Raw genomic sequence first — 124221 nt, 5'->3', positions numbered from 1 at the left:
CTAATTATTTTACCTCACTATTATAAGTGCAACAGAACGTCAGTATTTACTCCCCAAGTTCCAAACCCTATAAAACCTGTAAACTGGTCCTCTCACTGACCTGCAAAGGAACTGAGAGGCATGTCCGTCCAGGGAGTTCCACATCCAAAATCAATGAGGATGACACGCAGGGTCTCCGTGTTTATCAGGATGTTGGTTGGTTTCACATCCCGATGGAACACTCCTGCATGCTGGCAGTGCAGGAGGGCGTGAAGCAGCTGGTCTATCACTGCCCCGGCCTGCTGTTCATCCAGGGTGTAGCAGAAATCCACCAGGTCCTTACAGGGGTCAGGCCGCTCTAGCACCATCATGTAGCGGTCTGGGGCATCAAACCACTCGTGGAGCTGCAAGATGTTAGGATGACCCGTGTTCTGATTCACAAGCCCCATTAGCCCCACCTCCCGAGGTGTTCTGACTTCCTGTCAAGGCTGTAGAGAGAGGAAGTCAAGCAGGTTGGCTAGAATGTGCATGAGCTGGGGGTGGTTATAATGAGATAAAGCAAGGCCGGTTATGAGCTGGGTATGTATATAATGAGGTTCAAATGGGCAGCTGGTTATGAGCTGGGTGTGATTATGAGGTTGTAATGGCAATTAGCTATGAGCTGGGTGTGAATATAATGAGGTTATATTGGGCAATTGTATGAGCTGGATGTGGTTATAATTAAGTTCATATATATTGGGAAGTTGTATGAGCTGGCTGTGGTTTGAGGTTATACTGGACAGTTAGTGTGTGGTAAGGTGTCGCAACAATGATTAATGAGTCTTGATACTGCAGATTATCCATCACAGCACACATTTTGAGGAGATTACAGGACAGCCTGTAGAAGGAAAAACCAGTAATATAAAAAACTTATTAGGTGACAAATGAGTCATTGTGAACATGATAACTGCTAAAGTGTTACTCATTAGAAGCAGGTCTTCTTCTATTTCCGCCGCATATTTTAGGGCTTCCTGAATCCCACGGAAAGAGATCATACAGTCAGGTAACACGATGCAATAAAACACTTTGAGACACATCAGCCTGTTTGCCCGTGAGCTTGATTTTGATGCAGATCTTTTCAGATAATGGAACAGGAAAATAGTATAGTCACAGGTTTTTTAAAAATCAGTACAAAGAGGCCCTTAGTTCAATCTAAAGTGAGTTCTGAGGTCAAGAATTTGGCTACCTTGTTCTAAGCAGGTGGGGTGGAGCCACGGGTGACGCTGGAGCTCTTTTAGCATCACTTGTTCGTTTACCTACAGTGCCAAACACCAGCTCATGAAGTCCTTGACTTCTGTAAATGGCAAAACAGAAGCAGACAAAAGGAGGGTAAAATCTGTGACATCAAACATACAGCCCCGCCGTTTCCTGCTGACTCAACTCGCCTGAGGACAGCCCTGTAGGGAAGTGGACTCTGCTCAGGCTCTCATGGCCATCGTTCCGGTTAAATGGCAGGTAGCCACAAACGATGGCAAACACTGACCCCGAGGGACCACACTGTGGAGGGCCCAGCCTGGTACAGCCCCTCCGCAAACCACTCTGGATGTGCAAATTCAGTGGCGCCTAAGGAATAGACCGAGAAGAGTGTACATACAACTATGAAAATGAAGCCTATATATTTGTAAACATTTGCTGCATGCAGAATTTTCTAATTATTTTACCTCACTATTATAAGTGCAACAGAACGTCAGTATTTACTCCCCAAGTGCCAAACCCTATAAAACCTGTAAATTGGTCCACTCACTGACCTGCAAAGGAACTGAGAGGCGTGTCCGTCCAAGGAGTTCCACACCCAAAATCAATGAGGATGACACGCAGGGTCTCCGTGTTTATCAGGATGTTGGTTGGTTTCACATCCCGATGGAACACTCCTGCATGCTGGCAGTGCAGGAGGGCGTGAAGCAGCTGGTCTATCACTGCCCTGGCCTGCTGTTCACCCATCACTTTGTTCTGGGTGTAGCAGAAATCCACCAGGTCCTTACAGGGGTCAGGCCGCTCTAGCACCATCACGTAGCGGTCTGGGGCATCGAACCACTCGTAGAGCCGCAGGATGTTAGGATGACCCGTGTTCTGATTCACAAGTCCCATTAGCCCCACCTCCCGAGGTGTTCTGACTTCCTGTCCAGGCTGTAGAGAGAGGAAGTCAAGCTGGTTGGCTAGAATGCGCATGAGCTGGGGGTGGTTATAATGAGATAAAGCAAGGCCGGTTATGAGCTGGGTATGTATATAATGAGGTTCAAATGGTTATGAGCTGGGTGTGATTATGAGGTTGTAATTGGCAATTAGCTATGAGCTGGGTGTGAATTTAATGAGGTTATACTGGGCAATTGTATGAGCTGGATGTGGTTATAATTAAGTTCATATATATTGGGAAGTTGTATGAGCTGGCTGTGGTTTGCGGTTATACTGGACAGTTAGTCTGTGGTAAGGTATCGCAACAATGATTAATGAGTCTTGATACTGCAGATTATCCATCACAGCACACATTTTGAGGGGATTACAGGACAGCTTGTAGAAGTAGATAAAAGGAGGGTAAAATCTGTGACATCAAACATACAGCCCCGCCGTTTCCTGCTGACTCAACTCGCCTGAGGACAGCCCTGTAGGGAAGTGGACTCTGCTCAGGCTCTCATGGCCATCGTTCCGGTTAAATGGCAGGTAGCCACAAACGATGGCAAACACTGTGACCCCGAGGGACCACACTGTGGAGGGCCCAGCCTGGTACAGCCCCTCCGCAAACCACTCTGGAGGTGCAAATTCAGTGGCGCCTAAGGAATAGACCGAGAAGAGTGTACATACAACTATGAAAATGAAGCCTATATATTTGTAAACATTTGCTGCATGCAGAATTTTCTAATTATTTTACCTCACTATTATAAGTGCAACAGAACGTCAGTATTTACTCCCCAAGTTCCAAACCCTATAAAACCTGTAAACTGGTCCTCTCACTGACCTGCAAAGGAACTGAGAGGCGTGTCCGTCCAGGGAGTTCCACACCCAAAATCAATGAGGATGACACGCAGGGTCTCCGTGTTTATCAGGATGTTAGTTGGTTTCACATCCCGATGGAACACTCCTGCATGCTGGCAGTGCAGGAGGGCGTGAAGCAGCTGGTCTATCACTGCCCTGACCTGCTGTTCACCCATCACTTTGTTCTGGGTGTAGCAGAAATCCACCAGGTCCTAACAGGGGTCAGGCCGCTCTAGCACCATCATGTAGCGGTCTGGGGCATCGAACCACTCGTAGAGCCGCAGGATGTTAGGATGACCCGTGTTCTGATTCACAAGTCCCATTAGCCCCACCTCCCGAGGTGTTCTGACTTCCTGTCAAGGCTGTAGAGAGAGGAAGCCAAGCAGGTTGGCTAGAATGTGCATGAGCTGGGGGTGGTTATAATGAGATAAAGCAAGGCCGGTTATGAGCTGGGTATGTATATAATGAGGTTCAAATGGTTATGAGCTGGGTGTGATTATGAGGTTGTAGTTGGCAATTAGCTATGAGCTGGGTGTAAATATAATGAGGTTATATTGGGCAATTGTATGAGCTGGATGTGGTTATAATTAAGTTCATATATATTGGGAAGTTGTATGAGCTGGCTGTGGTTTGAGGTTATACTGGACAGTTAGTGTGTGGTAAGGTGTCGCAACAATGATTAATGAGTCTTGATACTGCAGATTATCCATCACAGCACACATTTTGAGGAGATTACAGGACAGCTTGTAGAAGGAAAAACCAGTAATATAAAAAACTTATTAGGTGACAAATGAGTCATTGTGAACATGATAACTGCTAAAGTGTTACTCATTAGAAACAGGTCTTCTTCTATTTCTGCCGCATATTTTAGGGCTTCCTGAATCACACGGAAAGAGATCATACAGTCAGGTAACATGATGCAATAAAACACTTTGAGACACATCAGCCTGTTTGCCCATGAGCTCGATTTTGGTGCAGATCTTTTCAGATAATGGAACAGGAAAATAGTATAATCCACAGGTTTTTTTAAAGTCAGTACAAAGAGGCCCTTAGTTCAATCTAAAGTGAGTTCAGAGGTCAAGAATTTGGCTACCTTGTTCTAAGCAGGTGGGGTGGAGCCACGGGTGACGCTGGAGCTCTTCTAGCGTCGCTCGTTCGTTCACCTCTGGTGCCAAACACCTGCTCATGAAGTCCTTGACTTCTGTAAACGGCGAAACACAAGTAGATAAAAGGAGGGTAAAATCTGTGACATCAAACATACAGCCCCGCCGTTTCCTGCTGACTCAACTCGCCTGAGGACAGCCCTGTAGGGAAGTGGACTCTGCTCAGGCTCTCATGGCCATCGTTCGGGTTAAATGGCAGGTAGCCACAAACGATGGCAAACACTGTGACCCCGAGGGACCACACTGTGGAGGGCCCAGCCTGGTACAGCCCCTCCGCAAACCACTCTGGAGGTGCAAATTCAGTGGCGCCTAAGGAATAGACCGAGAAGAGTGTACATACACCTATGAAAATGAAGCCTATATATTTGTAAACATTTGCTGCATGCAGAATTTTCTAATTATTTTACCTCACTATTATAAGTGCAACAGAACGTCAGTATTTACTCCCCAAGTTCCAAACCCTATAAAACCTGTAAACTGGTCCTCTCACTGACCTGCAAAGGAACTGAGAGGCGTGTCCGTCCAGGGAGTTCCACACCAAAAATCAATGAGGATGACACGCAGGGTCTCCGTGTTTATCAGGATGTTGGTTGGTTTCACATCCCGATGGAACACTCCTGCATGCTGGCAGTGCAGGAGGGCGTGAAGCAGCTGGTCTATCACTGCCCGGGCCTGCTGTTCATCCATCACTTTGTTCTGGGTGTAGCAGAAATCCACCAGGTCCTTACAGGGGTCAGGACGCTCTAGCACCATCGCGTAGCGGTCTGGGGCATCGAACCACTCGTAGAGCCGCAGGATGTTAGGATGACCCGTGTTCTGATTCACAAGTCCCATTAGCCCCACCTCCCGAGGTGTTCTGACTTCCTGTCAAGGCTGTAGAGAGAGGAAGTCAAGCTGGTTGGCTAGAATGCGCATGAGCTGGGGGTGGTTATAATGAGATAAAGCAAGGCCGGTTATGAGCTGGGTATGTATATAATGAGGTTCAAATGGTTATGAGCTGGGTGTGATTATGAGGTTGTAGTTGGCAATTAGCTATGAGCTGGGTGTAAATATAATGAGGTTATATTGGGCAATTGTATGAGCTGGATGTGGTTATAATTAAGTTCATATATATTGGGAAGTTGTATGAGCTGGCTGTGGTTTGCGGTTATACTGGACAGTTAGTGTGTGGTAAGGTATCGCAACAATGATTAATGAGTCTTGATACTGCAGATTATCCATCACAGCACACATTTTGAGGAGATTACAGGACAGCTTGTAGAAGGAAAAACCAGTAATATAAAAAACTTATTAGGTGACACATGAGTCATTGTGAACATGATAACTGCTAAAGTGTTACTCATTAGAAGCAGGTCTTCTTCTATTTCCACCGCATATTTTAGGGCAACCTGAGGAAATCGAGATAAAAGATGAGAAGTACAAATGCAATCTTTACAAACTGCTTCATGTTTTGTGGTTTTACTGTCATATACAAACACCTAAAGACAGCAGATATGCTTATATATTTCATTTCACAGTTTTGCTAATGTTGATGTTACACAGTAAAATAATATTAGTTAGGAAAAAGCTAGGAAAAATTACTCATATTACAATTATAGCTTTTGAAATAAGCCAATACAAGAAAGGATGATGCATAAAAACAATTCTAAAGAAACAGCAATATAGTTAATGGAAGTCAGTATAAATGGGGCATACAAGGGATACTACAAATTAAATGGCAATATCAGAAGATAGTCCCAGGTGTTACTAGAGGAGAACAGATGCATCAAGGCGCAGTGGAGAAGTTGACATCTTACTGGCAGTCCATCAGAGATGCGAGTCCCAGCATATACTGATCCGCATCCTCCCTCACCCAATAGTGATGCTTTCATGTAGTAATTATCCACCTGTTCTACAACACAAGTATGCAGACTATTTGTTAAGAAAAACATGTGACAGTACCGTAATGTCGTAGGTGAACTTAGAATTTGATTCCCTGCTTTTTCAGCTATTGAGCAGTGCAAGTTTCCTTTCGTAAATGTGAGACAGCACAGACAAACTGTACTGGCTTTGATGGGTTATGTCGACAAATGTAATTATTTCTGCCTGTACACATATGCCTAAATAAATGTGTAAATAAAAAAATACATGAGGATATATAATAAAATTTTCCTTCGTTCCTGAAGGAGATTTTAGAGATGTCCACTGGCTTAATAGTGGTTAGTAGCCTAGACATTCCGTTCTTGTGCTCAAAAGAAAATACATGTTCACCAGACTATGACAGTATTATGCAGATTGTTCAATGGCGCAAGCAAACTGAATATGTTCACACGTACAACCTCTAGACGTCACTGTAGGCACTTATGAAAAAATATTCCTCAAAATCTTTTCCACATTAAAACTTTGCACGCTTGTTGTTATATGAACCAAGGCTAGAAAATGCTACGTTAGCCTGGAATTTCTTTACTGCACACATTATCCATTTCAGTAACTGCTTAGCTAACCAGTAGCCTGGCTAGCTAGCTTTCATGATCATTAGCTGTTTTTTTGAAAGCAAATTTGCTACCTGGCTTTGATAGCAGCCATAAGCTGAATTGGAAAGAGAGAGGCCAATAGATATTCGAAAGAGTTGTTACCAGCAAAGTGGGCTACTTTTTACTTTTACTTATATGATTGTTGATATATGGTAAAATAGTAGGCCTAAAGCAGCAGCCGTGCATAGCTAATTCGTGAATTAAGTTGCACTGGTCCAAAAGCTACACACCACGCGCCTGGTTGTCCCCAACGCCCCTGAACGGAGGCTTCCATCAGTAGTAGCCTGATATATTTTCGCCACCAAGGGGCAGCGTAGCTTGTCGACTCAGTTTCGTTTTGGTTAGGTTCTCTTTGCTTTCAGAATGAGATTCTTTGACTCCAGTGTAAATGGGCAATAAATGCCTCAGTGCTGTATACACTTGCCTAACCTGTTCAGCAATTATAGTTAAAAATTGTAATGATGAGCATCAGCTGCCATCGTCGGAATATAGATTTTCAATGACGCCAAAATGCATACAAGTGGTTGGCAAAGTTACTAGATAACGAGTAGTTTCGCTGCTCATTATCGCGATCATTTCCCCCAGGTGGCTGACTGAAATATCGTTGTTATTGCCTTCCCATTACATGACAAGTCTTCAGACGGATAGTTCTGTGTTCGGACCACGGTCTATGGCCTGGGTACTAATAGTTACTGATACATTCGTTAACTAGCTAGGTAGCTAGCAGTTGTGATTGTGAATTATACTATCTGATGGAAAAACACGTTTTCAACGAGAAGTTACTTACATATACAAAGCACTGTCTATAAGGCATTACTTCAAATCTAGGCCTGCCCATAGTGTGAATAATTTTATGTTTCTTGTTATAAATGGCTGTTTATAAATGTGAATGTTACATGCTGCTAGGGCAATGTAATGGAATTCATACATTAATTTAAATGCCTTGCACGAGGCAATTTTTGTTTTTAGACACTTTGTTGTGACAAACTTTGAATGATGGCATTGTCTTCAGATGATGCTACAGATATGCTTTGAATGCACTGTGATCTGGGCTGTGCTTAGCTACGCATGTAGGTACAGCTAATAACCTCTTTAGCCAGCAGGCTCGTAATGGGCAAGACATCATGAATTAGCACATACCCTCAAGCATAAAAAAATGTATTCAGTAAGAGGTCAACATATCACAATGCGACAGATCTGGATTTTAACCAGAACAGGCTGTGCAGTTTAGACCTTTATTTAGGATGGTCAGTGGAGAACAAATTCTCATTTACAATGATGGCCTGACAATCGGACCAGGACCAAGGAATGTATAACTATACGCTATATGGACTAAACAAAGGTAGCTTGGTTTATGCATATTATCATTTATGATAAATTACTTTTTTTGCTGCATCAAAACTCTTCAAAATAATTGTTAACCAGGTCGATGCAGACAGTAAAGATTTCACTCTGCAGTGTGGCCACTTCATTAGAATAGTCAGTGGGGACTGGCATCAGCGTTACTGAACCTCAAGAATTCAGTCATGGTGGTCTAAAACACCACACATAGACATGAAACACATAGGTGGATTATTATGGGTGAATTATTATCATTTGCACATTTAGGAGTTCTTATACATATTTACATGCAATCCATTTATAGTCAATTGTTTAAAGGTATATCAGAGGTGTTCTACTTCAGAGTCAAACCTACAGTCACTGAGTTTCATGCCTAGTTCTCTAAGCTATACTCCACTGCTGCTCAGTTAGTCTGAAAAATAGAATCAAATAAATTACACAGCTTTTCTTTCTGGTATAAATGTGGCAATATTCCATTTATTTAAAAATTACTTTCAAAGCAGTGGGACATTCATAGGCAATCCTTTCAAATGTGCTGAAGTTGTTCTATAGACAGTGGGTCAATTTCATAAGTACATCAGTCCCTGATTCACAAGGAGGTGGAACTCACTCACAAAGATTATGTATCTGTTTGCATGGTGAGCTGAGTTGAATCAAGTATGGAATCAGGTGTGATTCATCCTCCTCAAAACATTTAACATTTAACAAACTCATTTTACTGTACACTTAGAATTCCCCCCTTTCATACTTTTGTTTGTTGAAATGTTGTGGACGGAGTGTAGCACAGTGGGTAGGGAACTGGTAGGGTAGGGAAGTGGGCTTGTAACCGAAAGGTCGCTGGTTCGATTCCCAGGTGAGGACACTGCCGTTGTACCCTTGAGCAAGGTACTTAACCGGAATTGCTTCAGTATATATCCAGCTGTATAAATGGATACAATGTAAAATGCTATGTAAAAAAAAGTTGTGTAAGTTGCTCTGGATAAGAGCGTCTGCTAAATGCCTGTAATGTAATGTAATGTAATGTAATGTTGTTGTTCTAGTTGTTCAGGAGTCCACATTCAACCTGATTGTAATGTGGTCTTTAGAAAAACACAATTTGTGATGATTCTAGGCTTACACGTGTATCATTGATTTAAAGGACAGTATTGTAAGGTTTGATAAAAATGTCCTACATTTCTTTCAGAGGTAAAGACCATTTGCTGTAGAATAGAGACCCAGCACGCTTGCGATGGTTTTAATATAAACTACCAAGACTCTCCACATGATGGTGCCAAAGATTAACATTGGGCACACTACAAACCTGTATAAAACTCAAGTGGAATGAAAGCAGTGCTGTGAGCATCTTTATAAAAGGCCATAATAATTCCTTCTTTGCAGGTTATGCTCACGGGCATGTTTAAATCTGAACTGTACCAAAATCCTTACAAAATATTTTTGCTAAAATGGCTTGTTTTTTGATTATTATAGTTATAACATGTTGTTGCTGCTGTTGTCATTGAAATAATAGTGATAGTAGCAGTAGGCAATTCCAGAAACCATACTTGTGTGATGTGGTTATTAAAATTATTGATACTAGATTACGTGGATATGCAATATCAGATCAAACTTCAGTTAGGCAGCTGAAACATGCACTGCTCTGGTGCTCTGGCTTTTGAGCCAGTGCCTATTTATCACTATATAGAACACATGGTACTGAAGGAGAGGATTAGAGAGTAAACTGGTAGCTTGTACGTAAGTGGTGGTGAGGAGAAAATGTATCACCCTAACTTAAACCTGCATCATTCATGGCATAAAGTGTGTGCGCGTGCGCATGTGTGTTAATGTAGTTTGTGTGTGTGTTTGAGAGCAAGCTTGTAGTTATGTGAATGTGTGTATAAGTGGGTATTTGCATATGAGCTCACATATTTGTGAGTGTTGCCAGTGTGTTTGTATGTGTGTCAATATAAGCAAATGTGTTTGTATTTTATACCAAATTAAATCTAAATGTATTTATATATCCCAATAAAAAAATTTGACACAATGCACTTTGTAGAATATGTCAGCCCACACCCCCCATAAAAAGAAAGAAAAAATGACAAGGAATAATGAAAAATGCCATAGGTGGCATACAGGAAGAAACATTAAAAAGGATCAAATTCAATTTTGGAGGGGGATGGGGGAGTTCATCCTCCGCTGGCAGCTCAGGGTGTAGATTCACAGTCACCAGCAAGGTCAAGTCCATTGCAAGGGAGTGCATGTGTATGTGAATACTGGTGATATACAGAAATGCGGGTAATTACTGTATATAAATGAGTGTGTTGTGATTCAGCAGTTTTTTTTTTTGCTAGAATCTGTGTTAGCTTTTGTGCTCATGCAAGATGGTGTGCTAGTGTGAGATCGATTGTGTTCATATAGGAGCATGTGAGTGAGTTGGTGTATAAGTGTGTGTGGATGCGTCTGTGTGTGTGTATGTGTGTGAGCCATGCTCCCTTCCAGTTGTTGCAGCTGCAGGACTGGCTGGTAGGCCGGTGCAGGAATGAGTCAGACGCTGTGTGCTGTTATCAGAGGCAGCAGAGTCTCAGGATCTCAGACCCTCCAGGCTCTCTCTCAGCAGCCCACTGCCCTGCCAAAGAACCCCTGATCTGATCTCCCCCTGCAGCGTGGAGCAATGTGAGAGATGGAGGGCAAACACACACACATCATGTGCACACCTCCCCCCCTCTCACACACACACACACACACACACATACACACAAGCACACACACTCACAAACACACACACCACACACACACACACCACAGACACAGACACAGACACATACACATATACAGACAGAACTGCAGGAGCTCCTTTCCTTTTTCAACCCCCCCCCCCCCCCCACTCACCACCACTACCCCGCTCTGCCCGAGGCACATCGCCATGACAACAATCACATGGGTTGACTGTCCCAGTTTTCAGCCCCCCCCCTTTCCCTCCAGCTGAAGGAGACATGAACTGCTCACCATTGGACCCCCAACCCCCTCTCCTCTGCTGTTTACCACTGCACTGTGCAAATCCACATTACATAACAGGCCACACTGTAGCAACAGCACTCAAGGTTACACGCTACTCACTGCTCACATTACTCAATAGCTCTTACACGGCAGCCAGCCATCGCATGCTTTCTCCATCTGCGCAAACTGTTGCTATTGTTGTATGATGTGTGTTATACAACATTATGTTGTATAATGTCTTTAAAACATTTAAATATTCAGTTGTATTTTTCTCAGTTTTATTAAATTTTTCAAAACAATGTTTCTGGATACATTTTAATGTGGGAAAAATTGATTTTAAACAGTCACCCACAGTATTCTGCTCACAAGCTCAGCGCACGAGGGAGAGGCAGCAGGGATTAGCAATGTAACAAGACAATTTTCCTCCACTGTAAACATACCTCTAACCCCAAATGCAATGAAAACAGAAAAGAAAAATGGCTGCCCGTTTCAGGCACTGCCGCGTACGCCAGCTCACGTGTCACACGCCAGTCTCCGGACTAGCCCAGCACTCGCGGCACTGCTGGTTTATGTAATGGCTCGTGGCCGAGGAAGGCTCATCCGTGATGGGGGTGGGGACAGTGTCTGTGCATGCATGGGTCATCCGCATAAGCGCCCCCACTTAACCTTACCTCATACCCCTCTTCCTCGTTGTCCACACACACACACATACACACACACCTGCACACTTCCACAGTCTCCTCCTGGTCCTCTGCACTGGAAGGATGGGCCACTGAGACAGTCACTGCCAATGCTCTTACATGCCACTGCTGCATTTTTTAGTTTCAGTCATCTGCTTTTATTTCAATTATATCATTATGTAATTAATTGATGGGAGTTGAAATTTTAAGAGCACAGGGAAGTTACATATGGGATAAAGGGCAAGGAAAAAATTTGGGTAATTTTGTGAAGCCTTTATTCAGCATCAGTACGAACTGTAGAAGGGCCATTTGGTTTGTGTGGGGATGTGTAGTAGATAAAGGAGGGTTTTTAGGGGCTGTAGGCATGTGAGAGGTGTGTGTGTGTTTGTGTTTATGCGTACATAACAGGGATATAGGACTGTAGGCATGTGAGAGGTGTGTGTGTGTTTGTGTGCATAACAAGGTTTTAGGACTCTAGGCATGTGAAAGGTGTATGTGTGTGTGTTTATATGTACATACCAGGGTTTTAGGACTCTAGGCATGTCAATGATGTGTGTGTGTGGTGACATCTGAGTCCCCTTGTATTTTCGGGGACTGGGCAGCGTAGTCTCACTATGTAGGTTAATTCAGGCTTACTCAAAGGCTCTGCTAAATGATAAATGATGTGTCCCCTTTCCCCCTCCCTCCAGCAGCCTGTGTTTCAAAGGCAACCCAAGGTCCACATGGTCTGTGGAACATGCAGATTTGGGGATCTTTGGCGGTAGAAGATGAGAAAAGAAGCTCGCCGCTAAGCATGGTGAGCAGCTGGGAGCCGCAGTGACTGGCATGAGCCGGTTGGTTGCTACGGTGATCGGTGAGGGGATTAGTCCAGCCCCCCACTCGGCTTCCGGTGACGTTTTCTTTTTTTTTTTTTGCTTCGTCTTATAGGTGAATAGCTTCCTTGCTTTTGGGTGTGTTCTGTCATCACACCCCCCACAGTTAGAGTAGATTAGTCTTTCCCTGGCCCATGACCTTGAATTAGCTGGTCTCACCAATGTAGAAAAAAGGTAGGACAAACTATTTCCAGGCTTATCATGCAGATCTGCTTCTTAGCAGTGAAAACCTTCATAGCCTGACTACAGAACTCTGTATATGCACCAGTGCTTGTAAGCTGTATTATTGTACTTCAAAATGTGAAAATATTGTCTCTTATACAAATAAATACATTTGGTTCTTCTATTATTATTATTTTTTTTTTTTTTTTGGCTTTAAAAGACAGTTTGCCTGGAATCAAAAGATATCCCTACAAACATCCATCATCAGTCATAAAAATCATCTAATGGAACTGCATGGCCCAATAACAATAAAGATAAAGAAGGATGCTGGGTGTATGACATCATCTGAAGCAAAATGTTTTGTAACTGCTGTGACAGGAGTCTGCCAGAAGAGGGAGCAGTGAGCATGTGATGGCAGCACGCGCTAGCATCCAGCTTAGCTCACACCCCTGTGCTGTTGTTCACTGAGCCGGAGGTCAAACTCCTGTCTGACAATGTCGCAAAAAAAAAAGACAGGATGAGTTAAAATGGGCTCCAAGAGCCGGAGCGACAGCCAGACCACATACCCTAAATGTGGGCTCTGTCCTGGATGCTTATCAGGTGAATGCTAACCGCCTCCCCGATGCCTGACAACGCAATATGATCACTCCTGTCATGTAATCACATTTGTCTTCCCTATCAGACTGTAATATGAGTCACCGCTGCCTGGGTAATTAAAAGCTGCTCGCCCGGTCTGCTCCTTAAAATCCGGAGAATTCCTCGCCGGCCTCCATCTCCAGATGCCCCGCCCCATGCTTTTTGCCTGCGCCTTTGGCGGGAACTCTGCTGACTGTAGTTTTTGTACAGTGCCACATCAAAAAGCTGTAACGGACAGTGGCGTTATTCAGTACAAAGAGAGGACAGCCCCCCTGCTTGGAAGTGCGTGTTTCATGGCTGGTTTGATCCATTGCGTGGCACTCCTTGGACAAAGCATGATGCATCTATTATTGATATATGATTACAGGCACAAATAACATCAAAATAAACAATATGGTTGAGACTGCAGAGATGCAAAAGGGAAAAACACACCAGACAACAGCAAAATATCAGCAACTCATACATGCCCATACACATACAGTGAACTCCATAACGTTTGGGACAGAGTTTTTTTTTTTCTTGATTTGGCGCTGTACAATTTTAGGTTTGCAATCGAACAATTGCCATGTGGTTACAGTGCACATTCTCAGCTTTTATTTAATATTATTTTTTATACTCTTACATATATTTATTCTTATTCAGCCTCTGAATGGCTTCCTTGACTTTCACTGGCACAGCTTTGGTCTTCGTGTTGAAAAATGGCAATAACAGGCAATCAAGAAACTAATCTAAAAACTAACTAATCTAAAAAACCTAGAATCAAGACTGGATACTTAAAGTTCTTTTATACCTGTACTAAGAAAGCAATTGAACACACCTGACTAATCAGAAACATCTCTGAACAAAACATTACAAACATTGCAGTGCCCCGAAATGGCAGAACTCTGTATAAAAAGTGCTGTCATTTCTGCATGGTGAAGCAAAAATGGAAAAAGATATCCTTAAATACATGCTGAGAATGTGCACTTTAACCTCATGAGAATTGTTTGATTGCAAGTCAAAATTGTGGAGTGCAGAGCCAAATCAAGAAAAAATAATATTTGTCCCAAACATTATGGAGCTCACTGTATGTACACATACAGTACATACACAGAAACATGCACGCACACTGTCCCAGGGCAAGCTCTCCAAAAAAATGGTTTCAGACGAATCCATAATAGGCCAGGGGCACAGGGGTGAGACTCGGTCTCCATGGGAACAGTCGACTGAACCAGAGGGAGCCACAATGCTGAGCTCCTGGGGGGTGGGGGTCTAATGAGTCTGGCCTTTCAGACCATAGCCCCCCAGCCTCTCCCCACAACTAACACACCATTACTCAGATCCTGGGAGAGATGCACAGAGAAAATTCTGGAAAGGGCCCAGAGAGTGAATTCAGGGCTTCCACAAAAATGACTCAGTTGTTTCAGTGCTAGTGTTATCCACCTGACTGTAAAGTCACTGTTGTCTCTGAGACCAGGACAGTTGTTTTGGCTCCATCCCTGAGAGATTCCAGAGCATAGTGCCAGTCAATCTCGATGATGGAGTTACCTGTATGCAGGCTAGGAATCTCGAACTCCGGTGAAGTGCTACAATATCTATGGGTTTTTGTGGTTTCCCATCAACCTGCGACAATATAGGCCTTGGAAACATGGTGTGTGGACTCCAGCCAATCGATGACTTCCATTCATCGCCAGCATTCATCAAGTGCGGAAACTTAACAGGAATCAGCAGGCACCTACAACCCACAAGGACTTTTGAGATCCTTGAAGTTAGTGCCAGTTGAAATAAAATGAGATGATGGGTCCAGTTAATATACAGCTTGTAGGATTCGTTATATATACATACAACCATTAGTAAGTCAATTATCTGAGGGAGACAGTGGGTACCAATGACCTGTACCTTGGAGGGTTCCAACCTATCCAGTTGGAAATTAATCTCCTATATCAAAGAAGATACTGTGATATTGTCTAACAAAGTCCTCATCTACATTTATTTAGCTGAAAAAAAAATTTGGAAAGGAAATCATGAAGATGAATTGAACCCGATAGACACAAACTCTGTTATATGCCAAAATCAATGTTTTTTGAAAATGAAAAGAGAACAAATAAAATCTTCTATTATATTTTTGAGCTAATTTTGCAAACCTGTTACTGTGCAGGTTGATGGGATCTGTCAGTCCTGGATGATACTGAAATGCTAATTTGTGGCAGTGGGCTGTTTTTTTAGTGTCATGCTGACAGTGGCTTCAATAACACCTAGACACAGATGGTGTAATTGATAGCTCTTATCATCTTATCATCATAGCTCTTTCTCTCTGTGATGTAAACTCTGGAAACTCATGGTTCCAGCTGCTCTTTGCAATCATATATACAGCCTGGATGTGATTAAAAATATTATTGCTTTAGTGTTTGATTATGACATCAATTCAGATTTACCTGGATGAATAACAATGCATGTTAAAACCCTTCCCATAATAAAAGGTAAATCATTATTTCTTGTCTATATTCATGAAGAGCCCAAGAAACATATTTGCTAGTTTTCATTTCCCCAGCTGGATGACTAAATACAGATGTATTTTCAGTGAGAAATTATTTACACAGGTAGAACTAAAGTTTTAAGGATTAGGAACTATTATGAATTCAAATCCATAATGTGGACACATGTCTCCTGACAGGGGAAGGGGGACAGAAATAGCGACTGTGAGGGGGGAGAACAGAAAGAATTATAAGACAGTGGAGCACATGCGTACCCAGGCCCTGTGTGTGTGTGTGTGTATGTGAGAGAGAAAAAAAAAGAGAGAGAGAGAGAGAGAGACCACAAACATCTTACTGTAATGAAAAACTTCAACAGATTGTTGAATTCTTCCTCTCCACCACAGAAACCAACCAGGTCAGTTCACAGTTGAATGGAGTGGAGGTGGTCCTCCATTCCATCTCATGACCATGGCCTTCTAAGTGGTGCCTCATTTTCATTGTAGACACGTTTATACTGTCAAATATAAATAAGGCATAGTGGGGTGCATATGAGCATGTCAGGCTTCTGTTGTTTCTCCAGGGGGTTACGTGTGAGGCTGAAAGACACCACATTTATACTTGAGGTTGTGAACTTGCATAGCTTGGGATCAGCAGAGAGCACTTAGAGGTTCTCTTTGGCACATGATTGGATGCTGTAATGACAGGCCAATGAGAGAGGGTTAAAATTCAAAAGCTGCTACAATTCTACAGGGATGGGTGGACCACACCTGTTGTATGAGCCCATTCAGAGGAGATGGTCCATGTGCTTGATAGGCTGGGGATTGGGGAAGGGGTGAGGTCTTGTTAAAAGCGGAGTTCAATGACAATGAAGTCGTCTGCAGTGATGACCCCTAATGCAGCTTTAGTAACTGTCATTCAACCCATTCCTGGACCCCCAGGAATTCAAGGTTTGAAACATAGCAAACTTACCCTCACCAAGGAAACTGATCAGAACTATCTTGTTTACCACAACCTACCCATCTGCACTACAATTGTAGGCGGCTTTATGTCTTGTTTTTCTTTTTTTTTTTGTATTAGGGAATATAGAATATAGTACCTTTATAGCAGAGCCCATGATACACTTAATAAGTGAAAACTTTTTCTGTGAATAATCACTTATTAAAATGTAGCCCAACATATGTTCAAACATGGAATGAACTTCGTTTAATCACAATAAAACAACAGCACATACACTATTGAAGTAAATTCAACTATTGCACCATTTAAAATAATTTTACTACATAATAGTTTCGTAATGTGGAGTGCTAATTCATTTCCTATAGTTTTAGAACTACTACCCAATTAGTTCTCAGAATCTCTCCCCAAAGATAAACAGGTTGATTTGTTAGTGTGTGATGTCCAATGTTCTGTAAAATTTTTCTCCAGGAGAAAATGTGACATGTCTGAAATTCTATAATCAAAGCTTAAGACACAGTGAGGATCGGCTGACTTCAATCCTCTGAAGCAGATACAGTCCTACATCTGTAAACAGGAAGTTTTTGCTGACAATTATTTTCCTTTTCAGCTCTCTTAATACAGAAGATAAATTACACCATTGCAGTACAATTGAATTGAGAAAATCTACAATAATTCTTGCATTGTATGCTATGACATATCAGGACAGTAGTCTCTAAAAGACATGAGAGTAATCAGTCTTTTCGATGACACATCCCACTCTTAATCAGCTCTTATCACTTCAGTCATGATGTCAATTGGTGGTTTGCACAATGTGTCTTGTTTCCTCATTGAGAACAATTATATTACTCTTATCTGTTACATTTGTCTCATAATTCTATCCTACAACTATCTGTTATGTACACCCTGTGTGTTTGTTTGTGGACAAGCGGTGGGGTTGGGGAGGCAGAGAGTGAGAGAGATAAAGAGAAATGATTATACTCTTTTATGTAACGAAATTGAGATTATGAATAGATCCGTAAAAAGACATCCATTAATGTTCATGCCTGTAGTGCTCCACTAGCAGGGAAAGCTCATCTTAACCGGCTTGCATTTTTGTATTGGGGCCATGGGCTAGTTAAACATGCACTGACAGAACTGACGGTGGTTTTGAGGCGGCTCAATAAACACAGCCATGACTTAAAACGATGGATCATGTGTGAAAGCACAGGGTGTATCGCATACTGGAGGTCAGAAGAGTCCAGCTCTGGGACTTTCTTCAGGGAGGTTCTAAGTTGTGGACTCAATTTCCAATAAATCCCTGCGGTGACTCCACTCAGGGCCTGGAGAATGACTGGACTGTGCTGGACCAACCGTAGCTTCTCAAAGTGCAACATCTTACGCCCGCCCTCCTCTCTGTGGCTGGCTGAGGACCTACATTTTTACTGTTGACGGTGGGCTTGCGTAAATGTGCGTTTGCTGCAAGGCCATGCCATCATCCACATCCTCTGGCTGATAGTGACCCTGTGGAGCTTTAACATCCACACTATTTACAAAACAGTGTTTATCTGCAAGGTGCTGATGCTCTGCTAAGCTTTTTGTGGCACAGATAAAAAAGAACACCTCCTACGTATTTATGAATCATCTACTTATTAACAAAATCATGATTATTATTATTATTATCATTATTTTTATTATTAATATTATTACATTTACTATAACAACACTATTGCTACCATTACTACTAATAATAATGATTTTAAAAAAAACAATAATCATTATTATAGTTAGAAATAAGAGAACTGCAACAGCAATTACATACTGAACAATTCAACAGGATGTCCACCCCTAGGCACATCACTGAGGGTGAGGGGTGAGTGCTCAGGACAATGCCGTTAAACACAGATGCACATCAGATTATGCAACCACCCAGTAATGCAAAGTAATACCAATGTCCTCAGAGCTGATGGGACTATGAACCTGGGTTCCCTGTTCTAAGTCTCCTGTGATGTTTGCAGGGAATAAAGCATTGTGTTTAACCCCATGACCGTCTTCTTCATCCCCACACTGATTAACTTCTCAACCTCTTTTGCCCCCCCCCCCCCCCACTCCAATTATATTCATTTAACTTGAGCATAATAACTGACCAAATTTTCTTCTTCTTTTATATGATTCAGCGTGCGGGCAGAGCTTGACTCTAGGGGTCATTCCCAGCCCCCACAAACTCCTAAAATACACCTGTATGACAGAGCCAGAGTTTGGATGAATGACTCTCTGGCACTCCTGTGTGTGTATGTGCATGCATGTATGCGCGCGTACATGTGTGTGTACTGTATGCGTGAGTCAGTGAAAGAAAGATTATTATGTTCTGTTATATAAACAGATGAAAAGAGTGTCATGGTTCTGTGTTTCTGTCTCTGTTTTTCCTTGTTGGGCCGCCAGATGGCGGCGCTTCTGTTTTGTCCTGCTCGTTCCCCTGTTAATTGTATTATTGCTTTCAATTATTTTATTATTGTTTCTGATTGTGTCTCGTTGTTCCCACCCTGTCCTGGTTTGATTGTTAATTGTGCCCTCCTGTGTCTTGTTGGTTTTGAGTCTATTTAAGTCCTTTGTCTCCCTGACTCGGGTGCTGGTTCCTTGTGTTTCTGACTTTGTTTCTGTGTTCATTTCTGACTGTGTGTATTCTGCCTGCTTCGGTCCTGCTTGTGCGTTGTGCGTTTCATTTGTGTTTCTGCCTATGTGTTCCGTCTGCTTGTGTTTTGCCCTGCTTGATTTCTGCCTGACTGTTTCGGTTTACTGTTTTCTGCCCTCGTTATGTGTTCCCATTGTTTTGACTTTGAGTTTCTATGCTTGTGTTTTTGTTTTCAGTATTTTTGAGTTTTAATTTGTTATTGCCCCTCGTGGCCTTTTGTTTATTCCTGTTTGTTTTTTTGTAATAAGTAAAGTCTTTGTTTCATTTACCTTTGAGTCTCCTTTTTACTCTGCACTTGGGTCCAACCCGTCAAAACCCTGACAAAGAGATGAGAAAGGAGGAAATTATTCCCTTTTGGTATTCCCCATTAACCCCCTAGTTAAATACGAAAACTAAATAAAGCAATGATAAATCTGAGATGAGCAACTTCTTTAGGAACATATTATAATCTACCTTCCATCCCCATACCTCAGACCTTAACCTCTTTGACAAGGACATAAATCGGGGGCACACTAAAGGTACTGGCCTATATGCCCATATAACATGATAATACTGGGTGGGACCATTTCTTGTTTGGTGGGGATTTGTCCATCCCAGCCTTATGGGCTTCTCGGGGATGTTCAGGTCCCCAAAACATCATACACCGTGCGGTGTCCTTGGCGGTAGGGCGATAAACATGAGACAGCCCCGCAGTCTCTCGGGGACCAGCGTCAGCACTTCCCGGGAGACTGCAAGGCGCTGGAATGACCGTTAAACGCATTATTCTAGCTCGCTCGCATTTACCGTATCCGTAGCTGTGGTTCATCGAGCCACAATCTCAGCGTGGCGACAGGGTGAGAAAATGTCACTTCCACGCGTGCGTTTGTCTGAATAACATCCAAATGCGGTGCTTTTTAATGAAACTTTATGCACATTATTCTGGTGCATTTCTCCAACAGAAAAACATCTGTATTAAGGGAACATCCACTGAAAAAAAAGAATAAAAAATGCAAAGAATTGTTTATCTTTGGTTTATCACATGGTTCCCATTTCAAAAGTGCTTACTTGGGATTTAACCATTCAGTTGAATGCAAATACATTAATGCAAAATAATAACCATAAAAACCACACCCCTGGATACCAAGAAATTCATGGGAGACTATGAGCCAGAGAACCAGCAATCCCATAGTGCACTATGCTATTGTATTGAAGTACAAAGGCCACAGCCTTTATTTATAAAAACTACGCAAAAACCTTTCAAACAGGAACCAATTGAGATATGCTTTACCATGTACCAGAAAAGGCAGCAAAAGTAAAAATTCTTCTTTAAAAAATACTAACAGTGATAGAGAGTGCCCAGTGGAGCAAGAAACATTTCACAGGTACACTTTCATCAGAAACTAAATAATATAAAAATGGCGGTATATTTCACAAGGAGAATTTTGATGTGTATTTTTTAAATTATCTTACATTACATATGCTGACCTTATGTTTGCCAGTCTCTGTTACTTGTGTGTTGCAGCAGGTGGAGAAGATGGGGGGGGGGGGGGATTTCCAGTGTTGTCATTAGACTGCTGATCAATGTTAATTTGGGGAAGGTTGCCGTCCTTGTAGAAATCAATCTGCCAACCCCCGCCTGCCCTTTCCCTCCCACTCACGGTTTTGGGCCCTGGGTGATGATAGTCTGAAATGTGGCTGTCCAGGATGGTTCCTGTTTTTAAAACCCCTTCGTGTATTCAGTGCCTAGACGTAACGTTGTTTTATATATGTGATCTCTCGGTATTTCATTTCAAACTAAAAGGAGAACAACTTCTTTTTGTATTTTTGCCAATATAATTGCATTTGTGGGACTTTGTTTCAACCTAAATGAAATTGAATGTACAGTAAACTAATCCAAGTATTGTTAGTAGTTATTAGTATTGCAAATGGTTCAAGTATCATGCTTCATATAAGCCATTTTCCAAGTCTTTGTGATGCTCACATCTGGAGTTATAAGGCCTTAAATTGAACACCCCTAAATGGTTGAGGAATTGGAAAGATTCGTCATCTGCGCAAAGGGGTTAAACAGCCCTGACCTGAAAAGAAGCCATCGCTGTTTTCCCCTATTCTGCTTGTTTTTCTCCCTCTACAGATCGGTGACATAATTACCAGAGCAACAGCATCACAAGGGCTTCGGCGCATGCTGCTTCCCCCTTCGGGGGTCGCCGCCGATTCCACGCCGGGAACAGGCCGCCAGGCTCCTCCGGCAGCGAGCGCCAGGGGACTCCCAACCACAAGGGAGAACCTTTCACAAAACTGCCATAAACAACATTCCCTTTGAAGAGCAGTTGAAGAGTATGTCTCTAAGATAAACATGTGATCTGTGATTAATGTGATTTTGCTGACAGCAAGTTGTGTGCTTTATACTTTACAACAGGCTGCCCAACCCTGTTCCTGGAGATATACCGTCCTGGAGGTTTTCATTTTAACACTAATTCTGGCATACTTGATTCTACTCATTAGCCAGTCAAAGAGATCTCTAGCTATTGAATGAGGTGCACTTAGGGTTGGAGTGAAAACCTACAGGATGGTACATCTCCAAGAACAGGGTTGGGCAGCCCTGCTTCACAACCTCCCTCATCCAAATTTTGTATCCCCAGTAAGTAATGTCCAATTATGCTTCTCAATTTAGACACCCAAACCTCACCACTACCTGATCCAGGCACCAACTACTTGCCTCTGACTACATTCCTAAACAATGCAGATTGTACAGCAGGGCAACAATATAGTAACTCTGGCATAACATTCCAGGAACACTAGTGAAATGTTAGTCGGACACTGCTATAGTACCTTTGGCATCATAGTAGTGTGACAGTAGGGAAAAACAGGATCAAGCATGGATGTCTGCTGAGCATGCAGTATGCAAGACTAACCAGGGGGCTCTCTGGACAATGATGTGACAAAAGTCACTTTGCCCAGCACATCTGTCATTCCACAGAGTATCACACTGGAGGTCACTGCTAAACAATCACAACTTTGTATGCATAACACTTATCAAAAATAGGGTTATAAAGTGCTTTATGAACTAAAAGAACATGTCAGTCCTCCGAGAGACACTATGTGTGTGTGTATATGTGTGTGTGTGTTCTGAGTGCAGTTTAGACAAGCTGTGTCCTGCTGTATTGTCCTTAGCAGGGAAGTGCAGAGAGGGTGGCTCTTGATGCCAGAGTACCTGGCCCTTTTTCCCCCAAGTGCCCAATGAGCCCCTTTGATTTGATAAATATTTGTATTATATTAATATTGTTGCTGCCTTTAATTTTAATTCATTAATTTTAAAATATAGTCTATGCACAAAGTGGGTGTCTTAAACAGTTTTTCTTAAAGGTTGGTGTGCTATTTTCTCACTTTGAGCCCCTCAAAAGGTTCTGTGCACAGCTGTAGAGAGAGTGGAGGGGCAGGCTTCATCCTAGTGTACTGAGAGAGAGAGAGCAGAGGGGCAGCCTCCGTCTGGCCTGAGCACCCCAGGTGCGGACCCGCAGTCGCTTGTGTAAGAGGTTTAGGGAATAAAAGTAAAAGCAGAACCAGCCAGATTTTGCTGAATCGCTCTGGCTCTATAATCTGATCAGCAATTTATTTTTACTCTGCCAGGTGGTTTTTTTCCAGGATTAAGAGTCACAAATGCACAGTGAGAGAGACAGAGTGAGAGCGAATAGAGGAAAGACTTGAGATGTTTCTTTATTTAACACTCAAAAACCTTCACAGTTACATAATACTTTCTCATATACCATCTTTCCAGTCAGACACCCCCCTCTCTTCAGAGAGAGAGAAACGCATGGAGTAGCCGTCCTATTTATAACGTAGGAGAAAATATATCCATACAAACACAAAGCACTTAACCGTTCGCTGGTGTAACCAACTGTACTTGAACGCATGATGGTTTCCCCCGAGGCGACTGCTCTGCGTGCACACCTCCCGCCCCATCGTGTGACGGGACGTCCCGTGCCGCTCTGACTCCGGCCCCATCGAGCCGCTCGCGCGAGGACTCGGCCTGCCGCTCGTGAAAGGGACCAAGCTGATTAAGAGCTGAGCATCCAGGAGATCAGGGCCTCTATTCCAGGCCTCGGCCTTCAGATTAAAGCCCCCTCCCCTCTCCCCATTGGTTCAGTCAGGCTGCGTTAATGGGCGGGGCTACCCAATCCCAGGGAGGCTCTTCCTTACGCCACACACAGACATCACTATCCACGCAAGCACTGTTATGTAACTCTTCCCTGCTGCTCCGTCCTCCATTCTTACTATGGGCCCCATCCTGACCTGAGAAAATCAAGTGCCTTTTCATGCACTCTGAGCCATAGGGGACTTATGCACATCTTCCATATGCACATCCTCACGTGAGATACCCAATCGCTTAACTCCAAAATGGGTGGTCCATGCAGAGTTGCTAAGCGTATAATTGAATGACCTCAGCGACCCACACCCAGATGGAAAATGTAAATTTTCCTTTCTCATTACAGTGCTTTGCCTTTATAGAAAGCCATTATTGAGTGCTATGAGACATGGGTGACTAATTACAAAGGAGTCAGTATATACATTTAAAGGGATTTTATTTGTTTCTGCATCTCAATTGCCCGAAAACACAGCTCACATTTAAAAAGCTTGGGGTTTATTAGGCTAAGCCACAGAACAGCTCTAAGCGTAGATGTTAACAGCAAATAGACACTGCACTCTTTTGAGCCTGACTTCCATATGTTAGCTGATCAGGGTTCCCAGATTCATCGGTTCATTCCTGCATAAAGACCCTTCAACCTGCATCCTATAACCACAGACAATGTCCCGGATTTTGTTAAAAAAAAAATACATCACATTTAAAAGCATCATGTAAAATATAATTTTTGCATTGTGGTTAACCCTGCTAGGAGTGCAGCTGTTTGTTGTAATGCACTGGATATGGTGGTCTCCTGATAGTACGGCCATAGGCTACATGTACATGCTATACATGCTTTTCAACGAGGCGCCACCCCAAAACATGCGTTTCAAGCCAGGATCGGGCCAGATCTGTGGATAAGGTGTGTGTTCAGAGTGGATGGTCCTTATAAAGGCTGAATTCTGATCTGATCTGTTACAAGCTTCCGGACAGGAGCCTGATCTATGGATCAGACATTCCAAGGTTATTCTCAGCATCACCCATTTTGTATGAAAAACATATACAGATTCTGGACTAGGACAAAAAGGAGCCTCTCTCCCTTTCTAGCTCTTTCTCATACATGCACTCACACACACACACATGCATGCATGCATGTGCACACACACAGACAGTGCTATGCAAATAACACTGCTTTGTTAGAATTTGGAGAAAAAAAATCAAGTTGACCAGCAGAGGTGGTGGGGATAGTATCCTGTAGGCATTCTGGCCCAAAAAACGCTTCCTGACCTTAGTGGCCCCTTAAAGTTCATCTGAAAACGTGTGAAGAAGGGGGGGGGGGGGGGGGGGGGCGTTAACCTTACAGAGAGGGGTTTTGTCTGAAAAACAAACTCAAAGTACAGCTGCACAAAGACAGAAGGGCAGAACAGGAGAAGCTGCATTTGATTTGAGAGGTCCCCATAAAATCCCCATCATCACAATCTTCCACTCAGGCACCCTGAAGGATGAAGAGATGGAGTGTAAGTAAAATTCTATGAATTCTTCCATCAACAAGCGAGGAGCTGTCTTTCATTGAGGGGCTATCTTTTCATGACCTTAAAAATGCAGCTGATCGATAAACACATAGCGGTAGCACTCTTGGTACGCTCCGAATTGTCACTTGGAGACGGGGCCCTCAGAAGGCCACCAAAAGGAGTGACGGCATGCGACTGTACACCTATCAGCGCAGACGAGGATCAGGAGGAAAGGCGATGAGCGCGTCAACAGCCGCCGGCGATAAGGGTGAGATACGGCAGACACGCAGCCGTTTCCCGGGCAACCTTGACACCGTTGCGGTATGACACGCACGCGTGAAAACAGTGCGCCATCCATCACTTACACGACTGTTGCTCCGGCTGTCTCCTGAGATTTATCACGATGGCGATGCAGAAACACGTATGCACACATCCGCACACAAACACACCCACCAGCTGTTGTACTCGGTGGACTGTGGACCCTTCTAACAGTGTTCAAACAAGCTTCTTTGGCAATTAGTTACCTCATGCATTTTAATTCCATTACAAAGTTGAAAAAAAATATATATAGTGTGGATAAACAAATAAAAGTATCAATAACTACTTATGGAGACATTCCAGTCAGGCTTTAGTGTATCAAATTATTTAGAAATTTTGTTTAATATAAACAATGCCAAACGTAAAAGCAAAGATTAATACCATTTTAGCCCAGTAAATTCTGGGCTAGAATACTAGATATGGCACTGAGTTAAGGATCAGAACTCTATAGATTTATTGGCTGTAGCAGGACAGAGGTAGTTGAAGGCCGTTATCTAATCTACGAGGTGGGGGGTGTAATTTTACAACAGGCAGCGTTGAGCTTTCCGACCACCCTACACATTGAAATTATGAAAAAACCAACATGATACAAACCCATGAAAGGTACACAGATAAAACAATACTACAAATTCCATTAATGCCCTGTCTGCTCATTTAAATAGAAAAGAGGGATGAAATTTGGTTGTTTTTCTGGGCGGGGTATAACAAGGGAAGTTCCACCCTCACAATGGCTGATTTATGTAGGTATGATAAATCCCCTCACTTTTTCAGGTGGGATAAAGCCCAGTCCAGCTCACACCTTAACCCCTGTGTCCTGTGGCCGAGTTGCTATTTAGGGAATTCCTTGACTACTCAAACTCAATTAAGAGCCTGTTCTCAGGAAGTGGGCTGGATCCTTGTTGTGGACTCTTGTAGAAAGAGCTGCTGGTGATTGAATTTGCTGGTCATGCACATCAACTGTTCCTGTTTTCACACAGAGCAGTTTCTATACCCAAAACAGCGTCATCTGTCTCATGCCAATTGCCTCCACCTTGTACCAGCAGCCTCTTCCACCCTACACTAGTTGCATCAATCTTGCATGTGCAGTCTCCTACATCCTCCACTGGTCATCTACATCCTTCACAAGTTTTCAACCTCCCCTTTTCTCCTATATCCTCAACTAGCTTCCTAGATGCTCCACTAGTCTCTAATACCTTCTCCAATGGTCTCCTACAGTCCATTTTAGTTTTCTATATTCTGTTAGTCTCCTACCGTCTACATACATCTACGTTCTGCACTTGTCTCCTACAGTCTGCGGAAGACTTCTGCATTTTCTGCTGATTCACTACATGCTCTACTAGCCTTCTGTCATCTGAATCTTCTGAACCTTTCTCCCACATTTTGTACTTGCTTCCTTGTTTCCTACATCCTCCACTAGTCTCTTACAGTCTGTGAAAGTCTCACACTTTTTTACCCTCCTCTATTCTGCCCTAGCATTATAGTTTGAGTATCTCTGCTTGAACTTGGGAATCTCTAACAGTAGGGGTTTGGTGTTGAAGCCAGGCTGACTCTGAGGATGTCATGGCCATCTTATAGATGGTAACTGCTGAGGACCATGGCCAGCCAAGCCCAGAGGAGATGGAGCTCATGCCTTAGCCATGGCAGGTCCACCAGACATGTCCTCCATACACTGGACCAAGAGCACAGCTACGCCCTGCAAAAAAGAAAAACAGAAAATCAGACAGAGAAAATGTGGTACATAATACTGGTTCAGAGTTTTTTGGATTGTTGTCAATCCTCCATAAAAGTAATGCTCCTTTGTAAGCGTGCTCACATTGGACAGGAAAATCATTTCACGCTATACCACTTCATGACTTTCCCATTTAACATTGACACCTGAAGGGCACCTGGAGCTGTTCTCTAAGAGAACAGAGTAATACTTTATCTTTCAGCTCTGATTCCACACTCGAATGCAACTGGAGCTTGAAATGAAATAATTTTTTCTGGAAAAGGTCAATAAGTGCTTGAAATTTAACCCCAGAAAGAGCATTCAACTTAGACACACAGTGCTAAACAGTGGGATAAATCAACCCAGATGATCTAGATAGGTTTTTAGTTCCAGCCCAATTTGCTATTAACTGTTAGGCTGTGATTGGTTACATTCAAATGTGCAGAGGTGTAATGTAAGGGTTTCTGAGCTGAGCCACAGGAGGGCTTAAAAGGTGAAATATATTTCTGCATAAAAGCCCTCAACCCTCGAGTGTGATGAAACAGCCCTTTCAGACAGTGCTTTCTCAGACAGCCTGACTGTCGCAACGGGAGTGCCGAACACAACAATGGCCTCCACGGCGTCCTCCATCGTGGCTGCGGTTTATGGAGGGGAGGTTGCTATGGAAATGGCGAGCTTGCCGGACCCCCTTCTGACGACTTCATTATGACAGCGGGCTCGGCAAGATTCAGCTGGGGGCCGGAGCGTTCCATCGCCGAACTGAGGGGGGCGACCGTTTTGGGGCGGCGGTGGCTCAGCCCGGGCAAGCCCATGCTATGCCGTGCCACCCCTCCCACCACAGAGGAAGCAGGCTTGGGGGGGCAGCGTGGGAGTTGCGTGCGAGGTATGGGTACAGAAGCACCAAGCACTGGGCAGGCTGAGGTGCACACCGATGTTATGCAGATAAGCCCGACATGCCATGCCCTGCCGTGCTTTGCATGTGGAGACTGTAGAAGTGCCACATCCTCCTTTAGCTCTGATATTTTTTTTAACTCCTAAAGGCCTTGCAGAATGTCACCTATATAGCAAGCACCCAGGAAGGCCTGCATTTATTACCATTAAAGCTGCATGCCTGCACCCTGCCCCCCTCACCAAAGCAGCTTAGGGATTACAAAAAGGGCTGTGCAGACCATGTCATGTGACCAACCCCCCCCGCACCAAAAACTCAGATATAACATGGGGAACAGCTTCACCTGGGCGGTGCTGGGTTGAAAGCCGGCTTTGTGTAAGCAGATAAGCCAAGGTGAGAGGGAAGAGACCTGTGGATAAATGTTCACTGTTGGATTCAGCCAACAGGCAGGCGCTGCGTCCAAAATCACATACTATCTATCACATACTCTATATTGTTTTTAGTATGTCTGAAACCATGCATGAAGAAGTATACGAAAAATACCAGGATGTCATACTACATTCAGTGAAATATCATAGTATGCAAACAATGCACAATATGCTGGCATGATTATCCCACAATGCATTGCAATAGTTCATGTCCAAAGCTACCACATGTCAACCAATATTGACATAAGGCGGTGTTCTGCAATGTACTGCACACCTGCAAAAATTTGTATGTGGTGTCTTCCGCACCTCACATTTTCATCAGCGTACAAAGTGTTTAAAGGAAGTGGATCTTTTCTATGACAATGTGGTATGTCCGAAAAGCCATTGTACTTTTCACTCACAGACCAAATGCTCCAAATGATAGTATAGTATGTTGTACGTAGTATGCGATTTTGGACACAGCCAGGCTCAGCACCCAATCCACTTTAAGAAGGCTTCCTGTTGTCTGATGGATCAAGGTGGAGCAGGGGCCCTCAGCACCAACAAGACTGGAGAGGATCTCCACTTGTCAGATCTAAATCCGATACTCCTGTCGTTTCCAGTTGGCAGGTGTATAAGGGTGGGGGGGTTGGGTCAAAAGGTCATTGCCTTAGCAAACAGCTGGGGAATTCTGAGTGGATTTGTATGTCCCCGGCCTGTTGGGATTGGGCAGAGCTGGGAAACAGAAAAATGATGAAACAGCCTGTCACGTACAAGGACGGGCCATTAATGAGTTGGTGACGGACCGCTCAGCCCGGCAACTGCAGCTTGCTTCACTGTTATTCCTCTGCAGACAGGAACCGCTTCCAGTGCAGGCTCAGGTATAGATGCCAATTCATTGGTTTGAATCAAGCTAAATTAGGACTGATAACGAGACCTATGACTACCTACTCCAGAGAACAACAAAAAAGCTTTGAATCCAGTAGTCCAATCCAGAGATGCACACAGGACCAGAGAACTACCAATTTCATGGCATGGGCCTTCGGGAAAGTCTCAGGGGACCCATGATAAAAAGGTCAAAGGTCGGCCCACTCCCCACACACCCCTCCTCCATGGCACTGAGTTTGCCTGCCGGGATTTACCCAATCGGTCTCAAATCGCTCAATCTCATTATTTCAAAGGCAGATCAATTGTCTTCTCAAGCAGCTTCAGCTGGGGTCTGCACAGGAGTGTTCTTTATCCAGGTCCTACAATCCTCTAATGTTATAATTATCCCCACGGCAAGTGTTCTGCGTGCATAAGTAATTGGATGTTTGCTCTTTAATTCATAACTGGGGTACTTTTTCCGTGTTAACAAACTACACTGTTGTGGCAAAAACAACACGGCATCATTATCAAAAGAACATTTTTGTAAAAGTACAGATCATTCATTAGTATGCAGGACTGCTTTGAACAGAACAAAACAGTCATTTGTCAAAGTCAATAGGTCTACATGCTACTTTGTTCCCTGCTGTACCATAAACAAAATATCTTCCAAATATCACATTTTTCCTTGTTGTGCTTCGGATGACGATATATTCTCCACCCTCAATAGTGCTCTCCACACTCACAGCATTAATTTCAGGTGTGCCTGCTTTCACTCACTGTAACAAGCTGTTAGCTGATTTTCAGCAACCGGCATCTAGGCACAGGCAAGCAGTAGTAGTGTGATCCTGCTTTCGCAGCATCCTGATTGGTTGCTATGTAAATGTGATTCGCTCGGCTGCAGTAGTGGAAGCAAGAGCAATTTTAGCGAAGATTAGAGCCTTGCTTAGAGCAGCTGTGATTCAGTAAGTATGTTATTAGTGCAAGCTCAAGTCTGACGGCGGGAGAGCAGGGTTCTAGCTGCAACCCTTCCTGTAAGATTGTATGCAAATGCAACAGGACCCTGGAGGCGAACAACACTAAACCCACCCAGCAGCCCCCGTGTCTGTGAGGAGCTGGGACTGGCCTGGCTGTGAATACAAAAATAGCCCTCCCTCCCTCTCCCTTCTCCTGCTCCCTCCCTCCCTCTCGCTCGTTCTCCCTCTCACTGCGACCTTGAGCAGGTGGCAGCGTGCTGAGAGGTGTTAATCAGACACACACACACACACCTTGTCACCCCCTCCCCCCATACACACACCCCTCGCAAAGAGACAGTACATGGGCCTGCCCCTTCATTAAACAGACATGCCCAAATCCCACCCCCACCTCGGAATGCTGCAATCAGAACCACTCCAATCACACAGTTTTACTGTGTAGGATTCAATGCTCAACACAAAAACACAATCACAAATAAAAATGTTTCACATTTACAAAACAACTGAGAAACGTGGCCGACAATTTGTATATTCAGCACCATCATGATGATTCTACAGAGAATGACCACATTGGGCATCCTTGCTCATACCTGACGTGTGTTTAAGATGAAGAACGTTTGTGCCGAACTAAGTTTGCGGCGAACTGTTAATGTTGGAACTGAACATTCCATTTAGTTCACCACTAACATATTTTAAACTGGTCATTTTTGCAGTGGCTTCCACGATATTAGAGGACTTCATTGATAGTGCTCCTGACATGACAGATATTATACGAGTACACTCTGTGTTGTCGTGTTGCGCAACTAATGAAGGGGTCTGCAAAATTGAGCGATATGCCAAGGAAGTCATCCCTCGACGTGATGATTTGACTTTTTTCGCTCACATTTCAGGATGAAACGGGCAAACTTAGTTCCCTCGGTGTCTTTCCTGTAAGCAGTAATTTTTGTTCACGAGGCACTACCTTTTCAGACTGTTAGGTAACGCGTTTGTCGCCAAGATTAAAAAGTTTGAATATGTTCACGAAAGTTAGCCGACGCTCGCCGACTTGAACGCACGTTAGGTAATTTAGGAAAGAAAATGTTCCAGACAGCTACAACTGTTAGACAGCTGCAAGTCGTACTTGCTGATGTAATAGCACATTTAGGGGTTGTTAAAAGGACACTATTGGCATCCCGTGGTAATATTAAGCATGCATTCCTTTGAACAAGGATGACTCCGATTCTTCAAATTTAATTGAAATAGTAGCAGCGCAATGCTTATTATGAGCATTGAAGATGGCGCGCGTAGCAGAAGAAAGCAGTTTCACTCTTAACGCCTCTGGCTGAGCTGCCAGGCATTACGAATCTACAACTGAGCATATCTCTCATCAATAAAACGCTACAAGAAGAGAGTAAGAATGTTGTAGCAGTTCATGCTAAAGAAATAGACCAGAAGAGATGAGATGCCCATGAGTGTAATGTCACTGAGAAGCACTGGACAGGTACAGCCTGGGAGCAGGCAGATGCATGTTCTATACACAGTCTAAAGGCAGCGACTCCTCGCCCTGTATTCACAAAATGTCTGAGCAGGAGTGCTGACTTAGGATCAGTTTGGCCCTGAGGCTTATAACAGAGAAGGTTTTTTAAAGGCTCTTTCCTCCTTTTCCTCCACAATTTAGAATGCCCACGCTCGCCACAGCGTTCACACAGACCTTCTTTAAGGCCACATAAAAAGGCATAGAACAGATCGAATATGAGCCCAGCGTACAATTATCACCTTTTTCAGCCACCTAACAAGCTCAAACTCTTTGCGGCATTTCACCTGGATTCCTACAGGTCAGAGTAGGCACTGAACGCACTGAGGCTGTTCAACACCTGCTTTACTTATTTAAAGTGTTACTGTGAATGACTGCTATGAATACACAACACCGATCTACACAAAAACGCAATGTCAATGAGGAAACGTCTGATGTGCTCCACAGCCTTGCACAGCATTCAGTCTGGATTATGCTGAGCAAAAGGTCATTTCTAAGGCAAAAACTGCACACTGATTCCATCAAAGCTTCCATTTTATTCAGCTGGGAAAATAAGGATTTTTTCAGAGTAAATCAGAATAATGGATGATGTTGGCTATGCCAGATTTACTCTCTCGGGTACTGAATGTGTTTCAGGCAGCATAATTTATTCAGCACCATCCATTTGGACAAATTAATAAGTGATAGGCTGCTGTTCAACTGTACAGTACACTGACCCTATGTTCAGACAGGTGTACATAGATTGGAGCAAATATATACTGACAGAGCAATCCATCAATTAAATTTTATTTATATAGCACATTTACCAAGGATTTGTAACAATACTCTTCACAGTTTAACCTAGCCTAAATCCCCACAGAGCAGGCCAGAGGCAACAGTAGCAAAGAAACAAGACTACGTTAAAACCTAGTGTATGGCTGGACCTAACATACGTGATCCGGCCGACCAACGGTGTAACTTCATCACTCACTCAGTCACTCACTCAGCCACAGACATTCGCATTTGCAGGGCTGGCCCCGCTGTTGCGGTCCAGCCAAAAACCCTGGTAGACATGCAGGAAGAAACCTTGTAAGGAACCAGACTCAGTTAGGGGGCCCATCCTCGTCTGACCAGTGTAACTGCGAAGGCTGCAACATCTGAGAAGTTTGTCAGGGCTCATTTCCGGTTCCTGGGTCATTGTGATAATAAGCGTTTGATACATCAGGATAGACAAGCACAACAGCAAGCTAGAAGGCCAGCTATTACTTAGCTTGCTATCTAGCTAGCTAATGTTAGTTACCTACTGTAATTCGCAACTACTAGCTAGCTAAGTAGGTAGCCTTCTTAGTTACTTCCTAGCTGTGTAGTCCCTAGGCTAGCAAGGCTATTAAGTTAAGGTTGAGGGCATGGGTTCACAAACACAAAATCAGTCAGTTTCGGACAGGTTGCATCAAGCATCCAAAGGTGGTGGTAAAACACTATGATCAGGAGGTCAATTCCATTGCAGTTTAATCAATTCAGGAAAGGAACTGAAATTCAAATAATCTGTTTAATATTGCCCATAATGTTCCAAGAGGATTTTTCACAAATGAATTGAGTTTTAATTAATTACCCGAATGGACTGAACTGAAATGGAATTAACCCAAACTCGGATATACAGCATACTGTGGGGATGAGGGTGATGATGTACTTGACAGGGTGTGATATTGATGGAAAAACCTCATCACATGACATGTGAGCAGAGCGAATTGAGTCATACATAGACACACAGATTTCAGCGCCAGATTCCTCAACACACTGAGCTGTCACCGCGGGTAACCATCAGTGCTGCTGAATGACAGTAAGAGACAGAGACAAAAAGAGAGAACAGAAGTGCGGCAATGAAGAAAGAGAGACCACCACCTCCACCAGAACATCCTCCTGCTCCAGCCCAGAGCTTTCAATTAAAAACCTGCCTAAGGTAAACCTAGACAAATGGAACGAGGGAAGTTTTGTCTTTCGTAGTGCTGGCCCAGAGAACTGTGGTAAACAGCACCACTGCAGCAATGGCGTTGGCCCCTCCCCTGCAGCTTTCTCTCCTCCTGCTGATCGCACAGACCCCGCCCATCTATCCGGTTAGCGCCTGTTTCTAAGACATAAGCGCAGGACAGACACTGTGCTCTGGGAGCAGGAAGCAGGAGCCCTCGATGTGCAGTCACATCTCCGGCCTCTAAATCATTCATGGCTCGAGGCAGGGCACGCACTGATGCAGAAGCCTCTAGAAGCCTCTGCCTCCGCTCTAACACCACACATACACACTCATACTCTCACATGCTCACACACTCATACACACACACACACACACGCAGTCATCCCAGATCCCAGCACACGCACAAACACTCAGCCCATCACACACACACACACACACACACACACAACCCAGCCTGTGCAGGCACACACACACACAGCCATCTGCTTTACCCCTGTTATCCTGGGGGACAAAAAAAAATCAAAAAAGAGAAAGGGTTAGAGAGAAGGACAGTGACAGAGAGGGGGAGAGAATGTGAGAGAGGAGAGAGATAGAGAGACGAGGGTGGGGTGGGGAAAGGAGAAGGGGGTAGAAAGAGATCGAGCGAGAGAGATAAAAGGCGCTGAACAGTAAATACTCAGCAGTCACAACATTCCGGTTTCCCTCTTCTTGTTGTTGAACAGCGGAGAGCGACGGCAGACCCTAGGGTGCCCCTCCTTCAGCGGATACCGAACAGGGGGACAAACTCGGATGCGAACAGGGCCGGGCTGTGAATAATGCAGGGAAACGGCTCACGCGCCGCACTTCTCAGCTGAACGCAGGCCGGTGCGCCTTTCAAATCCTGCGCACCCCGGTGGCTTACCTCTCTATAGCAGAGCTGGGGGGGGGGGGGGTTCACTGCTTTAGAAGAACGAACAAAACAGCACAGAGAGGAGAAGTGCTGACACAGAAGGTTGCCATGGCGAGGGGCGACGCGGACGTACTGCCAAGGTCCTCCGTTCCGGTGCGCAGGGGGCAGGGGGGCAGCCGGGCGTTCGAGACGACGACGACGGGAGCCAGGAAATTAGCATGAATGAGGCCCGTGACTTTGGGAGCGACAGACACCCTCTGCGGTGAACAGAGCAGAATGCTCGGCGTTCAGCTTGTGCAGAGAGCAGTTTAAAAAAAGAGAAGTCCGTCTGTGCAAACGGGCCCACGGGCGCTAAACGCCCCATTGATGCTAACGGCTCTGTAGGCACGAGCAGTTCTATCAGCACAAACGGAGGGGCCCTCAGAATGATGCGGCCCCCTCTGGCGTGGGCTCCAGCTGTACACTGCACACAATTTCAGATCGGGAGTAGTGGCATGTGAAATGATGCTCAGAAAGGCCCACACTGCAGCTTTGCTGGGTCACTCCCCTCCCCCTCTGCCTCTCCCTCCTCTCCCCCTCTCCCTCCCTTTCCAGACTTCCAGGGCAACAGGCCTGTCTCCCTCACAGATGCTGGGGGCACCTGCAGCTACCTCTGTCCCCCCAAAGGGGGTGCTCAAGACTGGAGCACCGGGCAACTGTGATTGTTGCACCTCTCACACCTGTCTTGAAGGACCTCGTCACACACGATACCACACCCAGGTGGGTCCTCAGCCGCAAAACTGACCAATCAGGTGGTCCCCTCAAGAACCCCAAGATCTAAGCGAATAAAACTAATGGGAAACCAAAGCCTGTGGGATGTTCAGTGGCTAATAAGCCTAATAATATAAAGCCCCTTAGTCAGTGCCCCCAGAATCTACCTACTGGGTTTCCCCAACACCAAATGGCATCATTTATTCCAACCGAAAGCTATGCATTCAAAACAAACCCTTATGAAGCCTATCAAACTGTCAGCAGCGGACTTCAGGGTTAAAAACGAGCGTGTCCGTTTTCACACCCCCGTGCTCATGGGAATGGCGTGTTCCAGCGCCCTGTGCCAAATGAGCTGGGCCCCCCTGGCGGAAGAAGTGGGAGGGGGTAAGTGTCTGCGTTTCCCGAAGCGCGTAATTAAGCCCTTCCGCACGCGACGCCGCGCCACCGACGGTTAACGGCTGACCGGCAAAGCGCAGCTCGTCTGCGGTCATGCGCTGGGACGGAAACGTCAAAAAGCCGGTCAGCGGAACTGGCTTCACAACCAAGAGGCTGCAGGTTCAAATCCCTGCTGTGTCACTGGGTGCTGCAATCTTGAATTAAGCATTTAACCTTCAAAAAAATCTATCCGACTGGATAAAGAGGACAACGTATAAATAAAAAATCTGAGCTGGTGGGACATTCACTGAGCAGATTGGGCCCCTAACCATAATAAACTCTATTGAAAAGCATTTGCAGGCAACGAGGAGGACACAAGTCCGGCAAATCACCACATAAAGGTATTTGTTAAGCAAATGAGTAATGTAATCACTGCACCGCTAAAAACCTGCAATGTGGGTGCTGAGAGCCTTAAGAGTTGCACAGTCTCTGTTAATATTACCATTACATAAAAAACAACCCTGAGTCTGGAATGGGCCAATGAGAATTCTGCCGCCACGGTGACCCTATCTAATCAATAAGGGCCCAGAGCCCTGTCAAGGGAGTAACTGAGGACAAGGGCTTGGCAGTCCCACATACAACAGGCGAAGAAAAACCAGCCTCTGCTTAGAATTCCTCACAGAAACCACAGTGATGTGCCCCATTAGAAAACCAGAGAGATTTATAGCATGGCCAAGCCCACAGGAAGAGACTCAAGAGAAAGAAGAAATGGACACTGTGTGTTTGTGTGTGCGTTGTCTGTGTATGTGTGTGTGCGTGTGAGAGAGAAACAGAGAGAGAGACAGAGAGAGAGAGAATTTCCAGTTGCAAAAGCCCTTTATCATTCAGTCACACCAAGAGGATAGAGAGAATACACATGTCAAATATAAAAAACAACACAAAAACCAAATCACTTTTGTTGTTAGTTAATATTGACTATTATTATTGGGGGAATGTTGTAAGAGAGACAGAAAGAGCAGGATAGGAGTTTAAACTAAACTTACGGCTTTCCACTTCTGTAAGAACGAAAACATAAGAAAAAAATCGATCAAACACCCAAGGCCTGGCTCTGCTGTGACTAATTTTATTACTTACCCGAGATCCAATGCTTAAGACAGTTAATTCCTTAATGTTCATAATTCAAACACGTTCTAACAAACCACATCTATGCAATAGGCCCAAGCAAATTCAAAAGGTGACCGCAGGCACAAAAGTCGCTGCGTTTCCATGGCAGTGCTGCAGCGCCGCGACCACCTCGCGCACAAAAGGGCCTCAGAATAAGGAAGGGCTTTCACTCAGCGTGACCACAGCTGGCAGCCAATCAGAGCGTTCAGTCTGAGAGAGCACCGGTGAGCATAACAACCACTGCAGTAGAACTGAACAGCATATCTATCATGTTATTTCTAGGATATATATATATATATATATATATATATATATATAATGACCACATCATTGTTGTATGATCATTTAAATTTAAGTAAAGTTCATGTCTTTGAATTTCATTCATTAAAACAAATATCACGCATATTGTTTTTAATTCATCACACTTCACTGAATATCAAAGGGATATCCCATATACATTTATGGTGTGATCATCAGTAAATACCATATGCATACATATCTTGATATTGCGGTTCAATTTCTATAAAGTGGGCTCATTTGTTCCAACAGAGAGTGAGGTGATTAATGCACTGAGTGTGATCCTAATCACAAACATCAAACAGAATAATCTTCATATGAAGCCGCATTACACCAGCATGTTCAAGGTGAGCACAAAACAGCGATGATTAAAAACGGATTGAAATTGATTGAAAAGTGCAACAGCGGTCTGGTTGAGTGGCGCGTAAACAAAAATTAGCATGACGTACGCGAGCGCTACCGGCGCCAGTGTCTGAGGTACCAGACCTGCGCACACCGCGAGACATAGAGAGTCCTTAAAACCGAGTCATGCTTAAAATTAAACTAGCGCATTGAGGATGAACAATATATCACCCGAAAGAACACTGCAGCCAAATCCACGGCTGAACAGCTTCTCTCTCTGCAGGTGTTCCAGCCACAGCGACAGCTCAGACAGCCATTCTGCTCTCATTCGGCCAAACACACCACAGTAGGAAAAGGGGCTAACACCCAACAGAGCATAGACATAGAATTACTAGACGGGTTTGGTCCTGGCAATTGCAGTAACTATATGCACTTCTTAAACAAAACCACATTCACTGTGTTTGCTAGACAGGTGTTTCGGGAAGTCCCTGACAACTGCAAGTATGTGCATGTGACTTTCAGATACAGAACGGCATGTCATATCCACGGCAACGGGGAGAAATGCTTCCATTCAGAAGGCTGTCCACACTGGGCAGCGTAAAGCAAATCCTGTTAGAGTGACACAACCAATCTAGTAGATCCATATCTATGAAGTGCCCGACAGAGGACCTGGGCTGACAGATGGGAGGAGCTAAGGGAGGGGGCTGGGTAATGGACTGGTCACACGGTGGGGAGAGGGAAACAGAAGGACCCCAAAAACTGCCAACAGGCCACACCTAATGGAGTCTACAATGTCAGATCCATTTAAACCTAGGGGGTTTGACATTTTCTGTGGAAAGGAGTGTCATCAAACGTTTGATTATTATTAGTGCTGTCAAACAATTCATTTATTAAATCTAATTAATCACAGACTAGTCTGTGATTAATCACAATTGATTCAATACCGTTCTTTGTTTGGGGGGAGGGACTGTTCGTAAAAGTTAAGCAAAACATCTTTATTAATTCATTCAGCGGCAATAACAGCTCAATGTCAAGCCCTTTACTTCATATACTGTATAATCTCTTTTAGTTTTCTGTAAAGGAACCCCAGGGAAAAGGTAGTTGAATAGCCTCACAACGCTTGGTATGCCCAGTCCACATGGATCTAAATTTCCCTCTCAGGCAACACAACAGTACATGTACTCAGATATTGTTTGTTTCACTCAGATTGTGTAACTGACCAGAGGAGGCGCTACTGAGCAACATGGCAGGGGGTTTACACACCCTCACTCCTCCCCGGGTGGGGCTCCAGATTGGTAATTACTCGTCGACCAGAGAAACTACCTAACACGGTCATAACTAGGGGGGGTTCGAATCAGGGCTGTATGGCTGCACTAACAGCAAGGTCACTTTTTAAATTGTTTTCTGAGACGAAAGCTCAGGGTGCTCCTCAATCTCATTCGTGGCGAGATGAGGTTTCAGAGGCGGTACAGGAAGGCCCTGCTCAGCGAGACACAGCGCAGAGGTGCCCTTGAGCCCAGCTGAAGGTAGCACGCTCTGCTCCACTGTGCAACTCTGCAGCCCGTGGCCCATCCGCAGTGCAGCCTCCACACCGCCGCCGTCTCCGACAGAAATATAAAAATAAAACATCGACTGGCTTTCAAGAACTTAACATTCTGTACATTAATGGCAGTGAGTAAAAGTTGGGGGTATGGATGTATTTGGGAGGTGCACGGTTCTGTTAGACAAGGGCAAACTGACTGTGTGCACACAGCTTCCTCCGACAGTCTGGAAGGAACATTTACCCAGCAGGCAACCAATGACACGCGGTGTTGGTTTCAGTATTCATGCGCTTAAAACGCCGGCAACTCCCACTTCAGCACGCCCTCCAATCACAGCGAATGTCATTGCAGCCAAGGTTAAACCCACATCTGCTTCGAGAGTATCGGGAGTCCCTCTCCATCCCCTCCATCGACCTCCATCGCACAGAAAGCCCTGATCGCCTGTGCGGGGATGGGGATCCGGACGCGTTTCCGCATCCGGATGACCCAAGGAACGGGCAAGGGCAGGAAGAGCCACGCTCCGCTCCGCTTCGCCTCGCCCCGCGCATTACGTCAGCGCCGCTCTTTTTGTTCTCATGGCAACAAAGGAGCCAATGTTCGCTCGATACAGCAGCCCTGCTTTCACATGCAAATAGGGCCGGATGGGCAAGGGCAGACGGATGGGGTTTCAGGAAGGGGGGGAGTGGCATTGAGGGGGTCCTCGTTTGCATCTAACGAAGCGGCCGAATAACTTCAGGCTGCGATTGCTGCGTCGGGCCTGTGGGGCGAGAGGCTCAGCGTCGGCTGAACGGCTCCGCTGTGGGCCCCTGGAACAGAAATCAATTAACCGGCCAGCAGAGTGTCAAGTGGCCACTCCGTCCCCGCCTCGCGTGGGCAAACCGGCCACAAGTGGGCGAAGGTGACCGGAGCAGGAAGTGATGCGTTTCCCTTCGAGACCACTGAGGGGGAAAGCATGGAGATAAAATATTGGTGCTATAAATATTGATCGGTGCTTCTGGCAGGTATTCAAGGTATTAATATCTTACTGTGTGTGTGTGTGTGTGTGCGTGTATTTATATCAAATTAGCTCTAGAGGATCACGGGTCCTGACAGGATTTATTACAAGGGGTCAGTTGAGGAGGCAGTCTGCATAAAGTACCTTGCCCAAGGGTACAATTTGCAATGTCCTGGGAATCAAACATAAAACCTTCAACTAAAAGCGCGCATCACCACACTGGTGTACTCCGCATGGAGCCAGAACAGGCCATCAGCCACGGTGACCTTCCGTCACATCCTTCCAGCAGACCAATCAAATTGCCATGCAGCATTTCATGTCTGGCCTGAGGCCGAGTGTGTTTTTGTTTGTGCGTTCGCTTCTTTGTAGGTGGGGGGTGGGAAGTTAATTGCACAGAATACCCAAAGCCTAATCTGCAGTATAACAGCAGGATACATGGGCCTGGGTTGGGTCGAGCAGGGATGGGTCTAGCTCAATACTGAGCCAGCAGTTGTGAAGGTCCCAGCACAGCTTTGTGCTACCAGCGGGTGGGATCTGAACCCTTCCCCAGCAGGTTCAGCAATGCGGGAACCCCGACAGCATAAACAATGCCGTTAGATTACTATGCACAGGAGAGAGGGGAATCAATATTCTACAGATAACAGAGCGCTGGATATCACCAGCAGCCAGCGGTGAAAGCCATAATCTCAATTCTATCTTCTTACTGTCTCGACTATATCACACATTTTCAACACAATCACATTTACTGTGCAATATCCGCTTTTAAATTGAAAAACAGAAAGCGCCCGCAGCGACATTTCAATTTAACGTTTTATTGACGCAAGAGAACAACGTGCAGAGGATTCAGCAAATTCATTCTACAATGAGCAGTAGTGTCGTGTGAGAGAGACCAACCTCACCAGAATTTAAACAGATCTAGAACATTCTTCAATTTATTCAGAATAGGAAGCAATGGTTGTATCATAAAGGCTGTACTCCTGTACTCACAGTACAACAATAATAATAATAATAATGAATACAATTAATAATCAAATATATGCAAACCAATGTTGATTAAAAAAAAAAAAACTACCCGAATAACAACTGTAGTTCCTGCAACGTAATTCCAAAATTCAAATACAATGATTATGTTGAGGATATTAAGTAGAGGTGCATCCATAGTGCAGATACAGTGCTGTTTACAGATTTAATTTTGACCCAAAGTGGATTTGGAGTTTTGCAGAAAAGGTAAGCACTGAAGAGAAAATGCTTAGCATTAAAATGCCTTAAGAGTCCAATAAACCTCATGTTTTAATGCATTTCTCAATTAGTGACTAAATATCTGTTCCAGACAAACAGAAGCTGAGGAAAGGGACGTGACACACACAGGGTGTGCTCACTTTATGGCCGGGACGCGCAGATCCCGGTCTCGTTGTCACCTGCAGTGGAGACCACTTAAAAATCTTGGAAATGATAATGGCACTGCAGCAGGAGTAAACAGAAGCTGCGGGCTGAGGAGAGGCAGGAGGGGGAGGGGGGAGGGGGGACGGGGGACGGGAGGGAGGGAGGGGGGGACTGGAGCGGCCAATCACAGCCCCCGGCTCGCATCCGCCGGTCCGCAGCACGCCCGTGTCTGAAGTGCTGACTAACACCTCTGCAGCTGCTGTGGGAAGCATCGATCCGCTGCTCAGTCGAAGATTCAGCTCACGCCCACCACGGACGTTACGGGCGCGAAAAGCGGCCGCTGCTAATGCTGCTTTCCATTCTGATCAATGCTCCTAAGAGCTCGGTTAAGCCTGTCCTTCAATCAGCATTAGAACCTACACATCAAAGTTCAGTATCATGCTTGCTGCTCAATGAAAAAAACATTTTTTAGTACAACGTGTTTAAAGGAACAAAAGCAAAAGGTGCAAATATAAGCAGCCGATTAATTAAAAAGACCAATTAAGTCACGGTAATTAGTTGGGAAAATTGCAGCAGCCCTTGAGATATTGGTGTTGACACTCCTGCAGCTCAGATCCCACAGTGTTCCTTCTTCAGCACTACTGTATCTACCAACGCCCGCAACAAAATGTTCCCTGGACACTGTAGCACCCTGCTGTTGCCCCCCGCCATCCAGAGACAGGAGGGGGGGGGCCCATTAATAAAGTTCATTGAAGAGTCATGCAGTGCTAGCCCAAATTTATGCAGCCAATTAAAAATTGAACGCTCTCTTGGTATACGCTCTGCTTGACAGAATGCAGGAGCCGGGAAAGGGAGGCCGGGCTCACGCACTCGGTTGCCGTGGGAATGTTACCGAGGTACCGAGGCGGGGCTGAGGCGTCCGTACGCGGGGGCGCATTTTCAATCCCCCCGAAGGCAGAGGTGCGAGGTCTGAGGGTCGCGCGCATTTCCTGCTCATCAGTCAGAAAACCTCCCTGATATTCATCTGTCTAGAACGTCGAGCCGAGCTATGCTAATGCGGCTGGAGCTTGTGCGCAAGAGCCCGAGAGCCTGCTAGCCTCGGTCTGCCACCTGTCCACAGAGCCAGCCAGGAGAATGCTGGGTCGCCTCCAAGACTCACAGCAGGGAATATTTATTCATTAACGTTAAATCGGGGGGGAGGCTCATGTCTATCATGTGTATATTAATGCACATAAAGCCAATCCTCTGAAGCGGCTGGCTTCTGTAGCCACACCCACACCTCTGATCACCTCCAGGCCTCTAATCACTCTAATATTCTGATAATGAGGCAGACCACCATGCTTTCATGGGCATTAAAGCAATGTACAGAGAATGTTAACGATCCAGGAACAGCACTGGAACAGCAGCACCAACTGTTCTTCCTCTTTAGAGGTGAGAAAGCGAAAAATAATTCAACAATTCTGGTATGCACCTTCTAGATACCTTTAGATATACGACCACCTCTGTCAATCTTCTGGTGTATCTCTCATTTTTACTGTAATGTATTGTTTCAACAGTTTGGATTATTTTCAGCATCACACTTTGGCGCTAGCAAAATTATATCCCCACAGGCGTGGAAGGAGCAATTTTGCACACGCACATGCGTGTCAAATTATTAATACCAGGGGACCCCTCTACATGCCCAGTCAAACGCGAGCGTGGTTGCATGCCAGCCCAGACATGGCTGAGCAGGCTGCAGGCAGCGAGTGGACGACCCTGGCGGTGCACAGCGGGTCCTTCGCCAGACGATGAAGGGATGACCCAGACAGCAGACACGGTCGCTGCTGCTGCAGGAGGCTGCCAGGACCCCAGAGGAGCGGTTAGAAACTGCGTTAGCTCCACACCGACAGGGCGCAGAAGCTTGTTCGAACCGCACGAACGTTAACACAAGCTGGGAGCAGCTAACGGAACCTGTGATTCGGGTGGTGGGGGGGGGAGGGGCTCTTTCAGACATCTTTGTTTTTCAGTTCAGGGATGGTGCTGATGCAGCATATTTCGTGCTTAAGGGGTTAGGGGCCTTGCACACTGGTGTTCCATCAATAACAGGACACACACCAATATGCCTGGCTAAGCTGCAGCAAACACCCCACCCCACACTCTCCAAATCAATATCTCACCCCGGCGTGCAGAAACACGGGGAGAGGCGGGGCTTCCCCCACCTCGTACATCGATTGCCCGCGCAGCCGTCGGAATGGGAACATGTCTCCCTCCAGTCTGCGCAAAGCGGAGGGAGTGTGACCGTGTGCACAGAGATGTGCACAGTCAGTTTCCCACAGCTGCGTCTGACAACCGCATCATTGCGTAACCCGCAGCTGGGCTGCGTGTTTTGGCCCCGCTGATTTCCCTTACTCCTGAGCATGATGTCTGAACCGTCTCAGGCAGCGTGATGTCACAATTGTCTTGAATATACGCCAACTGTGAGCCAATCAGAGGCACAACCAATCAGAAACAATGCCAAACAGCAGACCGGAATGCTAGCATGGTTGGTGACCCAGAGCATGGGGTGGGCTGGGACACGCGGTTCCCCCTTGGCTGCCTACGCTACAGCGGGAGATGAGAGACTTTCTCTATCGTTCATCGGCCACTCAATGGGTGCTTTGAAGAGTCCACTCACCCCTTTTCTCTGAGTGTTGGGCGGGTGAAATTTGGCCTTTGTTCTGTGGCCAAGTCAGCTGAGCTACACTGGACACGGCACCCCACCCGCAGACAGCTGTGCGTTTGTGTTGTTGCTTTTTTTTTTTACTGCTGCCAAAGAGCTCAAACCTCAGCAGCACATCAGTCCTGGGGACCACTGGGTGTGCTGGTTTTCTTTCCAGCCAAACTTTGGGCTGTTAACGTTGCATTACATTTATTCGGCAGACACTTTTATCCAAAGTGACATATAATAAGTGCATACCGAACGTCTACAAAACTACAAAACACAGGACCGATAAGGTACAATACTGAATTTGTAACAGTTATTCATAGCCATGAACACATTAAGTCCAGTTCACACAGTAAACATTACTCTCTGACCTAGCATATGCCAAGTCAAACTAGGAGGCATGACAAGCTACAACATCAAGATAATGTTACAGTACAATATAAGTGCTGGATGGAGGTACATGTAACAAGAAGTTAACTGAGTGGTGGTCTGTGCGGGGGGCTATATTGCAGAAACCTGACAGGCAAAAATCACACAAGCCCTAAATGCAGTAAGTGTGAAAGCTGGGCGACTGAAAGCTAACATCTACAGTGGAAAAGTCAGGCTCAAAAGGGCAATGAACCCTGCAGTCTGAGATGATCCAAATATGGAAACACCTGTGAATTTTGTGAACCGTTTAGGCCTAACCCTTTAAGTTGTAAGATCACAAATGTGATTAGAATGTTCTTAAATGAATATTCTAATGCTGATGCAACAATCACTACTGATAACTGAAAACAACTTCTCTTCTGAAAGTTAAAGGCTCACCAGTAATTTTGGTTGCTAATAAAATGCAAATGGATTATAACAAGCAAAAAGACAAAGATATGGTTCAATAGGATATAATTATTCTCAGAATAAAAATCACTTAAAAGATCCTCATTTTTCCTTCAAAATGAAAAAAATAAGTATTTAAAATAAGACACTACATCCTTTCATTTTCATTCTTCTGTTTTTGATACATGAACATTTTTGGAGTACTCCAACCATAACCAGGGAAACAAACTCATCACTCACTCGTCAGGTAAGATATCTAAAGGATCAGCTTACGTTTTGCCAAATAAACCATGCCTAACTATCTCAGATGTACTTGAAATTGCCACAGTAGCCTTATGTGAACAGCAACAGTGAGGCTCAGAAGGTGAAGTAAAGCAGTCACCCAGGTTACCAAATGACCAGAGCAAGATGTTAAAAACTACAAGTCCCATGATCCATCAAGTTACTTAGTTGCCATCTGTTTAAATTTCACAAATTAACAACTGAAATTACTGAGTGGGCCTTTAAACCCTTGGTTGGAATAAAAGTCTGCACAGAGGTCCCAAGACCAAGTCTGGGGGGCTCTGGCCTAAGCAGGCTTCAGAACAGGGCTGAACATGGAGCCAGAAGAGACCGGACGCACTGGGAATCAGCCATGGAGGAGAGCTGGACTCACGCGTGACATCGCGCAGCATCAAGGTGCTTGGTGCAGCATCAAGATGCGTGGCACAGCCCCTCTCCAGACCCGTGAAGGACCCCCCGCGGACCCCAGGGCGTGAGCGATGTCACCCTCTGATAGCCAAGCTCAATGACAGCCCCCACGTACCCAACCCCCAACCTGCCTCCTCTGGTGAATAATTAATTCCCCTGCAGCTGAAATTGCACAGTCACCACCAGTTCACAGATGCACGCACACACAGGGGTGCAGTTCCACTGCATGCGCTCCCTTCCTAAAGCATCACACTTTGCTGAGGCAAAGCGCACTCTGTTCTGCTGACAAGACTGGCTCTAATTCAGGTTTACAGCTCGTACCTGACCTCGTCAAAGAACTGAGCTCATCAATGAGGGAGCAGCCCAGCCTGGTCAGCTGACATCAGCCCAAAGAGCTCCGCCTCCCCCTGTACACACTGCATGTTAATCTCATTGCCGGGGATGTACACTGCCATTCATTTCATATTTAGATACAGCAATCCCACCCACCCCATCACGCACTGTATTGAAACTCCCACTGTCAGTGCAACTGAAGGACTTCAAGGACTTGAAAATTCTGAGTGCCAATCTATCATGTTATTTCACAAAGAGTTCATCTTTTTATTCATGTTGATGAGGAACAATCTTTTTGCTGATTACAGTAAGGAGCAGTTGATTACTGATCCAATTGACTGATCAACAATCACATGGTCAAATGTTTAAGCAACCAAAAATCCAGGCTGGTCCTTTAAGGGACTCTGAATAGGGAATTTGCTCCCTATTCAGAGACAGATTTCATTCGAATTTGAAAGGTTGTTCATAATACTCTTCCACAACACGTATGTCTAGTTTGCAGACCAAGCGACAGCCAAATGATAACTCCCCAAGCTCAGCAGCCTCCAGCATGTTGTATATCTTGTAAGCCAGGGTGGTCACTGACTGTACAAGTACGAGCCTTATTCTCATTGACGGTTCTATTTATGGAGTCAAGGAGTCTGTCCCACTCCATTCTAATTCCATCACAGGCAGAAACAAATGCCGTGGGCCATATAACTGAAAATAATAACAGAGATTGAAAGCTCATGGGAGCCCTGTTTAATTATATCACTGCTTACTTCATCTGACAGTGACTCCCATTCTTCCAAGAACTCCTGGGAAATACACAGCACTGCCTTACAGGCAAAACCATTACAATCCTGGCAAAGGTGGGTAGAAGCAATTTCCAGAAACTAAGGTTCACAAGATCAGCGCATTCAAATGTTACTCTAAACTCAGACTGCATGGGCTAAATGTCCATTATTTTGGCTGTTCAATTGTGACCGTATAATACTCTGTGGTGTTGGCAGTCAACCTTGTTGCTTGCACTTAGTGATGAGGGTGACCAGATTCCCTGGAGGACCTTGCATATAATGCAATGAGAACCTCCAATAATGACAATTACAGACAGAACACCTTGAAATATGGTTACCATTTAAATATGGGGCAGATCAAGATATTCTGGGGAAAAAAAACTGGACGTCAGGTCACCCCATTAGTGATGTTTAACATAATGTAACCTGTAAGTCAATTTTCACAAAATCATCTGCCAAATGAATAGAGGTAAATGTAATTCAGTCTCCGTGTTTCTGTCAACAAACTCAATGTGGCTTTGGATGAGCAGTTAACCTTGTTCCTAGGCCTGCCAAATAAGTTTCTGGTTCCTTTTCCATCTAAGCACTTAAATACATAATTGGATCAATTACAATGCTAAATGAAAGCAGGTGACTGTGTGCTGCAGTCTCAGAAACCCACTCATCAGTAGGTGAGTCCTTGAATTTAAAGTCAGCAATATTGACTAATTTCATTAATAGCTACTTTAGGTTGAAACAGAAATGAAAACAGTGGAATAAATATCCTGAATATTTCTTAACCGTCACACTGCTTTTGCAGATTGGCCAACCAAAGGCCTCAGTATTGAGTAGTAGGCTACTGCTGAACAGGAAGTGAAGGGAAGTACTGTACAATGCCAAAGCAGATTCTGTATATTTGTTGCATAATCATTCTTTTTCCCTCTATTTTTTTCCTTTTTAAATGACAATTTCACACGTTATGAAAACTTAACCAATGCGTGCTGCATTTTAAAAACGAAGGGTTATTTGCAGTGCAGTTAAGAGGAATTCAACATCAGGTTTAAACCACAAGAAAATGGAGCTGCATTACAACTTGGACAACTACTCAAAATCTGTTAAATAAGGAGCAGTGGTTCCTGTTTTAATGAAGTTCTATTCTAGTCTAGTGGTTTAAACACCTGTCCTGCTAAGTGTACTGCAATTGACCCAACTGTTTCAATGTAAATAACAGAAGTGCACACAATGCAGCAGTGGTTGGTTCATATGCTCACATTTAAATTGACCACAGTTCTAAAAACTTTCCAGAGACAGTTATTTACAGGAACTTCCAGGAAGGCTGGCCAATGAATTGTCTATTTTTATGGGAATTGAATGTTTTTGACTGGTGACCACAGTTCATTAAGACAGAGATTCAAAGCAGTAAAACCTATTTCAGCCACATTTGGTCTCCTGCCATTAAACATGAGAAACACAACCCTGATTTGGCACTCGTGGTCACACCACTGCCTGTTAAAAAGTGATATTTGTAGTGGCCAGTCTGCACAAAGACACCCTTAATAATGTTTAAAAAAACAAAACTTTTTTGCCTTTCCAGCCACTCAGTCTTAGTTTGAGCAAATAAACATCACAATCAATTCTCTTCAGCAGGATGAAATGAGAGAAAAGCCAAAATGCCAAAACAGAATTTGTACACTTTTTTGACTGGTTTGACTGTCATACATCTCCTTTAGCTTCAATTTTGACACATTATGAGCAATATCAGTACATCCGTCTCATTTTCAAAATACAATTTCAGTAACTTTGCAGGTAATGTGCCAAGGAGATCCCTGCAGCTGCCCCAATGTGTCAGGGTTTATTCAGAGAACATCTGGATACATTAATTTGACTGCTTTCTTTCCTTTACGCCCCCAAATTCCACAATGTCCCTCCCGACAGATTTTCCCGAGAACAGGAAATATTTTTTCCGGTGTTTACAAACTCGCGTCTGGGCATTCTGGTTTGAAGTATTTCTGGAGAAGTGTAGGCTAGTAGTAACTATCCAGCACCTGTAACAATACGTTTTTTAAAAGTGCTACGCCTGACTAACAGGCACTACCAATGGCTTTTCGGAGCACACTTATTATATTGATTTTTCCGCGTATCAGTTTCAGCGAAGAAGACCGATCGGGGGCTACCGGTGAATCATTGATTTTCTTGAAGAAATACCGCAGGTCAAAAATTTTCAAAATAAAATCCAAAGAAAAGACAGCCCTCGCAAAGAAATGGCGCCCGCTTCTTACTCAAACTAGCACCAACACAGGCCTGTTCATTCTCTATTATTGTTTATTTACGGCACTAAATGCATTGTGATTTTATAATCGTAAGCCGTGATATTTAAAACGGCACCACACATGCCTATTTGAGCGTACAAGAACATGATAATATCGATATCTTTATAGTATTTAATTATATTTAATGTAATAAATAATCAATGTCGTGCATCGCATACGAATTTAAAAATACACCCGAACTGTTGCTTACCTTTGTAGATACAGACAACCCTCGAATAAGGCACTGGTGAGTGAAACGACACGCGCATGGACGCCCCTGTCTCCTGTTGATGACGCTCAAAAATAAATCCAAACGCTGAATAAGCGAGTAAGTCAGAACATTACGTATTTAATTATATAAACTCCATATTAAAAACCTTGGTCGTAATTCATGAGCAAATATCATTATAAAATATATTACTGTAACATTGCGGAATAAACGATTTGAATAGGGGTTCCAGCGAATTTATATGACTAAAAACCATGTCAAAGATGATGTAGCCTAATGTTCAAAAACGTTTTCTCCTTGTGATTCTGGTCTTATGTTAACGTATGTTACGAAAATATCTTCAAGAAAAAGGTAATGTAATGTAGGCTAATGTAAATTTTAATGACAATAATTTAGCAACCTAATATGTTGAGAATAAAATGTAAGGTATGTAATAAACTGGTGAGCATATATTTGATTACATATGACTATTGAATCAAAGCTAGAGATTTATTCTAAGGCAAGATATTTAAATGTGCAGATCTACATGTAATGTAGTCTGTTTAAGGCGTAAAGTAAATAAACTGTTGTAAATAGGAACATACTTCAAAGAAAATGTATATCATCTATGAAAGCTGCTAATTGCTAAGTGTCGTATAAGTGATGGTGTTCAGTCCTTCTCCAATAGAATGAATGGACCCCAAATAGCAACCAATCAGACGCGAGCTCTTCTGGTATATAAAAACCATCCAAGGACGCTTAATCCGGACACCAGAATTAGTGTTGGTGTGTTCATTCTTGGGTCGAAAACGGATCTTTGTCTCTTTACCCAAAGAAACGAAAAATAAGGTAGGATTTTTAAAAAGTTGTAGGTAGACGCCTATATGTTCATTTTTCAATATATATATTTAATAAAATGGAACCTTTTATAATAATGCGACACTAGAAACGGTAAACAAAGGCAATGCAGGCGAAGATCTTGAAATGCACTTGAATATTATTTGTATTTTTTAATAGTTCGTTTTTGGCTGGGGGACTCACTGACTGCTGATGTAATAAACTTGCGTTCTACAAGAATAAACTATATTTTGTTAATTGTGTTAATATTCGGTTTTTCAGTATATTGCACAATTTAATATCTTAAATCGATGCTCGTGTTAAATTGAGATTAGAAGAGATCTGCATTTCTGAATTTCACACAGAACTGCGGACGACCTTGCATTTTCGTCTGAATTTCTGCAAGGTCTTAAATGTCGTCTGCTGCGCATCGTTTGCGTTGCAGAAATGAAGCTTGGCGCAACGGTCTCGTTGCGCCCTATTTTCTTACCTGTCATCTTTATTAACCGCGTCCACATAACCTTTTGATTCTAAAAATTGGTGTTTTGAAGGTATGACGCAAGCATCAAATGATGTAATGTATCAAATGTATGATGGACATTACTGTAGTCGAGTTAATTTCATGTATTTAACATGAAATTGTTGAACATAATTATGACAATCCTCTACATTAAACGGATTTTCATTATTGCAGTCTGCGTGCCTACAGTCCAGTGAGTTGAGACGGTTTTAGAACCCTGGCGTGCTTGCTTGGTCATCGTTCACAACACTACATTAACGATTGTCCGCTATGAAGATGTTCGGGACTTAGGTCTGCGCTCCATTATTCATTTCGTCCACAGGTGAACGCAATCATGCCTTTCGGTAACACCCACAATCTGCTGAAGATGAACTACTCCGCTGAGCAGGAGTACCCCGACCTCAGCAAACACAACAACCACATGGCGAAGGTGCTGACGCTGGAGATGTACGAAAAACTGCGGGATAAACAAACGCCCAGTGGATTTACTTTGGATGACGTCATCCAAACCGGGGTGGATAACCCAGGTAACAACCCGGTGGCGCCAACCCCCTCCTCCAAAGCCATCTGTTCTGTTTGACCCAAGGTGCTTTTGAAGGGTGGCTCAGACTTGAGGTTCAACAGTGCTGTAATGTCACTTCGTGAATCCTTTGCTACTCGCCACAAAGTGACCTTGCCAAAGGGCAGTTTCAGATTGAGCTGCGGCAACATGAAGTGACCTGGTCACAAACCCAGTGAAAATATACAGTCATCTTGAAGTCATGCTCCTAACATGGCCTTAATGATAAAGATGCAATTAAATTGAGTGTTATGCATTTAAATGCATTAAATCAAGGCTCCAACTGTCATTGAAATCCCTACTGGTATCTGTGGCTTTTCTATTTATGTACAACAGGACCATTGCTGAGCAAATTACTTGCATTGTCATGAAATTCGTATCTCAGTGGGGATTGGTGTTTTTTACTCCAAAGCTGCCAAAGGCATAATTGAAACTTAACAATAACAATGGAACAATAGAAAAGGAGGGGGCAATATGAAAGTTTTACCAATTTGATTTCAAATTAAATTTCTACCATTCTCCCCAAACAGGCCATCCCTTCATCATGACTGTAGGCTGTGTGGCAGGAGATGAAGAATCTTATGAAGTCTTCAAAGATCTGCTGGACCCTATCATTGAGGATCGGCATGGAGGATATAAGCCCACAGACACACACAAGACTGATCTGAACCCAGATAACTTGCAGGTAACCCCCTCACACCCCTTGTTACAGTTTAGTTACTCCAATTGCTTCATGGTTGTTTGAATCCTACTGAAACCCCACCTGGGGTGTTTGCAGGGTGGGGATGATCTGGACCCAGACTACGTTCTGAGTTCCCGAGTCCGAACCGGAAGGAGCATCCGCGGCTTCTGCCTGCCCCCCCACTGCAGCCGTGGGGAGCGACGCGGCATTGAGAATCTTTCGATTGAATGTAAGCTGGTTGTCTGTGAACATGCTGGTTTGCAATGTAGATGTCACCCTCCAGTGGAAGCAAATGGAAATGCAGTTTTCCCAGAAGGGAATTTGTGGCATTAGCTAAGTGCAAACTGGATTTCTCTTGTGTTTGGCTTAAGGTTTAAGTGTCCTGGATGGGGACCTGAAAGGGACGTACTATGCTCTAAAGGACATGACAGAAGAAGAGCAGCAGCAGCTGATTGATGACCACTTCCTGTTTGACAAACCAGTATCCCCCTTGTTGTTGGCCTCTGGGATGGCCCGTGACTGGCCCGATGCCAGGGGAATCTGGTGAGTCGTCCCCTTACACCTGGGAACCAATTGATGCCGGGGGGTATTAGTATATTATACAAAATTTTTTCTTTGCTTTTGATCCACAGCTATAGTTTCGCTAACTGTTAGCATGCCATTTTTTTAAGTGAGAGGTTTCACATTTCTGAGGATGGGTCTGGAGTGCTGGTACGCTTGCCTATTCGCTAATGTTACCCATTTGTCTCCTAGGCACAATGACAACAAGACCTTCTTGGTTTGGGTGAATGAGGAAGATCATCTCCGTGTTATCTCCATGCAGAAGGGCGGGAACATGAGGGAGGTGTTCACCCGCTTCTGCAACGGCCTCACACAGGTAATCAAAACGATAGTTTTAATGGTGTCGGTCATCCATCTTCCCCAAATAAAAATGACTGGATGGGATATTGTAACCCCTGAACTATTCTGTCCTCCACAGATTGAGTCCCTATTCAAGGAGAGAAGCCATGAGTTCATGTGGAATGAGCACCTTGGCTACGTGCTCACCTGCCCCTCTAACCTAGGCACCGGCCTTCGCGGTGGCGTGCATGTCAAGCTGCCCAACCTCAGCAAGCATGAGAAGTTTGGCGAGATCCTCAAGAGGCTGAGGCTCCAGAAACGAGGCACAGGTATCCACCCCAATTAGCATGGCACTAGTATGTTGGCTTCAGATGCCAGGTTGCAATGTTCTGAATTGCACCATCTAAGGGTTTTCCTCACAATTTTCTTACTTTTCTTACTCAAAAAACCCTTTTTTAAATTCAAGAAACTATGCACAGCATGGCCAGGTTGCAGCACAAATAATCAAGCATAGATTGGACCTGTCAATTCAGAAATACAAATTTGACCAGAAGTCATTTAAGGACACCTAGTACAGCAGCATTTGATGCCAGACTCTTTAATTGGATGTTGGTGGGTAGAGTATCTGCATTCTTTCTCTTGGTGGGCAGTTGGGAGTGTTGGTGTGCTGGTAGGCAGCGTTTCTGACACTGCTGTTGTGTATCAGGGGGAGTAGACACTGCAGCTGTGGGCGGCGTCTTCGACATCTCCAACGCTGACCGCCTGGGCTTCTCTGAGGTGGAGCTGGTACAGATGGTGGTGGATGGAGTGAAGCTGCTGGTGGAGATGGAGAAGCATCTGGAGAAGGGCCAGTCTATTGATGACCTCATGCCAGACCAGAAGTGAACTCCTTTCATATCTGCCCCCCACCCCCAGTCCATCCCATCCCCTACCATCCACATGCCCTACCCCCCTCACCCCACCAGCTGAACCCTTCAAAACAAGTTAATCTTAACTACATCAAGAAATACACTCCGACCAAGCGTTGGTGGCACTTAAGTTAGGAGAGTCTTCCATCAGTGTGATCAAGGATTTTTGTATCAGACATCTTAGTGTTGAAGATGGATCTTAACACCTGAAATAAAGGCCTGTGGAAAACATTTAACTTGTTGTGTTTTTTTGGAGACTGAAGAAGCTGCAAATTGTTGTACCATTAATATTTCAGAAGGCTAAGCATAGCTGTGGGGTTTATTATAATTGGTTTGTGAGGTGACCAAAGTTCAAACTTTCCCTACCTTTTGGAACAAGATCTGAGGTGGACCAAGTAGTCTGCCAAAAAGTTCTAAAGTAAAATATTTTTTAAACTGATCAAACTTCCTCTTCAGAAAAGAACCTTGTCATTTTCTTTTTCCTGTTGTAGCATTTGCTGAGTTTAAAGATGAAGACTCCATTTCCTGTATACAGTTTGAGCTCCAAGATTGGCTAGTGTACCATCTGTACGTCACCATTTAGTCTTTGCATTGCACTGTGATAATATTAATGTGCGCATATTTTATCCTGTCATTCAAACTAATAGTAAATTAAATAATATCATAATCCTTTAGAAAATAAGATGGAGCCTGCATCCTCCTGTCCTCATCTTGGCTGGTTCTGACATGTCTATGCAATTAAGCATATGTTTGTTCCCAATGGCACCAACACCTACCTGCGTACCTACAATCCTGGTACAATACAAATGAGTACAAATGAAAGCTTCAAGACTTGCCAGCCTGAATTTGAAATTTTTTCATTCATAGTCATCCTATTTCCCTCAGGTCTGCTCCGTTATCTATAAAGCATTCAAAATGCAGAGCGTATGCTGATCACTTTAACATTCAAAAACCATATCACTGAAACATTGTGAATATTTTAAAACAAATGGGATTGAACTGACTGCCCAGGTGCAGGATGTTTCAGGGATGACAACTTCAGTGTGTTCAATTTCATACTTCAACTCTGCAGTAAAGCACCACCAACCTAGCAGTGTAACATTCCCAACCCCATGGCATGCCCACAGAATGTAGTAATGTGTCACAAAACATAGGAAATCCCTCATTGTAAACTCCCTGTTCAACAAAACACTCCGTCTATTGACTAACCCCAGGAATTGCAGCTAAAACCAAGAAGTCACCACTCTACTCTTTTGGCTATACGACTTACTTCACATCAGGTAGCAAAATAAAATGTTCTTATTTAATTTTGGAATGGCCAGGGGCTTGTGATATCCTATGTTGCATAGCTAGATTGCCTAGACAGCTAACTATCAAATCCACTATAAGCTTGAGCCCTCCCCTTACGGAAGAATGAGCTATGACCAGGGGGAAAATCAACTATATAGCCTCTTTTCAAGGTCTGTGATGACTGGTAACACTGTAAACTGTTATTTAGATTTACTCTCAGCATGAATACACAGTAAATATGGCAGTCTGTTTCAGGATCATGTGCTGTGTTGTGAAAGTGGATACCATCCCTCATTCACTGAGCAGAGAATCAAACAGTGGGATAGCTATGTAAACTGAACAAATGCCCCAGCGAATACCCCACAGTGCCATCCCCTTCCTCATGTAGACCATATCCCACAATGCCATCCTTCTGCTCATGTAGACCATACTCCACAATGCCATCCTCCTGCTCATGTAGACCATACCCCACAATGCCATCTTTTTCCTCACGTAGACCATACCCCACAATGCCATCCTTCTGCTCATGTAGATCATACACCACAATGTCATCTTTTTCCTCATGTAGACATGTATACCATACCCCACAATGCCATCCTCCTGCTCATGTAGACCATACCCCACAATGCCATCCTCTTCCTCCAGAGACTGAGATGCAGACCAGCACAGCCTGGAATCGCAGTGTCAGCTCCGGAGTCCCGCAGCGGTTTTGCTGAGATCATGAATATAGCTGGTGCAGCAAACTGGCTATACAAAGCTCCCACCCATTGACCCAATAATAGCAGGTGTTCTGGGTCCACATTTTTCTCTAGTCTGTCTAACAAAACCTTGTTCCTCGACAAAAAAGCACCAGTGGACAATGGCACCGGTTTGAAGCCAGGCCAATTTTGGGGGCCATGCCATGAGATACTCCATTACTGAATATGGACTCCTATAGCTCAACCAAGCTCTCACACCGGAGGGGGAGAGAAGCACTCCCTGAGACACACCCTACACCACACAAACATCTTTGGGAGTGTAGCAAATGATGAAAAATATGTAATTTGTACAGAACATTTCATAGCGTAGCTTCTGCGGACACGGCTCAGAGTAGCAGGCGTGCTCCTCACAACCACTGCCAGCCTCTCCCTAGAGCCCAGGTTACATGACCTCTGCCATGCATGCACCTTCCTAAGAGCACCGTCAGGGACCTTCCGCCTCTGACTGTTGTTCCTGACAGTCCTTGTTGCCCTCCCCACCACATACTTTTTTCCATGGGAGCAAACAAACTGTTGTATGATCAGACTGCCTTCAAGCCCTGGTCTTGAAAGTAGCAACTCATTCATTGAAAGGCACCATCTACATAGCACAGCCCACAAACCATCACAGTGTTTTTACTCCCAGTACTTCCTAGTTTGAAAATGGGACAAAATCCTGTGCCCCATTCTAGATTTCCATGCGCTGAGTGGCTTGCTTCAAAATGTTGCGGTTAATGCAGATTCTATTATGTATCCACTGATTTTCCTCTGTAGATCTTAAAGATGCATACTTTTACATCTGCATTCGACCCAGACATTGGCCATTTCCTCCGCCTCACCTTCTCTGCATTTTCAATGAGCATAGATGATGTGATTACTCCCTTGCAGCTGCAAGGGTTGTGCATCTTGAATTACTGCAATGACTGGCTCCAACTGGCAGAAACGTGGGAGTTAGCTTTGCGCCCCACTTGGCATATTCATCGACTGCCTGCATTACCTGGGTCTTGCCGGAAACATAGAAAAGAGCAACTTGCCACCCATGCAAAATGGTTTTTGCAGGTATTTACCGGGACTCAGTAAATATGTGGATTGCCACTATGATGAGAGGCCTGCCACTATATCAACATCTGCTGTTTTTCTGCTACCATCAAAGTGTTACCAGAGGGAATTGGGACTTATTTAACAACAGATGCCTCAAAGGCGAAGACACTGTTTGGAATGAGTGACATGTACACAGAACCTGGATGCAACCATTACCACACCAAAAACTAAGAAATGGTAGGGGGTCTTCTAGCTCTGTGCCACTTCCTTCCAGGGCTGAAGTTCTGGACTCAGTTCAGTCAGGCTCAGGTTGAAAGTTTCACATCTCAGACACTGCAGCACTGACCCCTACGGGCCTCGGTAATAGAGCTGGAAGTGCCACTGGGTCTGGATGCGCTCAGCCACCGTTGGCTATGAGGCCCACCCCAGCTCTGTGCCTTTCCCTCTGTGACATCCCTGACTCAATGTTTCTCAAGCTCAGGCAGGAGAAAGATTCTCCTTGTAGGCCCCAAACAGCCTCAACATCTGTGGTTCTCTGAACTGAAGACTATGCTGGATGGCTCCCCATCGCAGCTCCTGCGAAGCCAGGACTTGTTCTCGCAATGCAAAAAGACGTTGTAGCAACAGAAAACATCCCTACAGAAACTGCTGAACACTGAAAGTGTATTTAGTAGCCATATCAACAGGTAATTTATGCACCGGCGATGGCTCTCCAGGTAGCCATGTATTTGCTATATACTTCCAGAAAGGCAAAAAAAACATGCCCAAGATGGCTGGTATGGTTTCCAGTTTGGAGTTTGGAAATTATTTTATTTCAACCTCCCTCAAACCCTTTGAAATATGAACCCCCAAATTTTCTGCTAAGACTGCATTCCTATTGGTTGTCACTTTGAAAGTGAACTGGCAATCTGCATGAATGGTCAGTCCTCCAAGCATTCATGTGCTTTACAGCAAGGAGAGACATAAGCGATTCTGCATTTATTCACATCTTATATGCCCAAGGCAATTATGACACCTTTTGCTAATATGGTCACTCTGTCACGCACGTTAGATCCGCCCCCTTTTGTAACAGAGTAGGACTGGCGCTTGCGAATCAATGTGCCTTATTAGGCCTTTAAAATATTATGGGGATGGAACCCAACTAATCACAATCAGTAACTAACCGCGGTGTGTTATGCAGGTGATTCTGCGGACAAGCCTCTATCCAAGCAGAGGCTGTCTCTTTGGTTAGCCATTTTGCTGGCATACACTGCCTGGCCAAAAAAAAGTCGCACACTCTAATATTTCGTTGGACCGCCTTTAGCTTTGATTACAACATGCATTCGTCGTGGCATTGTTTCGACAACCTTACGTAACGTCACAACATTTATTTCTGTCCAGAATTGCATTAATTTTATTAATTTATGCGGCAATAAAATGAAGTCGGCTGAGTACCTGAATGTACGGAATGACCAGGTTATCCCATCAATGGATTTTTTCTTCCCTGATAGCACGGGCATATTCCAGGACGACAAATTGTGAAAGAGGTTCTGGGAGCATGAGGAATCATTTTTACACATGAATTGGCCACCATAGAGTCCTGACCTTAACCCCATTGAAAGTCTTTGGGATGTGCTGGAGAACACTTTACGGAGTAGTTCGACTCTCCCGAAGTCAATACAAGATCTCGGCCAAAAATTAATGCAATTCTGGACGGAAATAAATGTTGTGACGTTGCATAAGGTTGTCGAAACAATGCCATGACAAATGCGGGAGACTTTTTTTCTGGCCAGGCAGTGTACATGGGCGCCACCACACAGATTTGTTGGAATCTGTTCTCTTGACATTGAAAGTCAGTTAGCCACAGCCAAATTCTGTGGCTAACTCAGTACTTGTGCAGCCCAGCACAAGGATTTCTCTTAATATCCTGCCCATGCATGTTACTGTTTGATGTATTTATACTTATGGTTTAGGTTAATACTTCCAGTAAATTGCTGTGTTCAAAAATTAAGAGTTTATTATTTTCTTACAGGCAATTCATTTTTAGGGAAATTTTCTTCAAATTTCCTGGGTAACCATAGTTCACTGAAAGAAGAATGCTTCAATGAACAGTCCCCACAGGGGATTCCACATATAAAAGAGGCTGAGAAGCAGGTTCTTCCCACTACCTTAAGGGGCAGGACAAGGATATGGAAAATTTGACAGTCATCTGGCCAATTCAGTTATCTGATATAGGATATCCAAACCCCCTGACACCATTGCTCTTTTTTGAATGATGGTTACACGACAAACACAATGTTTTGAGTCAAACTCATACTGTTCACCAGGGCGCATACACCAAATGCAATGATGTACTACATTTCAGCGTTTGGGACGTGGTCAACTGCTCTGTAACACAACAGAGACCATTAATGAAACAGCGCTTGAGTGGGGTTGTATGTCCACTCAGACAAACAGCAGAGGCTTGGGGATTGTTTGATGTTTTTAATGGAGACACTGGTAACCTTTATCTCGGTGACGGTTTACATTATTTTCATAGTTCCTGGCTCAAAGCAGGACTTATAAAAGAACAGGAGGAAGCATAACAATATGCAGATCTTGCAAAACTAAGTTACAGTATTTACATTCCAAAAAAGAAAGGAAAATAAAAAAACAGTGCTTGCTTTCCTCGGGGTTGTAACGAGAATACTGAAGTTTATAAATGGCAAGTTTGTCCCAGAACAGCGTGTCCAACCTGACTCACACCATCTCAAAAGGACTAAACCAAATCGCAAATGGCAATACATACTGAAGAGGTACAAAAAAAAGTATTCAAAAGTGGCCAAAATGGAGTCTGACTGACTCCATTTTCCAAATTAAAAGGCCCACGATGCACTGCACTGCACACCCCTGCCTCAGAACCAATCAAAACAGCAGCACCCATGTGGCTCCTGTTTAGTTTCCACATACTCTGCCCTGTCCAGCTGCTGTTAGATATGCTGGCTCTGTCACACTTATCCACACCCAATACACATGTAATGTGACTTTTCTCATCAGAAATAATATGATAATACAATAATACTTTCATCATTCCAGTAATATCTTGGTGGCACTTAATTATGGAAACTCAGGGTGAGAATCCAAGAGAATTTATTGGAATTATGGGAGCGGTGCAATTCAAAGCCTGTGATTCCAGGGCTGCCCTTTCAACCCCACAGCCTGAACAGAGGTGACGTCCCCCTCCAGTGATCCAGTGTCAGCCCAGCTGTTCCAGTCTCCGCTCTCTGGGGAAGTGGGTTTTTAACCCTGTTTTTTTTTGGAGGGGGGGGGGATTTGGGGGAATTGCCTGGAGCCCATAGGCGTTGTTGTAGTGCACTTACAATAATTAGAATTATTCAATCCATCGGCCCATGGTCTCTTCAACAGCAGCTACAGAACCTCTGCCATAATAATAATAATAATAATAATAATACAATTTCAAAGATGCAGGAAATTATTGCCTAAAGTATTTTTCTATACATTATTTTCAATGCACTGTGTTTTTTGAATAAAACACATTTCTGTGACTGCTACTTGAAAGAATGTACAGCTTTAGTAACATGTTTTGATGTTCCCCCATTGCTTTTAAATGTTGCATTTATTTGCGAATTTCTCTTTTACAGCTTTAATTCATTGGCGATTTTGGAGGCTATGTTCTTGAAGGCGATAGAGGTCCCAGATATCCGCTTGAAGCGTACACCGTTGAGAGAGAGGCGGGGCAGCTTGCAAACCTCCATTTCCCACTGGACCAGGCTCTCGGCGTGGCCGTCGCCATGGACGCAGAGCAGGAGGAAACGCTCGCGCTGCTCGTAGTCACAGTTGTTGGCGTCCAGGACCTTGCGGATCTCGCGCATCATGTCGCCCGGCTCCATGGAACTGGTGGTCCGCATGCTCCAGGTGAACCTCAGGGAGCGAGGCTTGGAGTCCCTGTTCTCTTCCTTGGGATCACTTGACCCAGATACGTTACGACTGACAAGGAGGGAAACGGAGAACAAGAGAGAGAAGGAGAGAAATAGAACGTCAGTGGAAATTTAGGCATTGCATGGGGAAAACAGGTCTGTTCACATGTCTTCCTTCTTTATTAAACAGTGTGTGTATGTGTGTGTTTGTGTTAAATGCACAGGGATATCATGCTTCGCTCCCCAATCCATGCTCATAACTCAATCAACGTTCGTCAGCAAAGCATTCGTCTGATTGCAGGCGCACATGCGGGTGAGGCTTTCCGCGTGTGGGTACGGTGGCAGGCAAACACAACCAAACTCAAACAAAACAACTCAAGGAGTGCCTGTACGTATGGGATGAGAGACTCAAGCAAGGAGAGGTGAAACACTTAAAACACATGTGGTCATTTTTACACTGATATTAAGCATTTCATAAGATTCTTATATGCCAAGTTCTTAATCAGGCTCTCAATTCAACAGTGTTGAATTCAATAATGCAACATACAGGAGGTCTGTACTAGCCTAAACAAATTTGGGCAAATGCATCCAATGGCAGATTTTTACTAAAAATTAGCAACTGCTTAAACGTATAGATTTCAAATACAGTTGAGCATTTGATCATTTATGTAAAGCCAGTATACACCGGCATAGCACTGGTACACCGGTGTTTTTACTGGTTCAGGCCACTAGGTGTCAGAACAATGTCGGAAGCGCTTATCTTCACTTCATGCTGCAAGATACTGCCCTCTGTTGTCTCCACCACAGCATTGCATCTGAAAGGAGATGGGCTTCTGATACTAACTTCAGATTAGAAAGGCCTGTGGGGACCAGAACTGAGGAGGGGCACATTCAGCAGCCGCTGTGTTGCAGGATGTTATGAATGTTTTTTAGCTCCTCAACAGCTCACATTTCAATTACACATTATGAACTCACAACTCTCAATGAAGGTAAGTGCACTGACTGCCAAGGTGATACTCAATTTAACACAACTTCAAAGCTTCACAAAATGGTTTCTGGGATATTGACAGCAGACCAGGCTAATTATAACAACTGCAGTAACAGTGTGATCAGCGGTCTGGCGAGCCTGAATAGAGAGATGCAGCTTCTTTCCCTTCCTTATTTTACTCAAATTAAGAGCACGGAGTCATAATGCAACACTTCAGCAAACTATCAGAACTCATTTTTTAAACCACCGTTGACAAGAAATGTATATGCTAAGAGCGGCATGTTAAAATCACACCCGTATCTGGCTTTTGTGAGGGACATTTCCCTCACCTTCCCTTACAAAGATAAATTCTAGAGCCTGAAAGACTGTCTGTACTTCAGAGCCTTACAAACACAAATGAGAGCAAGCTTTGGTGAATACGGAATTGAATGAGCTTGGAATGGAACTTGACTCCAACTTAGGCCCTGGACTGGGTTTGCCTGCGCAACAGGTCAAGCACAGTGGAGGGCGAGGGGTAGGATGGGCTGAGCTGGATGAAGGTGGGAGTGGCAAGCACAGTAGAGGTAAGGACCCTCTCCCCCTTCAACAATAACCTCACCTGGAGCCCTCAAAGCGCCCGTTTCTCTCAAACTCTGCTGGGACTCTGACATGGACGCAGTCAGAAGGCAGGGGGAGAGGGGCAGGGCAGGACGGGAGGGACAGAGGGTAAAGAGGGAGGCGAAGAAGAGACATCTTAAATTCCGGCAAAAGCAGGAGACAAAAAACAGCTCGTCAGAAAAGAGGTAATAAAAGATGACAGAAAGAGAGAGAGAGGAGGGGAGAAGACAGAACACAGCAGTTAGAAAACCAAGAAAGCCGTCGGCCAGTTTCTGCAAGCTTCCATTTCAGGCCACGCATGCCCCAGGGAGGCCACGTCCACCGAGGTAGGACAAACCCTCCGTCCGTACTAGAGGTGTGCGTGTAAGGGAGTAAGAGTCTCGTTCCTCAAACAGGACCAAACTGAGCGTGAACTGCAATCTCAAAATGTCAGGTGTCAGGTAGTCTTTCTGGCAGTCGCTCTTTCTTGTTTCTTTAACTGAAGAAAACTGTAAGACAGCAGGAGTGCGCATAGAAACACAGGTGGGGGTGGGGTGGGAGTCAGGAGCCCTCCTGACAGGACGCTGCTAGGGCTCGAGTGTGGCGTGTCCATGTACGCACGTTGGGGCGCAAGACGTTCACGCAAAAACACGCACACATAAACTGGATGAACGTGTGGTCACAAGCATGCGGACACGTTTGACGCCGGTGCAGAGCAGAGCTCATTCAAGCCCGCTGCGATTGGCGAGGGTGGTGTTGGGGTGGAAAGAGACTGAGTGTTCGGAGGAAGGGGTTGAGAACACGCTACTGTAAAGGATGTGCACAAGGACACATTTGAAAAGCTGGATATAAACAGACTAGCACAAAGCTGCGCAGTAAAGCTGCACTACACATGTATGCCAGCTGAACCAGAAGCTCCATACTGGCTTATTTTGTGGAGATAAAAAAACTTGTTTTCATGTCACATAAGAGGGAAGAGCTTGGTGGGTTCTGCTAATCAAATAAGTTTATCCTCCTCAGTGGTTGACTGGTTTTTGCTCTCTGAAAGAATATGGCAGACTCCAACAGTCCCCTTGCAATCACTGGGGGAGGGGGGGTGGGGTTGGACAAGCACCCCATACATCCTGTTTCTAAAGGTGCCGTTCTATACTGGCCCATGGGTGCCAGATTGACGCTGAAGGCCTCCGACAGGGAAGCAGACAGGTATCTTATATTTGCATGTCTGTCACCTATGTCACGGGATATGCCTATGTTGAGATAAGACTATGCAGCAAATGGGGTTAGATATCCTGGTTCCTCTTACTGGGGGGGGGTTGCAGCAGTGGGATGTGTAAAGCACCGGTGCAGGCAGAGAGTCCGTGCGACGTATGGGGTGAGAGAGAGGACCACAAAGCCCTAACGCACACACAGCAGCTGCTGTCGGCAAACACTTGAGTTCAAATAGTCCCCTTACTGCAGGTTCTCCATCTCCAATTTTCTACAACTTTCTATATCTTCTGCTCGTGAATCTGTAAGAGAAGACGGGTTCTGAAAGGAAGCATCGGAATTCATTGATACAACATGGGGGCAGAAAAAAGTATAGTCTAGATGGGAGAGATAATGACCAAGAGAGAAAAGTCAGGAGAAAGGGAAATGTTTAGAGCTGCAGAACTACAAGGAGCACTGTGAGATAACCAGAAGGCCCTGCAAGGTCAGACAGGGATGGGGCAGGAGAATTTGTGGCAGCACAACCTGTAAGGAAAGGAGGGGACAGTCAAGGAGCAACGAGACATGGGGGACGCCGGACTCCACAGTGGAATCCTGGGACAACCTTTCGCAATCAACACATCTCTGAGTAGCCAAATTTATCACCCATTGAGGAGGTCTGAATTATACAACCAAGAATCACAACATTTTACTCTCTCTCTTTCTCTTTCTCTCTTACAAACACACACTCACACAAACACAAGCATGCACACGCACTCATGCCCTCCTGATGATTCCTTGGTGGTGTTCCTAGTGCAGGGTAGTATCCTGGGATACAGCAGAACAGCCAGGCTCAACCCAGCCCTTTCAGAGTTCACAAAATCCAATCCACATCCCTTCTGTTTTTGCACTGATATGTTCTGTCATGTTATGGTACAATTCCATGCCAGAGGTCAACAAATATTTGTACTCATTGATGGTCCCAAACAACTAGGCTCCAAAAATCTCCAAGGATGGAGCCCTGTGGTACCCCTAAAACTGCTGCTCCCATTTCCAACAGGAAGAACATGGAGAACAGAGCATCATCATCAAAGGCGTCATACAGCTCCCATATCCAGTAAATACCTAAGTCCAACGATCAGAACTGAACACCATCCCCCCAACACCACAAATACAGCCTGGGAAGTTGTAATCAAAACATTGCTGTCAACCACTAACATGGCAATAAAGGGAAAAAAAAAAAAATCAAAAATCAAAGTAATTTTCAAAATCTGCTATCCTTGAAGTTAACACACCGATACAACAGAACAAAACTTACCTGAAATGGCATTTGAACTGTACTAAACAATATTTCTGTTAACCCTCAACCAAGCAATCAGTAGTTGTACCCAAACCCCACTCCATTGGAAAGGCATGCACGGGTGATTAGTAGAGATGTTATTTGCTGGCTGCTGATTGGCTCTGCTGACCAACTGAGGGGAAAGCAGCTGTCGCGGGCATGCTCAGTCGCCCTTCATTTTGGTTCAGAGAGCAAACTGCTCTGGGTGAGTTTCAAGCATTTAGTCCAGCTCTCATTCCACAAAGAGTTAGAAATTATTGTAATTTTGGTCTTGTAAAAAAATGTGTGTGGTGAATTACACAAAAAAACCAATTGAAGATCCTACCTTTTGGTAAATCTGAATGACATGTTTCTACAAAACAAAAAATACAACAAAAAAAGCCTTAGTCAAAAGTGTATGAAAACAGTGGAGATAAAAATCAGAGATCCAGACTCACACCCAGCATTCTTGGATGGTTTCCTTTGCCAATTCAATATAGAACCAATAAAGGCAACCTATGGATAACGCTTTGGAACCAGCAGGAAGTTATGGGGCTCAGGACCAGCAGGAAGTTATGGGGCTTGGGACCAGCAGGAAGTTATGGGGCTCAGGACCAGCAGGAAGTTACAGGGCTCGGGACCAGCAGGAATTTATGGGGCTTGGGACCAGAAGAAAGTTGGAAGGCTTCAAGCAGAAATGACAAGAGTGGAGGATTTCCATAGTCTTTACCCAACCATTTCTTATGAAGAAAAGTGCTCTGACAGGAATAAAGTGACCTCTCCTGTACTATGGCCTTTATGAAGAGGAAAACAGCGACCTCAAGAAAATTTATTCAAACGTGTTCAGCTATCTTTGAGAAACGGGGAAACTCACAAATTGACAGATATTTGGCATAGAGCTGCACGATATATCGAATTGTGTTTTTTGCATAGTAGTAATAACTAGACGACATTTTGTCTTTTTTTTATTTAATCATACCTGATGCGGTATTAAACAACAAAAAGTTAGAGGCCACGTGAAATGTTTCAGGGGAAAAAATAACTATAAAATAAAATCAGTCTTATCTATTGGGTATTGATAAGACAGCCAATCAGCAGAAAGGCCTTGTAGCATCCATGTGATAAAAACAAAAAAAACAAATCACACGATCGCATAGAAGATGTACAACCTTGCTGCGGATTGGCTCTTATTACACTTAAAAATAAAATTAAATAAATAAATACATTTTTAAAAACAGCCCTAATTTGGCACTTAGATTTCTGGCTTTGGTCTAAATTCCCCTCATTTCATGTAAATCAGACACTGAGACAGGTAACGTCTTGAATAACAGACATCTTTTTCATCATCATTTTAAATCTTTGTCATGGACACAGTAGTTTAATGAGGGGTGTATCTGGGCCGGGTGGTGGCCAGGGTTGGAGCCTTACCTGCGCGTGAGCTTGGACGTGAGCTTGGTGAAGAGGTTGGAGGAGCCGCGGGAGCGCGACTGAGAGAGGGGCGTGGCGTCGTGGGAGAGGGTGGGCGAGGCGGGCGGGCCGTTGTAGGTGGCGGTGCGGCGCTCCCTCAGCTGGCCGCCGTGGAAGGTGCTGCGGCTGGCCGTGCCGCGCGGGAAGCGGAGCCGGTCCGGGGGCGTGGCGCCGCCGACGCTGTGGGTGGAGGCGCCCGGGTTCCGCTGGGCCGCCGGGGCCGTCGTGCTGTGTGTACAGGAGGGGGGGGGGGGCAAACCAGTGAAGGGGGGTAACACAAAAACATGTGCGCATTCCTGCAAGAGACCTAGGAGACAATCTTGGCAAGATTGTTCTTTGCTTACTGTAAGGGGGGCCAGACCTAGAATATAAATTCTAGAATCAGTATATATTCTATACCTAGAATGTACATTCTAGACACAATATCTAGAAGCTGGGTTTTCAAAAGGTAATGTAAGGGGGTCCCGGCCCCCTTAATATACTGTGACTATACACAGACTTATATTCCAAAATATAAACTTTTTTTAAAGGGTGGGGGTCCCTGGATCAGTAAAGGTCGAAAACCACTGATTGAGAAGATAAAGAATATAAATATTCTTTTGAAATGAATATGGCATTTGTCTCTTATATTATGTATTTTGTAAATCATGTTTTTCCCCTTCAGTGTTCCATTAAAATTTTTTTACCTTCAGTCATATACATACATAAGGTCACTGGAAAGATGTAAAGCTGACATCACTGTGACATAATTAATTTGTATGACATCTTACTATGTTAGTGTAGATAAAGGGAAGCGACCAATGTCATTAGCGCTAGAGTGGAGTTATTAGTGGGGAAACCAGGATGGTAGGGGGACGGGTGGGCCCAGTGGAACGAGGATGAGAGGCGGGGCCAGGCTACGAGTGGTCAGAGACTAAGCGCTGAGCGACGTCAGAGAGGCAGCCAGGAAGCGGGTGAGTTGACAGCGGCGGAGACGGACAGACTCGGGTTAGAGTGACGGACGCCGGGCCGGGCCCCCCTCCTCGCGCCTTACTTGGGCCTGAAGACGTCGGCCCGGCTGCTGGCAGGCGGGAGCGTGACGCGGCTGGCGTGGACCGCGGCCGACAGAGACGACCGCAGCCGAACCGAGGCGGAGGAGGCCGCGAGAGCGAGAGCGTGCGCCGGGGGGCTAGGTGCGCGAGCAGACATTTCTGTCAGGCTGTGAAACGGGGAGAGGGGGTGGGGCCAGGCAGAGGCAGGCAGTCAACGCCCACAAAGCAGAAACAAAAAAGCAGGGGGTGTGTTGGGGGGAGGGGGGAGGCACAATCAGAAGGGAAAGGAAAAAAGGCAAGAAGAGAATCAGAGTAACGGCCATTTACTCAGTCTTCTCTTCTTCTGTATAATAACCCCTTTAAGCAATAAGAGCAGTGGGGAATTTAAAAAAAGGTGGAAAAAAGAAAGAAAAGCAGCAGTTGATTTGTTTGCTGCTGTGGGGGGTGAGGTAAACTCTGAGGGCCGTCCAGGCCAGAGGATCTGGGCTACTCATAGATACTCCAGCAGGGGGCCTACTGAACACCATGTGAAACTCATAGCTTTACAATGGGGCATGGAATCAATGGGTGAAAGGGGGAAGGGTATTTTGGGCAGAGCCAGACTGCCAAGTGGAGGTGGTGAAGGGGTTACGGGGGCCAATCCAATCGCTTATTTATTCATCCTAGTATTTGCGGTCCTAGTTAAGGTCCACCATCTTCAAGGACATTCTAACTCGTTGGAATCCAATGCTACTTGAAGGAGCTAGGAACATGGAGCTAGGAGGCTCTCAAAGGATACTTGAGCAAAAAACAAAAAATGCACCCTTTGCGTGAGTACTTTTTCAGAACGCGTGACGTATAAATGATCAACCTGTGGATCCACCTGTCCCCATCTGCTACGTCTGAATCTGGTGTGACTTCAAACTGACGCTTGGCTGACATTCCACTTGCCTAATACACATTTCCTTGATTGCATGCGTCCTTTCCTCACTTCCTTTCCTAGTGAGCTAAGGAGCAAGGAAAAGACACAAGGAAAGGATGCAAAGAGGTAAAAATAAGCAAATGGAATGAGCCCCAGGAGTCAGTCCATCTTTAAACAGAGTCAAAGCCATCTCTGGGGTCCAGGTGTCTGTCGGGTGGGTTCAGGCTCAGTGGGTGGGGGCCATTCTGTCAGTGGATGAGGCCATGCTGTCCATCAGGCAGGATTAGGCAGTCTGTGGGTGGGGCCATGCTATCCATTTGGCAGGATCAGGCTGACTGTGGGTGGGGCAGTGTTCTCCTTACCTGTTCTCCTTCCCATTCTGGATGACAGTGTGACGGTCACTGGCGTTCCTGTCACTGCAGACGTACGTGTTTCTCCTCGACATGCCCCCGGTGTTACTCTGCAACAGTGACAACGGGGCAAGACGAAGGCGGAGTCAAACACAGACCCCATCGGAGCAGTGCAATTACGTATCAAGAACATCCATCATTTCACATTCTCTTGGCTCCTGCAAGGAAACGTTCCTTGATACCAGCTGTTAACATGCATAATTCTGTCAGAACACCACTTAAGGAACTTCACAGGTTTGGGAGTCTAATTTATATTCTTACATTGTCTCCAGGACACTCTTGAGGCAGTGTACTGAACAAAAGGTCCTTGGAATGTTTAGTGTCCCCTCAAAATAATGTGAAACAAAACAACCAAGGCAAAATGTGCCACAGTACTCTTATCATAGCTTGCCATCAACATGGGGTGTGCTGGATTCTTGTTCCCTGGCTGTGGGCCCGGAAAGAGGTGGCGCCCACAGCATCACTATGATGTCATGGTCACATGACCCAGTGACACTCACGCTGAGTGTGGAGGAGCCCTTCTTGCGGTCAGGAATGTCGGCCTTGTTGGGGTTGTTGGCGTTGCCCAGTATGGGGCTGCCCCCTGATGTACTGGACTTGCGTGGCTGAGCTACACCCTCCTCCTTGAGGTCATTGTCGGCCGCGCTGGTTTGGCTCCTCTTGGGGTAACCGGTCCCTGAGGGAATGGACGGTCCAACTGGAGGGGTGGGGGGAAGAACGAGAGAAACAGAGAAAACAATCATGTCTAAAGAGTGGTAATGTACCAGTTTCTTGCTGTATTCTTTTGGTATAATTTACATTCTTGCCAAATAAGCATCTTGAATTATCTGTGATGTACTGGAGAGAGGGGGAAGAGAAGAAAAAACTGAATAAGGAAGAGAGAGGAAAAGTAGACAGAGAGAAAGCACAAAGACAGTAGAAAATTTAAAACAGAGAGAGGGGTAAAAATAAAATAAAAAGATACAAAACTTCTATTAATTTCCCCACACTGCAGTGAAAAAAGAAAAATAAATCACTGTGACTAGCACTGTAGGGCCCGTTTCCTCCTGCTTACCCTGGTCACTGTAGCGTCTCTGTTTCTGGCTGGATGAGACGCTCCTCTGGACCTTGACGTGGGAGGGAGACTGGCCGTTGTTGAGTTCGCTGCTGGGCCGGGCCTTGGCCGACGACAGGTTACTGCTAGAGCTGGTGTCACTGGCCTCCAGCTGACAGAGAGAAACCACGTGCTCACACTTTCTAACCATCCTCCAAGCCTTGCTGTTATGAACCTATATACTCCCAGTCCTGTTAATCTAGATCTTTGTATATCCTGATGCTGTTAATCAGCATCAGGATATACTTATTCTCCTTATTCTTACACTCCCCATTACTGATTATCTAGGTTTTAATTCTCTTTAAACAATGCCTTGTTACTCTTGATCCTCATACTTCCTTTTCCATTATTCCAGATGCTCATGTACTCCATACTCCAGGGGGTCATACTCTCTGTTCCTTTACTCTAGGTGCCCATACTCCTCGTACTGTTAGTCTAGGACCTCACGCTCTCCATGCTGTTACTCTAAGTCCACATACTCCCTGTACTGTTACTTGAGGTCTTCATACTCACTACACTGTTACTGCAGGCACTCAAACTCATCATACTCTTATTCTAGGTGCTCATCCACCCGGCTCCATTACTCTCAGCCTTCACAGTTTCTGCTGTAGTGCCACTCTCACCTCGGAAGACTTCCTGCCCAGTAGCAGGTAGGTGGCCGTGATCTCATTGTACTTCATCCGCGCCAGCGACTCCTGAATGTTCTCTCTGGAGTAGCCCAGCCCCACCATGATATCTGCACATTCAAACACAACCCCACCGCGTGCGTTAGAACACTGTCAACAGCGACTGACACTTAATGACATCTGGAGGGTTCACCTGGTGAGGGGTTCCCAAAGGGGTGGTCTTTGCAAACATTCTGTATTTCCTCACTTAAGAATATTTAGTTTGTTCCCATATTTCAAAAATGATTTATTTTATTTTGGATAAGCAATCTGAAAATACTGTGATCACTGTAAATATAATTTTTGTTTATTGTAGCTTCATGACCTTTATTGATCCGTGATATGACAATTTAAACATTTTACATACACTGTGTTAAATGGCCACATTATTGCAGTGGTTTCTGGATAAAGGCATCAAAACAAAATCATTTTATTGAGCTGGGGGTCCAGAGCCAGTGGCAGATTATTTTAGGGGTTCGGACAAAGTTTGGGAAGCCCTGGCAGACCCTAACCCCTCGACACGTACCTATCCTCTTCTGGTCTGTGATATCCAGCTCCGGCTCTATGAAAGGCCTGAGCTCCTCCTCCTCACAGCCTGCGTTTATCCAGCGGTCCTTCATGATTTGCTGAGAGGAGGAGGAGGAACACGCATAACTGCAGTGGAATGCAGCAGAAACCACAGGGGTGTAACGCTGCCATGACACAGGGAGATGGGGGCGTTTGTCTAGACCAGGGGTGTCCGACAAGGGCCGGTGGGGGTGCAGGTTTATGTGTTAACCCAGCACTAAGACACTTGATTCAACAAATTAACTAATAACGGTCTTTAATCAAGACATTGATAAGTAGAATCAGGCATGAATCAGGCAGCCACAACAAATAAGACTGGATCCCACTGGTCTAAGACAGAGCACTCTTGTGTGCATGTGCGTGTCGATGTGTGTGCATATTTTGTGTGATTGAGAGTGAATGCGTCAGTCCGTACCTGTGTGTATGAGAATGAGTGTGTGCGTGAGAGTAAGTGAATCAGTCCGTACCTGTTTGTATGAGAATGAGTGTGTGCGTGAGAGTAAGTGAATCAGTCCGTACCTGTGTGTATGAGAATGAGTGTGTGCGTGAGAGTAAGTGAATCAGTCCGTACCTGTGTGTATGAGAATGAGTGTGTGCGTGAGAGTAAGTGAATCACTCTGTACCTGTGTGCATGAGAATGGGTGTGCACATGAGAGTGAGTGTGTCGGTGTACCTGTCTGTATGTGAACAGCTACGTGTTTGTGCATGCATTTAAATGCCCACTTACCTCCAGCGTTCCCCGCTTGGTGGGATTCAGCACCAGGAAGCGCTTGAGGAGGTTCTCACAGTCAGTGGACATGTAGAAAGGGATCCTGTATTTACCCCTCAGCACCCGCTCACGCAGTTCCTGCAGGGAGCAGCACAGAGCGGAACCAGACATATACGCTCAGTCAAAAGAGGTAAGGGTATAGCATACACAGGACATACACACCGCCACTGACAGAAAGACACATAAACACACAAGCTCACACACAGAGACAAGGGCTACTTGCAAAGCACCTTGTAAAATGCATACTATATGCACACACTGATAGACAAAAAGAAACAGAAATGGAAGCACATACACAAACAGACAGACACACAACCACATACAAGACACACATGCACCACAAACTAGGGCTGTTACCTTTTTTGCTTGTTAATCAAACTTGTGCAAATCTCAGAAATTTTGGGTGTGATTGAGGGTTTCAAACTTGTAATCACAAGGCAAAATAAAGCCCAGGAGTGCCCTGCACTTCAATATCAAAGAGACCGAAAAACAACAAGCCATGTTATTGTTTTGTCTGGAGGGTAAACTGTTAGGTAGCCTAAATATAAAGTTCATTTGTGGGTCATGGAAGCCGGTAGGCTACACATTCAAAATGAATTGTAATTGTAACTCCACCGCACCTCAGGAGTGCCACTTGGAAATATAACTGGTTCTATGCCATTGGAGACAAAATAATAACAAGTAATAAAGTTGCTGGCAACGCAAGCACATAGCAGCAGCCCTGCTAACCCTCCTAAGTCTGACACCTTTTTCCCCACCGAAGGGGATTGGTCAGTTCATTTTAGTTTAAGCAAGCCATGCCATTGTTGTGAATTAAAGATTGCCTTGTGAGTTGCAATTTTTTCATTTGTTTGAGGAACATTTGAACAGCTGATTGAGTCATTTGATTGCTGTAAACGGCATCAACGGCATTGTAATGATGTTACATTTAAGCTAATCAGCTACAGGTTTAATGGAAAATTAAAACCATAATAATTCTACATTGAGGCAACGTTTTATGAAAATTTTGAGGATTTGAACAAATTCAAATGAATTTATCTTATCAATTAGATTTGTTGAAAGTACATTTTTATAAGAAGTGACAGCCCTAGCGCACGCACGTACGCACACAAGAACACAGGGACAGGGGCAGGCACGGACCTTGAGGTTCTGTCCGTCGAAGGGCAGGGAGCCGCTGACCAGCGTGTAGAGGATGACGCCCAGGCTCCACACGTCCACCTCGGGCCCGTTGTACTTCTTCCCCTGGAAGAGCTCCGGGGCGGCATAGGGGGGGCTCCCGCAGAACGTGTCCAGCTTGCTGCCCAGCGTGAACTCGTTGCTGAACCCAAAGTCGGCGATCTTGATGTTCATGTCCGCGTCCAGGAGAAGGTTCTCCGCCTGACAGGAAGCCAGAGAGTCAGGCCCCAGAACGTGGAGGTGCTTTCCAGCCACTTAACAGGGCGCAAACCCGATGACATCTCTACACTCTGTCTCTTGTCATAAACAACATGATAACTAATTAAATAATAAAGAAGGTGTATGGAAAAATGGAAATAAAACTATGCCTACGGCATATGCTGTTAAAGATGTTTCCTCATAATTTTGCAAACAAAACATGTAAATTCATGTGATGGCAGTGGGTTCATCATGTGCAAATCGGGGGGGGGGGGGGGGGGGGGGTGAAGCAATGGCCTGTGGGTAAACGCCATTGGCAGTGCACCCGGAGTAAAAACCAGAAAAAGGATAAAAGTAGCGTAAGTTTTAAAACTTGCCATCCCTTACCTAAGCCTGCTCAGCCACAGCCACTGTATCTAAACTATCGTTTCATAAATCCTAACTATGTGGGAATGGATACATTCATTTCCCCAATGGAATCAAAGGAAAATATTTACATATAACACAGTAATGATAGCTTAACCTTCATGAAGTTTTCTGGGAAAAATAGACATTCTGTGAAAATTCATTGTAGGGATGAGTTAGAATATTTGAATAGTCTTTAGTCCATTACAAGATTTACTTATTAGGTTTCCAAAACAGTTCTATGTCATTTTTATTGGGCACAACAAATTACTTTTAATGTTGACAGCTCTCAAAGAATATTATCCTCCATCTGTCATTCTTGTCATAATCTGCTCAAATGGTATCACTGGTGTAATTCAGAATTCCATTTAGCTTTGTAAGTCTACTCAGTTTGGCTCTATAACTGTAGCATAACTATACTGTAATAATGGTAATCACAAGTTTTTTGTTATTTAGAATTAAAAAGCAAGATAAGCATGCATTTAGTAAGGATGTTGTTTTGATACAGACTGGAAAAAAATGTACTTGGACTGGGGAATCAAATATTGAAATACTTATTGTTAAAAACCATCAATTATAAAAAGCTAATTTTGTCTTTTCGTGCCCTTCCCTAATTCATTGAAACTTCGATTTCAGTTCTGCTTTCGTTTCTGTCCATTTGTATCCATTTTTACTTGATGAGCCAATTCCAATCCCTGTTAAGTGCATTAATAATCAGTAATAACCATACTGTAATAACTGGTAAGAAAAAGTATATTACTGAGTAACACTGCAGTGACACACAGCTTTATTCAGTTCCCAGACGCCTATGGGAAATGGTGTAAGATGGAGAGGCAAAACTCTGCATTCCTTACCTTTAGGTCTCTGTGCACTATGTGCTTTTGGTGACAGTACTGCACTGCAGACACAATCTGAAACAAAATGGAGGGAGTTGAAACATAAGGGATGGGAGCAGTTTCAACACAGAAGTTAAATTTATACAAGGGGTGGCGCAATGTATACGGAATTTATTTGAGAGACCCCTGTGTTTTACAGGAGTCCACCCTGCTTATAATAGCAATGGTCAGTATCACTTGTGGATGGTCCAGAGGGCTGTGGAAAATGGGATCCAGGGTGTTTGATTTGACATTTTGCCACAGCTCCATTATATATGTAGGTCCATTGGATAACAACATCACAATTCAGATTCCCTTCTATGTACCAGTGTTTAAATATTCACTGAACTATAGTTTAGAGTGGCCGCTGGATTAAGGTGTCAAAGGTCAACCATTTTATGGAGAGTTGGGGGTACTTGGCTACATGGGTGGTCAGTGGTGCTAGAGTCACAGAACAGGGACATCCTGTTGCCAGTTTAGTGCAGTCCTTGCCCCCTCTTCCCGACCCAGAACCGTGGCCAGCGGCTCCACGTGGTTCAGCTACAGTACCTGTCTAAATTTAGCCCTGGCCTCCTTTTCCTTCATCCGTCCGTGGGCCACGAGGTAGTCGAAGACCTCCCCTGTACAGACGCAGAGACACTGTGATAAACATTGGGAAATGGCAACAAAGTACAGTCATTTTCTCACATGAAAGGAAGAAAAATCCCCCCTTTTAAGGGAGGAGGTCTCACTGTCCAGCATATGATTACGTGCCAGAGCCTCAGGGACCGTGAGCAGCAGGCTGCGTGACTAAAACTGTTTCTTTAACATTTTTTGATGGAATATTCAATTGCTAAAATTATATTTAAAAAAATAAGTTACGCACAACCAGCCCTAGTTGTAACTGTTGACCTTCATTTTAAGTAGCGTTCATGTGGGGTCAACCCAATAAAGCATATTTGTGTTTGAATTCAAGGGAAAGCATCACATCACCACAGAGGAACCACCCCTCTGGAACCAGAGGGACTGCTGGGAGGATGTTAACACAACATGAGGCCAATGAACCCGCGATGAACTGCCAATCTGCACCATAGCAAGTCACAATGGAGACCATGACTTGGTTCGTATAAGCTAGCGACTGACGGCAAACGGTAGCCTCGCCCATTATGGAGCTCATTCAGCTTCAGTCTCCCATTAAAGAGTAAGACGGCCCTGTTTCCCAAATCCAAACTCCAGGCGATGTGTACAACACAGTATGCAGTTGGTATAAGCCAATATTTCTTTTTCTTAATTTGTTTTCAGACATTCACATGCCAAAACCTTCCAGTGCTTTGACCCTTAAAAACCTAATACCTACACCTTGATATGGCTCCTTTATAAACCTAAATCCAAATATCTCAGGAGAGAAGGCCGCCAGCCCCACCCGTCTAGTGATGACGCATCGCTGTATCGAGGGCGGCAAGAGGGTCTAGATTGCATCCGGCTGCCAGTGTCCCTCCCCTTGGAATCCTTTGAGGCGGGGAATCCTCAAAGGGGGTGTGGTCTAAGGTCCGCATAATGAATCACCCGGAGACGCTACCCCTCAAAAGCGACTGCCAGTTAAATAGAGCACCAGAAAGAATGCCATGCCTGCCCTTTCTCCCGGTTGCCATGGTAACGACAGCGTCATGAATGGACGCCCAGACTTTCCTATCCTTGCTGAAATATGACCTTTCCTGCTGCAAAGGTAAAACTGAACTGAATAGAAACAGGTCGTCTGCTTTGATGGACTTTTCACCTTCTAGTGGAACAATGCGGTTACTGCCTTCACAGCTGAGGGTGCTGATCATCCAACTGCTGAGCAAATGAGGGACACAAATTTTCCTCACAGTCACAATTAAAGTCACCCCTCTCTGGTCCTGCCACACACCCTGACACACTCCCCCACACACATGAAATGTTACGTTTCAGTGGACTCACCACCGCTGGCGTACTCCATCACCAGGTAAAGAGTCTTCTCAGTCTCGATGACTTCAAACAGCTTTACTGAGGGGGACAGGGGGGAAGGTGGGGTGAGGTACATACGTAGAGTACAAAAAAAATCTCTGCACTCTTTTCATGTAGATTATCACAGATAAGCAGAAAATTAAAATGTGAGAATACTGTTGAGGGTACTCAACCTTTTTTCCAATTGTAGTTTTTGTTATAGTACTAACTGTACTATAATTTTGTGTGACTTTAAATCAATTATGAACTCATACGGAATGTCAAATAGAATTTGTGGGCTGGGCTCACTGTTGGATGGAGCTAGGTGGGCACAGGGAGACGGCGGCAGAGTTCTCCCCGTGGTCGCAGGCGTTCACCAACGCCTAGGTATGGTGCGAGGTCCCTTCCCATGCGCACCAGCAAGTTTTGTGTGAACCAGTCTAAAAAACACTACTTACCAATATTTGGATGGTTTAAAATCTTCATTATTCGGACTTCCCTGAAAAGCTGAGAGAAACAGAGAGAGGGAAAAAGGGAGGGAGGGGGACAGAGGGGGAGAGAGGAGGAGGGGAGAGAGAGAGAATGAGAGAGAGAGAGAGATGTTAAGGAATGCGCAGAAATGACACTGTTGACTAACTCAAATGAGACACATCCATGGTCTAACTGAGACACAGGCATGGAGAGTAATGTCTAATGAAAATCTATCCTGGAAAACAGGTGCATTCATGCAATGGGACAGACCACAGATGCTAATGACTAACTGGATGGTCAATATTCTCAACCATGAAAAAACTGCCGGTATTGATGTAGAGTGGACAAAAAAAGTGAAAGGGTAGATCATCTGGTTACCATAAATAATCTTTGGGACAATGTAGAGACAAGTCTTTGTACACTTTATAAGGGAAGGAGGTGCTAGTATCAGCATGACCAGTGGAGGGCACCATCTGGTCATGAGGTCCAAAACATTCCCAACCCCTTCGCTCCTTCTGCACTTGCCTTTAACAGCAGTCGCATGCTACCCAGTGACAGCTGGTAAAGAAACCGGGTCATAAACCAGGTGGTTGTGGGTTTGAATCCCAGAAGGAGGCGCAGAATAACCCTCAACGGAGCAATTAATCAGACCGCCTTCACTTACAGTGCAGTGACATAAATGGAAAATTCAGTAAAGTGTAAAGTGTAATTTGCCCTGCATAAGGCATTTCTGTACATAAATATAAGAACATAGTGCTGCATTCACTTTACTGGGGGGTGGTGTTGCTGAGCAACGACAATAGACCTAAGAGTGCAGGGGGTGTAAATCAGCTTCTGTAATGCATCAAGGAGCACTCGCAGGTTTCCAATATCCCTGAATGCACATTCGCTGGTTATTTATTTGGTGTTCTTCCTGGTAATGTGCACCATATCCGATGAATGGCATGGTATTAAAGAGCTTTGCCAGCAGTGCAGCATTTAAAATAACTGCCTCAGTGCGAGGCCGCGGCCAGACTGATGGCAGCAGTCCTCTTCTCTTTATCAATGTTTGGTCTGCCTGTCATTTTTAATAGGAATTATAATAGAGATTGGCTGGGGGAAGCTATGCAGTGGTGCCATTTTGGGCCTTTTCCTTTATTAGAAGCCAATGGAAAAGTCATCAGGATCATCTCCACACTCACAACTGCATGCACACACATACAGAGCCAAGCTCTCCCAAAACACACCAGTAGGCCACCAAGCCATAAACACACTCATCCAACCAAATATACCTGCCCCTACGCACACAACACATGCACCAACCTGTGCCAAATACCTACTCATCCATATGTCCACACACATACACATACACACACACACACAATCACGGCAGACCAGGTCATAAGTTGGTCAGCATCCCTTCCTCCCATCTGAACGTGACTGGACCACGGTTCAGATGCCTTCAGTGGCGCAGACGGCGAAAAGCAGCATTCTACACGTCCTGCTTCAGGCCTATTATGCATTTACTGCTGCCTTACTCCAGAGGGCGCTACCAACAAATTTGGTGACGCTACTTTACAATTTCCTGTCTGACTTCACAGGTTGTGCTCACTTGCAAATGTGACCAATTAGCTCTGAGCCTCCCACAGGCCTGTGGATCCAAGGGGGTTAAAACAAGCCATGAAACAGGCAGCTCCACCTCAAAGTGCCCTACAGCACTGCTTCTTATAGCTTATGTATATGCTTCTTATGCTTATGCTTCTAATAATAAAGTCTCATTGTAAAGCCCCTGGTTCGCACATTATCAGTTTGCGCGACTCATCTGACAAGGATTGATGCCACCCAAATCTAATCGGGGAGGTCGGGAGGGTGGTGGCATCTTTCAGGAGGGGCCGGTTTGGTTCCCCTCTGATGAGACCAGGGAACCAGGGGTCCTCGGTGAGTCTGCGCCCTGTTCCACTACCCGCAAGGTGGACTCCGCCTTCTGAACAAGCCAGCGAACACAGCGGGCCTATATTTAACCGCGAAAACACACCGCCTGTGACTTTGAACATGAAAAGCGGTAATACAATCTACCAGTCAACAACCCGCCGCCCCCGCCCTCGCCCACCTCGCCAGTCGTCCGAGGAGACCTTCCTGTTCTAAATTTTCCTTTAACCAAACAAGGGGCGTGGCTCAGCCTCGGGAGGGAGTGGCGCAGTGACAGACAGCTGTCGCCTCGGATGCCCAACCCCCAAAGCCGGCAGTGGCAGTAACGGGCAGAACTGCAGCTCCAGTAGGCCCAGCCCACTGGGCACTACTGGAGCTCCGGTCCAGCAGGGTTCAGCACCGTTCCTCCAAAGCTGACTGTTTGAGCTCCCTCTAAGCCTGGAGGGCCGCAGGTCCTGCTGATTTTTGGGGTGTTCTCGGCACAAGTATTTCATTCAAGCTGCTGATTGGCTAAGGAATCCACACACCTTGTTCTCAAGGCCTTAATCGGCAGCTGACTGAAAGTAAAACCACAAAAACCCACACACTGTGGCCCCCCTGGGGGATTCAGTTTGACACCCCATGCACTACGCGATACCCGTGATCGCATTACTCACAGCTGCTAAAAGCTGGAAAGTTACAAATATTTAGCCTTACCAAGTGTGACTGAATGGAGCAGATTTCAGTTTGCCCACAGCTCCACTGTCTCACTTCCTCTCAGGTCCTCCACAAATCAACAGAGTCAGGAGGTGTGAGGAGCCACTCCCAGTACAGTACGGAGTGTGTCCCGGGAAATCTGAGCCCCCCGGGTGGAAGCTTTGGCGGGACGGGTATCACAGTAATTACCACAAAGCTTCAGAGAATTCCACTCACACACCATTCTGAAGATGGCGGGCGCCATTAGTGTGTGTGTGTGTGTGTGTGTGTGTGTGTGTGCGTGTGCCAGTAAGACAGGTACCACTGAACAGTACCAAACAGTGCGGAAGCCGTTAAGCTTGAATACACGCTGGCAACTCTTTCCACCGTCTTCCATAGCCAACAAAATGGAGGATTGGGGGTTCCAAACCTTGAATGGACTTACACTGTCACTAGATTTATTGCAGATGCTTAACAATGATGACTGGGCAGCAAGAGAACTGGCTGGTGAACCAGACCGAAACGACTCCTCGGTTCTAAAAAGAAAGCCAGGCATCAATGCTACCGTGTTTGGACCCTGGTTGGATGGACCAGAACTGAACGACCTGCACTGTCGGGCCGAAGGGCAGCCGAAACGGACGTGGTCAGTCGGACTCCGGGCTGACGAATGTCCCGGTGCCGAGATATCACCCATCCGCATTTCTCTGTGGAGGCGATGATCAATCATAGCGGAGCATTGTGTCAACTGCCCATGAAGAGCTGGAGACCAATTACCCCGGGGCAAAATCGACCACTACAGCAACAACACTGGACCGGTTTAAAAGCTAAGAAGGAAAGCAGCACGGTTTGCATTGGGAGTCCATTTTGTGCCACAGTGCATTTTCAGTAACACTGCTATTGGCGAGGGCACACGCAGTTTGAATCTAAAAGCACATTTGCAGGTCCCAAGCAAACCATGATCTGTACTGTATCACACACCCAAATAAACAGGTAATGGATGGATGTCCCATACTAGGGGTGTAATGATACGTAGATCCGGATCAATGCATCGGTTCAAAGGGCAACGATCCGATCCAATCGATACAACATAAAAAAATGGATCCGTATCGTTATGAATCATAGCAAAATATTTTTTAAAATGTCCATAAACTTATGGTGGTTTGCACTGCCAACATCCTTGTTTGTGTTTCCAACTCAACCTCACCACCACTCATCATGCACGGTGCCGTTTTTTCCTTCTGTAAAACGTATGTCAAATTTTTATACTTTCAACTTCATTTGCATGTATGTGTGCGTTGTAACAGGATTGCATTAGCTGGATCTTATATATTCATCGATTCCTACTATATCTAATAGTTTTGGATTGTATCATTGCTAAATTTGTGATGTTCTCAAATACTGTTGCCTCAAAAATCAGTCTCTTATTGTGCTCAGGTTTGAGGTCTACACCCCTACCCCATACTGTCAATGAGCGGCATGCAAAAAGGTCTGTGTATCACTGCAATTACACCTTAGCATACCTCCAGGATAACGCTGGACAATTCTTCGGCAAAACTGAAGGGGTGGCTGAGGGACATGTCCTGCACACAGGACATTTAAGCTATCCCACAGAGCCCGAAATGAAGCTAAACGGAATGAAGCCAGATGCTGAAGAGCATTCTCTCCTGGCCTTACCTCCTGCAGGGGCACTGAGCTATCATACAGCAACAGTTACAATCAAATACATTTCACAGAACATAAATGCATACAAGTGCTTCAAACAGCTCGTATTCCAATGTGTCCCTCAAATCAAGAAACTAGCCACAAGTGACGTTGCATGTTTCTCTCTTCAATGCTGAACACTCTTTGCAGCTAGCAGTCGATATCAAGACAAGATCAGGTCAAAACCTAGTGCATGGCTGGACCGGCCGACCAATGGTGTGACGTCATAACTCGGCCGACCAATGGTGTAACTTCATCACTCGGCCGACCAATGGTGAAACTTCATCACTCACTCAGTTACTCAGTCAGTCACAGACATTCGCGTTTGTAGGGCTGGCCCCGCTGTTACAGTAGAGCTAAAAATAATTTTAAAAACACAGCCCTACTATAGCACTAAAAAACAGCACAAGTCCTGGTCTGCTTTGCTCCTCCTGCTGCGATGGTTTATGGTTCATTTGCATGCTTCTATGACGCATTGCATGTGTGCATCGTGTCAAGTCAGTGCGTTTGTGGAGTTTGCTTGGCAATTGCGATTATTTGCAATTTCAGCAGTGTTTGCATGCAAACTCTCCTTCTGATGACACAGCAGATGTCAAAATCAAGTGGTCTGGTAAAAGAACAGCTTTCTGGTTTCAGATTCCACATCAAAGCAACTGAATCCTCTCACACTGTGCACTGTAAAAAATACACACCCCATGTAAAAAATAAAATAAAATAATTATGAGTTTTAGGCACTTTCCATATTTTAACATGCATTTTAATAAACATGGCTGGCTTCAAGAGAATGTTTAGTTCAAATAGACAGCACCAATAAAACTGTTTTTCAAAACCGCTGCACTACTTAGGCCTAACAGGCATACTAAAACATTTCACAATGAAACTCAATGTGCTTCGCAATGGCATATTATGAGCCCAAAGTTGCTGCCTACTGCCAAACTTTTTTTTACTCCAGAATTTGTGGTTTTGTTTCAAAATTGTTTGAACTGTGCAACACAACACAGGCTCTGTGGCATTCATTAGAGCAAGCACTTTTGTCCAGTCACGTTCTTACAAAATCAAAATTTTAAAAAAAGAGATGAAAATTTTGAAAATGAAAGAGATACACAGCCACTCAGACAGGAAACCACACTATGTGTGCGTGCGTGTGTGTGCTGATCATACCCTTATCACATGACCATGAAGACAATTATTAGTACTAACAAGGGACAGCATGTCTACAGTCCCAAGGAATCAGCATGCAACTCTTAACTTGCTACCGTGGACATCCAATGGTCAGGCGTATTACAATGAATACCTATAATTTCACTGCAGCCACCAGTAGTTTTACACATCCAGTGAAGCATGAGGTGCTATCACACAGCAACAGCAGCACAGGACTGGAGCCCGTAACCTTTCTGTGGGAAACCCACATCCCCACCCTGCTGTTCCATAGAGCGTGTGTGCGTGACTCATGAATTGTCGCCTTTGTTGCCTCCAAATATTCTTGCCACAAGCTATATGAACACGTTTAAAGCAATGCTACTTGTTACTGCACTGCCTTCTAAACTATTAACAACATTTCAGCCTAAAAGCAGATAGCGAGGCTTTGCAATACTGAGCCATTCAATGAATTTGCTGAAATTTTATGATTCTTATAAAACTTAAAGCCAAAAATCTACACAACATAATGTCTCCTCTTTGGATATCCGAACTAGATTTCTTCATTATTTTCCCTGCACACACACACGCACACACATTGAATTAAATACTGTTATTACCCCCACAGCCTACAATGGGACTACTAAGATGACCTAGTTGGCTACCGGCCCATTTTCCTTTAAAGGCTTTTTCTGTTTTCCATGGGTACTTCCTCTTTAATAGAGTTCCTTGTTGTGAGTCCCTCCATTCTTCAGAGCTGTGACACAGTAATGAACTACACTGCGCACTGCGTTCCGATGCCCCAGAAGGGCGAAGCCGTCCGGCACAATTTACGAAGTGAATTTAATCGCAGGAATCTCAATGCCTGCTGTTCCTTTTGTTCGGAATTCTTATGCATGAGTCAGAATGCCACGGGATGCTGTACGGTTGTCATGACGCCAGCCTGACTCTTCTGGCCACCAAGTCCACTGGTGAAAAAGGAAGGTGGATTCCAGGGAACTTTTTTGGTCCTCATTGCTTGGTTATGAGAGTAAACAAAAACACCACTAGAAACTGGAAGAAACAGAAGAAGAAACAAGAACTTTCCAGGGTAATTTTTCAAAGGTACTCTTTGTAAACGAATGATATAATTGGCAAAGTAAGTTAAGACTTACACACACACGCACAAAAAACACACACGCACAAGCACGCAAGGACACACAAATCTACACCATTCAGCAGAACTGACACTAAAGCAAGACCTAGGAGTAGGCTTGAGAAACGGCAGCGGAAAAGGAAATGAGAACAACAAGCCGCTGCAGCTGCGCCGACTGAGGGTGACGGGTGAGAATTCCAGCCTCTTCCTGCGCAGAAAACAGTCTGGTTCTGCGCGGATCTCAGCCTGGTACATACAGTGCTGAAGAGGGGGGAAGGTTTCTCGTGATCTCACATGCATCGAGCACCTAAAAGGAGCCTTGGGCTTCACCCTCTGACCTGAGATCAGTGGAGCGCTGACTTCCTCCAGCGGCAGTGGAAGCAGAGAAGGCAGCGGTTGGCGGTTTGCGTGCTGCCTCCGTTCCCACGCAGCTTTAACCACGTGAGCACGCGTGCTCAGGGGCTGCAGACAGTACAGACTCGGACAACGCGGACACAGCACAGGCACGATAACGCACGTAGCTGAGGGGTCGCGTGGTGACAGCGGCAACCGCTACGTTTGGCTCAGTTCTTCTCGACTGAAATCTAGGCGACTGTTAAGGAACAACGTGCCTCAAGTACAAGTAACGTGTCTTAAAACTATCAAATGGTCCCACAGCAGCAAAAAAAAATATATATATAGGCTATATATATATATATTTTTTTTAATTGGGTATAATAGAGATGTAAGAAATACAGATTGATGAGCAATAGCGCAGCACAAACCCGCTGAAAATCACAAAAGGTGAGAAAAGGACAGAAAAAGAGCCGTGTAAGAGCCAACAGCTGTCTCCAGGCGACGCAAAGTGGGTCAGCGGCTGCGGGGAGCCTTCGAAGGGCCTGTGGCCCAGATAGCAGGGACCGGCTGCCCTCCGCGAGCAGTCTGAGCACATTAGGGCCGGGCCCGGACAATGAGAAAATTTGAGGAATACAAAAAAATCGGGACTAAATGATCAATACATTTCTACATTTTTATTATTTTAATTGAAAATGTATTCGGCAATATTCAAACATGTCTAGGTTATGAATCCGGTAGTTTCCGTTTGTGTCAGAGGCATTGAAACTAGAATAAAACACATGAAACTAGAATAAATATCCAGAAAACAATAGCTATTCAGTTAAAGTATTCAGTAAATTCATGTTTCATTAGCATTTAGAGTTGCATGGTGGTGCGAGGCCAAGCCATACAATTTTAACTAGCTCATAGTAGGCTAATTAAGTCGGGGATCACTGAACGTTCACCTCACAGAACATTTCTGTATTTTTAAATGCGGCGAAAACTACCACTATGAAAAACTGTTATTTGAACAAACTGACATAACTTGTTACTGACACAAGGAGAAACCAGTCTCTTTATGACTTGCTATTATTTGTTCAATCAAACACAAACACAAACAACAGCATGCCATGACAACAGCTTTCTGACATTGTCACTTTTCTAAAAACAAACACAAATAAAGTCACTGTCACAATAAGCATGAATAAGCATCTTTGTTTGTGTTCAGAAAGAGACTTCACAATGTCATCGATAGTTATCCATAAATTGATAAGCAGTCCTAGTCCTAGAGCACACCCCGGCTCAAGACAAACAAATAGCCTTCATGCTTCCTCTAATTTTCCAGAACGAATGGCGTCGCTGACGGTGGCCTCTCACCCATTCACAGTGCACCCGCCCTCCCCCCGCCATTCACTGCGACTCGAGTCGACAGTTGTCAGTGAGGACTTCCAACAGTTCTGGAGAAGCCAGGGGGATTCAATATGCCCACCCAGGTATTTTCCTGTTCCTGGAGATCTACTCTCCTGTAGGTTTTCCCTCCAACTCTAACAAAGCACAGCACATTCACCAGCTAGAGATCTCAATGAGCTGCTAATTATTAGAGTCTAATTAGGGGTGAAATTAAAAGCTCTCCAGGAATAGGGCAATGCCAACCTGACTTGCAGGAATCTATTTTAAGGCAGAGTAGGTATTAATTCCACAGTTCAAGGTCAATTCAATCAATTCAGGAAGTGGCCGGAAATGCAATTCATGTTGTGAAAAATGGCCATAATGATCTGCAAGGATTTTATAATCAAATAACACAATCTCTACCTCAAACTATCCAAACACTTTGGAAGGGGTTACTTTTTTCAGTATTCAGCCATGACAAGTGTGGTTCTTGCCTAAATGGACCAAAGGCACTGTAAAAGAAAAATAAACACGTAATGGAGAAAATTGGTAGCTAAATGTTACTGACAAAGTGACACAACTGCTAGGCCGAGTGTTCTTCACATTATTGGCAGATGCAGCAATTGTATTGAGCGTCACAAAGTCTGGGACAGGTCCAGGCACAGTGTGACTGACAGTGACACAAACTGTCCTGAACTGTCCACAAAATACTCAAATACTGCACGTATGACCCGAGCACTACGCCTCTAGACCAGGATGTGAAATTCAAAAACGAAGCCTGGTCTCGGCCCTTCGTATGCAACCGTAACCTCAGGGAGCAAGGAAGTACGGATGACAGAAGGAACGCACTGAGCTGACCATCTGGTTACTATAGAGACTCTGTGGCTCCGTTTGGCTGGGAGAGCCGGCACGGACGCGCCCCCCTGTCCGCGCGGCTCCTCGCTGGCGTGCGTTTCCGGGCCGACTCCGCCAATGCGAGGCGGAGGCTCAGGCGCTCCAAATCTCTTTTCATCACCGTGAGTCATCGGCGTACGTGAGCCAGCTGAGCTCCACTGTATTAGGGCCATGAGCGGCATGGGGCCGTCTGAGGCTGCACACCCATAAACCACTGGGGCTCTGTAACGAGCTGGATGCAGATAGAGAGAGAGAGAGAGAGAGAGAGAGAGAGAGAGAGAGGGAGGGGGAGAGGGAGAGGGAGAGAGAGAGAGAGAAGGAGAGAGAGGGAGGGGGAGAGAAAGAGAGAGAGAGAGCTTGGGCAAGGCAAACGGGGAAGCAGAGAGGGGAAGGGAAAGAAAAAGAGATGAAGGGTAAGTGAGAAAAATGAAAAATGGATGAAGACGGGAAAGGGAGACAAAGAAGGAAGAGACAAGAGGAAGGGGGAGACTAAGGGAGGGATAGACAGAGAGAGAGAGAGAGAGAGAGAGAAACCTTACGATACCTAGTTTTTGCCATGACAACAAAGGTGATTTGAATTCACATTTGAATTTGAAAGAGAGCGAGAAACGAACGAGTCCCGCTCACTTCTCCCCTCGTCCCCACGGGTCACCCCTCCAGCTGCCAATGGCTGCAAAGAAAAACAAGCCAAGCCCATGGCTCGGAAACACTAACGGCAGCCAGGCTAATTACGCCTGCAGGGTGGTGTGGTCAGGGACAAGACTAAGGGCCAGTGTGTTACTGTCCCCTCTGCGCCGCTGGCGAGCGGCAGTGACACTGAGGACCGACCGATACCGCCATTTACAGGGAGTGGGACGGCCCCCGTCCACCCAGCCAGCCCGATCAGCCTGTCCGACGGGGCGGACCACCCGATTCAGAAGGGGAGGGAACAGGCACGACCAGAAGAGGGGGGCTCCTATTCTTATGTCTCCGGTTCTGCTATAATTAGCGGCAGCTGAAATCGGACTCCGGTAGCGGACTCCTTCGAAGCCGACGGTTTTGACAGCCTCCCCCCCGCGGCCCACAATGCACCGGGGCAGGTGGCAGGCAGTCGAAGCCGTCTCCGGTTTCGGGCGAGCCGTCGGTCGCATTGGGCAGCGGGGATATCGAGTGAGTGAGACGGGAGGACCGTGGCTCCAGGCCGCCAGCTTTACCTGAACCTGGTCGCCGGTAGTAATCAGAAGAGCAGACAGCGGGTCTCCTGTCTGGCTCTACCGAGTTCTTCAGTTTAAGCCCTTGAATGTGCCCGCAATCCCATAGTTCTCAGAGCTCAGTTTCACAACACGCCACTAGAAATATGTGCTTGTTGTTTCCCGAGAGACAGGGTAAAAGCATACGCACAAACACAAAACACACACAGATCCACAAAGGTGCGCTCACACACACACAAACACACACACAAAATAAGGTCCTATCTTCAAAAACCGCCACAAAACAACCAAACCACCACAGGTATATTACCATTTAACAGCTTTTCAAATGTTTAGGGTTTAACGCCTTGGAACAATAACGCTCACAGAGCTAACTTTCAGCTCTTCCTAGGATGATTTCCCCAAGAGGGACTGCAAAGCTGTGGAATCCACAATGCTCATCTTCACTACCTTTATTGTAAATCTGTAACATACTGTCCATTAAATCAGTCTCCCCCTTTTGCACACTGACCCTGACCCCCACTGCCCTCACACTTTGGGGAGAATGAGCAGCAGCACCTGCTCCCACGGCTGCACCCACACCCACAGCTGTCCCAGCGTGTCACCCGAACGCTGGTCTCCTGGCAACACCCTGCCGCCACAACAAGGGCTCCCGCCGTTTTACACCTGCTGCATGGTGCACGGAACAGCAGCGCTATTATTATTAGCGTTGCTTCAGTTACACACAGTGTATACCAACGAACAGAACAGCAGCGCTATTATTATTAGCGTAGCTTCAGTTACACAAAGTGTATACCAACGAACAGACTAGCAGTACGCTGTCAGGGATCTAAAAGCACAAGCCCCCGGCCCAGTTCTATGATCAACACATCACTCTGGCATCCTATGGCAATAACTGAACCCAGCCAACAAACATATATTTCACTGCAATAACTGAACCCAAATTACATACACTCCAGTGCAATAACTGAACCCAAATTACATACACTCCAGTGCAATAACTGAGCCCAGCTTACAAACATACACTGCACTGCAATAACTAAACTCAGCTTGCAAACATACACCTCACAGAAATAACCAAACGGCAGGCAATGGAACCAAAGCTAAGATCCTGACGAGCGAGACTAGACTGTGTGCACGGATCTAGACTCCCTCGCAGGCTGATCATGTGAACTGCTCGAGAGACGAGAAACTGGGAAGAAGAAAAGAGAAGCAACATGTGTCCACAAAGAGGGGGCAGGGGCCTACCTTCTGAAGACTAGTAGGGTTCAGCTGCGTCTTGTCAATGATTTTTATTGCCACCTGCAAGAGAAGAGAAGCAGTATAGTTAATACAGCCCTTCCCACAGCTCAAAACTGACGGGAAAGGAACAAAAAAAGCATTCTCAATGCCACACAACATTTTCCTTGAAGAATCATGGTGGAATTACAGTTGTGTGAAATAATACCTCCTACAGTTACGTCCACACTTCTCAGCCACGCGTCAGATCTGAAATCAACTTGCGACAACCATATGGCAAACAAAGAATCACCCACTCTCAACAATTACGGGTGGTGCCTGAAACTTTAATTCAGTTAAAAATATGGTTTTTGAAAATAAATATTTTTTTACAAGACCATGGTGTGAGCAGCCCTGTGAGTGTCATACACACCCCAAGTCGGCGCAACCCTGACGCAACAGCACCTGGGTCCGAACGAAGCGTGCTCAACCGAACGACCGCAAAGCGGCACCATCGACGCTCTCTCCGGCGCACGACTGCAGGAGCCCACCGGACGAGCCGAGCCCAAAAACGCTCGCCTGACCCACCCCACCCACCCCCACCCCCTCACCCTCACCTCTCTGCCCGTCAGGATGTGTCGCGCCAGCTTGACCTTGGCGAAATTTCCCTTGCCGATGGTCTTGAGCAGCCGGTAGTTCCCGACGTGCGGCTGCTCGTCGGAGCAGGAGGCGATGGAGTTCCGGCAGCCGGCGCCCGAGCGGCCCTGTCGGGCCGTGACCTCCGGGCGGCCATCGCTCGGCGAGGTGTGCTGCGGCGGAAAGAGACGGGGAGAAAACCGCACACGCGTCATTCAAGACCAGCCCCAAATTGCTACCCCTTCCTCAAGTTGGAAAACTCTCAAATCTACCATCATAGATGAAGACAGCTGAACATTACATTACATTGCAGGCATTTAGCAGACGCTCTTATCCAGAGCGACTTACACAGCTTTTACATAGCATTTTACATTGTATCCATTTATACAGCTGGATATATACTGAAGCAATTCCGGTTAAGTACCTTGCTCAAGGGTACAACGGCTATGTCCTTACCCGGGAATCGAGCCTGTGACCTTTCGGTTACAAGCCCAGTTCCTTACCCACTGTGCTACACTCCGTCCTACAAAAAGCCTGAACAAAAGAACAATAGGAGAACACCTCACCGCACTGCAATATTAAGACCAAACCAGGTTGTGCTTAGCACAAGCACACTAAATGAATCACGGTCTTTGCAAAGCTGAGCAAAAGCATTTTGATTGGTTCATGCCATTCATCAAAAAGGATAATGGCTCATTAAGCTCAAGTTTCCCATGCTTACAAAAAAAATACAGGTCTTATTTTATCTTTGATTCTCTTACATAAAAACTGACTTTTAGTGTTGTCAGCAAGATGTTCAAAATGTACATTTCCATAATTTCTTCTCTGACATTCCTTCCCTTTTTCACAACTTGCACTCCACATCAGTAAACAGGGCCTGTGTCTAAGCCGCCCGAATAGACTTTTGCTACATGTGTGAATTCAATGTGTGAAGATTGTGACAGTGCACAATCCATCGGAGTAATACCCTGCACAGACTGAGGGACGACCCACACACTTTCCTTTCAGTTCAACGCTTAATCTCAGCAAAATTACTTCCACAAACTGGGGGGTTTTTTGCATGTGTTTTTAATTTCATTAAATTTTTTATCAACCAAAGGACGTCCTGAGATTCTACTCCTGTTTCTCCTGGTAAAAGTACTTTTTTTTTTTTTTTTTTCCTTTTGGTCAAACACAGGTGTACATTTTGAAGAAAAGATTATTCTGATGTGAACTTGGGGAGATCGGTTTCTCTTCCTGCAACACCAACTGCTGACAGAATCCCTGAAAAGGCACACATTCCAGAAATGACCATGAAGGTCTTAAAGATAACAAAGCAGTCGATACATTCCCATTCCATTACAGTATTTGCAGGAAACATACTACTGTACCAAGAGGACCTCAACCTATTTGTGGCTTCCAATCAGTACGCTAACATGCTTCTAGTAAGACCCGGTATGGTCGTGTTCATGATTAACATCCACAAGGTGTCATATTAACATTACAAATTAAATAATTATTTAAAATGTTGATTTGGAGAGGAAAACAGGTCCCTACATGTTACCTCAAAATGTCACATGATCAAAGGGCCCCTTCCCCCTTCTTCAGATGAGCAAAATCAAAATCATGTGTGATAAGGTTCCCCTGTAAACACCCATAACCAGCTGGGTCTGAGTCCTCCGGCTTGTGAACCAACAGGAGAGGACAGTATTTCAATCTGCCCAAGGGTGTACGATGTGAGACCACCGAAAATGGGCCAGGAGGAGCGGCAGAGCGAACAGCCAGGGCACTGATGGAATATCGATCCCTGGTGCAGCAAAGAGCGCATGAGCCCTACAGGCTATGACGCATGTCTGATCGGCCATGTGGTGCTCCAGTTCGTACCACCCAAAACCCTGAACCCCTGAAAGTGTGAATCAAACCACCCAAAAACCTTGAACCCCTGAAACAGTGTGAACCAAACCACCCAAAAACCCTGAACTCCTGAAACAGTCTAATCCACACCACCCAAAAGCCTGAACCCCTGCAACTGTGTGATCTGTACCACCCAAAAACCCTGAAACTGTGTGAGCCATACCACCCACAAACCCAGAACCCCTGAAACAGTGTGAGCCATACTACTGAAAAGCCTGAACCACTGAAACAATGCGAACCATACCACCCAAAAGCCTGAACCCCTGAAACTGTGTGATCCATACCACCCAAAGGCCTGAACCCCTGCAAATGCGTGATCCGTACCATCCAAAAAACTTTAACCCCTGAAACAGTCTAATTCATACCACCCAAAAACCCTGAATACCCTGCAACACTTTGAAGCATACCACGCAAAACCCTGAACCCCTGCAACTGCGTGATCTGTATCACCCAAAAAAACCTGAACCCCTGCAGCAGTAAGCCAATTGCAGGGCAGAACAGCTCATGCAAGGCTCTAAAATGTTTTTCTAACAGTGTGGTAATGTTGTCAAGTTGGTATTTTGCATAAAGCGCTGTCAGGAAAACAACATTGACTGTGGAACTGAATGTTTAAGGACTGAACTTAAAACACTGTCTGTTAGTTCTAAAATGGCCTTCATAATGCTTTTGAGCAACAAAATTCAGACTGAACACTGCAATGTTAGATCATCTTTCATGCCCATGAGTTACTGGACTTATGGAACGGAAATAACTTGTACAGAAAACATACGATATTATATCACGTCCCTGAGTCCACTGTTGTTACTGATCTTAGTCAAAAACGTACAAATATATCAAATGCTACGTGAATATATTAGTACACTTGCTATCAGACCTTGCCCTACTCACTGAAAACTTCCTTGTTATTTTGTTTTAACCCAGCAATAATGTATGGCACAAGAGGTAGAGCAGGATACTAACAGGAACAACAAAATGCTGTCTGTAGTCTGTCACCCCATAAAAGCACAAGGTTAGCTTAAAATATAGCTATGGGTACATTTAAATATAGACTCCCCCCTAACGATCCCCATTATTAACCACCTCATAAATTTCCCAGAAACAGTTATTGTCGAAAAGGCGTCAATAGTTCTTCAGCTCCTAAACTGAGCTCAAAAAAGAAATCCATACTACCACTATTTTCAACCAAAGTTTTCTCAACCATGTTGAGTTGAGGCATATGCTCTCTGCCTCAGTATCCAAGAATACATGCATAGGTTATGGGAAAACATGTAATAACTAGTTATATCATAGCAAAAGCCAATGTCACGATAAGCATTTTATAACACTGGCTGCTGCTGTAGTCTAGTTGAATCCTGGCTTAGAAAAATATTATTTCAGACATAAAATAGTATAAGCAGTAACTTACTATGGTGATATTATGCCTCCTAACCCAGCTGGATCCTTTCATGTTTGCATTGGCGACTTGACTAACATCGAACCAGACTATCTTCTGGTTTTTGTGCGGGTTGTCCATTGATCCGCTTACTCTCAGAGATGCTCAGGAAAGCGTGAAATCATCCTGTCATCTACTATAACATTCATACGGGTGGTCGCCACAATAACTCTTATTAGAATCACCAGGAATGGCACTTGAAACAAACACTTCCCATTGTTCCAGGCACACTCTAGAGACAGGTAAGCCAACTCCTAAGTCTGCGAGTCAAATATACTGAAACGTCAATGCTGTGTTACTCTCTACATAAAACTGCATGTTCATTTTTTTCTGTGCGCGTCTGAACAATAACGTTCTTTACAATTAGGCAAGTTCAGTTGACTTCGTGTCATCTGTAAACTATCAGTCGTATTTCCAGTACGAGGTGAGTAAACAAAGTCAGAGTATTACAAAATTCTACTGGTAAGTAACAACGCGATTTTAACCACTTTAAAACATAAACAGAATACGTCACATTTCAGGAGCTGGTGTGTGGGGTGGGGCTTTTCAGCTTGGGGAGAGACTATCATTCGGTCATTCAGTGGTCGTTCAAAAAGTATACTGCATAAATGATCTTTCAAAAGGTGCGAGAAACTGGCTCGTCAACCTACCACGTACTACACACGTGGCTACACTGTTAAGATTGCGCCGGTCGTTTCTTAAGGTTATGCGCATTATGATAAACTGTGTTCCATCACCATATAAATTATGAGACTGAAAAGAAAGGTTATTTGTGATTTGGTCGACTGCGTTCTTTTGCAACAGAGGCTGTCGCTGTTTGTGGAAGTAGCATGAGACAACGACAGCTTACCAGCCATCTGCAAGACCCATTTTAAGCGATTTCCTTGTTCTAGCCAGCGGTAAGCACTGCCTATCTCGTGAGAGTCTGTCAACGGTAGTAGGTCAAGATGTATGATAACCCCGATAGTGCGCCCGAAGTTTCAGCAACAAATGCGCTATGCGTCACTGTCTCGCCCAGCTTGGTTAGCTAGCCGGCTGGCTAGCTAGCTAACGTCGTTGAGAATATTCTTTACAATTGGGAACTGTTTTTTTTGCATCTGAATCAAATTCACAAGTAGATTTGTTTACAAGACTTAACAAGCCAACTTAGACAGCCAATGTTACATCTACTTGCTAGTAACGTCCGCTAGCTAACGGCAAAATGACAATCCACATCACATGAAAAGTTAGTCAAAAGGATTAGCTAACTAGCTACCTATTCTAGGTAAATAAGGCAATCTGCGGAAACCATATATAACAGTGTAGCCTAAACATGGTTGACAACTCGTATGTACACGTTATCTCTATTAATATTACAGCGTACATAGCCACTGAAAAACACAATGCATAGCTAATAACTTTACACCATTAATAGATCTAGATAATGCTTAAGTTGGCTACTACTTACATTTTCAGTGTCACGCTCATTGACTGTAGGTAGTGGTGTTCGAGTTGACATTTTTCACCAGCGTCGCTAACTAACAGCCAAGTTAGCTAGGTTCTCTGGAGTGGTTTTGGTCGTATATTATTTTGCAGCACCGTCCTTAGTCGTAGGGGAGAGATGATGTTCCCTGCTCGCTGAAGACCATGGATTCGATGAATACTCTCAACAACAATCCACAGTGAAGTTGAAGCAAGGCTAGCTAGACTAGCTAACTTCGCCAGCTAATTTAATAAAATAACTACCCACATTATTCCTCAGAATATGCCACAAACCCGCGAAACAGATTTCTAAAAAGAAAATTCTTTTCTATCAAAGTTAACCGAAAACACAACATAGCCCTGTGTTTTGGTTAACGTCACGATGTTTCCCGGCTTCAAAAGCACAAGCCCTAAGCTAAGTTATAGTGAACTGATTAGCTACAAGAATTGAACTGATCAAACACTTGCTGGTCCGTTTGCTACAAGGCCCTAGACAACTGCACAGCTTTCAGACGAGGAAAAAGGGAAGGGGAGGGGAGGGGGTCATGTTTAACCGGTCCCTCAGATTGCGCCGCTGGTTTGTCTGCGTGGCCTCCAGTTTGAATATATCTCCCGCTGTACGCCGCCCCGTTTTCAAGGGCGATGGTACTCCAGAAGCCAGCTGGTGGTACAACTTCACATCTCCAAAGTAATGTTTTTGCTTGCTTGACTGGTGGATCCAAGATGGCTGCCCGCTTGCTGAAATGTACCAAGCAGCCAAACCCTAGTCGGGTGGAGGAAGTGAGGAAAGCGTCAGAATTCAGTGCTCATTGGTGCTACAGGCGAAACAGTGGTGTTTGTTGTTGCTAGGGTGATTGCAGGAGATGCTGCCTACATACTGAAAACATTTGATAGTCTGTATCATCTACATTTTACCAAATGGCATTCTACGAAGTCCTACCCATCCCGTCATGTACGCTTAGTTGAGGAATGTCATGAAGTAGGCTAATAGTGGATTTTTTAAAATTAGTTTTTTTTCTTTTTCTGAGGTTTGTTTTATGTTCACTTTCCAACTCTCTTTCCTCTTCTCGTTAATTATGAATGATGCCGTAACTGCAGCCTTTACCTGTGCTGGATAAATTAGCCTGAGAACCAGCTGTTGTCCCACTGCATGCTATGCTGTTAACCTTAGTGACGCTACCTGACAAAAACTGCATTTACTGTGAAGCATATACTCTGATAAAGTATAGGAATTGCAAAATGCACTTTTGCTAACAACTACGCCTGTTCTGCTGGATCAGTAGGTTTAGCTCTGTTGTGAGCAAGATATTTGTATTGCTCTTGGGGTGTGGTGAGTGATACTTTCGCCCAGAATAGTGATGGAAAATGGATGTGAAAAGTGCCCTAAGGTGGGGACTTCAGGCCTAACAGCTAAAGATTAAATTGAGGGGGGCCCACAGGAGCTCCTGTACTCTTTTGTCAGGGCTCTGGCAAATGCAGGTCTGGAAGTTAAGTAGTTGAATAGATTTTGAATGTGAAATTCCAGGTTTTATTCCCCTCCTTCAAAGTTACTATTTACCATTGCTAGCTAGCAGCCCCTGGTTTGGAGGAGGTTAGATCATTACACAATAGCCAGCTCCCTCAAATGGGCAATAGTTTTTCCTGTGCGCTTTACTGCTGGCCCAAGGATCATAGGTGGCCCCATTTACCAGCTGTGTGTAAGGTTTATCTTTTGCCCATTTACAAATACATTGTACAGAACTAAAGTCCGTAATCACTGACTGACCCTAATTGGAGAGTGAAGAAACAAACCTTGTCACAGATCCTTGTGTTTATTTATTTATTGTTACTATTGTCTGAATTTGTTGATATCGTAAACCCCTGCCACTGTTTTGCCAGGTCCTTCTTACTCAAGAGATTTTAGTTTCAATAAGAACTAATTAGTTAAATAAAGACTAAATATAAAATGAACTGATCTTGATCCAATCAAACAAAGGTTTACTGAGAAAGGCCTACTGCTCACCGATTGGGTAAGTGAATTTCACACAGATTTAGATTAAGGTCATTGTGTATATATTATTTTGGTTTAGAAAACAGTTGTCAGGAGATGTGTAGTAGCTTAAAGTTTAGCCGGTGGAGTGGTAAATAAAAGAGACAAAGCTGGGAACACAGTCAGCCTGTCGCCACACCCATGTTGGGCAAGGCCCTGAAACAAATATTAAAAAGCCTGTGTTGAGCACTTTTACAGAGAATGTAATTTGTGCAAGCTTGAATCAGCCACTTAACACTGAGGCAAGTTTTATCCAATCAAAGAGAGGAAATTAAGTTGACATAAACAAGCATTATCTGCACTTCAGCACTAACTCATGTTAATTTTTCTCTCTGGAAAAATTACCCATTAACAACCAGGGGAGAAAGTTAAAAGCTACAGTTGGAATGGCCAACACTGGTCTCAGAAAGCGAAAGAGTCTGCTGATTTTTGTCTGTGCCTTAAAATCAGCTATTTTAACCTAAAATCTATGTGAGGTAACTGTGTGATAAACTTCAGCTTCAGTAAATCAGTTAAATGCTCAGAAATAAGGAGAACCAGTCGACACTTGGCAATTGGTCATTTTCAGTTTTGTGCTCCAGGGTAACCCAAAACACAGGAGTGACTAAATAAATGTTCTTTCCTGTGGTGAACCTCCTTGGAGTATTGCTTTGCCAAGCCAAGCAATATATCAGCTACAGATCAGCGTTTGTGAAAGTGACAACTGAATTCAGTAAAATCTTTGAAACAGTCGAAAAATCCACAATGGCTGTTTTTACTGGGGTGTAGACTCTTCGGTGGTTAATAGGTTTGCTAGCTGCCAACTTTTTGTTTTGTGCAGCACCCTTTTCCAGGATGTACATCTCTTTCATCTTCTTGTTTCGGTACATATTCAGATATGTAGCAGAGTGCCTTTTTGGGGAAATATTTAAATCTTTTTGAGCCATGATCAATGGCTCCTCTGTATACTCCATAATGTTTAAGACTTTTACAGTCTGGGTATATTGGATATATTACTGGGTATACTGGGTATATTTTTATACTGCACTTGAGGGAAGCATTGTCCTGGCACAGAGAATATTTGCAAGAATTTGTAGAATTGTATTGTAGAGTACATAGCGAATGATGTCTGGTGGTTAAGGGTCTGCTACATTGCCACTCCGGTAAGGTGTGAAATGCATGTGTAAAATGTGGTCTGTGAAAAACCCACTCAAAAAAAAAAAATGAATTGAATAACACTGGTGCATGTTTGCTGTCTGCCTGCAAAGAGGGGTTGACACTCAGGGAGAACCCACACTATGGTGAGAGATGCACTGCATTTTCCCACAACAACAATCTGACACCTAATTCAGATAGGACATATAATAACAGCAAAAAATAAACAGACAAACGTTTTCCGAGACAAAAGTTTTTCTATTCACCTACCAACACAGCATTATTATTTAGTCACATGGGGGCCATTAGTTTATCTCCATTTGTTTTACTGCATGTAGTCTAGTCAACCTGTGCGTCAAATAATTATCCCGATTGCAACCACACCCCAATTCATTAATTTAGCTGTCAGCTGTTTGTATGCTGTCAGTTATTTTGATTGGTTGTTTCGTTTTGATGTGATGCAAAGCAGAGTGTGGTACATAGTTCAGTCAGAGCGGTCCTGCTGATGGAATTGCCCCACCGATCATTACATGCTTGTTCAAGAATGCATATCTTTTTGGATTTTCCACTTTTTCCAGTGGAACATTTAGCCTAGTTTATGAATAGTATATCTGTTATATCTTGACTAACACCCAGTTTTTGCCCCCATTGACAGACAATTCCCCTTTGGTTTTGACCTCAGAACTTAATTGATGTTTGCTTATGTCTGTTTAATTGTCAGTCTATTGTCATATTTTCATGATTTATTGTTAAATGTCAAGTTGGAAAAGAAGTTATAAGTTAAATCCATCTGTGTGCAGAGTATCCGGTGGACACTGTTGCACATGTTCTCTCAAAGGCATGTTTTTCCTAGTGTGAGCATTTGACATTCCATCACATTCACTTTCCTTCCATTCACTCTGTCCATATTAGGGCAACTAAATAGTCGCTGAACAGCGCCATTTATGTGTCTACAGGGACCCCTGGAGGATAACAATTGAAATACAAGTTTAAATTCCTGTAGGTCATATGACAGGGACAAATTGGTTGCCCAAACACAAAAAGAGACATACATGGTTTATGCATGCCATCAGAAATACATGTGATAAACTGAGGTCAAATATTCTAACAAAATTGTGGATTAGGAGGACTGTGGATTTTGAGACACATTTGGGAACGTTTAATGAACATAATGTACTGACATAAAAAGAACAGTGTTTATCTCTCTGGTCTGCATCACATGCTTGCACCCATTTGCAGCAAGACAGAGGATAGCATCATCAGCACCTACCTGTCCAGGGCTGGAATTCAATCAATATTTGTCCTGAACTTTCAACAATTAAAAGGATTTTTTTCACAAACACAGTTTGCCAAGTTTAGCAATCATGACAACTAACTCACCAAACTGAATTTGTGAGAGAAAAAATGAATCCTTGTTTTAATTGTGTTTCAGAATTAAGGACAAATATCACCTGAATCCAGGCCCAGTTTTTCAAGATTGAGGAAAAGCACCTGCGCTAGACAAAGCCTGTGTTCAGAGTCCTGTGTTGACTTTACCTGTGATGAGTGAGGCCAATATCAGAAGCAGCCTGGTTTCAGCTCAGCTGAAAAACAAAGCGTATTTTCTTGCTCAGCAGAAGCTGTTTCAGTGCTGCTGTTTTGGATCTGGTATTTTTTTAATGTGGGGAAGGGTGGGTGGGGGGGAGGGGGGGCGACCAGAATCTTCTGCACTGCACTTCCGGTGTAGCCAACGCTCCATCAAAGCCTCCATTCATGTAGAAAAGGGGATAGGAAGTAGGAGGGAGAGAACGATGAACAGCCTCCTTGCTAAATTGCCTGGAAGTCTACCAAATAAGGTTCCATTTGTCTTCTGGTGTTTTTTTTTTTTTTTTTTTACAACTTTGGTGACACAAGGGACAGTTCTCTTACATTAGGCTGAGCTCTGCACCCCCCCGCCCCCCCCAGTATGAATGTGCCATACTGGGAGTGTACATGGTTAGTGGTGGCTGAAACACGTGGTTGCTCAAGTGAATATGAAGCACTTTTTTTAAAGAGACGTATAGGATGATTTGATCTGAACATATAGGCCCACCTTTGTTTAAAAACAAAGGTGGTTTTAGTGTGCATGGTGCCTACCTGGGGTTTTACAGTACTTGATTTTATTTAAGGTAGAAAATAAACTGAACTAATTTCAAGTACTTTCTCTAAGTTTTCTGCATGCATTTTGATTGATCATGATCAAAATAAAGTGCTGTTTAGGGCTCAAACAGCAGTGCCCCTAAATGAAGTACTTCGGTCTGAATGGAGGACAGTGGCTGTGGGTGCTGCATAATAAGGTCATACGGACTGAAAGTCTGACTGCATGCAGGGAAATGAAGTTTTTGACTAATGATTGTACTACGTTAGACACTGTAATAGAATCAAGCAGTGCATTGATTACAAAAGCATATAAATATATTCACCTGTATTATAAAATATTCTCTAATGACATCAGATTCAGTATGCTTAAAAATTACTTGACTCATAAAAATTATTTTATCATAGTTCCTGCCATGTTTTTTTCTCTCCAAAATATTACATGGTGATTTAATTAGGCATTGATTTTACTTAACCACCCTGCATTTACAATAGCAATGACAACAGATCCACTGGTGCCACCTAGCGGCTCAGTAGCACCACATCTCTTAAACCTGTCAGAGCCCAATATATATATATATAAAATCATATTGATACTGAACAACAAATTAACAAATTAATGGGAATTCAAAATGAAAAAATTTAACGCAGGCAATATTCCAACTTTTCAACAACAGTAGGATACTTGGCCAGTTTCTAAAACCATCCAGGATTAAAACATTTCCAAGGACCATTGAAAATCTGTCACTTCCATACTGGAAAACAAAATGGAGGTAGACACTTGCTCAGTCACACTGTTACATGTTTAGGGCACGATTCTCGGTTTGTCAAATGACAAACAGTACTTCAGAAACCGCATTCATCTCCACTTGAAATGAGACACAGGCCCTTTAACATATACCGCCAGATTCAGTTTGTGCAAGTGAAAACTGCATTCAATAAAACTCATGAAGCCATAACTTAGAAACTGGGTACCATCTATGGTATTGCTGCATTAACATCCAAACCTATGGTAACAGTGAATCTGGTTTGCCAAAAAAAACTCTAAAAAACTAAATCCAGAGATGCACAACACAAGTGTTAATGGCAAAAACATACTTTAATGATTCAAAAAATACAGCAAAACAAAATAAAGAGCAGCTTGTGCCAGATAGGAAAGTTAAATCCACAGCCAAGAGGACTTTATATATTATACCTAGACAGATGCTTATGAATCGAACGACAGCGCATAGTATTCATGGTAATCTAACGATGTAGTCAGCTAAGCACTATATGTTAATCAAACAAGTCACAGCAGCAGGGGAAAATGGGCTCGCTGGTGCAGAAAGCTGAATTATAGACCCAGTCCAGAATGAAGACTCTCAAATGGCATCGATGTCAATGTCGTCCTCATCCTTATTGTCAGACTTTTCTGGTTTCACAGTCTCCACGGTCAGCTCACGAGCAGAGGAGGAGTACACCACCTACATGAAAGGGAAGGGAAGGGTGTCACGAGAATGGCCACACTATGCAGTTCTTCTCAAGCCTTGGTCCCGTGTCTTACTCCACCCTGAACAGCCAAGGGCCAGTAGTGTCACCGACAGATCGCATAATGCAAACATCCCACTGAATTAAACAGCATTTAGAGCGGCAATGGAATTTACTTTGCAAAACCACCATACTCTGGCAATTTCTCTGCCAACTGTTGCCGACCAACTAGCACCCAGCCAAGAAAACTACGGTTCTAAATTATTGTACTGCTTTTAACAGTCATTATTCATCTCAATACGCTCATTGCTAAATTTACAATTTTCCACCACCTCAATCACCAAGTTAGCGGGCCCAAGACACACCTCAACATTTTCATCCTCGTCTCCCTCTTCCTCGCTGCCTTCACTCTCCTCCTCCGCCTCTTTCAGCCATTTGACGAAGGGAGCAGCCTTGGCATGTATTTCTTTGGCAAGCTCCTTGGAAACATACTTCTTGGACACCTACAACATTTACATTTCAATGAGTTAACAGACATGGTAGTGACGGGCTTAGAGTCGGTCCATCAGGAAACACAAATTTAAAGTTTGGTTTACTTTGTTTTGACCCTGAAACCATGTAATGTGGAAGCTGCAGGATGGTAAAAATTAAGTAGAAGTAGAGAGTGACCACTGTGGTCTTTTGCCACACAAATCCAGTTTGCCAATGGGTTTGGGAGTTTACGCGATAAAACTGGGGGGGTCCAGGTCAAGCCAGTGCTTCAAATGTACATAAACATGGACAATCCCTTCTTAATTCATAAACTGGCTTTGTTGCCAAAATGTCCATTTTGTTCTCAGGTAAGATCTGTGGACAGTAAATTATTTAGGTTACTCGTTACTGTCAAACTAAATATACATAAACAAATCCCAAAAATTGCCATTTTACACATTTATCATCAAATATGTAATCATTCGTCCATCACACCCTATTGGTGTGGGTAGTACCGCCCACATAATTTAGACTCATCACAAATTCAATTTATTATAATATATAAAGTTATTATAACAATCACGCTGATTCAGACCCAATGTTCTATGTGACAGGCCATTTGTTCAGTTTTCAGTCGTTGTACATTCAGATTTTAGATGCTTATTTAAAAGCCAAAATATGGACTCTTGTAGGTCTTGCGTACATACAGTCAAACTCACATTTGACATTTTAACGATTTTATACATTAAGCCTGCTGGTTTTATATAGGCAAAACTATTTGGTGCTACTGTACGTTTTCAAAGCATTTCAACCTTGATATCTGCATTTACATTTAAAAATGACCACATTAACAAATTTTAATAGATTAAAATTTGTCCAGTAAACTGAAAAGGTAAACGGACAGTTTGGCCAGTGTAACTGCAGAGCCCATATTTCTGCAAAACCTACATGCATCCAGTTCTAGTTCAGGGGTCAAAATGTCCAAATGATATTGAACCGGATGGATGCGGAGATGCAGAGACACCATCTTTGCAGTTACACTGGCACCAAAAATTTCTAGTGGACCTTTTCCTTGGAAACCCATGTTGAATTTCATGGCTTTTAGACATGCATAATGATTTTTTTCCAGTGGTGGCAAACATGTACAATAATTTTACCATTAGCTGATGTGGATTTTGTGAAATAAAAAAACAGGAATTAGATTATCAGGCACTTTTTTCCATTTTATGTACAATACGTGCATCATGAATACTTTCTCCCATACTTCTTAGGTTTTGATACTTGATACTCACCAAACTGAATTTGTGAGAGAAAAAACGAATCCTTGTTTTAATTGTGTTTCAGAATTAAGGACAAATTGGTCTTGATTGTACACATGCCCGTAAATTACTGCCATTCGCCACGTCTCCACTGCGTGCGGAGGCAGCACTGGATCTAGAGGCACTGGGACCGGGCTCACCTTCTCAGCCCAGGCAAGGATGACGTCCTCCTCCAGCAGGTCAGCGTCGTACAGGGCCTTCAGCACGATGGGCACGCGAGGGAGGAGCTGGGCCTGGTGCAGCTTCACCAGGCACTCAAACCCGCCCAGCAGGTACTTCTGTGCCTTCTTGTTGTTGTGGCAAAACTTTAAAACACGAAACGCAACACGTGTTGGCATCACCATGGCAGCAGGCAAACGTGTCAAGAAACAAGACCAGGTCAAAACTTAGTACATGGCTGGACCGGCCGACCAATGGTGTAACTTCATCACTCACTCCGTCACTCACTCACTGACTCAGACATTCGCGTTTGTAGAGCTGGCCCCGCTGTTGCGGTCCAGCCAATAATGTGAATAAACCGTACAGTGCTGTCCTTCAAAAAGGATGCCAGAAACCGTATGAGGTGCGGACACGTGTCGAGGAGGCGGGGGCTTCGCGACTCACGCGCAGGAAGTGGCGCTTGTACTTCTTGATCTGGTCCCGGATGTTCTCGTCGAACAGCAGCTCGCTCAGAATCAGGGGGCCCATGGCCTTCACGTCCAGACGCTCGGCCTCAGACAGGATCTCTTTGTCTGCCGTGTCGATGGCCCCTTCCTCCTTTTTTTCCTGTTCATGCAGAGATGTGTTGGTGAAGGCAGTACCAACATATGTCCATGCAGGTGGATTTCAGGAGGCAGTGCCACACCACTTTGAACCAACAATTCACCAACAACTATTTTAACCGTCCAGTTATTGGCCACTGTTCAATGACCATTTGCAACCAGAATCATCATTTTAATACGCATTTTTGTATTACAGAAAGATGCCCATTTTATTCAGTCGAGACAAAATTTTTGCTTTCCTAGTATATAAATGACAGTAAAACAAATGATCACCTTCCATTTCCTGAACTTGGAAAAAATATTAATAGTTATGGTATAGCTTGATAAATACTACAGTAAAGAAAGAACAACTGCCCCTTCAACTGCCCAATTCATTCCTAATTTACCTGGTAAATAACTTGGGCTGCTAGCTGATAACAGCACTATGACTGGCTACTGAGCCCTTTTTGGCAGTTAGTTATTCCCTCGCAAGTTACCCTTGGGGTGGGGGGCGGGGGGATAAAGGGAATAACAGGTGCAGAATAACTAAAGTTCACCTTGACAAAGTTGTAGAACAAGTTGACCCTCTCCTCCAGGGTCTTCTCCAAGTCCTCACTGAGGGTCAGGTTCTTAGCATGCTCGCTGATTTCCTCCATCCTGCGCCTCTGGGCCTCCTCCGTCGTCTCCTCTGCCCAGTCCTCATCCTCGTCGTCCCGGTCCTGGAGATGCGACACACAGGGCGGAGAGTCAGCGGGATGGCCCCCTCCCAACCAGGCGTGGAGTGTGGGAAAACCTCACACCTCACACCTGGACGAGGGGCCGGCGGGGTACTCACCACGGCGACAGGCGCGTCGATTTCCCCGTGGCTCCCTGCGTCGCTGCCGTTGGAGCCGTTCTCCTTGTCCTTCTTGCGGTTTTTCTTCTCCTTCTCCTTCTTGACTGATCCGCTGTCATTCTCTTCAGTTAAAAATATCACAGATAAATTTAGACAAATTCCAATGCCAAGGAAGGAAACGCAGCAGTTTTTAATGAAAACTTGAGTGAATAAAAATTTCACACAGCTTGAGCTACTGCTTATTTGCATATTTGGGTGACCAGCCAACAAACAGCTTGAGGTTGATCATGATTTACCATCCTAAAGCATCACATTATTTCAGTTATATTTTTATCCTCAAACAGAGGCGGGTGAGAAGGACCCTGCTTACCTGGAGGGTTTTTAAGAATGAAAGTGCACAGCTTGTGCCGCGTGTCCAGCATGCCACGGTACCCGCAGGCCTTGCACGAGTTGCCTATGGTTTGCTTCTTAGGGTTGATATGCTGCAACAAGAGAGGAAGAATCTAATTGAGTAGAAAGAACACGCACAACATACAAAGCACTGCAGCGCTAGAAAGGCTCATTTTCCTTCAAGCCGTATGAACCATGACTACACAGGGTTTCTTGCACGCTGCTGACAGAATCGTGTCAGCCTCGATCATTAGAATAAAGAAGTGAGTTAATTAAAGGGGGCGGTGCAAGAGCCTGGAGTCACACACGGGTTAAAGCAGAAAAACATTTTGAGCCTGAAAATATGGGTAAATAGGTGAATTGAACATGCATATAAAGAATACAGCACCCTTTACCAAACTATTGCACTGCAATTAAAATAAATAAATACACACATAAATAAAACAAGAAGTGCAACATGTCTATACGGCATAAAGATCATAAACAATGGAACACTTTAAAGTGCTTCCTTTTTTCTCAACATGAATAAAATGAACGCATGGAATGTTCATTTTTGTCTAAAATAATGGAACTACAAAATAAAGTAAAAAATATGCCATTTAAAGGCCTGGTCAACAAGTGAAATTTTAATCTATGGTTCAGAGGTGCACAGTATCTAATTTCCTCGTTCTTTTGGGGTTGTAAATAAAATCTGCAGCCGATCTAAGCAACTATCTTATATTTTTCATGGGTATTTGTATTTGTTTATCACAATCAGAATCGGAATCGTCTTTATTTGCCAAGTATGTTTACATATGCAATGAATTTGACTCCGGTTTAGTGGCTCTCAATATCCTTACACAAAAGAAAAAGAGTAACAACACAACAATCTTCAGTGATATACACAAGGAATGACAATAAACAGGATACAAATAGTGCAGGATGCAAATAGAGCTGTAAACAGGATACAAATAGTGCAAAGAAGTGAAGAGTGCAGTGAAAAGAAGTGAAGTATTCACTCAAGAATTCACTCAGGGGGAAAAAACACAGGATCTTCACCCAGTACGGTTTTTTGTTATTTTATCCTAGTTTTGACTTCTAGGCTCCTTCCTGTGGTGTCTCTCTCCCTTCCATTGTGATCTACACAAGATCACACTGTGAAATGGTTCCTAACTCGGGACATTTTGGAGGACAGGTTTGGAGCATAGCAAGATGCCATTATGTCAATTGGTCTATCCCAGAGTGAACCAGGTTAGTTTTAATAACGTTGGCGCGAAACTAGAGACCTCACTGTCCCGATCGAGCCAGTGCCCGGTCATTGCACTTAATCTACCCTCGTTAAATGTAGCTAACATTAGAGAAATAGCTAGGCAGATAGCAAACTCTTTGGGGATCCAGATTACATGTTTACTGATGATCACTGGCACACAAATTCAAATAAAACACAGATTTCTGGCGTACTGCCAAAGACCCTTAAGCCCTGGTTACAGAAACGCTCATGAGGCCACTCAAATATGGACTCCGGATTGGTGGAAATCCACACTACCGGACAGATTTTCATAAGACTGACGGGGGAGGGGGTGATCTGATCTAGAAGTTCGGCACAGTTTCAGCTGTAAGACTCAAATATAGACATACTGAAGTGCTTTGGCCTCAGCAAATGTTGAATATCATGCATACATGCATTTCGCCCAATCAGCTGCAAAGCACCAACTACTCAACATGAACTGCAACAACACTTTTTGCCTTTCCCGCTAAAAGGCTTGCAGCTTGACTGAAGAGCCCCATCAAAAGGGAAATGGGTAAAGGGAATCATGCTCACCAGGTCGGTTTCTGGATTATCGCATTCGGGACACAGCACAAATTTCCTGATGAATCCGTCCAGCATGTCCTGCAGCTTGTTTGCCTCGTGTGACCCGTTGACAATGTAGCGGTCATTCTTGGAATCAAACTGAGTCTGGGCACCCAGCTCACATCCAAAGAACTTGGTGGGATCTGCAGAAAGGACCCCAGTTGAGATAGGCAAGGCGTGGAAACTGCAATCCCCATGCATAGCTGTTTGAGCCATTCTTCAAAAAAGCAGGTCAGTGTATGAACTGGATGATTCTCCTCAGTGGCATCCACTCCATACACTAGCGCTCACATTGTTAAGCTACAGGAGTGCCATTTGTGCCAAATCAAAGCTGTTCTGTTCCTTACACCATAATACCCATTTGATAAAACATTCAATGGAAAACTCATGGGAGGACTTACAAGTAGGAGGCCTATTCAGAGCCTTTGCAACATCAACCATGTTGACGATAACGGTCTTGATTCCATTTCCTTTGCCTTCCACCTGGCAAAAAGTGACAGAATCATTGGAAATAGTTGTGTTTGGTAGCATTTATCAAGGATAAACCACTTACATTTATTATTGTGTATCAAAAAAGTCAAAACGAACATTTGAAAAGGAAAAAATGCTAAAACAAATGTAAACAGAGCAAATAAAATAGAAAATACACCAGATGGCTGCTAAAGGTCACTTAAAAATGTTCTTCTTTCTCCCCAATTTGGAATGCCCAAATAAATTTCAGCAGGGAGCCTTGCCGTAATTCTGCCATTAGGCTGGGTGAGTGCAGACACACGTGCGCTCCTCAAAAATGACATGAGGTCAACCACCATTTCTTAGCATGAGCCGGACTCACACAGACATTAGTCAAAGCAAGACGCTTCATGTGCAGCTCAGCAGGAGGGCATGTGAGCAACTGATTGATCTTCAGAGATCGCTGGCGCACGACGACATGGCATCATTCAGTCTGGCTGAAACCTTCCCATAGCACACAACAGACAAATAGCTATTTGGATACGCCAGGCTCCAAGTCAACCTACAAGTCTTCAGTGACCTTCACCCACCTTAGCGATCAGACGGGGCATCTTGTAGCGATAGAATTGATCTGACACGCTGCGGTTGACGTTGACAGACATTTTGGCCCACTGTTGGCTTTATCAGTAAGACAAAAAGATCTTGGATTGCAGTTTTTTGTTATCTTCTGCGTGGAGAAGAGTCGATGACATAAACGACTGCAGACGTATTCGGTCTCTGACATGAAAAAGATTGTGCCGCAGAGGCTGTGCGCTACTTGCTTGTAGGCTAAGTGTCCCCCACGCAGGTTCCAACAGCTGCACAACAGCTCTGCAACAGACACACATTTTAACATTCACTTTATGCATACAAGAGTTATTCAAGCAACTTCTGCTGCACTCCACCCACTTACATGGTACAGTCTTATCTCAAGGAAACACCGTAATTTTAGGCTGCCCTTCCCAATATATGAAAAAAAAAAAGTCAAAGTGTTCATCATGACGACAATTTCCTACTTTCAGCAAAAGGTGACCAAATGCAGTTTTAGTGATCAGCATGGATTAGGACTTTGCACCGACCGGACTGCAAACTGCATTACGTGGTAATCAAATCCCCTCCATCCCCCATGTCCATTCTATTCAAGTCTAAGCTACATTCATTAATGATAAAGGTGGTTTATACGCAGCAGTCGTTCAAAATAGTCGTCTGAAATGTATAGACGCTAGGAGAAATTCACATTTGATAAAACTGACAAATCTGTTCTCAGATGCGCCTAAGTGAACGGTCAACGTTTTCGCACTAGTGAAGGGGGTTCCCTAGTTGTTAGGGTTGTCACTACAACGTGGTCAAGTGGAATCAACATCTGAAGTATCTGAAGTACTTGGTTATTCCAATACGGGACTTGTTGGCCAAGTTCAATATGGTTTTCAATTTACACGTGTGTCACGTTCTCCTGAAAACTACTTTGTTAGCTTGTCGATACCCGTAAACCAAAGCTTGTAACCTTTACATTGATAGCCTGCTAACATATGCAATTTGCTATGCACATTAGCGTCAGTTGCTGGTTGACTAGCTGTCAGCACACCGAATCCAATGGTAGACGTATCAATACCTACCGTTAGTATTTTTTTTTTTTTTTTTAAGGCTTCACCATGAAATACCCACAACGGCTAAACGCATACTGTGAGTATTCAACGGGAATATATCAGCCCAATCTGATACAATTACATTAGCTAGCTCTGTGTTACTACTAGCTAGTCGACTTATTTTAAGACACACGCAATGTCAGTGACCGAAGACAAGCAATCCGTAATTACGGTTTAATGTCGTCCAAACAATCGACGGATTAGTCATCTTGAATAGTAATTAGAAAAAACAACGGCAACGTTAGTTCGTCACTGAACTCAGAAAGACAGCGCATCTCTTAGCGAATGGATTGTGGCAGCTAGTCTAGTGACATTACCTAACTGTATCATAACTAATAAATGTACCTTCTTGGTTAAATGTTTCAAAAAAGGGCCGCAAAGAACAAGGGCTAAAGATACACGTGTTACAAACCAGAAACATATGAAAAGCGTGTCTGGGCGAGATTCTTGTAGTCACACACCACCAGGCCCAGATTGTGCAATGTGGTGCAGAGTGCGTCATCAATACAGAGTCCGCGCGAGGAGAGACGCCATTTTGCCTCACACTTCACTACAGCATATGTGGTTCAATTGACACATCTGTACAACCAGTTAGGTCACATGCTGTGGAATTACAAAAAAAGACATTTGAAATAAACGAAGAAAGAAAAGTGTCCAAATACCTTTCCCATCCGTCGCTCCTGTCGTCCTGGTACTCACCGTGTTCGTGAAACAAAGACATAAACACACCGCTGGTCGCCCCTAGACGCTAGTGTGTAACTGCTATTTTATTTCGTTTGCTAGCTGGTTTAGCCAAAAGCAGTTTTACTGGGAAGTTGGACGGCACACGGTTGTGGACCGAATGTATTGACAGAATTCAACGTGGAGAAGAGCAGTGAGCTGATACAGCCACCCTGAAACACGAGACTCCTTCGGAAATTATGTATCTGAAAGAAACGTGACAGAGAAAAAACAGCATTAATTACTTAACCTGAATTCAAAAGGACACCATACTATCAGCTGGCAAATGTTATGTTAGTAATGTAATGTAGCCACATGTCTTCAAATTGGTACCGTTACGTTATGCCGCTCCAGATCAACTAGTTAGCTTGCTATATCCAATACCGTTGCTTAAATATATCCTCAACTGTTTGGTCTGGTATTTTATTTATGTAGTAAATGAACTATTCTAACGTAGACCACTTGCTAAACCTGCCACCAATGGCTCGGTATACGCTGACCTTACCTGTCAAGCACTCATTCAGGCGATACAAAGCTGTAACGCATACGTGCTAGCTAACGTTACAAACATGGATGTCTGTACGGAGTGGACCTAGCTAAGTTACCGATTCCGCCCCGTACCGTACCCATTGGCTGTATCGACTGCCCACGTGACAAGCCTAACGTTCTATTTGTTCATTTCGATGGCAATCATTACACTAAGGATGATTCATGTGAAGCTTTTTCCATGGTAGATTTGCGTCTGTGGTAGCTGAGATCACATGAGTGAGGCGTTCTATTTAAGTATGCTCTATGTAGTTTGCATTTCGCACAATTCGCAGTTGTACCCTTCAAAAAGCAGTATTACCCATACAAACATATTATGCATTAAGAGGCTGCACGTTAGGATCACTGCCATTCTTAATAGGGATTACATAGTCGTAATGATAATTTCGATAAGGATATCGCAGTGAAATAAACACGTTTTGTTTTGTCCACCACTGTCACTGAAGGCTAATTCTCGTGTGGCTATGGTCCGAGAGTACTCTACTCACAAGTATCTGTAGCTTAATTGTACTACCAGCCATACTCTAAAATGTTTTATTGAATTAATTCATCAGTATTGACTGTAACTTTTAGTGTGTAAAGGAATTAATTACTATCACGGAAATGTTTAGATTTGTATTTACTGCACTGTACATTTGTCGGGCGGTAGCTGGAGAAAATGCTTCTGTCCCCAATACTAATACACGGGAATCTGAATTACTGTTTGACGTTCGGTTTGTCTCTGATGATCCCCACATTTAGGCCATACCCCCTGCTGTGACACAAAATATGTGTTCAACAGAAGAGGCTTTTATGTAGATTGAAAGCTCTCGACTAGCTTTCAGCTCCCGGAGAACAATGGCATTCGAGAACAGCGCAGTGTGAGATGCAATTACAGGGTTGTAAACTGGCAGGCTGATAGGCCACTCCGCTGGATTATGCATGGTATTTTGAGTAGAGGGATGATTGTGTGGAGGGTATGCCATATGCAAACTCCTCCCTCTCCCCACCGTCAAGAACTGTGGGAAATACATCTATTCCCAAACAGCACATTACTTTATCTCCTGACAGAACAATGAACAGAAATGCACAGGTAAAAATGTTTAATGTAAGAATATGTTGCTGATAATATTGGTTTTGATTTCTCATGTAATGTCAGTTGCAAATAGTCTGTTTAGCATGAGAGTTCAAACTAAAAATGAAGTTACCTACGGCGGTATGTTCTCTTAATATGTAAAAGTGTGGGATGGAATGAGATGCTTGGCTGCTGAAATAGACGGTAGACCTGTTTCCAGTGCTCACACAAATTACATGGAGATTTTCAGTTGTTCAAAATTATGAAAACATGGTTGGGGGGGGGACACCAAGTTTTTTTTTTAAATGGTATAGGACTGAAATTGTTATTAATGCTTTCATGGACCAAGGAAACTTTAATGGGAGAAGACATGTGAAAAAAACAGAAACTTAAACTTAAATGGGCTGAAACATTTCCACAATATTGGGACAACAATTTAATTAACAAAGTAAATTACATTCAGATTTCACAACAGCTCACCAACATAATGAACAAGTATGACAGTGATTCTTGAGTCAGGACAACATGCAGACAAGTCTCAGCTACAAAATCATGTAAAACAGGTTTCTTATTTACACACTTTCAAAAATTAAGTATTCTCTTTAAGACTTCATTTCTGTTAACTCAACACTAAAAATAATTCTCATTTGTTCCATCCAAAGCTTTTAAATCCACATGCATTTGCTTTTTTTTTTTAATTTATTTTTTTAATTGCATTTGCTGTTTTCACACTATTCTGAAAGCCCAAATTTCAAAATTACTTACCCATTTGCTTATATCCTTAAAGTAAATAATATTCTTAGAAACAATTGGATAAATATCATTCAGTAACTTAATTGATGAACAATACTAACTGAAGAAACAATCATTTTTCCTGAAAACAAAGTCCATCGGACAGGTGACAATCAATGACTGATGACAATGAATTTGATTACATTAATTTGGCAGATGCTTTTGTGACGGGGAGGCCAGGCCACATTCTTAATCACCGTTTCCCTCTAAGGCCAAAATCTAAACACTACATATCCTACACAAGGGTGAGGGGAGCAGATAGACCCCATCCAGGTGACCTGGTAGGACCCATCTGCAAGATAGGAAGCAAATCAAAAGAGGACAGTCCCAGAAATTCCCATCTCAGCCAAAGTGAAGAGTAGTCGTCGACCATGTCAAATGCTGCAGACAGATGTAAGAATCAGGACAGAGGCGGCATAAGGCTCTTGCAGTGGCAAGTGCCTCCATCACAGCCAGGAGGGCAGTCTGTCAAGTGCCCGGATCAGAAGCCAGTCTGGTGAGGGTCAAGCAGGTTCTGATGGAGAAGAGAATAGTTGTTTAAGCACTGCTCATTCAATGTTTGACAGAAAAGGCAGAAGTGATACAGATCAAGTTATTTCAGAGGGGTCCAAGGTAGGTTTCTTAAGGACTGGAGTAACAAGCCATTTCTTAAGTCAGAGGGAACATGGACAGATGCAAGGGAGGTATTAATGATAGATAAGGAAGGATCTTGCAAGAGACTGGAGGACTGATGGGATGGGGTCTAGCAAACAAGCAGTTGCATGATGAGTGGTCATGAGTTGAAGTACATCCAGAGACTGGGAGAGGCATGCATTGAAGGTGGAGGTAGCAAGGTCAACAGGCATGTTAGAGAAAGCAGGAAGAGGAAGAGTAGAGAGCAGTGGAAATAAGGGAGGGTTGTGAGGAGAGATTTCAGTGGACAAGCTGTTGTGGGAGAGTAGGTAGGAGAGTGAGAAGGAAACTGATCTGAGACATGGAGGGGCACCAACATGAGTTGGCATGTGGAGCAGCTTGTGCAGAGTACAAGGTCTAGTTGGTTGCCAGCCTTGTGTGGGGGAAGACTAAAGCCGCGTTTCCACCGCAGGAACTATACCCCGGAACTAGGAACCTTTTGAGGAACTCAGTGCGTTTCCACCGCAGGAACTAGGGTCTAAATTTAGTTCTGGGGGCTTTGTTTTACCCCCCAAAACGTTCCTGCTCGGGGGGTAGTACTTTCCGAAAGTACAGGAACCTTTTGGGTGGAGCTTGCAGCGCTGAACATTTCTGATTGGTCGAGTACTCGTAGCATTTGTGTTGTATTTCTTTTCCGCCATTACCCGCCATGTTTGAAAATATGCAGCGGCAAACCAATTTATTTTCATAATAACTTGAAATCAAACTTGTATGTTATGCGGCGCAGTAGCCTACTTTTGGTTATAGCCTGTCAACGTCTTGGAATTATAACGTGTGCTCTTCTGTTCTTTTCTTGCTTTAGTATTCGTTTTATAAAATGCTAAGCATTCGTGCTGGGACAGCATATTACGTAGGCTACCAAAACATTCAAACGGATTAATTCGGTTGCTGAATATTTTCTTCCGGATTTTCTTTGTTAGCCCGTTGTAATTGACTCAAAACGTTTGATACAGTTATGTGAGGTATGCGGTAGTTCTGCATAATTAACATTGGTGATACAGTACAAGCAAACTGGAAATCACCTTCCGCACTTTTTATCCGGGTAAAATAACAGGTTAATTCTAGTAATCTTCCCTTTAGCTTTTTCAGACTGCCGTAATTTTACTCAATTTTACTGCCATTTTTCAATTCCACAAAAGACCAGGAAGACTATGGACTCATTTATGGTGCATGGTTCGCATCTGGAGGGCACACTTCGCTGCTCGGCTAGCAGTAACTTCGAAGGAAAGCAAACGGTGGCTGTACCACTACTAATTTACATTTTCACGCAAGTCCGAGTTTTCGTTCTATTCTTGTCATTTTGCGATTAGCCTATATGGAATTGACGACGAGAAAGTAATAAAACAGCAAATTGTTTACAACGTGTGCATGTTTTCTGCTGTTAATGAATATGTTTGAGGGGATATGAAAATCAATAAATACAAAAGTAACCATATATAGTCATTGTTGGTAACCTGTTGTATACAAGTGGAATAAACCCCTCCGGGCTGTCCCGGTTATTAGAAAATAATGTAGGCTACTTCGGTGGTAGTATGGGGTTACAGAAGAAATCATATGACAGATGGACCGACGACAACGTCAGTGGGCTAATTTGCCTAATCTTCGCGGTACTTTAGACCCCGGTGGAAACGCAGACAACCATTGGCTGCAGGAACCTTTTAGTTCCTGGTAAAGTAGTTCCTGGGACTGAAAGTTCCGGGTAATTTTGGTGGAAACGCGGCTTAAGACTGGATGAGGGCAAAGGACTGGAGAAGTGAGGCAACCCTGAATAACTAGGAGCTCTGGTGGGAGGTTAAAGTCCCCCAGTAGAATAGCAGAAGTGCCATCCTCAAGGAGGGAGCTCAGGAGTGTTCAGCTCATCCAGGAAGCAGCAGAGTGGACCCGAAGGACAATACAGAACAATATGGAATTTAGTGGGATGTTACAATAACTGCATGAAATTTAGAGGAATTAAGGTTGTCTAGGAAGAATGCACAATTTCTAGGACAGAAATAAGCAAACCAGTGCCCTCGCCTCACCCAGAGGCCCTGGGGGTGTGCAAGGAGGAGCACCCCACAAACAGTACAGGTGGAGTGTTAGCATTTCCTGGAGTGATCCAGGTCTTAGAGCCAGGAAGTGGAGACTTGGCACATTAGTAATGCAGTCAGCTTTCTGGACAGCCTACAGGCAGTACAATAATCCACCCACCACAATGAGTTCCTTAGATCTGGACAGGGGTGGGTAGTGTTACATCCCAAATCTGTCCACAGCACAACAACGAAGACAAGAAATGGAACGCAACCTATACGTCCCTATTGCCCATAAAAGAAAATTTCCCCTCAACATACAATTATAAAAGAAGCGTGTGCACGACAAGTTCCTTGCTCAAGGATACAATGGTAGTGTCCTACCTGGGGAATCCAACCTGTGACCTTTAGGCTACAAGAGCAGATCCATCAATTATACTACATTGCTGGCCCTAACAATCATAGGTGTTGGACAAAACAGGTAAGGCCAAAGCAGGGCTTGCAGAAGACTACCAACCATAGTAAGGGAGTCATCCTTCTCCTAATGAAAAAAAACAAATGCTCTTCTACAGGTTTCCAACTCTACCCTAAAACCTAACAAATATGCACATACAAGCAAAGAACATTATCCATCCAAACACCATACAGAAAGACAAGAAATAACCAAAGAAACAAAACCACAAGTCTGCACCATTATACAGGCTCCAACCACAAAACTGCTCCACAAAAGCCACCCCTGTTCTTCAGCTGCAGCAGGTCTTTTTTAGGGCCACCAGCAGGTGAAGCCAATGAGGCAATTAGCAGCTCATTAAGTTGGAGCACAGGAAGAAAGAACCACATAACATGCAGGGGGTTAGTTTCAGCACCTGCATGAAGAAGTAGACCAGATTAGTCAGGTTGCACCTGCAGTGGATGAGAGTTAGGTGTCTGGAGTGAGGGAAGGAGCACAGATGAATTGGGGTTAAACATGCTAGGCACCTATTGAATATCAACAAGAAGGATCGGTGCAAAACGATGAGGAGGCTGCTTAGCCTCAGCTGAAGTTATAAATACGGGGTGTCGATTACCTAACTGCTATGAGCTCACAAGGGCGGAATACCACCAGGTGAAACTATTCAAAATTAGGAAAATCGCAATTTAAATAAATTGAGTGATGAGACAACGATGTTTTCTAACAAGCAAACAGCTGAAACAAAATTTAAATGATACGCTTATCTGAATACCACAAGCAGAAGTCAACAACACTAACAGAAGCACACTGAAAAACAAATAGCTAGAATCACTTAAATACCACCCAGTGAAACTATTCAATTAGCAAAACAATAGAACGCAATTTAAATCAGTCACCAAGTGATGACAACTATGTTCCCTAACTAGCAAACAGCTGGAAGAGAGCACAGTTCTTTTCAATACGTGTAGAACTGTATAACACCATTTAAAACATGTGGAATTTAATTTGATGTTTCATAAAAGCACAAAATTATCAGGGAAGTGTTGTAGTAGGACCCAAGTGCAGAGTAAAAACACAGGAGATCCAAAAGGTATATTTCCAACAAAGAATTTCACTTATAAACAAGAAACAACCAGGGAACAAAAAATAAGGCCACGATGGGCAATTCCAAAAACTAAAAAATACTTTTGAAGCAGCTAAACACAAATAGGAATTCAAAACATGCAAAAAACTCGAAATCCAGAGGAACTCAAAAATACTCAAAAGACTCAAAGCACCGGGAAACAAGAAGAAACAAATAGGGAACTTGAAATCCTTGCAATGCACGAAACACAGGGACCAACCAACAAGGTAACAAGACACAGCAGAACACAATGCACAATCAACCCAGAGCGGCGAGGGATAACGAGAGTGATAACGAGACACAGGTGCGCACAATGATTAAATAATGAGACACCAATAATAGAATCAACACAGAAGAATGCAATCAGACAAATGAACCACAGTACAAAGATGTGAAATGCCCCCAACTGGCAGCCAAAAAAGGAATAACCAGAACAGAAAAGGCAGAACCATGAAAAAAATAGCCTACATTTGAATCACATAAGCTTATTTTCACCTGGCCATGCAACTCTTTTATTTACAATTGAGTGAAACTGAACTTATTAATAAATGATGATGACTTGATAAACAGTGCATAAAATATGACAAGGAACACTATTCAGTTTGGCCTTGAGGTCCAGGCAGGAAGAATTAGTGAGGTTCCTGAGGTTCCTGAGGTTCCTGGAGGGAGGGAGGGAGGGGGTGTTATTTGAAAATTCATGTGACATTTCCAAACCTGAGATCAAAACCCTTTTGATCTAATCAAACATGGGTCTAATAAATAAAAAGTCTACTGTTCTATCTTACCTGCATGATTTAGACAATGAGCAAGAGACGATGGACATGCTCACCCTCAAATCTATTGACTAGCAGTAAGCATTACTAATAGTCTATGCTTCTAAAAGGCTACTGTCGTTTTATCAAAAACTTGAAAATACTGGCATACAGACTAATTTGATGAACTGAAATGAGTTTCGGATAGTAGTAACTGTAAAGTCCTTTAAGAGACATAACATCAAAAATATGTAAACTACATCTTTAAGGTGTGTGTATGGGGCTGGGGGCATTTGAAACTCTAACTAGGGCAAGATCATATTTGGGATAAATAGATCAGCAGGCATACAATAATCTAATTGTAGAAACACAACATCAAAAAGTTTGATATGTACAAACTATCCCTTTAAGATGTGTACGTATACATGCATGTGTGTGTGTGTGTGGGGGTGTGTGTGAGTGGGTGTGGGTGTGGGTGTGTGCATGCATGTGTATCATGGGATCAGTTGCCTTCTGATGGGGATGACAAAATGCTTCCGCAGCTTGCCTTTCAAAATAAAAGTCCATGGAGAACAAAAGTTTAACTGTTTCCAGTATTGGAGGGACATGTCCCCCCTATCCCATCCCGCTTCCTATGCCCCTGAGTTTAAATCATGACAAACCATAGCCCACTAATGCCAGTCAGTTGAGACGGAACGCTGCAATATTCAGCAGGGGGCAGCAGAGTATTGTGTGTTTGATCAGTCTGTCTCGTATTGTACTGATACATTTACATTATCCAGAGCCACATGGCAAAATACTGCTCTGACCAGAGAGTCTTGCCGTGAAAAAAGAGAATGTTCCCCTCAAGTGACAGAAGTTATGACATATTTATTTATGACTAATGACACAGGTTTCAGTGCTTTGCAGTATTTTAACACAAATTGTGGACTGTCATGTTCCGGTGTTCCTGTCTGCGTTTTCCCTGTTGGGCCGGCAGATGGCGGCACTTCTGTTTTGTGTTCTGTTCCCCCCTGTTAATTGTATTATTGGTTGTCTCGTTATCCCATCATTGTTCCCACCTGTGTCTTGTTATCCCCTCCTTCTGGTTTGATTGTTTTTTGAGTTCACCTGTGTCTTGTTACCCCTTGTCTATTTAAGTTCTCTGTTCCCTTGACTCGGGTGCTGGTTCCTTGTGTTTGTTCCCGATTTGCGTTTCCTCAGACCCATGGTACCTGCGACCTGCGTTTTTTACCTGTTTGTGTTTGTTTCCTGACCGTATTATACCTGCCTGTTTTGTTTGACCTGCCCTTGTGCTCTGTTTGACCTGCCCTTGTCCTCTACCTGCCTGTGTTCTGCCCTGCCCATGTTTGTGAGTTCCTCTTGTTTTCTGTTTTATTTAGATATTTTTTGAGTTTGTGTTTTTGCCCTTCGTGTCCTTTCTGTTCCCTGTTTGTTTGCCTTTCTGTAAGTAAAGTCTTTGTTAATTTTCTCCCTTTTGAGTTTCGTGTTTTTTTCCACTCTGCGCCTGGGTCCCAGCACCCGTACCGTCACAGAAGGAACCAGCCAGTTTGGGACCCAGCAGAGGTTTTTTTTTTTTTTTTTTTTTTTTTTTGTTTAAAATGCCATCGGGGTGGTGGGAGCTTGAACCTCCCAGTGCCCGGGGCGGGCGGTCGCGGAGGCGCCGTGGTCGGGCTGCCTCCCGGTCGGCCAGACCTCCAGCTGATCAGCCGGCGGATCCTGACCCTTTTGAGGGGTCTCGGCTTGCGATCTTCCCAGGGTCCGGCCCGCGGGGGTCCCGCCGGTCCCGTCCGGCTGCCCAGCCGGGTTCCCTACAGCTGTGGTCTGTGTTCCTGTCCCCTGCCCAGCCCAGATGGCAGGGCCCTCGGCCTGCTCCACCCCAAGTCCCGGAGCGGCCATCACGGCCTGCTCTGCCTCAAGTCCCGGAGCGGCCATTACGGCCTGCTCTGCCTCAAGTCCCGGAGCGGCCATCACGGCCTGCTCTGCCTCAAGTCCCGGAGCGGCCATCACGGCCTGCTCTGCCTCGAGTCCCGGAGCGGCCATCACGGCCTGCTCTGCCTCGAGTCCCGGAGCGGCCATCACGGCCTGCTCTGCCTCGAGTCCCGGAGCGGCCTTCACGGCCTGCTCTGCCTCGAGTCCCGGAGCGGCCTTCACGGCCTGCTCTGCCTCGAGTCCCGGAGCGGCCTTCACGGCCTGCTCTGCCTCGAGCCCCGGAGAGGCCCCCAGAGCCACCTGGAGCCCTGGAGAGGCTCCCAGATCCGCCTCGAGCCTCGGAGAGGCCCCCAGAGCTGCCTCGAGCCCCGGAGAGGCCCCCAGAGCCGCCTCGAGCCCCGGAGAGGCCCCCAGAGCCGCCTCGAGCCTCGGAGAGGCCCCAGAGCCGCCTCGAGCCCCGGAGAGGCCCCAGAGCCGCCTCGAGCCCCGGAGAGGCCCCCAGAGCCGCCTCGAGCCCGGAGAGGCCCCCAGAGCCGCCTCGAGCCCGGAGAGGCCCCCAGAGCCGCCTCGAGCCCCGGAGAGGCCCCCAGAGCCGCCTCGAGCCCGGAGAGGCCCCCAGAGCCGCCTCCAGCCCGGAGGCCTTGCCTGCTCTGACCCTTCCGCGGAGGCCGCCTGCTACACCCAAGTTTCGGGCTGTACTTGTGCCTCGAGCCCGGGGGGCCTCCGGAGCCGCCTCAAGCCCCAGGGAGCCTCCGCAGCCGCCTCGAGTCCCGGGGGGCCTCCGGAGCCGTCCAGAGCTCTGGAGAGGCCTCCAGAGCCGTCCAGAGCCCCGGAGAGGACAACAGTCCCATCTGTTGTCCCGCAGGGGCCGCCGCAGACTGCTCTGGCCGCCCGCAGGCTAAGCCGCCTGCCTTGCCCCTAGCGTTCGTGCTCCCCCTGGCGTTCGTGCTCCCCTGGCGTTCGTGCTCCCCTGGCGTTCGTTCTCCCCTAGTGTTCTCGCGCCCCCCAGTGTCCGTTCTTCCCCTAGTGTTCTTGCTCTCCCTAGTGTCCACACCTTGCCCCCTGGCGTTCGTGCTCCCCTGGCGTTCGTGCTCCCCCTAGTGTTCTCGCGCCCCCAGTGTCCGTTCTTTCCCTATGTTCTCGCTCCCCCTAGTGTCCACACCTTGCCCCCTGGCGTTCGTGCTTCCCCTGGCGTTCGTGCTCCCCTGGTGTTTGTGCTTCCCCTAGTGTTCTCACGCCCCCAGTGTCCGTTCTTTCCCTAGTGTTCTCGCTCCCCTAGTGTCCACACCTTGCCCCCTGGCGTTCATGCTTCCCTAGTGTTCTCGCTCCCCCAGTGTTCGCCCTTCCCCAGTGGTCGCCCTCCCCCGGTGTCGTCGCTTCCCCAGTGGTCGCCCCTCCCCGGTGTCATCGCTTCCCCCAGTGGTCGCCTCTTCCCCGGAGTCTGTCCTCCCCCAGTGGTCGTCCCTCCCCGGTCTCGTCGCTCCCCAGTGGTCGTCACTCCCCGGTGTCGGTCCTTCCCCCAGTGATCGTCTTTTCCCCCGGGAGTCCGTCCTCCCCCAGTGGTCGTCCCTCCCCGGTCTCGTCGCTCCCCTGGTGTCCATTCTCCCTTTGGTGTTCGTCCTCCCAACCGTGTGTCCGTGTGTTCCCCGGCCCCCTGTCTAATTGTCTGCCCGCCTGTTTGTCTGTTGGTCTACCCATATGTGTGTCAGCCAGTTTGTTGGCCTGTTTGTCTGCCCCCAAGCCGTCAGCCCATCGGCCAACGTGTTTGCCCGCCTGTCTGCCTGTCTGTCAGTGTGCCTGTCCGCGTGTGTTTTGTCTTGTTTGCCTGTGTGTCAGTCCCTATGTCAGTTGTTGGGCTCCCCCCTCGCCTTCCCTGTCTGCCTGTCCCTTTGTGTGTGTCCGTCGGTGTCGCCGTGTGCCTCCCCGCCTGCTTGTCCCTGTGTCTGTCCTTGTAGGTCTCCCGATTGTGCCAGTATCTGGCAGTCTGTTTCCCCCTCAGTCTTGTCCAACCCAGTCCAGTGTTGTCGTGCCCCGTCTCAGTCCTGTCCTGTATGTCTGCCTTGCCCCTGTCCAAGTCCCCCTGGTTTCCTGAGTCCGTGTCGCCCAGAGTGCGGGCCCTGATTCCCGTGTCGCCCGGAGTGCGGCCCTGATTCCCGTGTCGCCGGAGTGCGGGCCTGATTCCCGTGTCGCCCGGAGTGCGGGCCCTGAATTCCCGTGTCGCCGGAGTGCGGGCCCTGAATTTCCCGTGTCGCCGGAGTGCGGGCCCTGAATTTCCCGTGTCGCCCGGAGTGCGGGCCCTGAATTTCCCCGTGTCGCCCGGAGTGCGGGCCCTGAGTTTCCCCCGTGTCGCCGGAGTGCGGGCCTGAGTTTCCCCGTGTCGCCGATGTGCGGGCCTGAGTTTCCCCGTGTCGCCCGATGTGCGGGCCCTGAGTTTCCCCCGTGTCGCCGATGTGCGGGCCCTGAGTTTCCCCGTGTCGCCCGATGTGCGGGCCCTGAGTTTCCCCGTGTCGCCCGATGTGCGGGCCTGAGTTTCCCCGTGTCGCCCGATGTGCGGGCCCTGAGTTTCCCCGTGTCGCCCGATGTGCGGGCCCTGAGTTTCCCCCGTGTCGCCCGATGTGCGGGCCCTGAGTTTCCCCCGTGTCGCCCGATGTGCGGGCCCTGAGTTTCCCCGTGTCGCCCGATGTGCGGGCCCTGAGTTTCCCCGTGTCGCCCGATGTGCGGGCCCTGAGTTTCCCCGAGTCCTGCCCAGCCCTGAGTCTCCCCGTGTTGCCCGGGTCCTGTCCAGTCCCGAGTCCTGTTCCCCCGTCCGAGTCCAGTCCCGAGTCCTGTTCCCCCGTCCGGTTCCAGTCCCGAGTCCTGTTCCCCCGTCCGGTTCCAGTCCCGAGTCCTGCGTCCCGTTCCAGTCCTGAGTCCCGCCCTGTTCCTGTCCAGTCCTGTTTCTGCCCTGAGTCCTGTGTCCAGCCCCGAGTTCCCGTCCAGCCCCGAGTCTTGTTCTTGTCTTGTTCCTGTCCTGTCCAGTCCAGCCCCGAGTCTTGTCCTGTCCAGTCCAGTCCTGTTCCTGCCCCAGTTCGGTGTCCAGTCCCTGTTCCTGTCTGAGTCCTGTTCCCCCATCAGAGTCCGGTCCAGAGTCTTGTTCCCATGTTCTGTCCCTGTTCTTGTCTTGTCCAGTCCTAAGTCCTGTCTCCAGCCCCCACCCTCTGTTGACTCCCTCCCCGGGTCGGCCTCCTGGGACGTCAGGAGCCGTCCCTTGGGGGGGGGGGGGTACTGTCATGTTCCGGTGTTCCTGTCTGCGTTTTCCCTGTTGGGCCGCCAGATGGCGGCACTTCTGTTTTGTGTTCTGTTCCCCCCTGTTAATTGTATTATTGGTTGTCTCGTTATCCCATCATTGTTCCCACCTGTGTCTTGTTATCCCCTCCTTCTGGTTTGATTGTTTTTTGAGTTCACCTGTGTCTTGTTACCCCTTGTCTATTTAAGTTCTCTGTTCCCTTGACTCGGGTGCTGGTTCCTTGTGTTTGTTCCCAATTTGCGTTTCCTCAGACCCATGGTACCTGCGACCTGCGTTTTTTACCTGTTTGTGTTTGTTTCCTGACCGTATTATACCTGCCTGTTTTGTTTGACCTGCCCTTGTGCTCTGTTTGACCTGCCCTTGTCCTCTACCTGCCTGTGTTCTGCCCTGCCCATGTTTGTGAGTTCCTCTTGTTTTCTGTTTTATTTAGATATTTTTTGAGTTTGTGTTTTTGCCCTTCGTGTCCTTTCTGTTCCCTGTTTGTTTGCCTTATTTAGATTTTTTGAGTTTGTGTTTTTGCCCTTCGTGTCCTTTTGTTCCCTGTTTGTTTGCCTTTCTGTAAGTAAAGTCTTTGTTAATTTTCTCCCTTTTGAGTTTCGTGTTTTTTTCCACTCTGCGCCTGGGTCCCAGCACCCGTACCGTCACAGTGGACTTCACTTATATTACATTACATTACATTTATTTGGCAGACGCTTTTATCCAAAGCAACGTATAAAAAAGTGCATTTCATGGTCATAGACAACTACTAAACACAGGTTCAGTAAGATACAATACTTATTTTGTACAGCTATTTCTAGCCAAGAACACAGTTTAGTTCACACAGTGAACACTATTCAGACCTAACCTCTGCAAAGCCAACTAGGCAGAAGAATAAGCTACAGTATTAGGACAAATACAAATTACCAAAAAGTGCTGGGATGGGGCAACATGTAACAAGTGTCATGAAAAAGGGGGTGGGGAATTAGAGTGAAATATACAGCGTGGTGGTGGTTAGTCTAGGTATAGTTTGAAGAGATGAGTCTTCAGGCCACGGCAGAAGATGGGTAGTGAGGGGGAGGTTTGGAGGGGGAAGGAGTATCCCGCAGACAGTGTAGTTGGGGTAGCGGTGTTGTCGGGAGTGATCCAAGTTATATGTAAAGAAAACACAACGGACTGTATCGTGATCTACCACCACTACAGCAAGCCACCCCACTTTTAAAAAAGAGATTATACAACCTAAGAGATCGTGGTAATATCTGAACTGGAAGGAAATTACAAGTCTGGTAAAATGTCATTTAATTCGTGTGTAACTCTTTCATTCACCCTCTGACTGGTATCAGTATACAAATAAAAAGCATTATCTTTCGCTAACCCACAGCCAATATTACATTTTACATACCCTAAGCAAGACCAACAGAAGCCTAAAGTATGTAATATACACAGACGCACCATTAGGACTGGAGATAACATAAGTAATTTTATGTCTGTCCATTTATGGAAGTTGATTAAAATTTGTCATCCCTCCAAAGCAAAGGCATGCAAAAAGTAAAACTGGCATGGCAGGGAGGAGACATTAACATGATTGCTATTGTTAAAATAATGTTGCTGGCCTTTTTGTCTATGTTCTATTCGAGCAGGGCTGGGCAAGGAGAGCCTTATCTGGCTGGATTTCACAATGACATCTTGTGTAATTAATCTTAAATAATTCATTCTTAACTATTTAATTAGCCCAATCATTTAGAAATGGATGTTTTAGTTACACTTCACAGATGACAGCTGAAGACTACTCCTGTGTCCCAACTCAAAACATGTTATTGTGGTCTAGTCAACATGTAAACTAAAATAAGTGCATTTGGTTAATTTTCTGATTTTAGCAATTTAATTGGTGACCATGAAAACCTGGATACACACTGGCCTTGCAGGAATGGAATTGCCCACCCCGTCTTAGAGGCTTTCATACAATATTGTCATACACTCTAATAAAAGAATCCAGGGAACAGAAAGCAAAAGTCCTGCCATGTGTTTCTTCCACAAATTAGTTCTACCTTCTGGCTGAAGAATTGTGCAAACTGGCAAATCCAGGTGAATGGAAAAAAAATACCGGGGAGGATTTTTTCTTTCCAAACCTGGATTTTCCATCTCTGTCAGTACTTAACACAATTTGGAATGCAGCCCTCAGCTAACAGTGACATTGTTTTCTATACTGAATTTCAACGGCATTCTAGTAAAAGTCTTGCATTGAAAAATAGGAATTTTCCATGAAGATTAATATTTATGGAACAGAATGTATGGACAGACTGACCAAATCTTGGTGCTTTGTTTTAGACATTACATGGTTCTTCATTGAGCATTACAACCCTGAATAAATACTAAAATGATTTCCATCCTTATAAGACTGAAAAAATGAAAGTCCTATGATTCCAGGGCACTGGTATCAATCCCTTATTTCCATTATAAAATACAATACATATGCCCCATATGTAATACAAACACTGCAGGATACCTATAGCTTCATAGCAAGCAAAGTTGTCAGCTTGACTGCACTGGGCAATTGATTGAGCAAAGAACCTGAATTCAGATAGACAGACATTGATTTTTGATTTTGCAGTGGTGCTTGAAGTGAAGTCTATAATTAAAGGCAGTGGAATACTTTTATACCAGAGAACATCTGTGAAACATTCATGTTTCCACACTGAACTTTCCAAAGGATGAAATGTTTTCCAACTGTCCTGTGGGGGGAGCTATGAAAGTATTTTTCTCCCCGCCATCTCTGACAGGTAGCTGGCTTCTCTTTGACACTCTCTCTCCTTCACATGAACCCACACACACACACGCACACACACGAGCGCGCACGCGCGCGCACACACGCACGCACGCACACACACACACACACACAGCAGAAACTCATTACCAACATTTGCTTCAAAGTAACTCTGGTATGAG

At 44.8% G+C, this 124221-nt stretch overlaps 4 protein-coding genes and 2 long non-coding RNA genes across 13 annotated transcripts; 1 reads left to right on the top strand and 5 right to left on the bottom strand.

Annotated features, from left to right (window-relative positions):
* Window positions 1–3166: 3166 nt before the first annotated feature.
* LOC135257992 (serine/threonine-protein kinase pim-2-like) lies at window positions 3167–5037 on the bottom strand. The gene is made up of 3 exons (XM_064341190.1): window positions 4646–5037; window positions 4082–4460; window positions 3167–3350 (listed from the first exon to the last, which is right to left on the bottom strand). The coding sequence occupies exons 1-2, from the start codon at window positions 4983–4985 to the stop codon at window positions 4240–4242; spliced, it is 561 nt and encodes a 186-aa protein (XP_064197260.1). The 5' UTR covers window positions 4986–5037; the 3' UTR covers window positions 3167–3350; window positions 4082–4239.
* Window positions 5038–23948: 18911 nt separating this feature from the next.
* On the bottom strand, window positions 23949–49423 carry LOC135257038 (uncharacterized). Its single transcript, XR_010330580.1, has 2 exons — window positions 49170–49423; window positions 23949–27027 (listed from the first exon to the last, which is right to left on the bottom strand). It is a non-coding gene; the product is annotated as an uncharacterized LOC135257038 (long non-coding RNA).
* A 434-nt stretch (window positions 49424–49857) lies between these two features.
* On the top strand, window positions 49858–53743 carry LOC135257037 (creatine kinase B-type). The gene is made up of 8 exons (XM_064339422.1): window positions 49858–50015; window positions 50846–51050; window positions 51613–51767; window positions 51861–51993; window positions 52136–52307; window positions 52518–52641; window positions 52744–52933; window positions 53311–53743. The coding sequence occupies exons 2-8, from the start codon at window positions 50858–50860 to the stop codon at window positions 53487–53489; spliced, it is 1146 nt and encodes a 381-aa protein (XP_064195492.1). The 5' UTR covers window positions 49858–50015; window positions 50846–50857; the 3' UTR covers window positions 53490–53743.
* A 5285-nt stretch (window positions 53744–59028) lies between these two features.
* On the bottom strand, window positions 59029–94336 carry LOC135257036 (MAP/microtubule affinity-regulating kinase 3-like). 5 transcript variants are annotated; one of them, XM_064339420.1, is made up of 19 exons: window positions 93486–94336; window positions 88695–88886; window positions 88108–88161; window positions 76503–76551; window positions 76039–76104; window positions 74650–74720; window positions 74080–74136; window positions 72587–72823; window positions 71405–71524; window positions 70637–70736; window positions 70069–70181; window positions 69407–69557; window positions 68853–69049; window positions 68305–68402; window positions 67044–67208; window positions 65972–66238; window positions 64890–64916; window positions 62063–62107; window positions 59029–60546 (listed from the first exon to the last, which is right to left on the bottom strand). In XM_064339420.1, exons 1-19 carry the CDS (start codon window positions 93534–93536, stop codon window positions 60195–60197), a joined length of 2412 nt encoding a protein of 803 aa, XP_064195490.1. In that variant the 5' UTR covers window positions 93537–94336; the 3' UTR covers window positions 59029–60194. The 5 variants fall into 5 exon arrangements, with proteins under 5 accessions (XP_064195490.1, XP_064195486.1, XP_064195487.1 ...); XM_064339416.1 differs by lacking the exon at window positions 67044–67208 and having other exon boundaries at window positions 93486–94329; XM_064339417.1 differs by lacking the exons at window positions 64890–64916; window positions 67044–67208 and having other exon boundaries at window positions 93486–94328.
* A 5521-nt stretch (window positions 94337–99857) lies between these two features.
* Window positions 99858–109345, bottom strand: LOC135257035 (eukaryotic translation initiation factor 5-like). Of its 4 annotated transcripts, none has more exons than XM_064339412.1 (12): window positions 109191–109345; window positions 108628–108891; window positions 106871–107150; window positions 106232–106313; window positions 105801–105973; window positions 103980–104091; window positions 103610–103731; window positions 103332–103493; window positions 102638–102799; window positions 102175–102339; window positions 100610–100747; window positions 99858–100240 (listed from the first exon to the last, which is right to left on the bottom strand). In XM_064339412.1, the coding sequence occupies exons 3-12, from the start codon at window positions 106940–106942 to the stop codon at window positions 100139–100141; spliced, it is 1290 nt and encodes a 429-aa protein (XP_064195482.1). In that variant the 5' UTR covers window positions 106943–107150; window positions 108628–108891; window positions 109191–109345; the 3' UTR covers window positions 99858–100138. The 4 variants fall into 4 exon arrangements, with proteins under 4 accessions (XP_064195482.1, XP_064195484.1, XP_064195483.1 ...); XM_064339414.1 differs by having other exon boundaries at window positions 108665–108891; XM_064339413.1 differs by lacking the exon at window positions 109191–109345 and adding an exon at window positions 109019–109156.
* A 1620-nt stretch (window positions 109346–110965) lies between these two features.
* Window positions 110966–114816, bottom strand: LOC135257034 (uncharacterized). The gene is made up of 2 exons (XR_010330578.1): window positions 114622–114816; window positions 110966–111591 (listed from the first exon to the last, which is right to left on the bottom strand). It is a non-coding gene; the product is annotated as an uncharacterized LOC135257034 (long non-coding RNA).
* Between the last annotated feature and the right edge of the window lie 9405 nt (window positions 114817–124221).

The sequence above is a fragment of the Anguilla rostrata genome, chromosome 6 (genome assembly GCF_018555375.3).
Source record: "Anguilla rostrata isolate EN2019 chromosome 6, ASM1855537v3, whole genome shotgun sequence".
Lineage (NCBI taxonomy): Eukaryota > Metazoa > Chordata > Actinopteri > Anguilliformes > Anguillidae > Anguilla > Anguilla rostrata.
The sequence above is the reverse complement of the archived record's forward strand: the minus strand, read 5'-3'. Positions and strand labels throughout refer to the sequence as shown.

Excerpts from the sequence above, each read along its gene's own strand:
- LOC135257035 (XM_064339412.1), bottom strand. The coding sequence starts at position 106,942 with ATGTCTGTCAACGTCAACCGCAGCGTGTCAGATCAATTCTATCGCTAC. Across the intron at positions 103,732-103,979 it reads CATTCTTAAAAACCCTCCAG|AGAATGACAGCGGATCAGTC; the intron begins GTAAGCAGGGTC and ends TTTTAACTGAAG. Across the intron at positions 100,241-100,609 it reads ACGAGGATGAAAATGTTGAG|GTGGTGTACTCCTCCTCTGC; the intron begins GTGTGTCTTGGG and ends CCTTTCATGTAG.
- LOC135257037 (XM_064339422.1), top strand. The coding sequence starts at position 50,858 with ATGCCTTTCGGTAACACCCACAATCTGCTGAAGATGAACTACTCCGCT. Across the intron at positions 51,051-51,612 it reads AACCGGGGTGGATAACCCAG|GCCATCCCTTCATCATGACT; the intron begins GTAACAACCCGG and ends CTCCCCAAACAG. Across the intron at positions 51,768-51,860 it reads TGAACCCAGATAACTTGCAG|GGTGGGGATGATCTGGACCC; the intron begins GTAACCCCCTCA and ends GGGTGTTTGCAG.
- LOC135257992 (XM_064341190.1), bottom strand. The coding sequence starts at position 4,985 with ATGGGACTTGTGAATCAGAACACGGGTCATCCTAACATCCTGCGGCTC. Across the intron at positions 4,461-4,645 it reads GCCTCTCAGTTCCTTTGCAG|GCGCCACTGAATTTGCACCT; the intron begins GTCAGTGAGAGG and ends TCTATTCCTTAG.
- LOC135257036 (XM_064339420.1), bottom strand. The coding sequence starts at position 93,536 with ATGTCAACTCGAACACCACTACCTACAGTCAATGAGCGTGACACTGAA. Across the intron at positions 74,137-74,649 it reads CCAGGGCTAAATTTAGACAG|ATTGTGTCTGCAGTGCAGTA; the intron begins GTACTGTAGCTG and ends ATTTTGTTTCAG. Across the intron at positions 70,737-71,404 it reads CCAAGCGGGGAACGCTGGAG|CAAATCATGAAGGACCGCTG; the intron begins GTAAGTGGGCAT and ends TCCTCCTCTCAG.